At 47.5% G+C, this 140,434-nt stretch overlaps 2 protein-coding genes, 31 non-coding genes and 1 pseudogene across 33 annotated transcripts; 1 reads left to right on the top strand and 33 right to left on the bottom strand.

Annotated features, from left to right (window-relative positions):
- Positions 1 to 316: 316 nt before the first annotated feature.
- TRNAK-CUU (transfer RNA lysine (anticodon CUU)) lies at positions 317 to 389 on the bottom strand. The gene has a single exon. It is a non-coding gene; the product is annotated as a tRNA-Lys (tRNA).
- Positions 390 to 750: 361 nt separating this feature from the next.
- Positions 751 to 823, bottom strand: TRNAK-CUU (transfer RNA lysine (anticodon CUU)). The gene has a single exon. It is a non-coding gene; the product is annotated as a tRNA-Lys (tRNA).
- A 145-nt stretch (positions 824 to 968) lies between these two features.
- TRNAK-CUU (transfer RNA lysine (anticodon CUU)) lies at positions 969 to 1,041 on the bottom strand. Its single transcript has one exon. It is a non-coding gene; the product is annotated as a tRNA-Lys (tRNA).
- A 580-nt stretch (positions 1,042 to 1,621) lies between these two features.
- On the bottom strand, positions 1,622 to 1,694 carry TRNAK-CUU (transfer RNA lysine (anticodon CUU)). Its single transcript has one exon. It is a non-coding gene; the product is annotated as a tRNA-Lys (tRNA).
- A 144-nt stretch (positions 1,695 to 1,838) lies between these two features.
- On the bottom strand, positions 1,839 to 1,911 carry TRNAK-CUU (transfer RNA lysine (anticodon CUU)). Its single transcript has one exon. It is a non-coding gene; the product is annotated as a tRNA-Lys (tRNA).
- Positions 1,912 to 2,019: 108 nt separating this feature from the next.
- TRNAK-CUU (transfer RNA lysine (anticodon CUU)) lies at positions 2,020 to 2,092 on the bottom strand. The gene has a single exon. It is a non-coding gene; the product is annotated as a tRNA-Lys (tRNA).
- A 146-nt stretch (positions 2,093 to 2,238) lies between these two features.
- TRNAK-CUU (transfer RNA lysine (anticodon CUU)) lies at positions 2,239 to 2,311 on the bottom strand. Its single transcript has one exon. It is a non-coding gene; the product is annotated as a tRNA-Lys (tRNA).
- A 145-nt stretch (positions 2,312 to 2,456) lies between these two features.
- TRNAK-CUU (transfer RNA lysine (anticodon CUU)) lies at positions 2,457 to 2,529 on the bottom strand. The gene has a single exon. It is a non-coding gene; the product is annotated as a tRNA-Lys (tRNA).
- A 146-nt stretch (positions 2,530 to 2,675) lies between these two features.
- On the bottom strand, positions 2,676 to 2,748 carry TRNAK-CUU (transfer RNA lysine (anticodon CUU)). The gene has a single exon. It is a non-coding gene; the product is annotated as a tRNA-Lys (tRNA).
- Positions 2,749 to 2,891: 143 nt separating this feature from the next.
- On the bottom strand, positions 2,892 to 2,966 carry TRNAK-CUU (transfer RNA lysine (anticodon CUU)). Its single transcript has one exon. It is a non-coding gene; the product is annotated as a tRNA-Lys (tRNA).
- A 145-nt stretch (positions 2,967 to 3,111) lies between these two features.
- On the bottom strand, positions 3,112 to 3,184 carry TRNAK-CUU (transfer RNA lysine (anticodon CUU)). The gene has a single exon. It is a non-coding gene; the product is annotated as a tRNA-Lys (tRNA).
- A 144-nt stretch (positions 3,185 to 3,328) lies between these two features.
- TRNAR-CCU (transfer RNA arginine (anticodon CCU)) lies at positions 3,329 to 3,401 on the bottom strand. Its single transcript has one exon. It is a non-coding gene; the product is annotated as a tRNA-Arg (tRNA).
- Positions 3,402 to 3,545: 144 nt separating this feature from the next.
- TRNAK-CUU (transfer RNA lysine (anticodon CUU)) lies at positions 3,546 to 3,618 on the bottom strand. Its single transcript has one exon. It is a non-coding gene; the product is annotated as a tRNA-Lys (tRNA).
- Positions 3,619 to 3,760: 142 nt separating this feature from the next.
- On the bottom strand, positions 3,761 to 3,833 carry TRNAE-CUC (transfer RNA glutamic acid (anticodon CUC)). Its single transcript has one exon. It is a non-coding gene; the product is annotated as a tRNA-Glu (tRNA).
- A 146-nt stretch (positions 3,834 to 3,979) lies between these two features.
- TRNAK-CUU (transfer RNA lysine (anticodon CUU)) lies at positions 3,980 to 4,052 on the bottom strand. The gene has a single exon. It is a non-coding gene; the product is annotated as a tRNA-Lys (tRNA).
- Positions 4,053 to 4,199: 147 nt separating this feature from the next.
- On the bottom strand, positions 4,200 to 4,272 carry TRNAK-CUU (transfer RNA lysine (anticodon CUU)). The gene has a single exon. It is a non-coding gene; the product is annotated as a tRNA-Lys (tRNA).
- Positions 4,273 to 4,413: 141 nt separating this feature from the next.
- Positions 4,414 to 4,486, bottom strand: TRNAK-CUU (transfer RNA lysine (anticodon CUU)). Its single transcript has one exon. It is a non-coding gene; the product is annotated as a tRNA-Lys (tRNA).
- Positions 4,487 to 4,848: 362 nt separating this feature from the next.
- TRNAK-CUU (transfer RNA lysine (anticodon CUU)) lies at positions 4,849 to 4,921 on the bottom strand. Its single transcript has one exon. It is a non-coding gene; the product is annotated as a tRNA-Lys (tRNA).
- Positions 4,922 to 5,061: 140 nt separating this feature from the next.
- TRNAK-CUU (transfer RNA lysine (anticodon CUU)) lies at positions 5,062 to 5,134 on the bottom strand. The gene has a single exon. It is a non-coding gene; the product is annotated as a tRNA-Lys (tRNA).
- Positions 5,135 to 5,279: 145 nt separating this feature from the next.
- TRNAR-CCU (transfer RNA arginine (anticodon CCU)) lies at positions 5,280 to 5,352 on the bottom strand. The gene has a single exon. It is a non-coding gene; the product is annotated as a tRNA-Arg (tRNA).
- A 146-nt stretch (positions 5,353 to 5,498) lies between these two features.
- Positions 5,499 to 5,571, bottom strand: TRNAR-CCU (transfer RNA lysine (anticodon CUU)). The gene has a single exon. It is a non-coding gene; the product is annotated as a tRNA-Arg (tRNA).
- A 1,877-nt stretch (positions 5,572 to 7,448) lies between these two features.
- Positions 7,449 to 12,728, bottom strand: LOC119184020 (uncharacterized; annotated as a pseudogene).
- Positions 12,729 to 27,698: 14,970 nt separating this feature from the next.
- On the bottom strand, positions 27,699 to 59,443 carry LOC119185868 (uncharacterized). Its single transcript, XM_075887979.1, has 2 exons — positions 58,596 to 59,443; positions 27,699 to 27,902 (listed from the first exon to the last, which is right to left on the bottom strand). Exons 1-2 carry the CDS (start codon positions 59,421 to 59,423, stop codon positions 27,699 to 27,701), a joined length of 1,032 nt encoding a protein of 343 aa, XP_075744094.1. The 5' UTR covers positions 59,424 to 59,443.
- TRNAK-CUU (transfer RNA lysine (anticodon CUU)) lies at positions 38,834 to 38,905 on the bottom strand. The gene has a single exon. It is a non-coding gene; the product is annotated as a tRNA-Lys (tRNA).
- On the bottom strand, positions 43,863 to 43,935 carry TRNAK-CUU (transfer RNA lysine (anticodon CUU)). The gene has a single exon. It is a non-coding gene; the product is annotated as a tRNA-Lys (tRNA).
- Positions 44,086 to 44,158, bottom strand: TRNAK-CUU (transfer RNA lysine (anticodon CUU)). The gene has a single exon. It is a non-coding gene; the product is annotated as a tRNA-Lys (tRNA).
- On the bottom strand, positions 49,121 to 49,193 carry TRNAK-CUU (transfer RNA lysine (anticodon CUU)). The gene has a single exon. It is a non-coding gene; the product is annotated as a tRNA-Lys (tRNA).
- Positions 49,344 to 49,416, bottom strand: TRNAK-CUU (transfer RNA lysine (anticodon CUU)). Its single transcript has one exon. It is a non-coding gene; the product is annotated as a tRNA-Lys (tRNA).
- TRNAK-CUU (transfer RNA lysine (anticodon CUU)) lies at positions 54,425 to 54,497 on the bottom strand. Its single transcript has one exon. It is a non-coding gene; the product is annotated as a tRNA-Lys (tRNA).
- Positions 59,444 to 59,628: 185 nt separating the features above from the next.
- TRNAK-CUU (transfer RNA lysine (anticodon CUU)) lies at positions 59,629 to 59,701 on the bottom strand. The gene has a single exon. It is a non-coding gene; the product is annotated as a tRNA-Lys (tRNA).
- A 149-nt stretch (positions 59,702 to 59,850) lies between these two features.
- Positions 59,851 to 59,923, bottom strand: TRNAK-CUU (transfer RNA lysine (anticodon CUU)). The gene has a single exon. It is a non-coding gene; the product is annotated as a tRNA-Lys (tRNA).
- A 22,062-nt stretch (positions 59,924 to 81,985) lies between these two features.
- Positions 81,986 to 82,058, bottom strand: TRNAK-CUU (transfer RNA lysine (anticodon CUU)). The gene has a single exon. It is a non-coding gene; the product is annotated as a tRNA-Lys (tRNA).
- A 617-nt stretch (positions 82,059 to 82,675) lies between these two features.
- On the bottom strand, positions 82,676 to 82,748 carry TRNAK-CUU (transfer RNA lysine (anticodon CUU)). The gene has a single exon. It is a non-coding gene; the product is annotated as a tRNA-Lys (tRNA).
- A 22,150-nt stretch (positions 82,749 to 104,898) lies between these two features.
- LOC142803285 (uncharacterized) lies at positions 104,899 to 118,611 on the top strand. Its single transcript, XM_075888413.1, has 3 exons — positions 104,899 to 105,814; positions 114,413 to 114,782; positions 118,253 to 118,611. Exons 1-3 carry the CDS (start codon positions 105,263 to 105,265, stop codon positions 118,330 to 118,332), a joined length of 1,002 nt encoding a protein of 333 aa, XP_075744528.1. The 5' UTR covers positions 104,899 to 105,262; the 3' UTR covers positions 118,333 to 118,611.
- Positions 118,612 to 140,434: the final 21,823 nt, after the last annotated feature.

Here is a 140,434-nt window from a genome sequence, read left to right as displayed (position 1 = left end):
CGTATATATACAGCGCGTTGAATGTTCTCGAAGGAGAAGCGCGCGCGCGGCACAGATGGCGACGGCGCGACGGCGCATGCGCTGTCAGCTGTCGAACGTTCTCGAAGGAGAAGCGCGCGCGGCACAGATGGTGGGCGACGGCGCATGCGCGCGCGTCAGCTGTCGAATGTTCGAGAAGCGGTGCGGACGGCGCGGACGGCGCACTACAAGGCGCGAGTATAAGATGCTTCCGCATATAAAAAACTAGGATGGCTGGGAAGAAACAGATGTAGACCTCGACGCGTGACGTAACTTGGTGAGGCTCGGGAAAAAACAGCGCCCAACGTGGGGCTCGAACCCACGACCCTGAGATTAAGAGTCTCATGCTCTACCGACTGAGCTAGTTGGGCACGCAGGAATTGACTCGGCACACAACATCTCGTTTGTAAAAGATCAGCATAGTTCACCAAAAGAAAAAAATAGGATGAAGGGGAAGAAACAGATGTAGACCTCGACGCGCGACGTAACATGGTGAGACTCGGGAAAAAAACAGCGTCCACCGTGGGGCACGAACCCACGTCCCTGAGATTAAGAGTCTCATGCTCTACCGACTGAGCAAGCCGGGAACGCAGGAATTGACTCGGCACACAACCTCTCGTTTGTAAAAGGTCAGCATAGTTCACCAAAAGAAAAAAAACTAGGATGGCTGGGAAGAAACAGATGTAGACCTCGACGCGTGACGTAACTTGGTGAGGCTCGGGAAATAAACAGCGCCCAACGTGGGGCTCGAACCCACGACCCTGAGATTAAGAGGCTCATGCTCTACCGACCGAGCAAGCCAGGCTCGCAGGAATTGACTCGGCACACAACATCTCGTTTGTAAAAGATCAGCATAGTTCACCAAAAGAAAAAAAACACAGATGGCTTGGAAGAAACAGATGTAAACCTCGACGCGTGACGTAACTTGGTGAGGCTCAGGAAAAAAACAGTGCCATACGTGGGGCTCGAACCCACAACCCTGAGATTAAGAGTCTCATGCTCTACCGACTGAGCTAGCCGGGCACGCAGGAATTGACTCGGCACACAACATCTCGTTTGTAAAAGATCAGCATAGTTCACCAAAAGAAAAAAAAACAAAGATGGCTGCGAAGAAACAGATGTAGACCTCGACGCGTGACGTAACTTGGTGAGGCTCGGGAAATAAACAGTGCCCAACGTGGGGCTCGAAATCACGATCCTGAGATTAAGAGTCTCATGCTCTACTGACTGAGCTAGCCTGGCACGCAGGAATTGACTCGGCACACAACATCTCATTTGTAAAAGATCAGCATAGTTCACCAAAAGAAAAAAAAACAAAGATGGCTGGGAAGAAACAGATGTAGACATCGACGCGTGACGTAACTTGGTGAGGCTCGGGAAAAAAACAGCGCCGAACGTGGGGCTGGAAACAACGACCCTGAGATTAAGAGTCTCATGCTCTACCGACTGAGCTAGCCGGGCACGCAGGAATTTACTCGGCACACAAAATCTCGTTTGTAAAAGATCAGCATAGTTCACCAAAAGAAAAAAACTTGGATGGAGGGGAAGAAACAGATGAACCTCGACGCGCGACGTAACATGGTGAGACTCGGGAAAAAAACAGCGTCCACCGTGGGGCTCGAACCCACGACCCTGAAGTTAAGAGTCTCATGCTCTACCGACTGAACTAGCCGGGCACGCAGGAATGGACTCGGCACACAACATCTCGTTTGTAAAAGATCAGCATAGTTCACCAAAAGAAAAAAAACTAGGATGGCTGGGAAGAAACAGATGTAGACATCGACGCGTGACGTAACTTGGTGAGGCTCGGGAAAAAACAGCGCCCACCGTGGGGCTCGAACCCACGACCCTGAGATTAAGAGTCTCATGCTCTACCGACTGAGCTAGCCGGGCACGCAGGAATTGACTCGGCACACAACATCTCGTTTGTAAAAGATCAGCATAGTTCACCAAAAGAAAAAAACTAGGATCGTAACTTGGTGAGGCTCAGGAAAAAAACAGCGCCCAACGTGGGGCTCGAACCCACGACCCTGAGATTAAGAGTCTCATGCTGTACCGACTGAGCTAGCCGGGCACGCAGGAATTGACTCGGCACACAACATCTCGTTTGTAAAAGATCAGCATAGTTCACCAAAAGAAAAAAAAAGAAAGATGGCTGGAAAGAAACAGATGTAGACCTCCACGCGTGACGTAACTTGGTGAGGCTCGGGAAATAAACAGCGCCCAACGTGGGGCTCGAACCCACGACCCTGAGATTAAGAGTCTCATGCTCTACCGACTGAGCTAGTCGGACACGCAGGAATTGACTCGGCACAGAACATCTCGTTTGTAAAAGATCAGCATAGTTCACGAAAAGAAAAAAAACAAAGATGGCTGGGAAGAAACAGATGTAGACCTCGACGCGTGACGTAACTTAGTGAGGCTTGGGAAAAAAACAGCGCCCAACGTGGGGCTCGAACCCACGACCCTGAGATTAAGAGTCTCATGCTCTACCGACTGAGCTAGCCGGGCACGCAGGAATTGACTCGGCACACAACATCTCATTTGTAAAAGATCAGCATAGTTCACCAAAAGAAAAAAAAACAAACATGGCTGGAAAGAAACAGATGTAGACCTCGACGCGTGACGTAACTTGGTGAGGCTCGGGAAATAAACAGCGCCCAACGTGGGGCTCGAACCCACGACCCTGAGATTAAGAGTCTCATGCTCTACCGACTGAGCTAGTCGGACACGCAGGAATTGACTCGGCACAGAACATCTCGTTTGTAAAAGATCAGCATAGTTCGCCAAAAGAAAAAAAACAAAGATGGCTGGGAAGAAACTGATGTAGACCTCGACGCATGACGTAACTTTGTGAGGCTCGGGAAAAAAACAGCTCCCAACGTGGGGCTCGAACCCACGACCCTGAGATTAAGAGTCTCATCCTCTACCGACTGAGCTAGCCGGGCACGCAGGAATTGACTCGGCACACAACATCTCATTTGTAAAAGATCAGCATAGTTCACCAAAAGAAAAAAAACAAAGATGGCTGGGAAGAAACAGATGTAGACATCGACGCGTGACGTAACTTGGTGAGGCTCGGGAAAAAAACAGCGCCGAACGTGGTGCTTGAACCCACGACCCTGAGATTAAGAGTCTCATGCTCTACCGACTGAGCTAGCCGGGCACGCAGGAATTTACTCGGCACACAACTTCTCGTTTGTAAAGGATCAGCATAGTTCACTAAAAGAAAGAAACTAGGATTGCTGGGAAGAAACAGATGTAGACCTCGACGCGCAACGTAACTTGGTGAGACTCGGGAAAAAAACAACGTCCACCGTGGGGCTCGAACCCACGACCCTGAGATTAGGAGTCTCATGCTCTACCGACTGAGCTAGCCGGGCACGCAGGAATTGACTCGGCACACAACATCTCGTTTGTAAAAGAGCAGCATAGTTCACCAAAAGAAAAAAAACTAGTATGGCTGGGAAGAAACACATGTACCCCTCGACGCGTGACGTAACTTGGTGAGGCTCGGGAAAAAACAGCGCCCAACGTGGGGCTCGAACCCACGACCCTGAGATTAAGAGTCTCATGCTCTACCGACTGAGCTAGCCGGGCACGTAGGAATTGACTCGGCACACATCTCGTTTGTAAAAAATCAGCATAGTTCACCAAAAGAAAAAAAACAAAGATGGCTGGGAAGAAACAGATGTAGACCTCGACGCGTGACGTAACTTCGTGAGGCTCGGGAAAAAAACAGCGCCCACCGTGGGGCTCGAACCTCACACCCTGAGATTGAGAGTCTCATGCTCTACCGACTGAGCTAGCCGGGCACGCAGGAATTGACTCGGCACACAACATCTCGTTTGTAAAAGATCAGCATAGTTCACCAAAAGAAAAAAAAACAAAGATGGCTGGGAAGAAACAGATCTAGACCTCGACGCGTGACGTAACTTGGTGAGGCTCGGGAAATAAACAGCGCCCAACGTGGAGCTCGAACCCACGACCCTGAGATTAAGAGTCTCATGCTCTACCGACTGAGCTAGCCGGGCACGCAGGAATTGACTCGACACACAACATCTCGTTTGTAAAAGATCAGCATAGTTCACCAAATGAAAAAAAAAACAAAGATGGTTGGGAAGAAACAGATGTAGACCTCGACGCGTGACGTAACTTGGTGAGGCTCGGGAAAAAAACAGCGCCCAATGTGGGGCTCGAACCCACGACCCTGAGATTAAGAGTCTCATGCTCTACCGACTGAGCTAGCCGGGCACGCAGGAATTGACTCGGCACACAACATCTCGTCTGTAAAAGATCAGCCTAGTTCACCAAAAAAAAACTAGGATGGATGGGAAGAAACAGATGTAGACCTCGACGCGTGACATAACTTGGTGAGGCTCGGGAAAATAACAGCGCCCAACGTGGGGCTCAAACCCACGACCCTGAGATTAAGAGTCTCATGCTTTACCGACTGAACTAGCCGGGCACGCAGGAATTGACTCGGCACACATCTCGTTTGTAAAAGATCAGCATAGTTCACCAAAAGAAAAAAAACTAGGATAGCTGGGAAGAAACAGATGTAGACCTCGACGCGCGACGTTACATGGTGAGACTCGGGAAAAAAAACAGCGTCCACCATGAGGCTCGAACGCACGACCCTGAGATTAAGAGTCTCATGCTCAACCGACTTAGCTAGCCGGGCACGCAGGAATTGACTCGGCACACAACATCTCGTTTGTAAAAGATCAGCATAGATCACCAAAAGAAAAAAAGACTAGGATGGCTGGGAAGAAACAGATGTAGACCTCGACGCGTGGCGTAACTTGGTGAGGCTCGGGAAAAAAACAGCGCCCAACGTGGGGCTCGAACCCACGACCCTGAGATTAAGAGTCTCATGCTCTACCGACTGAGCTAGCCGGGCATGCAGGAATTGACTCGGCACACAACATCTCGTTTGTAAAAGATCACCATAGTTCACCAAAAAAAACTAGGATGGCTGGGAAGAAACAGATGTAGACCTCGACGCGTGACGTAACTTGTTGAGGCTCGGGAAAAAAACAGCGTCCACCGTGGGGCTCGAACCCACGACTCTGAGATTAAGAGTCTCATGCTCTACCGACTGAACTAGCCGGGCACGCAGGACCTGACTTTGAACACAACATCTCGGTTGTAAAAGATCAGCATAGTTCACCAAAAGAAAAAAAACAAAGATGGCTGGGAAGAAACAGATGTAGACCTCGACGCGTGACGTAACTTGGTGAGGCTCGGGAAAAAAACAGCGCCTGACGTGGGACTCGACCCCACGACCCTGAGATTAGGAGTCGCACGCTCTACCGACTGAGCTAGCTGGGCACGCAGGATCTGACTTGGCATACAACATCTCGTGTGTACAAGATCAGCATAGTTTACCAAAAGAAAGAAAAACGAAGATGGCGGGGAAGAAGCAGATGTAGACCTCGACGCGCGACGTAACTTGGTGAGGCTCGGGAAAAAAACAGCGCCTGACGTGGGACTCGACCCCACGACCCTGAGATTAGGAGTCGCACGCTCTACCGACTGAGCTAGCTGGGCACGCAGGATCTGACTTGGCATACAACATCTCGTGTGTACAAGATCAGCATAGTTTACCAAAAGAAAGAAAAACGAAGATGACGGGGAAGAAGCAGATGTAGACCTCGACGCGCGACGTAACATGGTGAGACTCGGGAAAAAAACAGCGCCCAACGTGGGGCTCGAACCCACGACCCTGAGATTAAGAGTCGCATGGAACCACCGAATGTAAAGGTGTTACTTGGCCGCTTCTTCGACTTGACTTAAGTAAGTCGGCGCGAAGCAAGAAGCTGACTTGAAAACGGCCATGTCGGCCTTTGCGTTTCATTGATGCTCAGGCCGTCTTGCTTGGTCAAGTCAAGAATGACCTTCAATGCAGAAGCACGTTCTCGCCTGTTATCGAGGTTAATAATGAAGTTGTGTGCGTAAGGCACGTGTCAAAGCCAAAAAAGTTCGTATATTTCAAAATACTCTTCTGCTCAAAGTGCTAAGAGCACATTTTTTTGTTTTACGGCTACAGAATGCCACATCTCGCCCACCGTGATGCCCGCCGCGCTGCGATGCGCAGTGTTGCTTGCGGAAAGCGTCCTTGTTTATCTGTTTTCAGTGATTGCCCAAAGGGAGTGCGTTTCTCCAGCTGTTCATCATTCATCGTATTTTGCTGTCGAACGCAGCGGGGTGTATATGCCCATCTATGGGTCGCAACTGTTAACAAAGCATAGTGATTTCTCGTCATACTCGCATTTCTATTCGCCTCTGGACATGCCTGTGTCGGGCCACGTAGTAGTTATACCTGAATAAAAAAAAGCAACAAGTACTAGAAACGCAGCGTACAAAGACCCTGTGCACACCCATGAGGGTGTCCTAACATGACAAAAAAGCTAAATAAAATCGGAGGTGCTAACGGTTTGTCTAAATTTATTGAGAAGAGAAAAAATGCAGATGAGGATCGCGGGCTTCTGCGGCACTTTTTTGTTCTAGAGGGGAGGGGTCGTAATAGCAATATTTATCTACTTTTCTTTTCGTGTCTGCATTGTCATTAGCAGGATTTACAGCAGAGAGCATATGTGTTATAAATCCAGGGTTTGGTATTATGAAGAATGCCATATGGGAGGGCCCCGGAAATTTCGACCACCTGGTGTTCATCGTTCATAGATACGGGACAATATAAGGCCATGAGCATTTTCTCTCCACCAAAATGCGACCACCGGGGTGGACGGGGGGGATACAAATTTGTTTTGCGTGTTAGTGAGGGGCAGGGGGAAGGCACGATATCGGTCAGCCTTAGGATGTCTGCTGGAAGCTTTGCCAAGAACAATGAAAAGGGAACAGGCCTGCGAGGTGAACGAAGGGTTCATTCGCCCTTTTGTATTGCATAGCTACGAGGAAATAAAAAAAAACATTCGTGTTTCTAGCAAAAAACTTGTTCTATAGTCAGTGGAGAAACCCCGAGTAGGAGCACCTTTTTTTGATAAATTTTTGAAGCTTTGTGCTGCAGATGTCTGGCATTTTTTCAACCCCACATGGCTGCACCAAACGAGACAAAAATTCCTGAAATTTCTGCTAGGAAATGACTTTTGGGGAAAGCAAGGCCTACCACCGCAGTGCGTCACTTTTCTAAGCGATATATTTCGAGCCGAGAAGGAAAGACTATTCGCTCCGATATGTCGCTGCAAAGTATGCTATTGTCCCAGGAGACACCTCAACGCAGGGCAAAACCACGCTTCACCGAAGACAAAAATACGGTGCTTGTCCCTCTCGTGAGAGAGTTCAAGCACATCGTCGAGTACAAGAAAAGTGATGTAGTGTCGACAGCGAAAAAAAAAATTAATCATGGAAAGAAATTACCAAGCGCTACAATTCCAATCATGGAATGACCCGGCGCGACCACCTGCAGCTCAAGAAGTGCTGGAATAAACAGAAGCAAAAATGGAAAGCGGAAACTGCCAGAGATAAGAGAGAGTGCCATAAAACTGGTAAGCTGAACATGTTATGCATCACTGGCTGACTTTTGATCTGCCACATGTTTTGTAGTCGGTAGAAATGCGAGTGCTGAAAGCATATAGTCATGACCATTAGATTTTGCAGTGCATGGCGAAATAAGTAACCACTTAAAATAGCATTTTCCTCAAAGAACGGTCTTTAAGTTGGCCTATAAAATGCATGATCAGTGCAAAGTGTTGTAGTGCCATCATCACCATCATCATTTCTCAATCACCGCGCCGCGCCTCTCGCGCAGCTGATGCTAGCTCGAGGATTAGAACGAGCTCACGCACCTGGCGCGTCGGACGTGGACAGCAACCGCGGCTCGGCTTCGGGCGTGGAATAAAGTGGCGCGATCGGCACGGCCCCGTCGGCTGCCTTCAACGCCGTCTCACGTCTCTCTTCTCTCGCCGCTACATTGGTGACCCGGAGAACACGCCCTTCGCCGAGCGGCCCGCGGCCATGTTCCCGCAACTCTGCCCGCCAGTGCCACCGTTCCAATCGACCTACCCCAAGGTATGGTTCATGCAGCTCGATGCCGTTCTTGCGCTGAATGGCGTCACGGACCAGCCGCTGATGCAAGCCATTCTTCATGACGCCCTTCCGGTAGAGTTGCGTCATAACTCTGCCACTTCAACCTCCAGCCAGCAGCATTACGATGACCTCTGCTCTGCGGTGCTTGCCAGCTTTGGCCTCACCTACCACCCGCTGCCGTTTACCCGCGACTTTAAGGTTTTCCCTGCGTCGCAGCCTGCTGGACCCTCCGGCCCGAAGCTCTCATCTAACCGCAACCTAACTTTTCCGACAACGTCTCCCTCCACCTTTGGTCCGGCCACTAGCGCAGTGATCCTCGCACCCGGTCACAGATCCGACGAGGTTCTTGAAGTCGTTCCTGCTGCCGACAACCTGTCCACCACGAAGTGCGTTTTTTCGAAGTCCTCGGCCGATGGTCCTTCTGGAACGCTTGCTACCTGCACGTTTTCCACGAAAGCGACGGCACGCGACAACGTGGCCCCACCAGACTTCATGACGACCACCTTGCCGCCCGCCTCGAATTCTGGCACAGGTGACCTTTCGCCCGTTATTGACTTCCCGACCTCGAAGCTTTCGCCTTCAACAACGTCCGATAAACGAGACTTAACCTCTCGTCTGGCCACTAGCGACGCGTGTCCTGCGCCCGACTGCCCATCCGCCAAGGTTTCCGACATTTGGGTTGAATGCAACCAGTCAGCAACGAGGTTTGTGTTTTCATCGTCCTCGGCCGACGACGCTGCAGGCATGCTTACCACCGGCTCGTCTCGGCCGACCTCCATGGCTCACAACACGGCTGACACGTCAGGTTCTACGACGGCAACATCACCGAACGCCCTGGTGGCTACCATGACTATGGGCATTGTCACCCCCGCAATTTACCTCCCGGTTGCGGAACCTTCACCCTCCCCGATGTCCGAAGGCGACTGCCGACCAGCCTCAATGCTCTGCACGTCCTGCCAGCAACGACCGCCATCGTCCTTGCAGTTTCCCGCAGCTGAAGTTAAAGCCACCAGCCATCAACCACGGCCAAGCTTCCAAGACGCTGCGACTATGACTGACGCGCTTAAGGACGACGTGCCCGGTCCACTTCAGGCAGGGCTCACCAAGCATACCACGCCTGTGGTGGAGCAATCTAGGGGGTGTCGGCTAGAGACAGCCATCAATTATACAGACCTGCACGCCAACCCTCGTGCGCGGACTACCGGAAGTCATTACACGAGCACAGGTGTCCCGTCCAATACTCCGGGCGAGCCCACGCTGACTGGTTTCCACCACCACCATTCCCCGGAGCCTTTGCCTCCGGACGGCAACAACCAGACGTGTGTCCACAACGCCAGCTCGTGTCTCACAACCGCGACGACGCTCATACCTCATACGTGACTAGCACCCATTACCTTACGTCGGCGACGACAACGTGCTTGGCGTCACACAGTGAAGCAACTTTTGAGCCGCCCTGCTACGCAGCCACGAGTTGCAGTCACAGCCCTGAAGACGGCGCAAGCGCCTACTCGGCCTATCCAACGCAATGTCCCCCCAGTAGTCGTGTACCCGACTACCCACCGTACACTTGGCGGCATTGTTAAGACACGTTCCTGCGTGCGTCGGCACGTCTATCTATACCGGCACGTCAGACGCCGCTCGACTTTGAGGTCTGTGTTGCGTGGACCCCAACGTCAAAACCCGCACTGCCGACCATCTGCCGACGTTAGCAGCATGACATCGCGACACACTGTCCACTCTCGGCCTGCCCGACCAGGTCATCGTGAGACCCACTTGTCAGCGACCACAGCGACCCGGCACTTCCTTCTTCGTCCCTTGCGCTTTTCCCAGAGTCGCCCACCGGAGACACACTGCTTACCGATGGCCCATAAACGTTCACAACCTGGACTTGCCAAATGAACACTATGGATTGTCGTTTATGTATAAAGCATTTGTCACTCTCTTTCTTTTTTTCATATGCCTTAAATCGCGCAAAGCGCTAGGGGGGAGCTCTGTAGTGCCATCATCACCATCATCATTTCTCAATCACCGCGCCGCGCCTCTCGCGCAGCTGATGCTAGCTCGAGGATTAGAACGAGCTCACGCACCTGGCGCGTCGGACGTGGACAGCAACCGCGGCTCGGCTTCGGGCGTGGAATAAAGTGGCGCGATCGGCACGGCCCCGTCGGCTGCCTTCGACGCCGTCTCACGTCTCTCTTCTCTCGCCGCTACAGTGTTTTCAAGAAACCTATTAAGACGAATTTGTAGGCAACTGACGTATTTTGGCTTTTTACGAAAAAGACATAAGCACGCCAATGTTTGTTTTGCGCAATGTTTTTTTGCTAATTTTTCCTTGAGTTAAACCAAGTAAACTACATTTCACTCAACTTAGGAGAGAGGAACATCTGTACCGCAGTTTGTTTTTGTGCAAGACGTTTATCAAAACTTGCTTCATTCTGCATTGAAACTTTATTTCTGATTAGGAGGGGGATCGGCGCCTTCCGCCATGGCTCCTATTTACGAATTGGTTGGGTCAATTGCGGATCACATGGCGACGAGGGTGGAGAGCGCCTCTGATTCTGATGCCACAGGGTAGAGCCCCCCGTTGCAAGTCTCCCTGTCTTGAGGCTGCTACAGCCCATGACTGATGGTCGAGATGAAGCGGACTTCGATTTCCAAGGTATGGTGTGTTGCATTTTAAGGCGGAACAATGATCTCCTCAAAAATTTAATCATTTGTATTTCCCAGAAATGGCTCTTTTCTGCATGCAGTGGTGTACAGGTGTTTGCGTCATAGACAATACTCCGTCAGTACTATTATGTCATCTTTTCTTTATTGCAGAAGATCTGTGACAAGGTGCCGCCCTTGTAGAGCCATCACAGCTGCAAACAGACACAGATGCCGACGAAGACAGCAGACCTACTTCTGACTGTGAAGCGAATACTGCTGCCGAAGGTTGTGCAAACAGAAACCAGGCCGTCGGAGCTGCTGGAAGTAGCTTTTCTGCAGCAGCTGTTGCTGCTCAAGTAAGCAGGACACCTAGGGGCCAGATGGCTGTTCTGGAAAAGACGCTGGCCGCGGAAAACGCAACTCGTGTGGAAATCCTTGAAAAAGAACACACAGTCCATGTCCGGCTTTTGCAGGAGGAACACGATTATATGATGCTGGAACGGGTCGAAAAAAGAATGCATGAAAATAAAGTGCGAGAGCTCGAGCTTTTAAGGCACAAAAACGAGCATGAAAAGCAAAAAAAATTGAGATTGAAATACTACAGATTGAAAAAGAAATAAAAAAGAACAGCTCCGCAGGCTGCAATGTAATGTGCCTCATTTGTAAATAAATGATGGGATCTCTCATAAATATATCAAACCATGTGAGTGTACATTTTTATGCATGAATTATAAGCATATGGGCGTGTACAGCAGCCCTGAAAAGAGGATGTATGGCCGAGTTCTCTATATAGGCAATTTTCGTCAATGTGAAGCTCTTGCGTATGAGCTGGTACCGCGCTTGATTTCCTGAACGGCTGTCGCCGAGGCGATCAACAGGTGGCAGGTGCACTGTTCTCGTTGCCACTGTACTGATAGGGGAAGGCTGTGGAACCCTCTGAGCGGGTGGCTCTGGTTCCCTTAATAAGCAGGCCAAGTTGTGGAGTGCAGCACAAGGTGTGATTATGTGCATAATATTTTTGGCTTTGTGCAGCATTCCCATGTTCAGGCAAGGAAAACGCCTCTTCCACACGCCGAACGCCCTCTCAACGACGTTCCGAGCCTTTATTTGGGCTTTTTGGTAGCTGGGCGAATGAAGCAATATTGTACATCACCCCACAAGCGACTTGATTCAATGTCACACCACAGAACCATGCTGCGACTTTCTGTGACCATGCACTGACACGTGAACTAACCTTCCCTTAGGTGTGTCAGTGGGGCCTGGTTCTGAAAACGGTGAAAATAAATATGGCTGCATGCGTATCCAGCGTCGCCCAACAGCACTCTGGGCACCCGGTTTTCTTCGTACAGCACCCGCAAGCGAGAGTTGTAAAAAATTCTGCTGTCCTGAACAGAGCCGGGCCAGCCGGCAACAATGTCGAAGAACTGGAGTTGTGGTCTAGCCACCACTTGCAGCAAAGCAGCAGCATACCAATAATCATAAACATGGTATTGTACAGCGCCTATCTCTTCGCGGTTCGGTATAAACTACAGGCGCAGCAGAAATGCATGTTGTTGCGCTGAGTCACGGTCCACCAGAGTGTATCTTGATGAAAAAATAGAGACAGTAGTGTTCCTTCGAAAACCTTCACGAAACCTACCTTCCGGAGCAAAACCTCGAGTCCAGCAAAACACGTCTGAAAGTGCGAGTGCCGGGCCCCTCAAATAATTGCTGCATTATAATTTCGCTGTATTTATTTCGCTAGTGCATGACAACCATGGCTGAACAGAAGCACTTTGAATAATGTATGGAAGGAAGTTTACGACCCGAGCATTGATGCAAAAATGCGAACGAACTAAACTGTTCAGAGACTTTCAAACTTCACTGCTTACCTGCACACTGAAGGAGAAATAGCCTTTGCGGTTGCGGAACACTTCGGTACGTTCACCACCGGGGCTTTTAATCCGCGCGTGCGTGTGGTATATACATCCCGTCATGCCAGGGAATTCGGCCACTTCATAGAAGTCCCGCATAACTTGTTGAAATTCCGGCGGCTGAGGAAAGCGCACCAGTAAGGAGTACAAGTGCTTTGCAATCAGCGTGGTCACTTTTCCGACTGCACGGCACACTCTATACTGCGGAATGTGGACGACGTACCCAGTCACTGTTTGAAATGTCCCAGTGCCGTAAAATCTCAATGCCATCGACAGCTGCTGCATAGAAGGCACATGCTGACCTCGATTGTCCCGGCTTTCTTAAAGCGGCAGCATATATATAAGCTGCCGCACTGCGTGCTTCGTGAACCGGTAGCGAGCGTGGAAATGTTCCTCGTCATACAGCTCCATAGGATTTCCGCGGTCACGAAGGGCGGGTCGTGGAATCTTCGGCAGGTGATGTGCCTCCGAAAACACGACATCCATGGCGTGGCATGCGAACTCAAAAGCGGCCAACCTCCGCGCGACGTCTGTTCGAGAGGTGGCCATGTTGGAATAACGCACGAAGTCACTTTCAAGCTAGCCCTGCAGCTCACTTGAAACTTGTCCTGACTTCGACCAAGCCAAGTCGCCTTCAAGCCGTCCGCAAGTTCGAGAACAATTTATGGTGGCCGGCAAGACTGTCTTGAGTCAAGAACGAGTCAAGTAACATCTCTGCATAGGGGGGTTAGCCCTCCATAAACATAGTAGCGGACGTTGCAGGCACCATAACCACACTCTGTAGCGGCAGGTGTGGGTTATATGCCGGACTTGGTAACTTGAGACAAAAACGGCATCTTTACATCAACTCAACATCTCCATGCGCAGCTGGGCGTACCCTTCAGGTCGAGGAAGATTGTAGTCCACCTTGGCCCTATTGCTCGCTTTGCTCTTCAGTCGTACTACGGATTCTTCTAAGGAGTATGTACTCGGTAACGTTAGCCTCCGTTTTATCACCCAATCACACGATTCGATCGCCTGAATACGCGCTAAAATGTAGAGTTTTAGGGAGAAAAGCCAAGTGTCTTACAGGAAAAGCAAACCCACCGGTGATTTTTACGGTGCCTGGTATATGAAGTTTTCAATATATGAAAATGATGGGAGAAGTTTTCAATGTATAAAACTTCAATATGTACATTTTTAACTTGTATTTGGTGTATCTAATGATGTTCCACCAGTTGGCGCTTATGTCTTCCAAAGAAGCCCGATTCGGCAATGATTCAATACACCCGAGTAAGCGCAGTCGAGTATGACTGTAACACATCATTCGCGTGCGCCACATGAAGTCCCTGGTGGCATCCCTTGTGGTGCCCTTCCTCGACATGACGGGTCGGCGCAAGTTGCTTGTTCTCTCCAGCGTGGTCTGCTCGGGTAGCCTGGTCACATTGGGCCTGGTCTACTACCCGACCTTCGCAGCAGTGACCAGTGGCACCGACACGACTTCGCCGGATGCATCAGAATCTTTAGTACCACTCACCACCGCTTCCGCTATACACCAGTCAAATGCTGCAACGTTCGCCGTACAGGTGGGTGCGGTTACGGAACGAGTGGTCTACATTTCTAAAGAAGTCGTATACTTATTTTATACTAGCTTTATTTCACAGAGAGCGGCCATTAACAGCCTTCAGTTCGTATTTCCCAAACTATTGTCCGTATTAGTAAGACGTTCAGACACCCAATAATGCATATCTGATATGCAGTTCTATTGTTTATGTCTATTCACGTTTTATTGTTTATGTTTATTTATGTGTTTCTTTATTCTTTCTTCCAACTGCGATTGAGCTTTGGAAGCGTTGCCAGGCAATGTAGTAAATGCGAGCGATCTTTACCTATTCGAAAAATTGTTGTACATGTAGTTGAGTGATTGAGCTGCCAGATGATAAGCATGCATGTTTCCTTGGTTTGAGTTTCTTCGTTTTCTTTTTTCTCAGCTTTGATTAAGCCTTGAAATGTGTAGCGAGGCATCGCTGTAAATGCAGGCAGTGTTTGCCGATTTGATAAAGTGTTGCACATGTATTATTTGATTACAATGTCACCAGACATTGCTGTATATTGGTTTGTTTGTACTTGGTTGTACTCTGCCTCTAAAATATCTCAAGAGAGGGCTGACGTTATTATGAACTAAAATAAATAAGTAAATTAATTTTCTTTGAAGATAGCAATATATCGATGCTTAACGAAATATATCGAAGTTTAACAAAATGACAGAACTAACCAAATACGTTCCTATATACCCTTTGAAGCTGATGGAAAATTTTAAGCTGAAGTCCTCTCACACGATTCGCGGTACCAAATGTCAAGAATTACTTTTCCCTGCGTTTTAGGTGTTTTAGCATAAAGCGATGTTAACATTGATGCATGTTGTAGGTCTGAGCTTCTGGCATTTTCCTAATGAATCCTATGTCTGGTGTTTAAAATGTGGAGTGGCCTTTCGTGTAGTATTCCGAGTGCTTATTTTGTTTCAAACGATGATGACTCTGCAATACTTCATGTTTTTCACTTCTTATTCCGCAAAATGTGTGGACTGCGCCTGTCGAGCCTTTTCTTCCCATGCCCTCTGCTCTCGGAAGTAGTGAATGAATGAAAATGAAATGAATCGGTTGTACGAAATATATTGAGAAATTTTGAGTTACTCTTACCAACCAAAAGGTTGCAGTGCCACGGTTATGTACTATAGGTTGGCTCTGATTGTGTACATGTGTTTAAAATGGATGCCTGATATCTAATTTTTTTGAATGACTAGTAATTGTTCTATTGATATTGCCCATTTGCCAGAAAAAATATATCACGGGCTCTTTGTACTTTTTTATAGAATGTTTGTTTGTTCGAACCATCATTGACGTTTAATCATTAACCATCTCCATATTTCTTTAGAAAACAACTTCGCGCCGATGATATGCGGGGTTTAACGTCCCAAAACCACCATATGATTATGAGAGACGCCGTAGTGGAGGGCTCCGGAAATTTAGACCACCTGGGGTTCTTTAACGTGCACCCAAATCTGAGCCCACGGGCCTACAACATTTCCGCCTCCATCAGAAATGCAGCCGCCGCAGCCGGGATTCAAACCCGCGACCGGTGGGTCAGCAGCCGAGTACCTTGGCCACTAGACCACCGCGGCGGGGCCAACTTCGCGCCGAAGAAAACCTCTGCAGGCGAATCGATCAAATTATGGTTACATGCAAGAATGACGGCTCTGTTAACCCGCAGCTCGCAGCATTCAATCCCGGCCGTGGCGGCCACATCTCCGATTGAGGCGAAAATGCGCGAGGCTCGGGTGCCATTAAAGAACCCTAAGAGGTCGAAATTTCCAGAGCCCTCTATCACGGCGTCTCTCATAATCAAATGGCGACTTTCGGACGTTAGACCCCGACAACCATTTTTACTAGGATTGACGGCTTTGTCAATCAAGCTTTCATGACCGAAAATGTTATTAGAATTAGGCATATGCCAATGTAAACGATACTGGACGTATAATGCCAGATAGGAGGGCGAAACGATTTCGAAATTGCGGAGTGTATACATGAATTAGATATAAACCAGTGAGGCCAAGCTATGACTTGCCATTCTTTGTAATATCAACAAATTTAAGACCAAGAACTAAAACACACCACACAAGCTCAGATCACCGTCTGTGTAGTGTGTGACTCTCCATGTTTTTTTTTTTTAATGCGAGGCATCCTTCAACGAACTTCAGGGACTTTGACCATATCTGTCTATCTATCTGTCTATCTAGCCACCTAGTACTTTAGCTCTCGTGGCCGTTTCGAAAGGTGGATCTATACCAATATTGGTATGGCATAACATTACTATATGACGAGCATGGGTACCTAGTGATAACATGAAAATCATGATGCGTATGTCATGAATTCCATGATATACATGTGATTGTCTTGCTGCTCTTGCGGTGCTTTCGTTCACATGACATATTGCAAAACTGGTATGGCATCACATGACTGCATAGCAAACATAAGTGACAGGCACTTACGTAGAAATGATGACATGCATGTCATGTAAGTCATGAATACACGCCACGCTTACGCTGCGCCTGCGGCCGTTTTGCTAGCTTCACTTGTGCCGAATTCGGTGTTACGTGACGTGAATAGATGACGAACGTATATCACTTGTGCAAATATGATAATCAAGACAAGTGTGTCATGTAAGAACATGAGAACATACCACGCTCATGATGCACTCGCAGCCATTTTGCCTGTTTCCCATGTATCAAATTTGGTATTACTTGACCTGAATGAACAACGAAGGTAAATGACACTGCTAAAGATGATAATCATGATATGCGTGTCACGTAAGAACATGACTGCACACCACTCTTACGACGCGCTCATGGTGGTTTCGCTAGCTTCACATATACCAAATTTAGCATTACGTGACGGGAATAGACGACGAACACAAATGCCAGGCACAAGCACGATATTCATGACATGGAAGTCATGTTAGGCATAATTTACGCTCACCTCGTGACGTAGGGCAGATTTTAAAGTGACATACCAACATTCCTCATTCATGCTTCGCATATCATTGATTCCTACTGTTCGTAAAATCTGTAAGTTTTTTTTTTCTCTCTCTTGCTGTATGCTCAAGACCGAAATAAAGAAGTTTCAAATAAACTGACCAGCAATTTTGTTTTAGGGACTCAGGAGGCTATTGTTCTTATGCAGGGCAACTAGGTGTCATCATTTAAAACTCTAAATAACACATGATTTTGCGTGGCATAAGCTGTACCTACATTGGTACATACTTGTTGACCTTGGCCCACAGTGATCAAGACCAGCATTAGTTACATCATGAATGTGGTAATGACTTGCTTTACGTTAACAGCTTGAAACGTCATCTAGAGGGCAAGATTTGGATCCCATGACAGCAACTTCATTTAAAAAATTATCTTGATGATGAAATCATCAATGCCAGTGATATTGATCATGAAATGGAGCTAAACAGCAGAATTCTTATGTGTAAGCCTGCATGATGTCAGTTGTTTCTAGTCTGATTTGCTCATGGTTAGAATTTAAATAAAGAAGCAATGCACAAGCCAGATGGGCAGTGCCACATAACACATGGAGAAAGAACAACTAAACAAGCACTTTCTCCCCTCCTCCATCAAGTGAACAAAATGGGCGAAGCGGGAACCATTCAATACTTTCGCTGGACCACCATTAAAAATTGGCCTGAATCTACATGTTACACTGTAAATGTCGTCGAAAGACGATAATATTGCATCTGGAGAGAGTGAAGAAAACGTTTATTTGATGTTCTGCGCAAGAAATTTGGTGAATGGTATTCTGAAGGCGCTGCGTTGTAGTGCCTAAAGCGTGTAGCGAAGGCGGACAAGCGCATCTAGGCACGTTAGACACAAGTGCCATCTGGCAGCTATCTTCGAAAACGAGGGCGCGCGCGACCGCTGAGCAAAATGCGCGCCAGTCTCGGAAGTGATAACGTGTAGAATGCAAAGCGACGGGCAAGTGCCACCACCATGTCGTCGTAGCAAAGCGTTGGAAACACCTTCTTGAACATCGCGATAAACCCTACAGTCCTTAGAGTTACTTGTGTGTGCCACTTTTATTGTAAAGGCAGACATACAAAACATAAACATGTTGTTATGGCACCTCAGATATGCGCAATATTTGCTTTTTTAATTGACGATCACACAACTATGAACGCTAAACCTTGAGCAATATTGGTGGGCGCTGCGGATGGGGTTGGCAGTTAGATGCCGCTTGTACAGTGTACACTGTACTGCTTGAGGTATTGTGAGAACAGAGAAACAGCAAAATGTACAGACATACAGACCAAAATTTTTTCATCGAAGGTCCCCAAGAAAGACTATCGTCTTTAATAATAGTGCGTATGTGCTACGTTAACATCTCGAATTTTAATCGAGTAAATCTTCATTTATGCCACTTGGATATCTTTACTAAGAATGCATGACCTCCGAGATCAGAAATGTGCAAGGCAGCAAAAGTGTACTGTCATCCAAGTTCTAGACTGCCGCGCCATAAATAAACCAAAAAAAAGGACAGCGAGCTTTAATAGTGTTAATAATTAACACAGAGAGCCAATATACTTGATAAAATAAAGCCAATGTCACAAAAATACTGGTACAAGTAGCGTTCGTCAGTTTTGTCGACTACGTTTGCAAGTCTGGCAACTAGTCACAATCGTTGCCGCACTAGCTCACGTTATGTTGACGCAACGCCTCCTCTAGAGAAGCGTTGGTTGACGTCTATTTGTTTCGCGCTCTTTTCTGTGTACATGTGCTTGCGGACCGAGCGGCAATTACGATCGCATTTACGTAGATCGCGTGCTTGTTTTCATTAATTTTTGCCATGTTTGTTGTTGTCATGCAACCACCAACTTTGTCATGCAACCACCAACATTTTAGAAATACATTACACTTGCCTTATTGGCGTCGCCGTTGACTGCTGAGGTACGTGAATAGCGTTTATATAAGTGTGTATATTTTGTGAACGATCAGTTCATCATTATGTCAGTCATTGCATCGTTGTTGGATCGCTTCAGCCGTTCGTAGGTTTCGTTAAGGCCACTGGACAAAGCGAATTAGTACCGTTTCAGTGCGAAAAAGAAAATGAAGTCACAAAGTATAATTTACCGGTAGGAAAGGTTGAATTGAGTCCGGATTCCCGAATGGCGCAAGTTTTTGAAGCGGTTCAGAGATCTCCAATAAGATGCTTGCGATCAAAATTAAACGCGACGAAGCTTCTCAAAGGACAAATTGTTCGCAGTGTACTTATGTTTATGGTTTTGTTAGCAAATTTTGAATGTATCGGTGCTGTGTGCGCCTTCCTCCTTACATGCTTCGTTTGTTTTGCGCTGTTCACGCACACACACACGCACATACAAAGAGAGAGAGAGAGAGCTATCTTGCGCAGCTAACCAACCTTATGATAGTGTAATGAAGCTTTTTTTTTTTTTGCTGTAATAGCCATTCTAGTTAAACAAAGCATCAAAACTGACTTTATTTATCGTCTTCTTAAGCATTTATTCTTATGCAATGAATTACACTGCAGGGTTCACAGCTTTATATCGTCTAACAACTGGAAAGAATTTCAAGTGCAGCTGTCATTCATGATTAAAGAAAAGTTAATAAATGATGTTATCAACGTTGCCTGTAGCAAGCTAGCATGCAACAGAATATTAATATTATTTACGTCAAGCTCAACTGTCACCTAGTACAGGTTGTTACTGATCTCATTCATAAACTGTGTCAATAGCAACTATACTCAACATGCTGCTACAATGTTTATCAACAAAGCATACCCATTTTTTGATAGGCTGCACAAACTCAGGCCAGCTTAAACAGCTTATTGTTACAAAAAACATATCGCAGGCATTTCGTACATTTATTTTGTATATCACAGGCTAAGGAAGGTGGAAAGTAGATATGGCAATAATGTGGTTTTTGAGCCTGCCAATAAGCTAGGAAAAATTTTGTGCAGCTGCGCAGAGAACAAATCACACATAAGAAGCAGACTGACATCTTTTCTAAAAAGCACCAACAAATTCACTAATGGCCACACAGGTATGGTTTATAAGGTTACTTTTAGCCGCAGCCGTTTCTATGTAGAAGGGCTGGGTTGCTGTATTAATCAGAGTTTATTGAAATACAAGAGATCGCGGAGGCTAACCTTCTAATCTATCTTGACATTGTCAAGAGTGTAAGTGCATGCTGCAATCCGATGAATGCGCAGTTTTATGCAGGTACAGGAAGGAAGAATGCATCTGATTATTGAGACATGACATATCAATAACAGTGGTAGCTCATGCATGAATCAACAGTCTATTAACCTACACAAAAAAGAAATCAAATGCCTGAATAGTTATCCTGTACATAGACTTCATGCGTGCTGCATTTATAGGTTGACCCATTGCTTGTGCATGCAGAGATAAGTTTTTGTGCCTTCTTTCTTTTTTGCCACTGTGCACCTTTGCAGTTGTTAGTCAGGGTTAATGGTGTTATCATCTTTCTTGCATCTGTGTTCTTTCATCTTTCTTGTGTCTGAGTCGGAATGAATGCTTACCAAGTAGCCCAGCTTTCTCTTAACCTAACCATACGTTGCGCAACATAGCAGGGAAGCTTCCATTTTACACTATGGAGTCGTTTTATTCACAATACGTAGTCATAGACTTTTAAGCACACTATAATCAGAACTGAAGATTGGAGTATGTACGCTATTACCTGTCTTTGCTGTGTTTTCTGCTGACAATAAAGAGAAAGTGACACTGAGAAGCTGCACTGCATTCACAGCAACTAGTGGAATATGTAAAGCTGTGGCACGTTACCTTTGGCATGTTACCCGTCCGTGATCGGCTGAGGTTGGATCGGTGCTTTTCATTATTAGGAAAAAAAAATCAGTTACATGAAAATTGGTTGCTGGTTCCTCTAAAATGAGGCAATGAGTGTACATTCTGGGTCACTGTATTTCAGCAACGTTACGACGTCCGACGTAGATGTACTGTCGTCGCTGGTTTAATGCGAGGACGAAGTCGTATAGCTCGGGAAGGAAGCGAGGTGCCAAAGCAGAGCAGAGGCTGTAGCGGCCAGCCAGGCAAAAGCTTCCGAACGTTCTAGGTGCTTCGTGCCGTTGACGCTCGTCGTCTTTTTCTATGTCTGGCTAGCCACTGCTATAGTGCTGTGCTACAGTATCAAGTCCAGAGCTCAATTGAACTGTTGTTGTCTAGTAGGCAATTTGATTTCTACTTCGTTCATTTTGCCAAAGCTGGTAAAATTTATTGTGTATTTTACCATAACCGTAATTATTAGAATAACGTCAACCATAAGAGGTTTTTGAACATGCACCTAAATCTAAATGCGAGGGCCTTTTTGCATTTTGCCTCCATCAAGATGCAGCCATCATCTCGAAGAATTGAACGAAGCCATGTCTTTGAGCTAAACAGTGCTACACCATATTTATGAGGTACCATGGCGATTTCTACTCGTGTTATCTTTCTGTACATCTGGTAAAAGTAGGGCAAATAGACATACGAAATCTCCATTTAATTTCAACTTGCACAAAAGTTAGCCATATGCTTGAATCAATGAATAGGAAAGCCGATTTCTAACAGTTGCATTGAAGCATTTATTGGATGTGAAACATCTTGTTAGACCACAAGGCAATTTTTAATGTGCATGTATCATTTTCTATCACTTGCTTCCTGTGTCTGCATGCTCTGGTAGTTTTCTCAATGAGATGTCGCCATAAAACTTTTCGCTTGCGGGTTTTTTATTGAAAATGTTTCTTATTCTTCTAGGAAGCATGATGCGTGTTTCAGGATTCATGTATTCTTGCTAAATATTTATTTATTTACAAATTCTGCTGTCCCATGTCTGGGACATTGCAGGAGCGGGTACAGAAAAATCAACGAAAGCACAGAAACAAACAATAGTGCGCACAAATTTATGTGACTAACACATAAAATTTTTCCCGAACTCTACAGTGTTCATTCTGCGCAATGCATCATCAAGCTTGTTCCAAACTTCCGCCACACGCGGAAAAAAAGAGAATTTGAAACAATCCAAACGAGACCTGAAGGGTACAAGGTTCAAAGCGTCTGTACTACGTGTTGTACGCGCTGGTATATCAGCGAAAGATAAGGGCGCGTGAACGCGGGTCATTTTGTGTACAATCTTGCGCAACAAGATAATACTCTCACGTGTACGGCGGTGTTCCAGTGAATGAAGTGACAACAAATGAGCATGTGAAGACGGGGAGAAGTCCCGATCATAACGGTTAAAAACGAACCGTATAGCCTTATTCTGCACAGATTCTAACCTGTTTTTATCTTGCTCAAGATGAGGCGACCAAACCACAGAGGCGTACTCGAGCATCGGTCTCACTAGGGTCTTATAGGTAGTTAACTTACAATCTTTTGTCATCTTTTTTCATATTTCCTTATTTACACGAATTACTGCTTCCAGGTGCGGTTTCGGAGTGCCAAGATGGACAGTGATATCACTGCGTTGAAAGCTAGAGCACGTGGGCCCACAAAGCTGGAACCCACAGAGTGGTGCATCCTCAGCTCTTAAACACGCACACACAAAAGCAACTGTCTGGCTGAATGCATGAAAATTTTCTAATAGAAAGTAATAGGACGTATAAAATTCCAGTGTGTACAGAGATCTTTGCATAGTATCCGGTTACCAGACGATGGTGTTGATATATTGTGACACTTCATGCAACCACAATTATAGGAACGTTTCTTTGTTTTTCCTGAGTGATCGTGGTGAAAAATCTTTAAAGAAGCTTTGCATTCAGAACCACATCACTAATGAGAATTGACACGAGCCAAGAATTAGGATGCGCCAGATATCTGCAACATCAGTTCTGTGCTGCCCTGATATATCTTAGTTATGCAAAGTGGCCGCACCTATCTGGTCTCACGTTTTCAGCCGCGGTAACCCAGTATGCTTAAGCCAAGATGTTTTAACAAAGTGAAAATCACTAAAGTTGCCTTCAAAGGTTCTCGAGACGATGCGAAGCACTTTACAAAATGCTAGCAAGTTTGGCTACTTCACCAACACGCCGAGAAAAATGATGTTGCCACAATTCTCCAGCCTATTGGTTGCTTGGTGCAACAGAGCTGTTGGTCAGTCACTGTTCATTGCATGTCACTGTAATGGGGTGTCACGTCAATGAAATGTCTGTTACACTTCCTACACAGAGACGTCAATGACAGTCGCACAAGCCAAGGGTTTTAAACCGCGAGAATTAACATTTAGGCACACTTTGGAAGTGAATGAAAATATATTCTAAACATTTGCAAAGTTCAACACTTAGTGTTGAGTGCCCTTGTGTACAAAGAAAGTCTGCAAAAGGCTTGATAGGGCCTCCAAATTTGGTGTCACCACCCAATCATTATGGTGTTCAAGGTGCTTCAAGATACATTTCTGACAGCACTTTAAAGTTGGAGAAATTTATTATTTGCTTGCTGCATCACTGATTACTCTTTCTGTAGTAGAAAATATTGTAGAATACTGAAGACATTAACTATGACTACTTAAAGATTAAATTAACTTTTTATGTGTGGACAACAGGTGATCGAGTCAATCAGGGAATTGGGTCCTTCCTGTGAAGAGCCTACTGCTGCTTTGACACAGGTAAAATTCTTCAGCATAATTGCCGTCACCTTTTCTGATTTGATAGTAAGATAGCGCAGTGTGTGACTGAACACCTAAGTGAGCAAAACACTGAAAGTAGTGCTGTGCTCTTAAAGGGCGATTCCGGCAATTTTTCGAGGTCAATGGATCTCAACAAAATTCACTGGTTACATTCCTTTGCATATTTTATTCAATCGTGCCAAATTGCATGCTTGAAAGATGCACTGATTGTTTGCACATGAATTTTAAAGATTGCCTCGAAACGCTCACATGGCTTGCCAGAGTAATATTCTCCGAATAAATGCACAGAATCATTAAAATCTGGGCAATAATGCTGGCATTAACTTCATGCATACATTATTTGATGACTTAGGACTTAAGCTACGGTTTGACAATAGTACAGTCTATAACATTAAAGTGCTCCGATCAAATGTTAAGCAACAGTGTTGATTATCTAGGGGAGTACTGCCAGCACAGATTCTCAAGTGCGGGGGCAATGTCAAGAAAATGTTTTGCACAACTCTGAGGCCTTCCTTAAGATATTGTTCACCCTCCATTTTTTCGGAATGGTTGCTCACTAGAAGGGTACAGTGTGGTTTTTCAGTTGACAGCCACATTTTCACTGTCTTGCTCTTTTCTGTTGTCTGTGCCTGCATGCCTCACCTTGTTTCGTGTTGAATCTTAGTCAACTAGCTCAATTTTCTGTGGTGATGTGCATGCAATAAATATAAAAACAAATGCAATGAATGTAAATATGGGGCACCTTTTAACAGACTACCGGTAATCTACTGCAGCCCCATCACCCCCCACAGCATCGATAAAACTTGTTATTAAGACGATGGCGTTCCAGACACTGCGATCAGACCCAATTCTGTCTTTAAGGTATAAGGTAAAAAATACTTGTTTATTTAACTGCGCTCGGAAGCGCTCTGCTGTCACTTCAGCGTTCCCGCGTCTCTCTTCTCGCTCGCTCTCTTCTTTCTCGTTTCCTTGTCCCAGCCCGGAACGTGAAAAGTAATCAACATTCCCGGCCGCGCAAGGTTAAACACATAGTTCAAGTGGGTGCAGTCTTTGTATCAGCCTGATCACAAGGTGACCGCCTTGTAACTTGATCTTGCAGGAATGAATGAGACCGTCGGCACGGCGGACACTTCCGTGACCATTGCAAGCTTCCATAGCTGGCGTGGCGTGTTGTCCGCATGCACGAGAACGATGTCCCCTCACCTTTGGGTGGCTTTCGCTATGTCTAGTTCACTGAACTGTAGGGGCCATTCAGACATCGGTTTAGTTAGCCCCTCGGGACTATGTCACCATTTTGAGCTGCACAAAGGTCTTTCAAATGTCGCGCCATGCGCGAGGTCAGCCAGGTTGTCCGTTCCAGGACAGTATCTCTACTTTGATGGATCTGTAATGCACCTAATTTCTTCGACTCTGTTGGCTACGAACTGTTTCCACTTTTTGACGTCACCTTTTATCCACGACAACACAATGGCGGAATCTGTCTACATCAGGTAGCCAACTTGAACATTCATCAAAGCGCTTTTCACGTATGCCAACATTCTTGAGCCAATTAAGGCCGCCAGCAGCTCCAAGCACGGCAGCGTTGTCTCCTTAATGGGTGCTACACGGGACCTCGCAATCAACAGTTTCGGCTCCTTAGGACTTGAGACGACGTATATCGCTGTTCCGTATGCCGCTGGACTGGCATCGCAGAAAATATGTACTTGAAGCACATTGGGCTTCCTTGCTCGGCCACCCAGATAGCGAGGAACGACGACGTCTGGCAGTTGCGGAAGCTGGATGACTCAATCATTCCATCCTTTTTGCAGGTAATTGGGTAGTACTTCATTCCAGCCAATCCCTCGTATCCACAGGTTCTGAAACAATATTCGTATAGCAATAGTATATGGTCCTACAAATCCCAACGGGGCAAATATTCTTGATGCTGACTGCAAGGCAAATTGTTTTGTGTCCGTCTGTGCTGTCGAAAACCGGATTACATGTTCAAACGAAAAGTTGAATTCATCCTTTGCAGGATTCCAAACCAAACCCAGGGCCTTGACCGACGTTACGTGAAAAACGACCATCTAATTACTAGTAGATTCTACTTGATTTTCAAGCGTTCGCATCAAACTTCCTAAATTTGTTGTCCATTTCCGCAATGGCATGCCAGCCGATATCATTATAGTGCGCGCTTCTCGCCAAAGTTTAGCGGCTTCCTCTTCTGTGTCGGCACCAGTGACTAAGTCATCCACATAAAACGACTCGGCAAGAGTTTGTGCTGTTTGTGCCATGACAGCCGGTGCTCTTTTCACGTGGTACATAATAGTAGCTGTGAGCGAAAATGGGCTACATGTAGCTCCAGAAGGCACTCGTGTCATCCTCCACTCTTGCACCTTGCCCGTGGATAAATCTCCTTCTGCAAACCAGAGAAAGCGGAAAGCATCTGTCATCCTCCCGAATCGTACTCTGAAGGAATGCCTTTTCTATGTCCACGATAACTGCCACCGGGTGCGTTCTGAAGCATAGAAGAATTTGCACGAGGTCTTGGTATAAGTTATCACCTTTTTCAAGGCAGTCATTAGAAGACTTGCATCCTTTGGCATGTCACGAAGCGTCAAACACTACTCTCATTTTCGTCATCACTTCCTTGTGCGGCATGTAATATAACTTCGTCACCTCTGCAGGTACATCACTGACTACTTCGGCGTGCTCTGCCCTTAAGTACTCTCTTATGGTACGGTGATACGTTTCGCGCAGTTCTTTCCTGGAGTCGATACGGTTGACCAGCTTGTCCAGTTGAGTAACGGTGACTTGCTTGTTGCTTGCAAGCTCGAAATTATCCTTCCAATGGAGGGCCACTTCATATCTTCCGTTTATAAAGCTAATCGTTTGCTCAAAATGCATCATGGTGTTGCTCATTTCAGGTGGCTTGTTTATCGTATCCGTAATTCTCATGTTTTCAAGTTCCCAAAAGGAGCGCAAAATCTCATCGGAATCGGTAGCTTGGGCTTTTAACACGCACACCATCATTTGTGAAGTAGTTGGTCGGGACACCAAGTGCGATGTGCTTCTCTGGAAGGTCTATCCAAGCTTGGAATTCAGCGCGATCAACGATTCGTTAGCTTCGCACCGTGAAACTTCGCCGGTCAATACTTTCCACATCTGATCGGACCCGATAAGTACGCTGATGCCACTAAGATGATGATAGATGGATGTTTGAACTCATCGACGACATCCTTTTCCAGCTTCATGAAAGATGCGACAAAGGCTACGTCCATCCCAGTCTCTGCGATGTCCTGGCAGATGCTTGGGATCTCTATTGCAGTTAAGACTATTTCCGCGTTGGGAAAACTGGCTTCGCAGTCGTAGTTGTACGATGCGACGCCTCTTGGTCCGATGCACTTGCGAAATTATTGAAGGCTATTCGAGTTGTTTCCACGCTTTTCAGCTGGAGGTGCTCGGACAGATCTTCAGTTACAAAAGGCCTCTGACTGCCACCATCAGAAACGCCTCGTATGTAGCGGCAGGTGTCATCATTCATGGCCCATGCTCTGAAAGTCTGAAGGAAAACGCAAGTGATAGAGCCTTCCTTGACAAGTCTTCTTCTAAGTGATGCACAGACTGTCGTAGTTTTTTCGTGGTTTTTGTTAGCATAGTCTGACTTCCGCGAATGTCTATCGGCATCGCACATGCTTGTAGCGTGTTGAGCTTGGCATCTGGAGCAGGAAATCTTCTTTTTGCAGTCTCGTGTCTGATGTCCTTTGGTGGTGCAGTGGAAACACCTTTTGTCATTGAAAAGCAGTTCCTTCTTCTGCGTCAGTGACAAGTCAGCTGTGCAGGCTTCCGATCCGTGATGACTGGACGAGCAGAATACGCAGTTGTCCTTTTTTTCTCTACCGAGTCGCTGTGAAGCGCAGATGACGTCGGTTATCACGCCGAGAGTACGTCGACTGACTGCCCACGGGTAGTGTTCCATGTTCTCGTCCTCTGGCATCCTTAAAATCACTCTTCTTCAGGCTTTCCAGCTCAATACACAGGACGTTGAGCACACAGTCCAGTCCCACGGGTGTTGCATCAGCTTTCGAATCATATGCAAACTGGACGGCACACGATCAATGATACTGCACGACTATTTCCCGTGGAAGAGCTCGCCGTAGGATGTCGCACAGCATTGACGAAAATGACGACTTGTGCACACCCAAAGTCTCTAAGCCTCGTATATTAACGAGAACTTGGTCGCACAAGCTGCGTAGCGCTTTGGTGTCAGTCGATGAATGGACAGGGCTTAACATCCGTAGCTTCGCAAAATATTCTTGCTCCAGGCGCGTCTTGTCCCCAAATCGCTTCTGTAGCATGTTGATGGCGTCACTGTAGCAACTTCCTGTCGTGACTGATGCGAGTGTTACTATGCAATGACTGATGCAGGGTCCCCTTTCAGATACAGTCGCAGGTAAAGAAACTTCTCTGTGGCAGTAATGCGAGTGTTACTATGAACAATTTGGTCAAATCGTTCCCAATGTTCAGTCCACTTGCATAGGTCCCTAGGTAAAGGAGCTATTGTGAGTTTAGGCAATTTAACTCCAGTTCCGTCTGATGGTGCTGCGACTGTCTGGGCAACTGTTTCTTGAGTTCCAGTCGATGTTCTTAGCATGCGATCTTTCTTGCTGAAAATCTCTGCGAGAATGCGCGTAGCACTGTCCTCGTATTGTAAGACAGTGTTATACTCGACTTCAAACTCCTCGTCAGGTATATGCTGCTCCATTTCGTTGTTCAAGTTCTTGAGCCCTTCGTTATTAGCCTTCAGCCTCTCATATATGGAATTGAGCTAGTCATAGGAGGCAAAGTCGTTAGCGAGGAGAGCACTTGCCTCGTTTATAATCCTCTTGTTCTGTGCTCGCCGTGACGTCCACTTCGACTTCTTTCGGTCCATGCCTCTGCAGTTGACTGGTAGCCGTCCGTAGGGTCCTGGTTTCTGATCCCGGTTCTTCGGCACCAAATATTAAGACGATGGCGTTCCAGATACTGCGATCAGACTCAACTACGTCTTTAAGGTATAAGGCAAAAAATACTTGTTTATTTAACTGCGCTTTGAAGCGCTCTGCTGTCCCTTGAGCGTCACCGCGTCTCTCCTCTTGCTCGCTCTCTTCTTCTTTCTCGTTTCCTTGTTCCCGTCCAGAACGTAAAAAATAATCAACATTGTGTTGGCAATGGTGTGGAAACTAATTCAGTTCGAGAAGTGATCTTAATTTCAAAAGGAAAAAAACATTTCACGAGGATCCAGGGTTTGAGAGAAAGGGCGACATGCTAACCAGGATTTAGCCCACTAAGGAATAATGCTAGAATACATGGTAACTAGACTGTCTGACCTTCACACCAGTGTATCAACATGCTGATGTAGCCAGTGCTGGCAGTTCACCCGTTTTGCTTGCAGCTTACGCTTATTACCTCAACCTTCATCCATGCACTGTTGCAAAGTAAAAGGCAGTTGAATATCTTGAGCAGGAGCATTTAAAGGTATGAAACAGTTACTCAATGTAAACTACGGGCGCATTAGACAACGAGACTGCTAACGTGCAGTACACTTATATGATGCATTACCTGCATAATGCACACAGTGATGCCTAGTATCATTGAAGGACTGTATGCCGTACTCCGGCTACGTAGTATTGGAAGCAACAAATGTTTTTTTTTTCTTCTAAGCTTTAGTTTATAACCGGTTTTTTTATAGACAAACGCACAGACAAATGGAAACCTGTTTCAAACTAGGTTTGGCTTTTTCATCTTTTTTTTTTCGCTTGTCTAGACTAGATCAGCATATCGTAGTGCATACAACGCCTCCCACCACCTACGCTAAGCAAAAAACGCATCAGTTTACAAACACTACTGGCACCAATTGTTCTTTGCAGAGCTGTACCCGTCACAATCAAACATGCTTTCTCGGCAGTACGCACAAGTGTTACGTGTCATAAAATCATAAAGTTGGGGGTCCGCTGCAAGGCAAACTTTAATTTGTTGCAACGCAAAGCGATACAGGCCACGGCATCGTGCTTTTATTATAAGGTAACAGATCCCGAAGCGCAATGTAAGGAGAAGACGGACACAAAACCCGATCACGAAACAATATATATATATATATATATATATATATATATATATATATAGACATTTATGCCAAGGAATGTATAAGGGAAGTTATTAGAACAAATGTAAAGTAAATAACAAAAAAATTGGTGAAAAAATAACTTCCCTGCTCACGGCAAGTTATTTTTTCACCCACTTTTCTTTCTGATTAGTTACATTACATTGGTTCTAATAACTTCCCCTATACATTCCTTGGCATTGTTGTCTGTTAGATCTTATTAATATTGTGTCAAAACACGGAAAAACGAGCCCTTAGGTATACACTTCTTTCCCTTTATATATATATATATATATATATATATATATATATATATATATATATATATATATATATATATATATATATATATATATATATATATATATATATATATATATATATATATATTTGTGTGTGTCTGTTGCAAAAAAGACATGGGGAAGGTTTCGGAGAACCGCTACTTTGCGCGGCAACCGAACATAATCAAATGAGTCGAGCAGGCAATGTAGGCTTAATTACAACACACTTGAACATACCTTTGGGGCCAGGCAACGTACTGGTGGGCTAAGTCCACAATGGGTGATTCACATTCTTCGCCACCCCGTCTGGCGCAGACTTCCTCCCTCGAAGGCCACGAAGAATGTGTCTTGCATTTGATGCAACATTGGATCCAGCTTGCTCTATGTAGTATACAGGCTAGTTACAAAGGTAATTGCTATGAGAGTAAAAAAACATTGGAATTCAATCAACCAAAGGAAAAAGCAGGTGAAAAAGGGTTTATTGACGACTGTTGCGACGGTGGTCCTACGAAGAAACACGATCGTGCAAGAGCAACGGTCAAGCAGATGCCGGCGATGATCAGCACGAGCCGAGCGAGCGAAGCCCAGCACCCAGTACCCAAGCGGTGGCGATGTTGCTTGCCAACGACGCTCTTTCTTCTTCACAATTTGCCCCCGCCGAAAAAGAGCCATCCTGGCGACCTAAGAGTCTGGAGGCAGAGGGCTATAATATGGCTTAAGGCGGGCGACGTGGACGATGTCACGTCCACGCCGGCGCATGTCGTCAGATGGGGAAAGTGGCTCGATGAGAAAATTCACCGGCGAGGTTTGCTCCAAAACGCGGTATGGGCCCTCGTACTTTGGAACGAGTTTTGAGGAAATGCCGGGGGTTTGGTAAGGAACAGCCAGCCATACAAGTGATCCCGGGGAATAGCTGGGGCTTTGTGAAGAGTCGACGTTGTTTTCTTTCTGGCGCTGTTGTTCTCGAGACGTAAAGGTGCGTGCGAGTTCACGGCACTCTTCCGCATTTCGGGCAGCTTCGGACACAGATGGGCATTCGGATGCGTCAGGACGGTATGGAAGGAGAGTATCGATGGTGTGGGATGGTTCGCGTCCATAAAGAAGAAAGAAAGGTGAAAATCCAGTGGTAGACTGTGCCGCGGTGTTATATGCGAACGTAATGAATGGAAGAATGCGATCCCAGTTAGTATGATCGGATGTCACATACATGGTGAGCATATCGCCAAGGGTGCGGTTAAATCTTTCCGTGAGCCCGTTAGTCTGCGGGTGGTATGCCGTGGTCTTGCGATGAACAACATGGCATTCAGAAAGCAGAGACGTGACGACTTCTGATAGGAAGGCTCGACCTCGATCGCTTAGTAGTTCTCGAGGTGCACCATGTCGTAATATGAAGCGATGAAGGATGAAGGATGCTACGTCCCGCGCAGTGGCACTTGGAAGGGCGGCGGTCTCAGCGTAGCGTGTTAAATGGTCCACAGCGACTATAATCCACCGATTTTCATCTGATGTTGTCGGTAGAGGGCCATAGAGATCAATTCCGATCCGATCGAAAGGTTTGGCAGGGCACGGAAGCGGTTGAAGCGCACCGGACGAGTGGAAAGGCGGTGATTTGCGACGTTGACAGTCAGGACAGCCCATAACGAATTTTCGAACGAAATTATACATTCCGCGCCAGTAGAAGCGATGGCGAATGCGTTCGTAAGTTTTGAAAACTCCGGCATGACCACATTGGGGATCGTCGTGAAAGGAGGCGCAGATTTGTGATCGCAAGCTGCGCGGGACAACCAAGAGCCACTTACGACCTTCGGGGGCGTAGTTGCGTCGGTGTAGTAGCCGATCACGAATGGCGAAATGAGCAGCTTGACGTCGGAGAGATCGTGGTACCGCAGTGGTTGACGATCCAGAAAGACAGTTAAAAAGAGAAGCGATCCACGGGTCCTTGTGTTGTTCACTGGTAAAGGAGTCGAGGTCGAGAGATGCGATGGAGATACCAGTAGTTCCGCAGGCCGAGTCGGGAGGTAAAGGCGAACGGGACAGGGCGTCGGCGTCAGAATGCTTGCGTCCGCTGCGATAGATGACACGAATGTCGTACTCCTGGATTTGCAGTGCCCACCGAGCTAGGCGGCCAGAAGGGTCTTTCAATGTGGCGAGCCAACAAAGTGCATGGTGGTCCGTTACCAGGTCGAATGGGCGACCGTACAAATAAGGGCGGAACTTGCGAAGCGCCCACACTAGCGCCAAGCACTCTTTTTCAGTGACGCTGTAATTGGCCTCAGCTTTAGTAAGTGTGCGACTCGCATAAGCGACGACGTATTCGGAGTAGCCCGGCTTGCGTTGGGCGAGGACGGCGCCTAGACCAACCCCACTAGCGTCTGTGTGAACTTCCGTTGCAGCTGTTGGGTCGAAATGCCGAAGAATTGGAGGAGATGTTAGCAGACTACGGAGCGTGGCAAACGCGACGTCGCAGTCAGAAGACCAGGATGAAAGGTCTGCATCACCGCGTAGGAGGTTGGTCAGTGGTGACATGATCGATGCAAAATTTCGCACAAAGCGCCGGAAGTACGAACATAGTCCGACAAAACTGCGTAATTCTTTCAGTGTAGTAGGTTTCGGGAACTCAGCGACTGCTCGCAGTTTTGCAGGGTCGGGTCGAACACCATGCTTGGAGACGATGTGCCCTAAGATGGACAGCTCTCGCGCGGCGAAGCGGCACTTTTTAAGGTTCAGTTGGAGCCCAGCGTTGGTTAAACACGTCAATACCAGTTGGAGCCGAAGCAGATGCGTAGGAAAATCGGGAGAGAAAACGACAATGTCGTCGAGGTAGCATAGACAAACAGACCACTTCAGTCCACGCAGTGTGTTGTCCATGAGCCGTTCAAACGTGGCAGGAGCATTACAAAGACCAAATGGCATTACGTTAAATTCGTACAGGCCATCTGGTGTAATGAACGCAGTTTTCTGGCGATCAGCTTCTGCCATAAGAACCTGCCAGTATCCAGATCGTAAGTCTAAGGAGGAGAAGAATTCGGCTCCTTGTAGGCTGTCAAGGGCGTCGTCTATGCGCGGTAATGGATAGACGTCTTTCCGCGTCACCTTGTTTAATCGCCGGTAGTCGACGCAAAATCGAATCGATCCATCTTTTTTTCGAACTAGAACGACAGGAGATGCCCAAGGACTGTTCGATGGTCGAATAACGCGACGGCGTAGCATCTCTTCGACCTGGTCGTTGATGACGTGACGTTCTGCAGCAGAGACACGGTACGGTCTTTGACGCAATGGCTGGTGCGAACCGGTGTCAATGTAGTGGTGCACTGCGGAAGTCCGACCCAATTGCGGCTGAGAAACGTCGAATGAATTCGCGAAGTGCTGGAGGAGATTAAGAAGCTCGGCGCGTTCATGGGCACTTAAGGTGTCGGCGATGGAACTCGAGAAGGTGTCACTCGATGAGCACTCCAGTGGGGAAAGGGCATGAAGTTCGGTCGAGGCGCTACTGCACGATTCGTCTGGCATGTTAAGGAATAAAGAGGAATCGAGGTACTCCACTCGACCGAGACATTCGCCGGCAAGTAGCGTAAGCGGTGCAGAAAGGGGGTTGTGGACGATAATATTGCTTCGGCCCGCAGTGACGTCGAGTGTAGCGAAAGGCAAGGAAACGGCTCTGCGGCTCATGAAAATGTCGGAAGGTGTAAACATTACTGTAGCATCGTTATAGTCATCGCAGCAAACCGGGACAACGGCAAGAGAGGCTGGCGGAATTTCAGTGTCCTCACGCACGACAAGTTTTGGCGACCGCTCAAGGGTTTCGTGCAAAGGTTCGTCACACAGGTGCGAAAATTGAACTTCAGCGCGTGCGCAGTCGATGATGGCATGATGATTTGACAGAAAGTCCCACCCGAGGATAACGTCATGCGAGCACACCGAAAGGACGATGAACTCGACAACGTACATAGAGCCTTGGATGAATATGCGGGCCGTACAGGTGCCAAGAGGTCGAACTTGTTGTGCGCTAGCTGTACGAAGCGATAGTCCAGAGAGCGGCGTGGTCACTTTGCGTAGGGAGCGGCAGAGCTGGGCGGCTATAACAGAAACGGCAGCACCTGTGTCGACGAGGGCAAAGGTAGAAACACCGTCGACAGATATAGCGACGACGTTAGCTGGTGAAGTGCGAGGACTTGAGCATTTCGACGACGGCGCAGTTCTTGCCTCTGGAACTGCGGCGTTCAGTTTTCCCGGTTGGAGGAAGCGGGTCTAGGACGCATTGGGGACAGTGATCGCCTGCGAGGAGATGGGGAGCGGGGAGAGTGAGTTTGAGGTTGGTGCGACCGAGACTCAGGAAAGTTAGTGTATCCATACTGCGGTGAGGGATAGGGAGCAGGTATGTGCATGGGCTGTGGGTCATGCGGTAACGGCCGAGTAGCGTCGTGGAGTGGTTGGAAGCGACGGCGACAATATCGTGCCACGTGTCCTGGTGTACCGCAGGCGTAGCAGATCGGTCGATTGTCAGGAGTGCGCCAGGAATTGCTGACTCGCGGTGCAGCCCAAGGTGTCGAAAGAGGGGTAGAGTGGGGAGCAACTGCAGGCATGGGTGGCAAAAGCTGCTGGCGGGGTCTGCTGCGTACCACCTGGGCATAAGTAAGAGACGCGGCCACGGGCTGCATAGCCGGCGCATGGGGAACAGTCACGGCCACAGGCTGCTGGTGGGCAGCGACGGGAACAGCCTGAGCTACCTCTTCGGCAATAACGTCGCGGAGTGGTGAGGGCAGACGAGAGGACGGCGGCTGCTGCGTGAAGGGAATCAACGACAGTTGCCGAGCTACTTCTTCACGCACGAAGTCTTTAATCTCTTGCAGGGTTGGTGCGTGGTCGGGAACGGAAGTGAGACTGGAGAGCGAGTCGGCGTGGGAGGAAAATGGCCGAGTCAGGGCGCGCTGCTTGTTCAACTCGTCGAAACTTTGACACAAAGTAACAAGTTCCGCAACGGTGGCAGGATTACGGGCGAGGAGCAGCTGATATGCACCGTCATTTATCCCTTTGAGGATGTGTTGAATCTTCTCCGACTCGGGCATGGTGGTGTTCAGTCGGTTGCAAAGTCCAATGATGTCTTCAATGTAGCTGGTGAAAGATTCCGTTGGCTTTTGTGCGCGAGTCCGCAAGCGTTGTTCGGCTCTGGACTTGCGGACTGCGGGTCGGCCAAAAACGTCAGCAAACAAGGTTTTAAAGATGAACCACGTCGTGATGTCGTTTTTGTGGTTGTTATACCACATTTCGGCCACGTCAGTGAGGTAAAAGATGACGTAAGTCAATTTGTCCGCGTCATCCCACTTGTTGTTTGCGCTCACCAGTTCATAGTTAGCGAACCAGTCTTCCACGTCGGTCTCATCAGCTCCGCTAAAGACCTTGGGCTCTCGCAAACGAAGAACGCCGGGGTGGCTGGGGGATGGAGTGGAAGAGCCAGGTTGCGCGTTGTTGGTAGCCATGATGGGAGGTAGCGTTCGGTTGCGTAGCTCCAGGTTCAGGCGACGGCGAATGGCAGCACCCAGGTTCAGGCGACGGGGAATGTCAGCACCTTCCACCAATTGAAAAAGGGTTTATTGACGACTGTTGCGACGGTGGTCCTATACGAAGAAACACGATCGTGCAAGAGCAACGGTCAAGCAGATGCCGGCGATGATCAGCACGAGCCGAGCGAGCGAAGCCCAGCACCCAGTACCCAAGCGGTGGCGATGTTGCTTGCCAACGACGCTCTTTCTTCTTCACACAGGATTTTTAACAGGCTACTCAACAATCGGCACATTCATACTATCAATCAGGTAATAGAGAAATGCTCAAAATATAGCAAACCACCATACATAGCCTTCATTGATTACGAGAGGGCGTTAGATTCGGTAAATATATCAGCAGTCCTGCAGAACTGCGAAATCAGAGCGTCGATGAAGCGTATGTAAACATCCTGGAAGAAATATCCAGAGGATCAACTGCTACTATAGTGCTTCATAAAGAAAGCAACAGAATACCAATCAAAAAGGGTGTAAGGCAGGGGGACACAATCTCCCCAATGCTATTTACCGCATGCTTACGTGAGGTTTTCAGAGGGCTAAAATGGGAACAGTTAGGGATAAGAGTTACTGGAGAGTACCTTAGTAACCGGCGCTTCGCCGATGACATTGCATTGCTGACTAACTCAGGGGACGAATAGCAACTCATGATTACGGAGTTAGACAAGGAGAGCAGATAGGTGGGCCTTAAAATGAATCTGCAGAAAACGAAAGTAATGTACAACAACCTCAGGAAAGAGCAGCGCTTCGAGATAGGTAATAGTGCACTTCAAGTTGTAAAAGACTATGTCTACTTGGGCAGGTAATAACCGTGGAGCCGAACCACGAGGTTGAAGTAACTAGAAGAATAAGAATGGGGTGGAGCACATTTGGCAAGCGCTCTCAAATTATGAAAGGTGGATTGCCACTATCCCTCAGAAGGATGGTATATAACAGCTGTATCTTGCTGGTACTTAGCTACAGAGCAGAAACCTGGAAACTTACAAAGAGGGTTCAGCTTAAATTGAGGACAACGCAGCGAGCAATCGAAAGAAAAATGGTAGGTGTAACCTTAAGAGACAAGAATAGAGCAGAGTGGATTAGGGGACAAACGGGGGTTAAGGATATCATAGATGAAATAAAGAAGAGGAAATGGACATGGGACGGGCATGTAGCGCGTAGACAGGATAACCGCTGGTCATTAAGGGTAACTGACTGGATTCCCAGAGAAGGCAAGCGGATTAGGGGGAGACAGAAGATAAGGTAGGCAGATGAGATTAAGTTGCGGGTATAGATTGGCAGCAGCAAGCACAGGACCGAGTTAACTGGCTTAACATAAGAGAGGTCTTTGTCCTGCAGTGGACGTAATCAAGCTGATTATGATGATGATGATCCAGCATCTCACAATTGTGATATGCCCAAGCAAAGCATACAGCCGTGCTGGTGCGGCCACATTGACCCCGCACATGCTGTCATTTTGGCGTATAATATTTTTTTAATTTACACCTAAGTTTACACAGCGCGCACGCATTACACAGAACACTAGATAAGACGACACCGCAGCAGCGCTTCTGCACTATGCTATTGCACCGTACAGTGCCTGCACCGTAGTGTAGCGAAGCTTCGGGGTTGTTTAAGCTTACACATCTGAAGACGATCAGGGCGAAGCGTGAGAGCGATTCCGCATAGGCAAGCGATGACAAGTCGACACGATTATTCATGCGGGGAGCACTGATTTGGGGTTTACTTATATAATATAAATTAACTTTACAAAATGCACTGCGTCACAACTACAAAACGTGGAAAATGATGGCATACCCCTCGGCTTGCATGACTGGTATCCGGTGGTCAGATGCGCTGTTGACCGCGAGTCCACTCACCCCAAAAATGGCCCGAGTCGCTGCTTAAATACGGTTTTCCAGCATCCACGGGTGCGCGGACCAACCAGGCAAGCCGAGGATAACCAATTCCAACACGAATTTTTACGGCCGCGTCAAGCCTGCCTCGCAACAAAACTGCAGAAACTTTTTGAAACAGGTACAATTTCTAAAGCGGCCTTGACGCGCACACAAGTGCTCAAATGTCGGCCCGGAGGACGCGACCGGCGGTGCGCTCGTTTGGCGTGGTGGTGGTAGTAGTCAGAAGATGAGAAGACCACCTAATTTCTGCAGTCCGGTCAAAACCACGGTGCGGTGCCTTGTTTGGCGCGAAACGCACAGTGACCGAACCGATGCAGCCCTTTCTGTTCAGACTCTCATTCTTCCTCAAGGCGCCCTCCCCGAGACAAGTCATTAAATAGCGCCTCCAACAAGAGCATCTCGCAAAGAACGATTTCCAGCTGTAGCCGAAAAAGAAAAAGCTCTCCGTGAGACCTTCCCTTCGCGACAGTAGCAACAGTCACACAGCTGACACAGCGAGCAGTGCAAAAAAGAAAAAAGAGCATGAAACAGTGGCGTGGTTGACTTGTTATTCACCTCCCGTTGCTATGGTATGACGTCAGAGCGTCTTGTACTGAAGCAGCCAATCCGCGTCCAAATGCGGTTGCTAGATCTGCTAGTACAATGTACTAGCAGATCTAGCAATGTACTAGTACAATGCACTCACACTGTACTACTAGAATCTCAGTATGCGCAGCCTGGCCGCACTGCGCATGAGCGATGCTCCTTGGTGCCGCCGCTTGACAGCGCCCGGATCTCCGAAAGCCACGCGCTCCTGTGTTCACCCTAAAAAAAAGATTGCGCCTGTACCTGGTGTACTGTACTTTATTGCCTGTACCTGGGGCAAAATAAGCTGGTAGACGTGTCGTTGAACCTGATACCCCGACCCGGCTGGACCGCTGAAATCGCCCCTTTAGAGGAGCACAACATTCCGCGTCAGTTCACTGCGGGGGCCAGAAGTGAAATTCCCGACTGAGGTAGCTGAACACGCTGAAATTGCCTCAATGCACAACAGCTCGTGCGTACAAGATCAGCACGGTTCACCAAAAGAAAGAACGACGGCGGCTGGGAAGAAGGAGATGTAGATTTCGACGCGCGATGTTACATAGAAATACTCAAAAAGAAAAAGAAAAACAGCGCCCAACGTGGCGCTCGAACCCACGCCCTGAGATTAAGAGTCTCATGCTCTACCGACTGAGCTAGCCGGGCTTTTTTTTTTCTTTATTGCCTTGCAAATCATGACTGTTCACATTTTACATATTTACCTATTGGTCCATATTCAAGTGCATCACAAAATACACCCACAGAATTCATTGAGGTACCGTCAGCTCTTGGCTGACTATTAATCAATACTTGGGCATTCGTAACAATCGCTCAATGCACCCAATCCAGTCTGGCACATCCTCTTGGCTTTTCAGCATTTCAAGAAAATGGCACACAGATTTGCAAAAATATTGGCGCACAGCTAGCACTTCTACATCCGCGTTTTCAAAGGCACATCGGGTTTTCCATATACTGTGCAGGCCCAGAAGCATGATAAGATCATAAGGTACACCTGCCTCGTTTTTAACCGAAAGAAAACGGACGCCATGTGGACTTAACGGTAATTCTTTTTTCAAGGTTCATTGCAGTATATCCCAGAAAAAGACCCCGCTCCAGCAATCTATAAACACGTGTTCAATTGTTTCCGGTTTATTACACAAGTGGCAATTTGTTCTCCATGGCACGAATATTCCCTTATCCTGCAACCGCGTTTTAACTGGTAAGGTACCAGTATGTAATTTAAAGAAAAAAGTTTTGACCCCTGGCGCTACAAGCATTCTTTTAACACGTTTCAGAACATCCTGTCCTGGGCCTGCACAATATAGCTGACGGTACAATAGAACAGGCAGTAAAACATCGACAAGGTCTCTATACAATTTTTTACGTGGTACTTCAGCCAGATACTCTAACGAAAATCTTACTGACAAAAAGCGGAAAGACGAAACAACTTCTTTTAAATACCCTTGTATTGGTCCTTGCATATTTGATGATGATACGAGAAATCCCGGCAGCACTCTAGATAACCTTAGTTGTATAACAGTTCTCAAAAAGGGGTCATCCACATCACGCAGAAAAAGGAAATGATTGACAAGTTGTCTTATGTACAAATGAACTAATCCGAGTCCACCATCTCTAACTTTTCTGAAAAGGTTTGTGCGGCTTGATCTTTCCCATACAGAGCTCCATATGAAAATTGCAAATACTCTGTGTATTTTCTGTACACTTATTCTACTGCAGTGCAAAACCTGCATTACGTACCACAGCTTGCTCACCAGAAACAAGTTGCATGTTGTGGCCCGTGCGAATACCGAAATACCCCAACCTTTCCATTTTTCTACATCATTGCGCAATGCCTGTGTTTCTTTTTTCCAATACGGTTCACTGTCATGATAGAACTCCAGCGGCACTCCTAAATACTTCACTGGTGTTTCCTGCCATTTAATGTTTAGAAATACTTTTGGCGTGACGTCCCATTCTCCATGCCAGAAGCCAAGGCACTTATCCCAGTTCACGGCACTACCACTCGCCTGGCAAAAAGTTTTCACGGCATTTACAGCATGCATTATACTCTCATAATTTGTACAGAAAACTGCAATGTCGTCTGCGTATGCGAGGAGGCTAACCTCAGCTTCATGCAGTTTAAAGCCGCTTACTGCAGGGTTATTAATTACACTTAAGCAGAAAGGTTCAATGAAAATAGCAAAAAGCAGGGGCGATAGTGGACACCCCTGTCTCACTGACCGCAGCACAGGTATACGCTCACCCGCAGTTTTATTTAATACAAATCTCGTCGTGCATCCAGTGTAAGCCATGCGCACTCCTTCGCTAATCAAACTCCCTACGTTAATGTGCTCAAGTAATGAAAGGAGCACGTCGTGCGGCACGCGATCAAATGCCTTTTCGAGGTCAATTTGAAGCATGGCAACATTGAGATGCATAACGTCACAACTTTCTAGGATTGATCGTGCTATGTTTATGTTGGTCATTATTTTCCTTCCCTTTATGCCACAAGTTTGGTGGGGCCCAATCAGTTTTGTCATAACTGTCTGGAGTCTTCTGGCCAATATTTTCATCAATATTTTATAGTCAACATTAGTTAGGCTAATTGGTCTATATGCAGTAACACTTCTTAACTTCGCGGGATCTTCTGTTTTAGGTATTAAGACCGTGTGGGCTGAAAAAAACGATGGTGAAAGTTGTTTACACTTAAAAGCCTCGTTAAATACCTCCCTCAAAATAGGTGAAACTACGTGTTTGAATTCCTTGTACACTGCAGCACTAAGGCCATCTGGTCCTGGAGACTTACCATTGTTTAACTTATCAATTGCTTTTTCAACTTCTCGCTCTGTTATAGGCAATTCTAAAATTTTCTTTCTTTCGTCATCAAGTCTTGGCATTAATGAAATGAAATCGCTATTAAAACATTCTGCGTGTACACTGGTTGGTGTGAATAACTCTCTGTAATATTCGAAAAAAGCACCGGCTATTGCTTCTTTCGTATGGCACCTTGTTCCTTTATATTCTATTTATTTCATTCTTACAGGCATGTCTCTTCTCAGCTCCAAGAGCTCGTTTTGTTGGCATTTCTCCCGCTACCAAGTTTTCTGCTCGAGCTCGAATCAATGCTCCACGATAACGTTCTTGGTCTATCAACTCTAGCTTCTGTTTAGTTATGTTTATCTCCTCTGAAAATGTTCCGGCCTGAGTACATTCATCCGCTACTAACTGTTGCAAGTTTTCACGCAAACGCACTTCAAGTTCTTTTTCAGCATGTCTCCGGATACTGGCTCTCTCAAGTGCTTTCAGTTTAATGGTCTGTTTAAATATTTCCCACTTATGTCCCCACGATTCAAGTGTTCTATTTGCTAAGTCTTCTATGCCCTCTAGAAAAATCCGATTAAACTCTTCATCCTTTAGTAGCTTTACATTAAATTTCCAGCGGTCCCAGGAGAAATGTTTGTTATTCCTTTTATGTTTACCCATTGAGAATGAAACCAAACAATGATCACTAAACGTAACAGGTGTAACTCTGTAATCATGGCACGAAGGTATGATTTCGGAAGACACATATACTCTGTCAAGTCTAGCATGGCTTGAACGCTGAAAGTGGGTAAACATAACCCCTTTTCCACTGCAAAGACATTCACCCACGTCCTCTAGCTGAGCTTTCGCCACCATATCAATTAGAACGGCAGTGCTTAAATCTCTGTATGGCCTGGAACTTGATTTATCTATACTCGAACAAACGCAGTTGAAATCCCCAGCCAAAACTAGTTTACGTTCACATTTTAAATACACATCAAGTTTTTAAAAAAAACTCCTTTCGATCTTGAATCACAGTGGGTGCGTACACACAGATTACTCTCCATTTTTCTCTTGGTAGGGATAAATCACATATAATAAAACGACCCGCCTCGCAGGTAGTTACAGACTCCACCTTCGCATTAAGGCTCTGCCGAATTAACAAGAGGCAACCTGCAGACGCACCCACCGCGTGACAAACGCACACATCAAACACTCTCGTGAAAGGCTGCACCATTCGCTCAGCGTGCTCTTCACTCTCTACTTTAGTTTCCTGTACAGCGACGATGTCCAGATCTTGTTCTATAATCAGGCGGTAAAGCTGGTTTTGCCGCCGTTTGGCAGAAAGCCCACGTACATTTAGCGTCGCCAATCTAATCGTCGCCATCGTGATGAGAGAAAGCCGAGCGAAAGACGCTTACCTTACCAACACCTAAACAACTGTCCGGCCGACGCTCAAGGCGTCGTCCCGTCGCCGCCGCGCGAAAGCGACGACGAACGCAGGTGGCCAGCACCCCGAGACTTTTTGGAGCCAGCCACTCGCCACTGCCCTTGATCTTCCTGGGTCAGACGCTGCTGGGACGCCGCGTCTCCCTCATTCAGGCGTCGCTTTACTGGCGTAGCTTCAACTGTATCCATGTCCGAAGTAGCGTCGGACCCGATGACTGGTTCAGCCTTGTGCTGGGTTTCCATTTGAGTCGAACGCCGTTGCGTTGGAGTGCCCACAACCGTATTTCATCTGTGCCTGTGTCTTGCTTAGGTGTCTCCGTCTTTTCCTCGCTGGTCGCCACTGCATGAGACGCCTCCTCTCCTGCCTTCGACGCCACGGCCCTCTCTGCTTCCTCTTCATCCATGAGCAATTCGCTGTGGTCGGCATTTGTTGCTCGACTTGCTGCACTGGCATAGGAGCGAGTACAGTCCGCCTGCTCATGCCCAAAAGCGCGACAACCAGCGCACCTGGGCACCCTGCAGTCGCGACGAATGTGTCCCGTGTTCCGGCAACGCAGGCACAGCGGTGCTCTTCCTGGCACGACCACCAGTGCCATGCCGCTTCCGAGACGCATCTGGTGGGGTATGCGATCCGTAGTAACGCCTTCTTTAAGTAGTAGCCCAACGAATCTTGTGGTTGACTCAACTCCTTCGAAGTCTTCGTCTCTCCACTTGTCGCTGATAACTTCTTTCACTTCACCGTACTCCCGGAAAGCACGCCGTACAGTCTCTGCGTTGACGTCAAAGGCTACCCAATGCAACTTGAGACGCACCTCTTGCCTTTCTGGGTCGACGACGACGCAGGGCCGGTCTTTCACGGGGAGTAGGCCAGCGTCCAGAACTATCTTCTTGGCTTCATCTGTCTTCATGTTAAGAAGCCAGACGTGCGACATCTGATACGCTCCTATGCCGCTTACCTCTTGAATGATGCCTAGTTCCTTGAGCGGCTTTCGGAAGTCATTAATCCCGTAGAGACGCGCTGCGATGTCGCAGTGCAGAACCAACGTGCGTCTGAGTCCTTCTCCTGTGGGCAGTGGTGGCAGAATTAAACGGTAGTCCTTGGGAAGCGATGTGCACGAGAAACCGCGGCCAGCGTCGGCCGCTGTAACAGCTCTTGAGGAGCCTGCCATCCTGCGTCCGCACGCGTCGGTGACCAGAAGCAGAATGACTGAGCTAGCCGGGCACGCTGGATTTGCTTCAGTGCACAACAGCTCCTGCGTACAAGATCAGAACGGTTCACCAAAAGAAAGAACGAGGGCGGCTGGGAAGAAGGAGATGTAGATTTCGTCGCACGATGTTACATGCGAACACTCAAAAAGAAAAATAAAAACAACGCCCAACGCGGGGCTCGAACCCACAACCCTGAGATTAAGAGTCTCATGCTCTACCGACTGAGCTAGCCGGGCTAGCTGCTTTTGCATCAGTGCACAACATCTGGTACGTACAAGATCAGCATAATTCACCAAAAGAAAGAACGAGGGCGGCTGGGAAGAAGGAGATGTAGATTTCGTCGCACGATGTTACATGCGAACACTCAAAAAGAAAAATAAAAACAACGCCCAACGTGGGGCTCGAACCCACGACCCTGAGATTAAGAGTCTCATGCTCTACCGACTGAGCTAGCCGGGCTTTTTTTTCTTTTTTTTCTTTATTGCTTTGCATATCATGACTGTTCACATTTTACATATTTACAAATTGGTTCAAGTTCAAATGCGACACAAAATACACCCACAGAATTCATTTAGGTACCGTCAGCTCTTGGCTGACTGTTAATCAATACTTCGGCATTCGTAACAATCGCTCAATGCACCCAATCCAATCTGGCACATCCTCTTGGCTTTTCAGCATTTCAAGAAAATGGCACACAGATTTACAAAAATATTCGCGCACAGCTAGCACTTCTACATCCGCGTTTTCAAAGGCACATCGGGTTTTCCATATACTGTGCAGGCCCAGAAGCATGATGAGATCATAAGGTACACCTGCCTCATTTTTAACCGAAAGAAAACGGATGCCATGTGGACTTAACGGTAATTCTTTTTTCAAGGTTCTTTGCAGTATGTCCCAGAAAAAAACCCCGCTCCAGCAATCTATAAACACGTGTTCAATTGTTTCCGGTTTTTTACACAAGTGGCAATTTGTGCTCCATGGCACGAATATTCCCTTATCCTGCAACCACGTTTTAACTGGTAAGGTACCAGTATGTAATTTAAAGAAAAAATTTTTGACCCCTGGCACTACAAGCATTCTTTTAACACGTTTCAGAACATCCTGTCCTGGGCCTGCACAATATAGCTGACGGTACAATGGAACAGGCAAGAAAACATCGACAAGGTCTCTATACAATTTTTTGCGTGGTACTTCAGCCAGATACTCTAACGAAAATCTCACTGACAAAAAGCGGAAAGACAAAACAACTTCTTTTAAATACCCTTGTATTGGTCCTTGCATATTTGACGATGATACGAGAAATCCCGGCAGCACTCTAGATAACCTTAGTTGTATAACAGTTCTCAAAAAGGGGTCATCCACATCACGCAGAAAAAGGAAACGATTGACCAGTTGTCTTATGTACAAATGAACTAACCCGAGCCCGCCATCTCTAACTTTTCTGAACAGGTTTGTGCGGCTTGATCTTTCCCATACAGAGCTCCATATGAAAATTGCAAATACTCTGTGTATTTTCTGCACACTTATTCTACTGCAGTGCAAAACTTGCATTACGTACCACAGCTTGCTCACCAGAAATAAGTTGCACGTTGTGGCCCGTGCGAATATCGAAATACCCCAACCTTTCCATTTTTCTACATCCTTGCGCAATGGCTCTGTTTCTTTTTTCCAATACGGTTCACTGTCCTGATAGAACTCAAGCGGCACTCCTAAATACTTCACTGGTGTTTCCTGCCATTTAATGTTTAGAAATACTCTTGGCTTGACGTCCCATTCCCCATGCCAAAAGCCAAGGCACTTATCCCAGTTCACGGCACTACCACTCGCCTGGCAAAAGGTTTTCACGGCATTTACAGCATGCATTATACTCTCATAATTTGTACAGAAAACTGCAATGTCGTCTGCGTATGCAAGGAGGCTAACCTCAGCTTCATGCAGTTTAAATCCGCTTATTGCAGGGTTATTATTTACACTTAAACAGAAAGGTTCAATAAAAATAGCAAAAAGCAGGGGCGATAGTGGACACCCCTGTCTCACTGACCGCAGCACAGGTATACGCTCACCCGCAGTTTTATTTATTACCAATCTCGTCGTGCATCCAGTGTAAGCCATGCGCACTCCTTCGCTAATCAAACTCCCTACGTTAATGTGCTCAAGTAATGAAAGGAGCACGTCGTGCGGCACGCGATCAAATGCCTTTTCGAGGTCAATTTGAAGCATGGCAACATTGAGATGCATAGCGTCACAACTTTCTAGGATTGATCGTGCTATGTTTATGTTGGTCATTATTTTCCTTCCCTTTATGCCACAAGTTTGTGGGGCCCAATCAGTTTTGTCATAACTGTCTGGAGTCTTCTGGCCAATATTTTCATCAATATTTTATAGTCAACATTAGTTAGGCTAATTGGTCTATACGCAGTAACACTTCTTAACTTCGCGGGATCTTCTGTTTTTGGTATTAAGACTGTGTGGGCTGACAAAAACGATGGTAGAAGTTGTTTGCACTTAAAAGCCTCGTTAAATACCTCCCTCAAAATAGGTGAAACTACGTGTTTGAATTCCTTGTACACTGCAGCACTAAGGCCATCTGGTCCTGGAGACTTACCATTGTTTAACTTATCAATTGCTTTTTCAACTTCTCGCTCTGTTATAGGCAATTCTAAAATTTCCTTTCTTTCATCATCAAGTCTTGGCATTAATGAAATGAAATCGCTATTAAAACGTTCTACGTGTACACTGGTTGGTGTGAATAACTCTTTGTAATATTCGAAAAAAGCACCGGATATTGCTTCTTTCGTATGGCACCTTGTTCCTTTATATTCTATTTCTCTTATTTCATTTTTACAGGCATGTCTCTTCTCAGCTCCAAGAGCTCGTTTTGTTGGCATTTCTCCCGCTACCAAGTTTTCTGCTCGAGCTCGAATCAATGCTCCACGATAACGGTCTTGGTCTATCAATTCTAGCTTCTGTTTAGTTATGTTTATCTCCTCTGAAAATGTTCCGGCCTGAGTACATTCATCCGCTACTAACTGTTGCAAGTTTTCACGCAAGCGCACTTCAAGTTCTTTTTCAGCATGTCTCAGGATACTGGCTCTCTCAAGTGCTTTCAGTTTAATGGCCTGTTTAAATGTTTCCCACTTATGTCCCCAGGATTCAAGTGTTCTATTTAGTAAGTCTTCTATGCCCTCTAGAAAAATGCGATTAAACTCTTCATCCTTTAGTAGCTTTACATTAAATTTCCAGAGGTCCCAAGAGAAATGTTTGTTATTCCTTTTATGTTTACCCATTGAGAATGAAACCAAACAATGATCACTAAACGTAACAGGTGTAACTCTGTAATCATGGCACGAAGGAATGATTTCGGAAGACACGTATACTCTGTCAAGTCTAGCATGGCTTGAACGCTGAAAGTGGGTAAACATAACCGCTTTTCCACTGCAAAGACATTCACCCACGTCCTCTAGCTGAGCTTTCGCCACCATATCGGTTAGAACGGCCATGCTTAAATCTTTGTATGGCCTGGAACTTTTTTTATCTATACTCGAACAAACACAGTTGAAATCCCCGGCCAAAATTAGTTTACGTTCACATTCCAAATACACCTCAAGTTTTTCAAAAAACTCCTTACGCTCTTGAATCACAGTGGGTGCGTACACACAGATTACTCTCCATTTTTCTTTTGGTAGGGATAAATCACATATAATAAAACGACCCGCCTCGCAGGTAGTTACAGACTCCACCTTCGCATTAAGGCTCTGCCGAATTAACAAGAGGCAACCTGCAGACGCACCCACCGCGTGACAAACGCACACATCAAACAGTCTCGTGAAAGGCTGCACCATTCGCTCAGCGTGCTCTTCACTCTCTACTTTAGTTTCCTGTACAGCGACGATGTCTAGATCTTGTTCTATAATCAGGCGGTAAAGCTGGTTTTGCCGCCGTTTGGCAGAAAGCCCACGTACATTTAGCGTCGCCAATCTAATCGTCGCCATCGTGATGAAAGAAAGCCGAGCGAAAGACGCTTACCTTACCAACACCTAAACCTCTGTGCGGCCGACGCTCAAGGCGTCGTCCCGTCGCCGCCGCGTCAAAGCGACGACGAACGCAGGCGGCCAGCACCCCGAGACTTTTTGGAGCCAGCCACTCGCCACTGCCCTTGATCTTCCTGGGCCAGACGCTGCTGGGACGCCGCGTCTCCCTCATTCAGGCGTCGCTTTACTGGCGTAGCTTCAGCTGTATCCATGTCCGAAGTAGCGTCGGACCCGATGACTGGTTCAGCTTTGTGCTGGGTCTCGCTTTGAGTCGAACGCCGTTGCGTTGGAGTGCCCGTAACCGTATTTTCATCTGCGTCTTCCTTAGGTGTCTCCATCTTTCTCTCGCTGGTCGCCACTGCTTGAGACGCCTCCGCTCCTGCCTTCGACGCCGCGGCCCTCTCTGCTTCCTCTTCATCCATGAGCAATTCACTGTGGTCGGCATTTGTTGCTCGACTTGCTGCACTGGCATAAGAACGGGTACAGTCCGCCTGCTCATGCCCAAAAGCGCGACAACCAGCGCACCTGGGCACCCTGCAGTCGCGACGAATGTGTCCCGTGTTCCGGCAACGCAGGCAAAGCGGCGCTCTTCCTGGCATGACCACCAGTGTCATGCCGCTCCCGAGACGCATCTGGTGGGGTATGCGATCCGTAGTAACGCCTTCTTTAAGTAATATTCGAACAAATCTTGTGGTTGACTCAACTCCTTCGAAGTCTTCGTCTCTCCACTTGTCGCTGATGACTTCTTTTACTTCACCGTACTCCCGGAAAGCACGCCGTACAGTCTCTGCGTTGACGTCAAAGGCTACCCAATGCAACTTGAGACGCACCTCTTGCCTTTCTGGGTCGACGACGACGCAAGGCTGGTCTTTCACGGAGAGTAGGCCAGCGTCCAGAAGTTTCTTCTTGGCTCCATCTGTCTTCATTTCAAGAAGCCAGACGTGCGACATCTGATACGCTCCTATGCCGCTTACCTCTTTAATGATGCCTAGTTCCTTGAGCGGCTTTCGGAAATCATTAATCCCGTACGGACGCGCTGCGATATCGCAGTGCAGAACCAACGTGCGTCTGAGTCCTTCTCCTGTGGGCAGTGGTGGCAGAATTAAACGGTAGTCCTTGGGAAGTGATGTGCACGAGAAACCGCGGCCAGCGTCGGCCGCTGTAACAGCTCTTGAAGAGCCTGCCATCCTGCGTCCGCACGCGTCGGTGACCAGAAGCAGAATGACTGAGCTAGCCGGGCACGCTTGATTTGCATCAGTGCACAACAGCTCGTGCGTACAAGATCAGCACGGTTCACCAAAAGAAAGAACGAGGGCGGCTGGGAAGAAGGAGATGTAGATTTCGTCGCACGATGTTACATGCGAACACTCAAAAAGAAAAATAAAAACAACGCCCAACGTGGGGCTCAAACCCACGACCCTGAGATTAAGAGTCTCATGCTCTACCGACTGAGCTAGCCGGGCACGCTGGATTTGCATCAGTGCACAACATCTGGTGCGTACAAGATCAGCATGGTTCACCAAAAGAAAGAACGAGGGCGGCTAGGAAGAAGGAGATGTAGATTTCGACGCACGATGTTACATGGAAATACTCAAAAAGAAAAAGAAAAACAGCGCCCAACGTGTCACTCGAACCCACGACCCTGAGATTAAGAGTCTCATGCTCTACCGACTGAGCTAGCCGGGCTTTTTTTTTCTTTATTGCCTGATTTCGGCTCACGTAAAGAATACACGTATAAACAGATAATTACACAACATAATCCAAAACATTGTAAAAACCGTGGCTCAAATGATGTGGCCACGCATCTGTTAAAATGTTTTTATCGCCGCTAGTAATTCGACGCGCGGCAACCATTCTGGGGTGAATTCCTGCAACTTTTGTTCATCCACTAAATTTCTTATATATTCTTTGAAGTACTGGGTGGGCGCTCGTGCATCTACATCAAAGTGCATGGCTGCCATCCTGGATTTCCAAATGCTATGAAGAGCCATAAGCATTATCATATCATATGGAGTACCATCCTCACTTTGTATTTGCAAATAGCGGATGCCATATGCATCAATGGGGAAGTCTTTTTGATCGTGCGCTGGAGCACGTCCCAAAGAAATATAGCATCCCAGCAGTCAATGAATACATGCTCAATTGTCTCCTCCTTTCTGCATATTATGCAATGCGTGCCCCAAGGAACGTAAAACCCCTTTGCAGCCATCCAGGTTTTGACGGTCAGCGTACCGGTATGTAATTTAAAAAACAAATTCTTAGCACCTGGCGATATTTTCATCGCCTTGACGCGCTTTAGTACAGTGTGGCCATGGCATACATTGTAGAGGGACCGATACAAAGGCACTGGTAAAAACACATCACATAGGTCCTTGTACAAATTTCTTCGTCGGACTTGACTCAAGTATTCAAGTGAAAACCGCACTGACAGAAACCTAGAAGAAAGTACAACTTCGCGGAGAAAGCCATAAACACCACCAGGTACGCTGCAGGTTGATACAACCATGTTAGGCAAGTGTTGCCCCAGGCGAAGTTGACAGACAGTGCGAAGGAATGGGTTGTCGACGTCTCTAAAGAAACAAAATCGATTGACTACCTGTCTTAAAAACAAATGCGACAAGCCCAGTCCTCCATTTCGCACTCGAAGGAATAAATTGGTCCGACTCGATCTTTCCCAAGACGATTCCCACACGAAGACAGCGAACAGACGGTGAAATTTTTGGATGTTTATCCTTGAACAATGTAATACTTGTAAGATATATCAAATTTGACTCACTAAGAATATGTTGCAAATTGTGGCTTTAGAAAACATAGACCAATTCCAGCCATTCCACTTGTTCTTTCCCTCAGGTTATCCTCAGGTTATCCACTTGGCTCCTCCAGTACGAATCGCTGTCTTTGTAGCATTCGAGGGAAGCACCCAAGTATTTCACCGGTGTAGTAACAAACCTTATGCTGGCAAAACTGTCTGGGGTTTCAGCCCAGTCACCGTGCCAAAAGCCAAGGCATTTTCCCCAGTTTACAGCGCTGCCACTTGCAGCACAGAAATCAGAAATGCATTTGACAGCATCTGCAATGCTGTCAGAGTCCGCGCAAAAAATGGCAATATCGTCCGCATAAGCCAACAGCCGGACTTCAACCTCGTGCAGCTTAAACCCACGGATACAGTCATTCTTTATGACACTCAAACAAACGGACTCTATGTACAAACAAAACAATAGTGGTGAGAGAGGACAACCCTGACGGACCGAACGCTTGACTGGGATGCGCTTCCCCACCACCTTGTTAACGAGTAGCCGCGTTGAGCAGTCTCGGTACGCCATGGCAACCCCTTCTTTGATTATTTTCCCTAAATTCACATGATCTAGGATTCACATCAGAATTTCATGAGGCACCCTGTCAAAAGCCTTCTCGATTTCGATTTGCAGCATTGCGACTCGCGCACCAATTGCGTCGCAACATTCGAGGATGCTCCGGGCTGCGTGTATATTAGTGAGGATAGTTCGACCTTTGATGCCACACGTCTGATGCGGCCCCACGAGCTCCGTAATGACTGTTTGCAACCTTTTAGCTAGGATTTTCATATATATCTTGTAATCTCCATTAGTGAGGCAGATTGGGTGGTAAGAATTTACTCTGCGCAGTGCAACGGGGTCTTCCGATTTTGGTATAAGGACAGTGTGAGATGATGAAAAGGACGGGGGTAATATTTTCAGCTCGAATGCCTCATTATAAACGTCGGCTAAGACTGGTGTTATTTCTAACTTGAAACACTTATAAAAGGCGGAAGTCAGACCATCAGGGCAGGCGATTTCCCCGGATGCATACTTTCAATAGCACTGTTAACTTCCTCTTCCGAAATGGGTTCCTCCAATATTTCTTTTGTGTTATTGTCAAGCTTTGGCATCAGCGGTAAAAAATCTTTTTAAAGCGATCGACATCAACTGAGCAGGCTGCGAATAAACCATTGAAGTGCTCAAAGAAAGCACACTCGATAACGTCTGCGACATCGCTGACTTCACCCTCATGTTCGATTTCTGTTATCTGATTACGACGCGCATGCCACTTTTCTGAGCCCAACGCCCTTTTTGACGGTGCTTCTGCCGTTATCAGTCGCTCGGCTCTTGCCCGAACTATAGCACCGCGGTATCTTTCGACATCGAACCGCTCAATTTTACTTTTCAACGCGCGAATATCTTCAAGAAACATGCCGGGCTTTCTACATTCTTCGAGGAGCAATTTTTCCAGGTTTCTGCGCATGAGCTTTTCTTCTGCTCCTTTTTCTCTGCTTATAGCGCTCGAGCGTTCCAAAGCCTTCAATTTAACGACCTGCTTGAAGTTCTCCCATTTTTCTCTAAACGTGTTTTTACTGCGAACTTTCATTTCTTCAACTTCCGTCATTACTTCCTCCATAAATTCTTCATCACTCAGCATATTCGAATTCAATTTCCATAGTTGCCACTCGAAGGCCCTTTTCGCTTCTTTCGCGCTAGTTACTACAAAGCTAACCAAGCAGTGGTCACTAAATGAAACGGCGTTAACACGGTATGCCTTGCAAAGCGGTACCAATTCAACACTCACGTACGCCCTTTCTAGTCGGGCGTGGCTGGCTGCCTGAAAGTCGGTGTACTGCATAGTCCGGCCACCACCGAGACATTCAGCCACATCCTCCAAATTATGTTCTCTTACTGTATCGCTTAAGACAGCGGTACTTGCATCCCTGTAATGTCGTTCGCTAGTTTTGTCTTTGGCTGAAAGGACGCAGTTGAAATCGCCAATAATGACTAGGAGCCTGTTACATTTGGTATACTGCTTTAGTTGTTCGAAAAATATGCGTCTTTCGTCAGTGACAGTCGGTGCGTACAAGCATATTACGCGCCATTCCAATCCCGAAAACAAAATATCACAAACAATGAGCCGACCAGACGGACATGACGTTGAGGCTTCTACTTTAGCACCCAGACTCTGTCTGACGAACAAAACGCAACCAGAAGAAGTCCCTATGGCATGGCTAACTATAACAGAATACCGCAGCAAGAATTGGCGCACCATGCCCCCAGTTTCATCGTCGCCATGGACTTTAGTCTCTTGGACTGCCAGTATGTCAAGGTCGAGGTCACTTACTAGCCGATAAAGCTGACATTGCTTTCTCCGTGAGGCCAGGCCACGCACATTTAAAGTGGCCACACGGATTGAATTTTCTATTTGCACCATTGTAAGGCTACGAAAAACCCAGGGGCATGGCGCTTACCTTACAACTGCAATTCCTTCCTGAACGCCTTGTCCCAGTGCAGTCCTTAAGTTGGCAAAGGCGGCGTTTCCGCCGTCTTGCGCTCCGACGAAATGTTTGGCCGTGGCCGGATGATAGGCCGCCGAGCGGGAGTCGTTTTGGCGGGTGGTTCGTCCGGCGAGGCAGCAGTGGTGCCCTTGTCTTTTTTCCCTTCGTCACGGGGACGCTACCCCGTCACAGTGCCACTGTCGCTTTCAATCCCAGTCATCGGTTCCGCCTCGGAGGGGGTCTCGTCTGCTAAGCCAAGAAACGTGTCGCCGGTGCTGCTTGCATTCACCTTTTCACTGCTTTCTCCTACGCCTTCGTATGGAAGCCCGGCGTCGGGCTTACCTGGTGCTTCACACACGCCCTCTTCTTAATGGCATGACGACCCATCTTCCACAGCAGAGTTTGGGTTAACTCCTGCTGTTTCTTCCGAGTCTGCTTCGTCCATGAGGTGCTCCAGTGCATCACTTTCCTGCGCTGGTCCGGTCACACTGGCATATGTCTTCGCGCAGTCGTCGTCTTCGTGGCTGAAGCAGCGACAACGACTGCAGCGGGGTACTCGGCAGTCGCGACGTATGTGACCGGTACTCTTGCACCGTAGGCACAACGGTGCACGGCCCGGAACGACAACGAGAGTCAACTTTCCGGCAATCTTGAGCTGGTGCGGAATTTCATCCACCTTGACGTCGGAGTGCAGCTTTAGTCCCACAGACCGCGTCGTTGAGCCCTTTTCAGTGATTCCCGGTGCTCTCCCCTTCTCCTGCTCCACTTCGAATACTTTCCCATAGGGAGTCAAGGCAACATGCACGTCTTCGTCGGTCACGCCGTGCAGCAACCAGCGAAGCTTCAAGCGAACTTCGCGGTTATTTGGGTCAATGAGCATACATGGGCGATCCTTTACCTTCACATCGATGGCAGAGAGCAACTTCCGAGCAGCCTCAGCACTCGTCAGTGTCACAGCCCATACGTAGTTCATTTGATACGCCCCCAACGCCAAAACGTCGTCGAGCGCACCAAGCTTGGCCAAAGTGTCCCGGTAATCTTCGACGCGGTAAGGCCGGGCTCTCGGATCACCATGCTTGAAAACGGTATTCGCAGCGATGCGTCCGGAAGGCAGATTGGGCGAAATCACCTGATAATCGTCGGCGCTAGGCGCAAAAACCCTGTTACCGCGGCCCGGTCGGGCCGCTGATACCGCTCCGTCGGAGCCGAACATTCCGCGACCGTATCGCTCGAAAGCCGGAAGTGGGATCGACTGAGCTAGCCGGGCACGCTGATTTGCTTCAGTGCACAACATCTGGTGCGTACAAGATCAGCACGGTTCACCAAAAGAAAGAACGAGGGTGGCTGGGAAGAAGGAGATGTAGATTTCGACGCCCGATGTTACATGAAAACACTCAAAAAGAAAAATAAAAACAGCGCCCAACGTGGGGCTCGAACCCACGACCCTGAGATTAAGAGTCTCATGCTCTACCGACTGAGCTAGCCGGGTTTTTTTTCATGGTATTTATTAAAGTACTTGGGCAATAAAGACAATATCAAGTGAACAAAAGTACAATCAAATCGCCAAAGTAAGCGCTCAAGCGTTACTCATAAACACTAAATGGCTAACACAGCGTGAGTTCCTCACATGAAGAGTTCTTCACATCGTGTTATACAAACAAAAAAGGGGTGAGGTCAAACAGTTCTCTAAGACGGAGGACCAGTCCGGTCTAAAGTCTAGCTCGTCGTAGATGTTTTTTAGGTGGATAGCCATTTGAATGAAATGTGCGCTTGAAGAGGTGGTGGGCTCTGCATTGCGATCTTGCATTCGTGTCTTCCACAAGCTGTGCAAACCCATGAGGAAAAACATATCATATGGTACTTCATCAAGTGTTGCTGGCAGAAGATAACGTAGTGTGTGAGAATTTATGACGAAACGTTTTTTCAGTGCTCGCTGAAGGACATCCCAAAATAGTATGGCATCTTTGTAGCTAACAAAGCAATGTTCAATCGTTTCCGGCACATCACATAGACGGCAGTTAACAGACGGAATGAAAATACCTTTTCTTTCTAACCATGTGTTTACCGCCAATGTTTCAGAGTGAAGTTTATAGAAGAATGTTTTTGAGTTCGGTGGAATGTACATTTTGCGCACTCGCTTCAACACATCGTGACCTGGAAGATTGGAGTACAGTGAACGGTACAATGGAGGTGGGAAGAGTGTACTCAGTAGGTCTTTATAAAGCACCTTGCGCGTTACTGAGTACAGGTATTCTACAGAGAATCGAGCTTTAAGGAACTGAACTGCGAGGTAAACTTCCTGCATGAATCCCCACAAGCATGGGCGTTCGGAGAAGTTGGATGAAACAATTAAATCTGGTAAGCAATCAACAAGTGTAACCTGCAAGAAGGAACGGATTACAGGGTGGGAATTGTCTCGAAAAAAGAAGAATCGGGACACTATTTGCCATAGATAAAGGTGTTTTAGTCATAACCCACCCTCACTAACTAGCTTGAATATATTATCACGACGCATGGGCTCAAAAGTCGAAGACCATATGAAAGTAGCGAAAATCCGATGAAAGCGTTGTATATAGAATCTTGCGCAATGAATAAGTTGCAATACATAGTAAAGTTTTGTCGCTAAGAAAGTATTGCAAGCTTCAGCTCTCCCAAATATTGAAAGTCGATAGGGCACAAATGTCTGGGCCTGTCGTTCAAGCTTAGGGACACGTTCCTTCCAGTAATGCGCACTGAATCTATATGCATGCAATAGTACACCGAGGTATGTTGGAGGTGTTCTTGTCCAATTAATCCCTGCAAAGTAGTTCGGTGTGCTACCCCACAAGCCAAACCAGAGTCCTAAACTTTTAGAGGCATTTAAACAAGCTCCTGATACTATGCCAAACTTTTCAATAGTATATACTACATTTTCGACACTTGGTTTATCTGTGCAAAAAAATGCGACATCATCTGCATAAGCCAATACTTTAACCTCACTGCCTAATATTCTAAAGCCATGAATGCAACTCGACTGTATTATGCTTAAGCACAGTGGTTCTAGATAAAGTGCAAATAAAAGAGGTGACATCGGGCATCCCTGTTTTACAGAAGAGCGAATAGAAACTGGCTTGGAGAGTTGACCATTAACTATCAGACGAGTTGAGCATTCATTATAGCATAATTTAACGCCTTTAAGAACAACTTTGCCAACATTAGCTTGTTCGAGAAGAGAAAAAAGGAAGGAATGACGAACACGATCAAAAGCTTTTGCAAGGTCTACCTGTAGCATTGCAAGATGTTCTTGAGAACCATGACAGTATTGAAGCATTGTTCGAGCGACATGTATATTGGTTTGTGTGGATCGACCTCTGATCCCACATGTCTGATGAGACCCAATGAGGATCAACATAGCAAATTGCAACCTATTCGCTAATACTTTTGCGAAAATTTTGTAGTCCACATTTGACAGCGATATTGGTCTGTAGCCCTCAACGAAGCGAAGTTTTTCCTTATCAGTTGTTTTCGGTATTAACACAGTGTGACTTTTGCAAAAAGATTGTGGGGGTGTATCCATGTCGTAACTCATCTGAAAAATATTCAGCAATATAGGAGCAAGCGTTTTCTTGAAAGCTTTGTAAAATTCGCCTGAGATGCCATCAGGCCCCGGTGTTTTCAATAAAGGCAAATTGTCGAATGCCTGCTCGGTTTCCTGTATAGTAATGAGTTCATTAATGACTTCACAGTCACTGTCCTTCAAGGGGTTCACAAGAGAAACAAAACTAGCCTTGAGGTGAGCGTCATGATCATCAGAGGGAGAGCTAAATAAGCTGTTATAGTACGTTTCGAACGCCAAAGTAATGTCTCCGTTATCTTTTATGAGCACATCGTTAAAGTACAAGTCTGGAATAACCTCAGAAATCGCATGGCGTTGCTCATCAAGTAAAGCTTGGCGCGTCGGTTGCTCAGAATTTAAAGTGCGCTGGTTCCGAGATCTAATACGTGCCCCTTGGTAGCGCGCAGCATCATATCTCTGTAGTTGGCACTTAATATTCTCAATATCTTTGATGTACTTTCCCGGCATTTCGCATTCCATCTCATAAAGATTGCAAAGACTTTTAACAAGTATCTTTTCATCATTCTTTCTATAGAAAGACTTAACAGCCCCAATTTCTAAAGCTATAGAGGGAACTTCTTGTTTAAAAAGCTCCCAAGCAGCGAAGATATGAAAACCAATCGAAAAATATTGCCTCAATGTCATCTGGACGCGATTCATGAATTCCTGATCACAGAGGAGCTTCGCATTCATTTTCCAAAGGGCCCACTGGGGACGAAATTGTTTGTGACGATTTTCGCCAATTTGCGCTATGACAATACAATGGTCTGAGAATGATACATCTTCGGTGCTGCAGGAAATTTGACGAGATAGGAGTGACGAGGACACGTAAATCCGGTCAAGGCGAGCATGAGAGCTGCCTTGTACTCTTGTATATGCTGTTGCCCGATTCGAGACCCCGATGTCAATTAGTCCTGCATTATCTACAATACTGGATAAAAGCTCACCACTCCTGTCTCTCTTTCCAGACGAATTATGACGATCAATAGCTTCACATACGCTGTTGAAATCTCCCATAAGTACCGTGCATCTGTCGACGTCAATTAAATTACGCACTTTTTCAAATAACTCAAGCCGTTTCGGAACATAATTAAACGCATATAGATTGATGATTCTCCATAGCACTCCTTGCAACAAAAAATCACAGCATATATACCTGCCCTCTTCATCAACACTAGTGCACAATGCTGAACAGGGTAGGCTTTTTCTCAGAAACAACCAACAGCCCACAGATAAGCCTTTAGCATGTGAGACACATACATTAAACTGAGACAGAAAAGGCCGCCGGGCCTTCTCGATCTCTTCCTCGCTCTCGATCTTTGTCTCTTGAATGGCGACAAAGTCGAGACGCTTCCGATTGAGAAGTCTTCGGAGTTGTGCTTGTTTCTGCGAAGACCTAAGGCCGCGTACGTTCAAGGTGGCAAATATGAGTCGCTCAGACTGCGCCATGGTGACTACCTTCTAATTCGCTTATCGTCCTACTTGATCAGTCCCAAGTGTTGGCGCTGAGGCTTCCCGTGAGCCCCCAGCAGGCCTCCTAGATCGGGATCGGCGACACTTCCCCTTTGGCATGGACTTTCGGCGACGGCGTGACTCCCTAGTCACTGACGCTGGGTCACTCCCTTTGCTTGAATCCGAGCTGGACGATGCGCGACGTTTCAGTATTGCTGTATCCGTAGAGATCTGCATATCATCTTCCGACACTGCACCATGATGAAAAAGCTGCTGCGGAGCTACAGCGCAAGCAGGTGATGAACTTTCTGCGGCATCCAGCCCAGAGTCTCTATCTTGTACTGGTGGTTCTTCGGCATCTTTATGGGTCAGCGCAACAGCACTCTCAATAGGAACTCCTACTTGTGCTAGGGGTTGTACGGAGTCGTTTTGGGTATGCTGCTTGCATGATTCACTTGGCTCTTTGCACGCAGAAGTTTCAACTGTGTCAACAGCGAGTGACTTTCTTTCCTCTTCTGGATTTCTTGTGGTAGAGCTTGCAGCATATGACATTGACGGAGTGTCTCCCGTTGCATCCAAAACCTCGGTGGCATCCATAATATGCTCTTGTAGGTTATCATCTGGCTGTTTTGTGTGCTGTCGCAGCTTGTTGGCGTACGTCATAACACAACCTTCGGCCGAATGACCGAAGCGTCGACAGTTGTCACAGCGAGGGGTCCTGCAGTTTCGACGGATGTGTCCAACCTTACTGCACCGAAGGCAAAGTGGTGGGCGGCCAGGTATAAGGACGAGGCTTTGCACTCCGCACACAACAAGAATGTGAGGAATATCCGCAATGCGAACTCCATCAGCAAGGGACAAAACAACATCCCTGTTTAGCGTCCGCATTCGTTCCATGTCCGCTACTTTCCAGCTTTCTTGTGATATTGTCTTGACCTTCCCAAAAGCTTGCAGTGCCTCGCACACATAGGCGTCCTCCAAGCGCTCAGGAAGCCACATAAGCTTCAACTTCACTTCCGTGGGCTCCGCGTCTATAACGAGGCATCGACGACTTTTGACGAAAAATTCGCCTCTTGTGACCAACTTTGTTTTCGTCAGCGTTGACTTGCATGTGACCATCCAAACATGAGACATTTGAAATTGACCTATGGAGCTTATTTCCTTCAAGTCAATGATGTCCCGAAGAGCATCTCTAAAATCTTGAACCCGGTAGGGGCGACCAGCTAAGTCCGCATGTAAAAAGACAGAGTCCACAACAAGCTTACCGGTGGGAAGGCGAGGAAGTACAACACGGTAGTCGTTGCCGCTGGCTGAAGCCTGAGCAGCACCTCGGCCCATGGCCGATAAATCCTTCGAAGCGGAGAACATGAAAAACGCGTCCGTTCAGAACGTCGTCTTCGTTTTTCTCCCTGAGCTAGCCGGGTACGCTGATTTGCTTCAGTGCACAACATCTGGTGCGTACAAGATCAGCACGGTTCACCAAAAGAAAGAACGAGGGCGGCTGGGAAGAAGGAGATGTAGATTTCGACGTGCGATGTTACATGGAAACACTCAAAAAGAAAAATAACAACAGCGCCCAACGTGGGGCTCGAACCCACAACCCTGAGATTAAGAGTCTCATGCTCTACCGACTGAGCTAGCCGGGCACGCTGATTTGCTTCAGGGCACAACATCTGGTGCGTACAAGATCAGCACGGTTCACCAAAAGAAAGAACGAGAGTGGCTGGGAAGAAGGAGATGTAGATTTCGACGCGCGATGTTACATGGAAACACTCAAAAAGAAAAATAAAAACAGCGCCCAACGCGGGGCTCGAACCCACGACCCGGAGATTAAGAGTCTCATGCTCTACCGACTGAGCTAGCCGGGTTTTTTTTCTTTATTGCCTGTCTTCGGCTCACGTAAACAATACACATATTAACAGATAATTACACAACACAATCCAAAACACTGTAAAAACCGTGGCTCAAATGATGTGGCCACGCATCTGTTAAAATGTTTTTATCGTCGATAGTGATTCGACGCGCGGCAACCACTCTGGGGCGAATTCCTCCAACTTTTGTTCATCCACAAAATTTCTTATATATTCTTTGAAGTACTGGGTGGGCGCTTGTGCATCTACATCAAAGTGCATGGCTGCCATCCTGGATTTCCTAATGCTATGAAGAACCATAAGCATTATCATATCATATGGGGTACCGTCGTCACTTTGTATTTGCAAATAGCGGATGCCATGTGCATCAAGGGGGAAATCTTTTTTGATCGTGCGCTGGAGCACGCCCCAAAGAAAGACAACATCCCAGCAGTCAAGGAATACATGCTCAATTGTCTCCTACTTTCTGCATATTGTAATGAACAAATACAGGGCCGGAAGCTAAAACAGCTATTTATTAATGGCGAACTTGTGCCCGTCAACTAAATACACAAAGGTTGTGAGCTCACTGGTCAAAACCTAGTCAACTTCTCCTGCGTCTCGCCTCGAGCTGCCCCTCGAAAAAACCACCAGCGTTCCTTGTATAGCGCGTGATGTGGAGACACCTGCAGCCAGCGTTGCATGGCGCGTTTGGCTTGGCGCGTTTATCTTGGCGCGTTTGGCTTGTCAGTTGGTGTGGCAGAATTCATAAGAGCAGGAAGCGGGGCAAAACTTCGGTAGGTGCCTAACAACATGCGGCATTAGTCCCCCTCCCGAAACGCATCGTCCCGATGCGTACGCTGACGTCGAACAGTTTTGTAAAGGAGTATTTATCTGATGTTTGAGCACATATATCAGTTGTCTCGTTCAGTGCGTTTCGTAGTATGGTTTCATTCGTACTACATGTACGACTTCTGGGCGATTCCTGCGTCGGGTTGAGCACACTTGCCCTTCAGGAATTACTTCGTAGTTTAGCGTGCCTAGCTGGCGAAGTACTTTGTAAGGGCCGAAATAGCGCCGCATCAGTTTTTCCGATAGGCCAGGTGCGCGTATAGGCGTCCACACCCACACTTTGTCTCCGGGGTTGTACTGTACGTCTTTCCGCTTCAGATTATAGCGACTTGCATCGGAGCCTTGTTGCAAAATGATACGATGTCTTGCCAATTGCCGTGCCTCTTCTGCCCTTTCTATGTAGTCACTGATGTGTGGGTCACTCTCATTCGAATCGTTGACAGGTAACATCACGTCTAAGGTCGTTGTGACCGTCCGACCATAAACAAGTTGAAATGGCGTGAAGTCTGTCGTTTCTTGTACTGCGGTATTATACGCAAATGTTGCATAAGGCAAAATACTGTCCCATGTCTGGTGCTCAACGTCCACATACATCGAGATCATGTCGGCGAGAGTTCTATTGAGCCTTTCGGTTAATCCCTTTGTTTGCGGATGGTATGCTGTAGTCCTTCTATGATCGGTGTGGGTGAGCTTCATAACAGACTGCATCAAACGGGCAGTAAATGCTGTTCCTTTGTCTGTAATGACAACCTGTGGTGCGCCATGTCGAAGTACAATCTGAGTGACGAAAAACTGGGCTACTTCGTTCGCCGTTCCTTTCGCGAGAGGTGATGTCTCAGCATATCGAGTCATGTAGTCTTTTGCTACCACAATCCAGCGCTTTGCCGATGAAGAGAGAGGAAATGGACCAAGCAAATTCATTCCCACTTGCTGAAATGGCCCTTTTGGCGGCTCTATTGGTTGCAACAGACCGGCTGGTTTCGATGGTGGTATTTTACGTCTCTGGCAATCGCGGCATGACTTAACATAATGGTGCACCGAATCCCTTAATTTCGGCCAATAATACTTGCGGCGAATTCTGGCCAAAGTGCGACTACTACCCATATGGCCAGCCGATGGCTCGTCATGACACGCTTCTAATATTTCTGCTCGCAGTGATGATGGTACAAGAAGCAGAAACGTCTCACCGGTGTTTACGAAGTTGCGCTTGTATAGGACGTCGTTCCGGAGGACATAGGATGTCAGACCACGGACGAAAACTCGTGGTACCTCAATTTCGTGACCCTCCAAGTATTGGATAAGCGGGCGTAGTTCCGGGTCCTCTCGCTGAAGACGAGCCATGTCCGACACATTCAGAACTCCAAGAAATGGGATGTCTTGTTCTTGGTCAGATGATGGAGACTCAACAGGTGCGCGAGACAGGCAATCCGCGTCATTGTGCTTGAGACCGGACTTGTAGACCACAGTGATGTCGTGTTCCTGCAGACGCAGGCTCCATCTAGCAAGTCTTCCTGAAGGGTCCTTGATGTTTGCCAGCCAACACAATGAATGATGATCACTGATTGCTCGAAACGGTCTGCCGTAGAGGTATGGGCGAAACTTGCTGATGGCCCATATAACTGCGAGACACTCTTTCTCTGTCGCTGAGTAATTAGACTCAGCATTCGATAGAGTGCGGCTCGCGTAAGCAATGACCTTTTCTTCTCCGTTCTGCCACTGAACGAGGATGGCACCGAGGCCAACGTTACTCGCGTCGGTATGTATGTCTGTATCGGCCTCTTCGTCAAAATGTGCAAGTATTGGAGGAGACTGCAAACGGCGTCGCAACTCTGAGAAAGCCGCTTCTTGTTCCTCCCGCCAAGAGAATTGTACACTTTCTTTCGTTAGCCGTGTCAAAGGCTCAGCGATTTTAGCAAAGTTTTCAACAAAGCGTCTGTAGTAGGCACATAGTCCCAGGAATCGTCTGACGGCCTTTTTGTTTTGCGGTTTCGGAAATTTTTCAACTGCTGCAATCTTTTCCGGGTCTGGGTGGATGCCTTCCGCACTATGTGCCCGAGGAACCGAAGCTGACTAAATCCAAAGTGACACTTTTGCGGTTTGATGGTCAGTGCTGCCACGCGAATGGCATCCAGTACCATTCTCAGTCGGTGGATGTGCTGCTCGAAGGTAGAAGAAAAAACCACTACATCGTCGAGGTAGACGAGACACGATTGCCGCTTGAGTCCGGAGAGCACAGTGTCCATCATCCTCTGGAAGGTAGCGGGAGCAGAGCACAAACCGAAAGGGAGCACTTTGAATTCGTATAGTCCGTCTGGAGTCACAAACGCCGTCTTCTCGCGATCTCGTTCGTCCACCTCGATCTGCCAATATTCACTTTTTAAGTCCAATGATGAAAAGAAATGAGCATTGCGTAACATATCCAGGGCATCATCGATCCGTGGAAGGGGGTAAACATCGCGCTTTGTGACTTAGTTCAGCTTTCTGTAGTGAACGCAAAACCGCAGAGTGTTGTCCTTCTTTTTGACTAGCACTACCGGTGATGCCCACGGACTGTTGGATGACTGGATTACATCATTGTTGAGCATTTCCTGCACTTGGTTCTTGATGGCTTCCCTTTCTTTTGGCGCTACTCGGTATGGGCGCTGATGCACAGCTCTCACGTGTTCTTCGACCACGATACGGTGCTTTGCGGCGGGAGTACGTCCGACTTTCGACGAGGTGGAGAAGCACTCGGCGAACTCTGTGATGAGGTCAGCAATCTGTTGTTTCTGAGATGACGAGAGCTCTCTGTCAATGTCTACTGACTGGAGTACGTTATCTACTTTCTCTGAAGCTTTATCAAGAGTGCAAACATCTGAGACTTGCACGTACTCATGCAGCGATGCTACGGATGTTCTCTTCGCAACATGCTGCAGCTCATTTCGAAAGTTAGTTAATAGGACATACGCACATCCATCACGAAGGCTCACCAGGCCTCTTGCCACGCATAGTCCTTTTTCTAGTAGCAGTCCGATGTTTCCGTCAGCTAATCCGTCACAGTCACGAAGAACTTCACCCCTCACAAGAACGGTCACACTGGAACGTGGCGGCACGGTTACATCTTCGTCCACAATGCGGAGAGGTAGAACGATTGGTTTCTCCGCATGACAGAAGGCGATGGCAATCTCCGTAGAAAAGGAAACCTGGGACTCTTGCAAGTCAATGACTGCGTTGTTTGTTTGCAAAAAGTCCATGCCTATAGTCAGTTCCCGGGAGCACTCAGGAAGCACAATAGAGCTGCCGACATACACAAATCCTCTTATTCCTATCCTTGCGGTGCATAATCCCACGGGGCTAACTAAGTGCCCTCCAGCAGTACGTATCTGAGGTCCGGTACGCTCAGTCATCACCTTCTTAAGCTTCTTTGTGAGAGCATTACTGACAACGGAATAGTCTGCACCAGTGTCTATTAGCGCAACAGCCTCGACGTCGTCGATCGTGACTAATATCTCGGAGGTAACGTCGCTACTACTGCACTTGACCGTCGTTGCGTAACTGCCACCGTCCTGTCGGGCTAACGATGGAGGGTCTTCAGTTGTCAGTATATCAGCGGCCTCACCTCGAGAGGTCGCTGGCTCTAGTTTTCCCGCCGCGGGCTAGGTGAACGTGATCTTCGGAGATTTGATGACGGACGAGGACTCGGCGACCGATAGCGCATCGGTGCTGTCGAACGCGACTCTCGTTGTTGCGTGTCTTGAGGGGAATAGCGTGAAGACAAGTATTCTTCGATTTCGTAGGGCCGTTCACCGTTCCGTGGGCATGGTGCATTGACTGGAAAACCACGCAGTCCCGCTCGACGATACTGGCACGCCCGGTAAAGGTGACCTGCTTCTCCGCAGTGGTAGCAAAGGGGCCGCCGGTCTACAGTGCGCCATACATCGCTCTTACGTGGTCTTGCTTCCGGCATTGGTAGCGGCGTACTCGGAGAAAACGTCGGAGGCATCACAGCAGTCGCAGCCGTCCGATTCATGCGTCCGAGGTCCTGTCGTACAGCTTGTGCGTACGACAACTGAGGCGGAGGCTCCAGTTGTGCGCGCTGTAGAACCTGAGGTTGTGGTTGTAGAACCGCTTGCCGCACTTCTTCGCGCACAACGTCGGCAAGTGAGGACATCGCTGGATGAGCTTGAGTCATTTGTATTTTCTGGAGTTCTTCCCTTACGACAGCCCTCACCATTTCACGCAAGAGATCAATGTTACTCGTGAGGGTTGTCGACGGCGCGCTAACAGATGAGACGCTTACGTCCCGGTTGTATTGGCGCGCGCGCTGCTGCAGGGTCTTTTCTATCATGGTTGCCTCTGATCTGAACTCAGCAAGAGAGCGCGGTGGATTACGCACCAGGCCTGCAAAAAGCTCCTCCTTCACTCCACGCATCAGGTGCCGCAACTTCTTTTCCTCAGCCATGTTCGAATCGGCCCGGCGGAACAGTCGAGACATGTCTTCAATGTACATGGCGACGCTCTCGTTGTTCCGTTAATTTCGCGTCTGAAGAGCGGCCTCTGCCTTTTCTTTGCGGTTCGTGTTTGGGTACGTAGCAAGAAACTCTCTTCGAAAGTCGTCCCACGATAATAAGGACGCTTCGTGGTACCACGTACGTGCAGAATCTTGCAGTGCCACGTAGACGTAGCGAAGTTTCCTGTCTTCGTTCCAACCGTTCAGTCTGGCAACGCGTTCGAAACCGTCGAGCCAGTCCTCGGAGTCCTCGAAAGTATCACCATGAAATACCTCTGGTATGTGGGGGGGGGGGGGGTCCATGACGATATGCGATGGAAATGAACTCGCTTGGGTGGCCATTGCAGGGGCTCCGGAACTTACGTCCTCCACTGGTCTCGAAGAATCGAAGAGGGCACCAAACTCGGGCTGCTCACCTCGTAGGCAACGACTCGTTCGTTGGTGTACGGGAGTCAACAGCGCTGGCTCCAACCTTCTGGGTTCTGGGCTATATTCCCTATGCTGAGATGGGCTTGGAATCATTACCCCGCACCTCCACCAGTTTGTAACGAACAAATACAGGGCCGGAAGCTAAAACAGCTATTTATTAATGGCGAACTTGTGCCCGTCAACTAAATACACAAAGGTTGTGAGCTCACTGGTCAAAACCTCGTCAACTTCTCCTGCGTCTCGCCTCGAGCTGCCCCTCGAAAAAACCACCAGCGTTCCTTGTCCAGCGCGTGATGTGGAGACACCTGCAGCCAGCGTTGCATGGCGCGTTTGGCTTAGCGCGTTTGGCTTGTCAGTTGGTGTGGCAGAATTCATAAGAGCAGGAAGCGGGGCAAAACTTCGGTAGGTGCCTAACAACATGCGGCAATATTATGCAATGCGTGCCCCAAAGAACGTAAAACCCCTTTGCAGCCATCCAGGTTTTGACAGTCAGCGTACCGGTATGTAATTTGAAAAACAAATTCTTAGCACCTGGCGGTATTTTCATCGCCTTGACGCGCTTTAGTACAGTGTGGCCATGGCATACATTGTAAAGGAACCGATACAAAGGCACTGGTAAAAACACATCACATAGGTCCTTGTACAACTTTTTACGTCGGACTTGACTCAAGTATTCAAGTGAAAACCACACTGACAGAAACCTACAAGAAAGTACAACTTCGCGGAGAAAGCCATAAACGCCACTAGGTACGCTGCAGGTTGATACAACCATGTTAGGCAAGTGTTGCCCCAAGCGAAGTTGACAGACAGTGCGAAGGAATGGGTTGTCGACGTCTCTAAAGAAACAAAATCGATTGACTACCTGTCTGAAAAACAAATGCGACAAGCCCAGTCCTCCATTTCGCACTCGAAGGAATAAATTGGTCCGACTCGATCTTTCCCAAGACGATTCCCACTCGAAGACAGCAAACACACGGTGAAATTTTTGGATGTTTACCCTTGAACAATGTAAGACTTGTAAGATATACCAAATTTTACTCACTAAGAAAATGTTGAAAATTGTGGCTTTAGGAAACAGACCAATTCCAGCCATTCCGCTTGTTCACTTTTTCCCGCAGGTTATCCACTTGGCTCCTCCAGTAAGAATCGCTGTCTTTGTAGCATTCGAGGGGGGCTACCAAGTATTTCACTGGGGTCGTAACAAACTTTATGCTGGCAAAACTGTCTGGGGTTTCTGCCCAGTCACCTTGCCAAAAGTTATGGCATTTTCCCCAGTTTACAGCGCTGCCACTTGCAGCACAGAAGTTAGTAACGCATTTGAAAGCAGCTGCTATGCTGTCAGAGTCCGCGCAAAAAAATGGCAATATCGTCCGCATAAGCCAACAGCCGGACTTCAACCTCGTGCAGCTTAAAACCACGGACACAGTTATTCTCTATGACACTCAAACAAAAGGACTCTATGTACAGTCGCGGCCACTGTAAGAGGGAACACGGAGCGGGTGACCGCGCTCCGCGGAGCGCCACGACGGGCGCCGTGCGAACTATTGCGGCGCAAGCGCAATCAGCGTCAGAGGCAGAGTTGACTGCGCGTCGTCTGCTACGGTGCCTCCCACTTCGCCTCGAAACCTAGAGTGCGCGCGCGCTTTGGAATACACAAACCCTGTAGCAATGGCGCGTCAATAGGTACTATTATAAAGCAGTTATGAAATCGCGCAGGCATGCTGTACGCCTAAATATTAACTGCGCCTTTTACCTCTAAAAGTTCCGTTTGATCACAGAGGGTGGGTTTCATAATTGGCATGCTAAGGAAGTAAAAATAAATCACACGACAAACAAGAGATACTGATAAATCTGTGCTTCAGATTTATTATATATACGATGAAGCCAAGACCACGGCTGCAAATGAAGCTTAGATGATGGTCTCCTTCCTTTCGGAGACAATCGAGGCAGCAGGGTGCAATGTCCGAACTAATGACGAAGGCGAATTTTAATAGCTGGTTGCATCTCCCCCAGAGGCAATCGCGGCAGCCATCCTACGTGGCAGGGAACTGTATAACGAATCAACAAGGGTGGCATCCAGCTTAAGGCGTTCCCATTCAGCGTGGACTGCTCTCCAAAGACTGTCCCTTCACATTCCATGGAGGGGCTTGAATGCGAGTGCCGCTTCCATTTGGCCCCAAATATTTTCAATAATATTGAAGTCTGGTGACTGGGGCGGCCACTCTAAAACGGCGATGTTGAGCTGGCGTAGTAGGGCTTCAACTTTCTTCGAAGTGTGCACAAGCGAACGGTCGTGTTGGAATACAGGACCAGCCCCGGAGAAGTGCTCCTTTGCAAGTTCGCGATGGGCCACTGTGGTCAAAATTTCGCAGTACTTGTTCGCTGTGAACTTACCGTCGATTCTCACAAGAGGTCCGAGACCGTCTTTTGTGATCATGCCCCAAACACGTACAGTTGACCTTCCGCTTTTCGAGACTCTTTGTAAGAACTTTGGCTGGTACCTGCATCAAGGAAAAAAAGAAAAGAACATTTGGGTGTCCAGACTACCGATTGTGAACGCATAAAATAAGGAAACGTACAGATAGCTGAAGCCGTTACGAACTTGTTCAAGCTATGTTTAAACGTGCAGTGTTTGAAATTCCTTTACGATTAACCGCAGTCTCATAAGTCGTCACTGCGTTCTTCTAAACGATTTGGGTGCACGTTAATGATTCCTATGTGATCAAAATTATTTCGGAGCGCCTCCCCCCGCCCACGACGCGTCACATCGCCTGTGTAGCGTCGGCCGATAAACCTCATAATCAATAATCATCATGAAAACGAAAGCATCCGGGAGTCTCGAAATGTGTGCATGCAAACGGAATGAAACACCCATTTAAACGTATTCACAGTACAAAATTGGAAGCCCATGCTGGAAGAACATTTCTTTCTTACGAAAAGCACGTTTCCAAAAAAACATTTTCGTGTACCTTACCGGGTGTTGTCAGGGCGCCAAATACGGGCTTGCTGATCGCACGATGTAGTGAACGTGCACTCGTCTGTGAAGACGACTTGCTTCCACTCCTAAGTTAAACGTTGCGCATGCTGTCGAGAAAACTGCAGCCGTTTTTCTTTGTTCTGAGCGCGAAGAAGAGGCTTTTCAGACCCGCTTCCCGGAGGCGTCGCTTGACCGTTGTCACGGATGCTCTCAAGTCGAGGGTATTTTCGATTTGCTGAGCAGAGAGACCTGGCTTCCCGGCTGCGCCGCAACGATCCAAGCATCCTCTTGTTCAGTCGTAACTCGAGACCGCGGCTTCCGCGGAGCATCCTTGATCCGGCGGCAAGATTTAAATGCTCTTACGATCCTGTTGACTGTCTTGAGCGTTCTTCCCGTCGCTTCGGCGATTTTTCGCTGCAACCTACCCTTGAAATAGAGCTCGACGATTTTCCAGCGCTCACTCTCAGGAACTCTGGCCATGCCGGAAGGTATTGCTTTGACGAAATTCCACACTAAGAACACATGCAGCCCCTTTTAAACTCATAACGGGCAGAGTTTTATCAAAAGTGGGCGTAACTTTCGTCGCCTAAATGCACTGTTTGACATGCGAAGCATCCAAGGCACACTCTGTTAATCTTATGCCACGTGCTCTATTTCCTTTTGTAACCAAGTGAAATTTCAGCGACCAACATCATTTTGCGACAAAAACGAACGTCTGAAATTCGAAGCCGAATACTGCGTGTAGCATGAACGGCGCGCCGAGATAACCCAGTTCAAATACTTTCTATCCAGCTCCATAGCTACAGTATTTTGGACCAGAGCGCGTGCGGCGAAGTGGGAGGCACCGTAGCAGATGACGCGCAGCCAACTCCGCCTCTGGCGCTGATTGCGCTTGCGCCACAATACTTCGCGCGGCGCCCGCTTGGTGGCCCGAAGAGAGCGACCACGCGTGCCGCGTTCCCTCTAACAGTGGCCGCGCCTGTACAAACAAAACAATAGTGGTGAGAGAGGACAACCCTGACGGACCGAACGCTTGACTGGGATGCGCTTCCCCACCACCTTGTTAACGATTAGCCGCGTTGAGCAGTCTTGGTACGCCATGGCAACCCCCTCTTTGATTATTTTCCCTAAATTCACATAATCTAGGATGCAAAGCAGAATTTCATGAGGCACCCTGTCGAAAGCCTTCTCGAGGTCGATTTGCAGCATTGCCACTCGCGCACCAATAGCGTCGCAACATTCGAGGATGCTCCGTGCTGCGTGTATATTAGTGAGGATAGTTCGACCTTTAATGCCGCACGTCTGATGCGGTCCCACGAGCACCGTAATGACTGTTTGCAACCTTTTAGCTAGGATTTTCATGAATATCTTGTAATCTCCATTAGTGAGGCAGATTGGGCGGTAAGAATTTACTTTGCGCAGTGCAACGGGGTATTCCAATTTTGGTATAGGAACAGTGTGAGAGGATGAAAAGTACGGGGGTTATATTTTCAGCTCGAATGCCTCATTATAAACGTCGGCTAAGACTGGTGTTATTTCTAACTTGAAACACTTATAAAAGGCGGAAGTCAGACCATCAGGGCCAGGCGATTTCCCCGGATGCATACTTTCAATAGCACTGTTAACTTCCTCTTCCGAAATGGGTTCATCCAATATTTCTTTTGTATTATTGTCAAGCTTTGGCATCAGCGGTAAAAAATATTTTTTTAAGCGATCGACATCAACTGAGCTCGCGGCGAATAAACCATTGAAGTGCTCAAAGAAAGCACGCTCGATGACATCTGCGACATCGCTGACTTCACCCTCGTGTTCGATTTCTGTTATCTGATTACGTCGCGCATGCCACTTTTCTGAGCCCAACGCCCTTTTTGACGGTACTTCTGCCATTATCAGTCGCTCGGCTCTTGCCCGAACCATAGCACCACGGTATCTTTCGACATCGAACCGCTCAATTTTACATTTCAATGCGCGAATATCTTCAATAAACATGCCGGGCATTCTACATTTTTCGAGAAGCAATTTTTCCAGGTTTCTGCGCATGTGCTTTTCTTCTGCTCCTTTTTCTCTGCTTATAGCGCTCGAGCGCTCCAAGGCCTTTAATTTAACGACCTGCTTGAAGTTCTCCCGTTTTTCTCTAAACAATTTTTACTGCCAACTTTCATTTCTTCAACTTTAGTCATTACTTCCTCCATAAATGTTTCATCACTCAGCAGATTCGAATTCAATTTCCATAGTTGCCACTCGAAGGCCCTTTTCGCTTCTTTCGTGCTAGTTACTACAAAGCTAACCAAGCAGTGGTCACTAAATGAAACGGCGTTAACACGGTATGCCTTGCAAAGCGGTACCAATTCAACACTCACGTACGCCCTTTCTAGTCGGGCGTGGATGGCTGCCTGAAAGTGGGTGTACTGCATAGTGCGGCCACCACCTAGACATTCAGCCACATCCTCCAAATTATGTTCTCTTACTGTATCGCTTAAGACAGCGGTACTTGCATCCCTGTAATGTCGTTCGCTAGTTTTGTCTTTGGCTGAAAGGACGCAGTTGAAATCGCCAATAATGACTAGGAGCCTGTTACATTTGGTACACTGCTTTAGTTGTTCGAAAAATATGCGTCTTTCGTCAGTGACAGTCGGTGCGTACAAGCATATTACGCCCCATTCCAGTCCCGAAAACAAAATATCACAAACAATGAGCCGACCAGACGGACATGACGTTGAGGCTTCTATTTTAGCACCCAGACTCTGTCTGACGAACAAAACGCAACCAGAAGAAGTCCCAATGGCATGGCTAACTATAACAGAATACCGCAGCAAGAATTGGCGCACCATGCCCCCAGTTTCATCGTCGCCATGGACTTTAGTCTCTTGGACTGCCAGTATGTCAAGGTCGAGGTCACTTACTAGCCGATAAAGCTGACATTGTTTTCTCCGTGAGGCCAGGCCACGCACATTTAAAGTGGCCACACGGATTGAATTTTCTATTTGCACCATTGTAAGGCTACGAAAAACCCAGGGGCATGGCGCTTACCTTACAACTGCAATTCCCTGCTAGATGCCTTGTCCCAGTACAGTCCTTAAGGTGGTGAAGGCGGCGTTTCCGCCGTCTTGCGCTCCGACGAAATGTTTGGCCGTGGCCGGATGAGAGGCCGCCGAGCGGGAGTGGTTTTGGCGGGTGGTTCGTCCGGCGAGGCAGCAGTGGCGCCCTTGTCTTTTTTCCCTTCGTCACGGGGACGCTTCCCTGTCACAGTGCCACTGTCGCTTTCAATCCCAGTCATCGGTTCCGCCTCGGAGGGGGTCTCGTCTGCTAAGACAAGAAACGTGTCGCCGGTGCTGCTTGCATCCACCTTTTCACTGTTTTTTCCTACGCCTTCGTATGAAAGCCCGGCGTCGGGCTTACCTGGTGCTTCACACACGCCCTCTTCTTAACAGCACGACGACCCATCCTCCACAGCAGAGTTTGGGTTAACTCCTGCTGTTTCTTCCGAGTCTGCTTCGTCCATGAGGTGCTCCAGTGCGTCACTTTCCTGCGCTGGTCCGGTCACACTGGCATACGTCTTCGCGCAGTCGTCGTCTTCGTGGCCGAAGCGGCGACAATGACTGCAGCGGGGTACTCGGCAGTCGCGACGTACGTGACCGGTACTCTTGCACCGTAGGCACAACGGTGCACGGCCCGGAACGACAACGAGAGTCAACTTTCCGGCAATCTTGAGCTGGTGCGGAATTTCATCCACCTTGACGTCGGATGCAGCTTTAGTCCCACAGACCGCGTCGTTGAGCCCTTTTCAGTGATTCCCGGTGCTCTCCCCTTCTCCTGCTCCACTTCGAATACTTTCCCATAGGGAGTCAAGGCAACATGCACGTCTTCGTCGGTCACGCCGTGCAGCAACCAGTGAAGCTTCAAGCGAACCTCGCGGTTTTTTGGGTCAATAAGCAAACATGGGCGATCTTTTACCTTCACATCGACGGCGGAGAGCAACTTACGAGCAGCCTCAGCACTCGTCAGTGTCACAGCCCATACGTGGTTCATTTGATACGCCCCCAACGCCAAAACGTCGTCGAGCGCACCAAGCTCGGCCAAAGTGTCCCGGTAATCTTCGACGCGGTAAGGCCGGGCTCTCGGATCACCATGCATGAAAACGGTCTTCGCAGTGATACGTCCGGAAGGCAGATTGGGCAGAATCACCTGATAATCGTCGACGCTAGGCGCAAAAACCCTGTTACCGCGGCCTGTTCGGGCCGCTGAAACCGCTCCGTCGGAGCCGAACATTCCGCGACCATATCGCTCGAAAGCCGGAAGTGGAATCGACTGAGCTAGCTGGTCACGCTGGATTTGCTTCACTGCACAACATCTGGAGCGTACAAGATCAGCACGGTTCTCCAAAAGAAAGAACGAGGGCGGCTGGGAAGATGGAGATGGAGATTTCGACGCGCGATGTTACACGGAAACACTCGAAAAGAAAAATAAAAACAGCGGCCATCTTGGGGCTCGAACCCATTACCCTGAGATTAAGGGGCTCATCCTCTTTTTTTTCTTTATTACCTGTTTCGGTACATAACATAACGCAAACAACACTGATGGTAAAACCACTTCATGAACTATGTGCATACGATGACATTGCAGTCAACCAGCATGGTGCTGGTATTGTCGGATTAAAATTCTGGTAACGTGACCAGTGGCTCTACTCTTGAGAGCCAGTCTGGTGGTTCCGATACCGCTTTGTGAATATCAACAAACCAATGGACGCTCTTTCTGAAGTAGGCTCGAGCAGGCCATGCATCTTTATCAAAATGATAGCCTGCCATTCTTGAACGCCACAACGAGTGGAGGCCCATGTGCATAATTGCGTCAAATGGCAATTATTTTCTACACTTAAGAACCGAATCCCGTGCGGGTTCAACGGGAATTCTTTCTTGAGAGCCCTTTCCAGCACATTCCAAAAATAAACTGCTTCCCAGCAATGTAAAAACACATGGTCTATAGTTTCTGGGATCTTACAAATTAGGCAATGCGTGCCCCAATGTAAATAGCATCCTTTTCCCTCCAAAAAGTTTTTCACAGGCAATGTACCAGTATGCAACTTAAAAAAAAAGTTTTTGCTCCAGATCGCACATACATTTTCTTCACTCTCTTCAAAACGTTTGTGCCTAGGCCCTAGATGTACAATGACCTGTACAGTGGCTTAGGAAAGACAATGTCGCGTAAAGCGAAATACACTTTTTTTCGTTTAACAATCGAAAGATATTCTCTTGAAAACCGTACACTTGAAAATCTCATACTAGACACCATTTCTTTGTAATAGCCCCCTATCCCTCCTACACACTCTTCGGTGGACAGAACATATTCTGGCAGATGTCTGCCTAGTCGTAATTGACATAGGGTGCGCAGGAAGAGATCGGTGACGTCTCGAAAAAACAAAAGCCGATTAACTAGCTGCCGTAGATATAAGTTACCTAACCCAAGCCCTCCGTCTTTTACTCTACGGAACAAGTGTGTACGGCTGCAGCGTTCCCATCCTGAGGCCCTCACAAAGACGGCAAATATTCTGTGGAACTTTTCCACATTCGTCTTTGAACAATGTAGTACCTGGATGACGTACCACAGCTTGCTTATAAGAAATAGGTTGCAAACGGTGGCTCTTTCAAAAAAAGACAACGCGCCTCCTTTCCACTTTTGCCTGTGTGTCCTTGATTTGGCCTGTTCAAAACTGGTCGCTGTCGCGATATGCGCCAAGCGGGACGCCTAAATACTTGCCTGGGATCGTTGCCCACGGCACGTTAGCGAAGTGGTCTGGCTTCGTTGCCCACAATCCATGGCAAAGCCCCACACATTTTAAGAAGAATGGCAATTTGGGATAGTTGGTTTGAATTCATGGTAATAAGGGCTGCAGCGCCAGCACGAATGTGCTAGAAGAAACAGACGAAAGTTGAGGCACGGAAGGCCCTGTTGTTGTCCTCTTTGCCGTGTTGTCCTTTTTGCCTTCCGTGCCTCGACTTTCGTCTGTTTCTTCTAGCACATTCGTGCTCGCGCTGCAGCCCTTATTCCCACACATTTTGACCAGTCAACACCGCTCCCAGTAGCTTGACTGAAAGCACGCACAGTACCAACAGCCCGTTTAATACTTCTTGATCCTTTGAGAAAATAGCCGCATCATCTATATAAGCGAGCAGCTTAACTTCGGCTGCCTGCAACTCAAAACCGTGAATTCCTTTGTCATTGATTATTTTCAAGCACAGCGTTTCTATATATATACAAAATAACAAAGGGCTGAGAGGGCGACCCTGACGAACCGAACGCTGCACGTTAATGGGGGCCCCCAGATTCTTATTCACAATCAACCTCGTCGTGCAGTCCCAGTATGCCAGGGCCACTCCCTCGCAAATAACAGAACCGACGTTAACATGATTTTAACAGAAAACAAAATTTGCGTGTCAAAACAATCAAATGGTTTTTCTAGATCAATCTGTAATATGGCAACTTTTCCATCGGAATAATCACAGAAATGTAAAACACTGCGAGCTTTGTGAATATTCAAGGCGATGGAGCGCCCTTCGATGCCGCACGTTTGGCGAGGCCCCACGATGTCCTTTATGACTGCCTGTAATCTTCTAGCTAATACCTTCATGTAGATTTTATAGTCTACGTTTTTTAGGCCTATAGGACGATACGCAGAGACAGCCTTCAGTTTACGTGAACCCTCTGTTTTCGGTATGAGAACCGTATGGGACGTCCTGTATGATGGCAGCAAGGTATTTAATTTATAGGCTTCATTAAATATTCCTGTCAAGATAGGGCTCAATTCGTGCTTAAACTCTTCAAAGAAGGCGGCTGTGAAACCGTCTGGACCGGGTGACTTCTCTGGGTTTAACTTGTCTATGGCGGCTTCTACTTCGGTCACAGTTATTGCACGCTCCAAGCTCTCCTTTCTTTCGTCATCCAGACGGGTAACAATGGCAGAAATTCAGTCTGGAAGCTCACTGAATTCGCGTCGTGCAATGCGAACAACTCGCGATAATGGTCCGTGGAAGCTCTTGTGATGCCTTCAGGATCAGTTAATACGGTGCCGCCCCGCTCTATCTAATGTACGCAGTTTCTTTCCGCGCGGGCTTTTTCCAAGCCTAGAGTGCGTTTCGGCGGCATTTTACCCGCTGCAGTGTCCTCCGCCCCTGCCCTCACTAGCTGTTCTAACTTTTGTTTTGCTTTTCTGATATCTTTTCTGATATCTTCACTCCACTTTCTCGGGGCTCGGCACTCGTGCATGAGTAACTTGCCGAGTAACATCCTAAACTCAGTCTGCTTCTTTTTTACATCGTACCGAATGCTCGTGGTCCTGTTTATTGCTTTAAGTTTAAGCTTGTTTTTGCAAAGTTCTCACTGTTGCCAAAGGTGAATCTTTTCGCTGGGGCTTATTTTACTAATTTCTTCTTCTACTTCCGGATTATAACCCCCGAATGCAGAGATGTTACTTGACTCGTACTTGACCTGTTCTTGACTCAAGACAGTCTTGCTGGTCACCATAACTTGCGGAAGACTTGAAGGCGACTTGGCTCAGTCGAAGTCAGGACAAGTTTCAAGTCAGCTGCGGGGCTACAGTGTACTAGAAGGGGGCAGTGGGCTCACTCTCCGGCGGAGGGTATGCTGAGGGGTGGCTCCAGAAATGTCGCACGTTTTTGGTTTTCTGGTCAGACGAGCGGCGGCGCTGGCATCGCCATCAATGGAAGAATTTTGGGAGGGACGTTACAGCTGAGCCGGTTGTGAGCCGGTCAAGTCCTGCAGAGCAACAGAGTTTGAGCCACATTTTGTGGCTGTGGACATTGTTGCGCCGAGTTTTTGCCGTCAGCTTTGAGCGTTACGCACCACGCAAGATGACAGTATGCTTTACAGTGCATATTGTAACCATGCCGCGACAACGGCAAAACCACTATTAGGCGCTTGGGTGTCTAACAGGCAACGTGTTTGTGAAGAGTAAGCAGGACCTGTCATTGTTTGGCGTCCTGAAGGATGAAAACAGGCCGAAAAAATGCGAGACGAACTAGCACAGAGCGGACACGCTTCAGGAAGACACCAACGCCGTTTGCAAACTCCACTTGCAACCGCGTCTGTGCATATTATCGATGGAAAAAAAGTGCGCATACCTCACCCATTATCCACGCTGAGGCTGTTTTCAACTAGTTCAGCTGACCAACTTTTGTGACCGAGGAGGCCTCCTTCATCCCTCAAGTCAGCTGTACAGCTTCATGAAAAAGCTCGAGGATATTTTCACAGAATGTTTTTGCCAGAGTAAGCTGCACTCTGACAGCATTATGGACATACTGGCAATTGTTCAGCGCAAACTCTCGATTGAATTTGGTTGCAGTGTGCACGCAGCTACCCTCAAAGCGAAAGTAATTAATTTTACGTTGTCACACGTCTTCATTCAATTTGGAAGGACTGAACACTGACAATTAGGCAGGGAAGCGGCAGAGGGCCAAGCAGCTGAAGATGAGCCGTCACACATGAAGTGAATAAGGTGTGTAAATCAGTGGCTTGATGGTGTACTTCAGTTCTTGCAAATAAGAGCTTCATGTCAGGAGCAGAAGCTTCGTGTGTATATTTATTTAGTTTTTTTCACTATGTCGCTCTACATATGTCTAACATACGTGTATCTGCATAGTTATGATTAATAATAACCCCCAGAAAACTGTTGTCCCATGGTCTACAACTGAAGCAGAACAAAAATTATTTAAACACTACATTTTCATTTTATACTAAAGGCTCAAACCCAGTCAGCATGCCTGCATGTTAAAGCTTTTCTAGGAAGTGAACGTCCGCTGTTTTCTAATTATGTCGTGAAAGGGTGGGCATAATCTTGTTGCGAATTCTTTTTGGGTTCGGTCTACACAGCATGAACCGTACGTTTGGTCACTGTATCAAACCATATAATTTGTGGGATACATCATCCTTTTCGATGAGGTGTTATATTCAAGGAAACACGATGTGGCCTGAACAAATATAGTGCTTATCAAGAATACTCTACTAACTCAAGCACACACCCTCCGAACCCCCCCCCCACACGCACACACACACAAAGCGTTTGCTGCGTCGCACTAGAAAGGAGAATGCACAGACTGCGGCGGCTGCTATCGAACTAATTTTCGGGAAGCTGTGTCGCAAAAGAAAAGGAAAACACTGTGAGGCGAGATCACCAGAAGCTCCTAATGTAATCAGAGGGCAGTCAAAGCATGCAAGTTAATTACAAATATCGAATAAATGTACGTTCCAACTTTTACGAGCGGTCATCGGCGAGCAGCTTCTGCAGGTGAAGCTTCCGGAAATATGCCTGTGGCGCCATCTCTCTTATGTGACGCCAAAAGCGTCAGAGTACCTGTGGAGTAAACCCACTGCCCTCTTTTAGTACACTGTAGCGGGGCTAGCTTGAAAGCGACTTCACGCGTTATTCCAACCAGGCCTCCTCTCGAATGGACGTCGCGCGGAGGGTGACCGCTTTTGAGTTTGCTTACCTCGCCATAAGCGTAGCATTTTCTGAGGCGCACTGCCTGCCAAAGAGTCTTTGACCCGCTTTACGTGACCGAGGAAATCCAATGGAGTTGTACGACGAGCAGCAATTCCACGCTCGATACAGATTCACAAAGAACGCCGTGCGGCAGCTGCTGGGTATGTTGCCGCTCCGTGAAAGTGCGGACAACCGAAGACACCTTGTGTCTCAAATGTTGCAGTTACTGATGGCTCTCAGGTTTTAAGGCACTGGCACATTCCAAACAGTCACCGGGAATCTCGTACGCATTCCTTAGTCGAGAGTTTGCCGTGCAGTAGGAAAAGTCGCTACTCGTCGCAAAGCACCTGTACGCGATGCTGGTGCGCTTTTCGCTACCGGCAGCACTTTCTGTAGTTATGCGGGACTTTTATAAAGTTGCTGAGTTCCCTGGCGTTACAGGTTGTGTCGACTACACACACGTGCGTATTAATAGCCCCGGTGGTGACGACGCCGAAGTGTTTCGTAACAGCAAAGGCTATTTCTGTTTTTTTTTTTCTAAAACACGACGACATTTTCCGTCTCTTTCTGTACAAAATTGACTCGGCGCTGTGTCTGTGTGCCTCGTCTATCCTTTCGTCCCGTCTAGGGCGCTGTTTCTCGCTCAGAAAGGCATCGTTTGTGACACAACGCTATGTAAAATTCCACAGACATAAAAAAGAGGTGCCCCTATCACGGGTTTTCGATCCCCTTCACCATCATGCTGCGAGACATTTCTGCACCCCGCGAGACAAAATGCTTTTTTTTTTTCTTGTTTACAAAGCTCAACAAAAGAATACGAATCACATTTGTTCCCAGAAGTTGTTTTTTTTTTCTTCAAATATAACTGCGACCTAGCCCACTACAAGCATGTCCACAGGCGAACAGAAAGGCAAATACCGTGAAAATCGCGTTACCTCGTGAGCCAGGTCAGCACAAATACACGCCATGGTATTCAATGGAAAAAAAAATAACGACGAAAGAACCCAACGCGATGCTTGTTTTGCCTCCAAACAAGCAACCGTGGAGAAACGCGCCGCATTTGGGTGGCCACTAAAACCAGCGGGCAATGAACGCTTTACAGAAGCTAAACTGCGCATCGCTGTGGCGGCAGGCATCACGTGCCGCTCGTTAGCCATAAAATGGCAAAAATATGCTTGTGGTCCTTCATATTTATAGTTATTTTAAAACGTATGGTCTTTTTTTGCTGTACACATGCGTTACGCGAACAACTTCATTATTACCCTCGTTAGAAGGCGAGCAGCGTGTTTCTGCTTTGAAGCTCGTTCTTGACTTGACCAAGCAAGATAGTCTGCGCATTTATGAAACGCGAAGGCTAACTTGGGCGTTTTGAAGTCCGCTGCTTGCTTCACGCCCACTTGCTCAAGTCAAGTCGAAGTTGCGAGCCAAGCAACATCTCTGCATTCGGGGGTAAATGTCGTCGTGCAGAAGGTTATCGTTCAATTTCCACAGTTCCCATGAGAATGACTTATTTCTGTTCGTAATACCGATAGAGCAAAGGACTAGGCAGTGATCGGAAAAAGACACAGGGATGACATCATAACTATTGCATTCCGGTAGGATGTCGACGGAAACGTAAATGTGGTCATGTCTTGCGTGGCTAGGACCTTCAAAACGCGTGTAATTGACCACACTTGTGCCTGAAATACACTCCGTTACATCCTCGACGTCTCATTTTGCGACAATATACTAGTCAAGAGGTCGGTACTCTTATCTCTGTAACCCCGAGTCCTTGTTTTGTCGTGAGCGCTGAGGACGCAATTTAAGTCGCCCAGCATTACTAATTTCTTTCACACGCAGAGGCGTTGCTCAAGACTGAGAAAAAACTGCCCTTCAACCCTGTTGGGCGTGTACATGCACACGATCCGCCACTCGGTGTTATTCAGAGGAAAGTCGAGAACAGCACATCGGCCCGCTTATCAAGAAAAATGGGCGTTCACTTTAAGCCCAGGCAACTTTTTAAAAGTCCGCAGCCAATGTGCCCACCGCATGACTAACTATGACAAAAACCTCGACGCAAACAGTTGCACCATGCTGCCGGTCTCTGCTTCGCCATCAACTTTCGTTTCCTGTACCGCTAACACGTCATGTCGCGCTCCGTTACGAGACGGTAAAGCTGGCTTTGTTTTCGTTTACCTGCCAGTCCTCTGACGTTAAGAGTGGCGACATTCAACGGAAAAGCAGGCGCCATTTTGAAGATAAGAAAGGCGACCAGCAGCATTGCGCTCACTCTTCGCGTCTAGCCCATGGCTAGACCGTACCATCGCCGGCTGTGCCATCCGGCGGAGCTGACTGCCCGACTGGCTCGACGTTGTCGCCGCGCTTATCAGCCGGGAAGTTGGGACGTGGCCGAATAGACGGCCGCCGTCCTTGCAAAGTCTTTGCTGGCGGCTCCTCAGTGCCAGGCGTGGTCGTTTCAGCACTCTCATTGCTGGCCGGGGGGTGGGGACGTTTGGAAGCCACGGCGACGTTGGTCGGTGCTGAACGCCACTCTTCTCCAGCGGTGGCTCGTTGGCATCCTTGTGCTCGCCGTCCTTGGGTACTGGTGAGCTTTCGGGGGCTTTCACCGTAACCACAGAGGACATGGATGTGTCGCCCGCCGCTTTTGGGAGAGTTGGTGTGTCACCCTTACCGGTGTCGTCTCCTAAAGCCGCAGGCAGAACCTGTGCTGCCGTTTGGTTGACAGACCCTGCCGAGTCGCCTTGCGCTTCTTGGTCCGCCGAGGTGTTCTTTTTTGGGGGGGGCTTCACCGCAGAAAGGCGCCAACGAGTTTCGAGGTCCGGCCTGCTTTGTGGCCTCGTCGGTGCCCCGAGCCGCCTCCTCTGCCTCGACGACATCCATCGTTTCCTCCCGGTCGTCTGCCTTCATTAGTCCTGTCACCGACGCGTAGGTGCGTACGCAGTCCGCATGCCCATAACGACGGCACTTGGAGCACCGAAGCACCTTGCAGTCTCGGCGGCCGTGTCTCATGCCATGACATCGAAGGCACTTGCATGGCTCATCCGGGCAGCACGACGAGGGCCAACTCCCCCGCAACTCGGACTTGGTGGGTAAGGTCGTCCACTTTGTATCTGGGCTTCAATTTCAGCAGGACGGTTCTTGTGGTTGTGCCCTTTTCCTTCATACTTTGGACCCGCCAACGCTCTTGAGTCACCTCGGTGACTTTGCCGAAGGCCGCAAAAGCCGTGCGAATATCTTCACCTAGGACGCCGTGATGCATCCAGTGGTGGTGAAGCTTCACTTGCTGGTCCTCTGAGTCCAAGAAGATACAGTGGTGGCCTTTCACTTTAAGTCCCTTAACTGCAGCCTGTTTCTTGGTGGCTTCACTGGTGTACAAGGTCACCACCCACACATGGTCAATTTGGTATGCGCCTAACGCCAGGACGTCAGGAAGCACACCAACTGATGCGAGGGCGTCCTGGAAATCCTCGACTCTGTGAGGCCTCTCACGCACATCGCCGTGCAAACACACCGTGTTCAGTACAACACGGCCGGTGGGCAACGTAGGCATCACGATCTCGTAGTCTTTATCACCTTCACCATCGATCCTGTTTCCGTGGCCGGCACGAGTCGCTATCGCCGCTCCGTCGGTGCACATCATTCTGCGATCGTGCGCTTGCGCTGCCGGAAAAATGACTGAGCTAGCCGGGCACGCTGATATTGCTTCAGTGCACAACATCTCGTGCGTACAAGATCAGCATGGTTCACCAAAACAAAGAACAAGGGCGGCTGGGAAGAAGCAGATATAGACTTCGACGCGCGATGGCACATGGAAATACTCGAAAATAAAAATAAAAACAGTGCCCGAAGTGGGGCTCCAACCCACGACCCTGAGATTAAGAGGCTCATGCTCTACCGACTGAGCTAGCCGGGAACGCTGGATTTGCCTCAGTGCACATCTCGTGCGTACAAGATCAGCATGGTTAACCAAAAGAAAGAACGAGGGTGGCTGGGAAGAAGCAGGTGCAGACTTTAACGCGCGATGGTACATGGAAACACTCGAAAAGAAAAATAAAAAAAGCGTCCAACTTGGGGCTCGAACCCACGACCTTGAGAATAAAAGTCTCATGCTCTACCGACTGAGCTTGTGTGTATTTCAGAGAAAGCATTCACTGGTTCCTTGAGATTTATAAAGCGGCACCAGAGCCACCAGTATGGCTTCCACAACTGGAGCCTCTGGTGACCTTGCGAGTTTTCTAGTAACGAAATCAGCACCATCCTGGTTGACTGTTAAGTCATCATGTAAATATTGTACATTTCATACTTTCTTACCAGTATCGCTTGTATTATGTGATTGGTGCCCAATGCAGGTAATAAAGAAAAAAAGACAGCTAGCCGGGAACGCAGATATTGTCTCAGTGCACAACATCTCGTACGTACAAGATCAGCATGGTTAACCAAAAGAAAGAATGAGGGCGGCTGGAAAGAAGCAGATGTATACTTTGACGCGCGATGGTACACGGAAACACTCGAAAAGAAAAATAAAAACAGCGCCCAACGTGGGGCTCCAACCCACGACCCTGAGATTAAGAGTCTCATGCTCTACCGACTGAGCTAGTGGGGCGTTTTTTTTTTCTTTTCTTCTTGATTGGCTTGGACAGTGTTTAGGGCAATCATTGCACACTCAAGATATACAATAAACAGGAAACTTGCTATATACAATAAACAGGAAACCTTGCCATCATTTCCATTTGGATTGATGTTGTTCCTCATCGAACGCCCAACAACTTTCACTGTCCGACTGAACTTTGGTATGGGGCCTGGTGAGTGGACCTTTAACTAACTTGCTGTGAGCGGAAGAAAAAGGAAGTAGAGGTTTCTGCGCACGTGGTTCATAACACCAACAGATGTGCTGTGAGCTAAAAACAGTCTTAAATCCAAAAAGCGTCACTTTTCATTCTCGGGCATTTTATGTGTCAACACAAGATGCTTTAAACAATCTTCGAACACACCAATCGGTTTTAGTTATAGCGCTCGTGTCTTTCGTGCCCTTCTGGTCTCTGTGTCGTGGTTTTGTTCTCGTGCTATATCATCAAGGGACTAAGGTTCCTCGAAGGTTTCGGTGCGCGCAAGTAGTTATATTATCTTTACTTTTCTGTTTCGTTTCCTTATAGATTTTTCTTTGCCTTTTTTCTGTGCTTTTGTTTTTGTTTTTCTCTTACTCATGTTCTGCTCTTTGTGTCATATGGTTTTTGTCACATGGTTACTGTCTCCTGTATATGTTTTCGCGCACTGCATAATAAACTCAGTTGGAAGTTAGCGCTCGTGTCCTTCGTGTCCTTCTTGTCTCTGTGTCGTCGTTTTGTTCTCGCGCCAGAACTATCGTCATGCCATACCAACTAGCCCAAGCTGCCACACTTCTAGTAACAGTCGCCGCATTCGCGGAACCGAGTTTTGGCGACAGTACGCCCGTTTCGAACGCGTCACTGGCAGCGGGACGCAACCACCCGTTCCTCTGTGAATGTCTTAACCGATAGTGTTCCTGTGTGTAACATAAAAAAATGTTTTCACTCCTGCGGGTACCTGCATGTTTTTCACCCGTTTTAGCACATTCTGTCCTGTTGGCCCTGTACATTGGTACTGGCAAAATCATATCACATAAATCTCTGTACAATTTTTTTTTCTCAAGCTTGCTAGATAGTTGAATGAAAAACGAACAGATAAAGAAAAGTCACAGCTTTGCCGCAAAGGCGAAGCAATTAACGTGATAGCAACAATTTGAAAGGTCACGCGCAGAATGGAAAGCAGATCGAAACTTGCCGCGCGTTTCTTGCGCACAAATTACGCACGAAACATACTCACAGCTACGGATGCACGCGAATAAGCGTCTCATTTGTTACGCACGGTTTGCGCGAACGGAGACTGCAATGATTGCAGTGACCTTTGTGCGCCCGGTAACTACAGCAGAATCGTTCCACGTAAAGCGCGCGGCCAGCCAAGGCGTGCGATCTTCGACTCCTCGCCACCGCGAGATAAGGGCGCGCGAGGAGCGTAGCTTTCCTTCTCTAAGCCGGGCAAACTACGCGTAGGAGATTAGAGCGGGTGCCGCTGCGCGATGTGGCGACGTGTGCTCATTGCGCCATCTTTCTGGTAATGCCGAAAACACATCAGCGGTAAGTGGTAGATATAAATTGCTTGCCGTTTAAACAGTGTAAAACGTTCTCCACGGTGTCTCAGTGGTTAACGCGTCACTTTCATGACGCAGAGGTCTATCGTTCGATTCCGCGTGCTGGAGTGTTTTTTTTTCTTTCTTGTGTTTTCCCACATATAGATACGTATGCGGGACGCCGGCGCCGGCGGCAAAATCCAGCCGAGAGTGTCCATATAATTGCTATCGCTATAAAACGCACACTGTCTACCACTTCTTCTAGATAGCCGCGTCACGGGCTGGCTATCAGTAGTGGCAACATGTTCTGGTAAGGCACTGCCCAATCGGAGTTGACATACTGTACACAAAAACGGATCATTCATGTAACGGAAAAAAATGGCAGATCCCACAAACAGTGGGAGTCGATGATATGCGAAGCACGACTAAGAAATTTTGATATGTCATTTTAAAGTCAGCGCAACGTTACGAGGTGGAGGTAAATGATGCTGTATATGACTTCCGTGTCATGATCACATTGTTTGGATGTGTCGTTTACCTTCGGCGTCCTTTCACGTCACGTCACGCCAAACTCAGTATATGTGGAGCTAGTGAAACGGCCGCGAGCACGCTATGAGCGTGGTATGTTTTCATGTTCTTACATGACATGCGCGTCGGGATTATCATGTTTGCATCAGTCATATACTTTCGTCATCCATTGACGTGACTTAACACCATATTTGGTATATGTGGAGCTAGCAAAACGGCCACGTGCGCATGGCCCAATATATTCCGATGTAGCGTCGACGCGAGCGCGCCCTGAGCACAGCGATGCTGCGTTAGCAAAACGCGCGCACTCTATAGTCTGACGCCCGGCGTGACCGGCGCTACCAGCGTCCGTCGGCGCGGCCCGATGGCAACCGGTGCGAAATGCGGCATGCTGAATTTCGCGCCGATACGTTACCCACACAACACTTCGTCTTACTCTTTTCGTGACGGAGGGACACCGGACGCACTGAAACGCGCATGCGCCAAAGCAGCGCGGCGCGCGCCTGCGAGTATATGGCAAGACGGGCGCCGAGCGTCGCAACTCCGGCGTGAGCGTCGAAATGAACGTCGGTGAACACGCGCACCGCGTCACGTCGAAATGTATTGGCGGCTTGACTGTGGTATTCAGTCATGTTCTCACATGACACACATCTTCTGATTATCATGTATGCACCAGTCACATACCTTCGTCATCCATTGACGTCACGTAATACCAAATTGGCTTGTGTGAAGCTGGCGAATAGGCCGCGAGCGCATCATGATTGAGGCATGTAGTCATGTTGTTATATATGACACGAATGTCGTGATTATCACGTTTGTATGTGTCATTTACCTATATCGTCCGTTCGCGTCGCGTAATACCATGTTTAGTACATGTGAAGCTAGCGGAATGGCTATTAACGGATCATGGGCGTAGCATGTAGTCTTGTTGTTACATGACGCGCATCTCATGTTTATCATGTTTGCACTGGTATCATACCTTCGTCATCCATTAACGTCCGGTAATACCAAATTTGGTGTAAGTAACGCTAGCGAAACGGCTGCCAGCGCATCATGAGCTTGGCATGTAGTCATGTTGTCACATGACACGCATCTAATGAATATCATGTTTGCACCAGTCACATACCTTCGTATCCCTGGTACAGGCTCTTGATGTACTGGAGCAGTACACTAAAAGGTACTTTCACGGCCAATCCGTACATCGGACCACGAGCAGAAATTCCGCTTAAGTTTTACAGAGATGCTAGTGGCTTGAAACGAACATTGGAATAAATAAGTTCATGCTGTCTTGAAGATGTTTCATCGCAAGAAATAAGCGAAATGGTGACAAGTAGCACACTGAGCAAAGAGGAAGAAACAGCATCCTGCACGAATGAAATGGAAACGATAGCGTTGAAATCGCATACCTAACCAGGTGCGCGAATTTGACTGGTTGAGAAGATGGAGGGCATCGCCTACGCGTGAACGATTAGCACATTGGGGAGTCGTTCCAAATGACCGCTGCCCAAACTGCGGCAAAAGATAGACGGCCCAACATGCTCTGTTTCAGTGCTCGGTGGCGAGGGGCGTCTGGCACATGGTACAACGCCTCTTTGGCTTTCGCACGGCCCGCATGGGAACAGAACGTGGGCTGTTTGCAAGACTAGTCTTTACAGTAACCTTGTACGTACTGTGGCGGCGACGCTGTTTAGCGGAAGTAGGGCAAAAGCCGCATAGAGGCGCCTATCCCGCACTACAGGAAACACGGCTTATTGTGTGGAATTACCTAGATAAGCAGCTGGAAACGCAAGGCGAAGAGGCGTTCCTTCGACGATGGCACACACGTTTCTTCAAAGTAAGAGAGGGACAGCTGAGGTTTCCAGTTGTCCCGTACTAGCCATGCGCCCACTCTAGTACGCATGCATGTTATCCTGTAAAATGTGATTAACTTGATTCATTTTAATTTTCCTTTGACTTGTAACATTTGGATACCCAGTGATCAATTAGATTTTGGTGCTCATTTGTAAGATGTATACACTGTCTTTACTTGTTTTTGATGTTTCGTTTGTGTACGTACAAGTTAGGTGTACAATAAACTTCCCTTTTTTTTCTTTACTCGCGAAAAATACCCGATTACTGTTGTTTCGCAATATCAGAGAAGCAAAAAAAGCGCGTAATTGCATTTTCGCGGTGAAGAGATCCCATTTACGCGGTAACGAACATGCCCTGAAAACACAATGTTTAAAGATTTTCAAGTTTGTTCTGATCAAAATAATGCAACATCTTTTTTTAGAATATAATAATGCAGTTCTCTGAAAACAAGTTAAATAATTTTGAGCGAAATTGAGAGTGGGCTTTTCGCGTTATATTTTCAAATTGACCAACATTTTTTTTGTTTTTTGATGTGTTGGGAAACAAAATTCATTACTCGCAAAATTTCTGCACAAATGAAAATGAAGGGGATGATTGTGCCATTTTATACACGCAAAACTTCCTAACCTCATCTGTCTACCTAACTTTATGTCTCCCCTTCACCTGCTTGCCTTGTCTCAGAATCCAGTCGGTGATCCTTAACGACCTGCGGTTATCTTGCGTTCGCGCTACGTGCCCTGCCCATTACCATTTCTTCTTCCCGATTTCGACTATGATCTACTTAACACCCATTTGTTTCCAAACCAACTTTGCTCTCTTCTTGTCTCTTAAGGTTACACCTATCATTTTCCTTTCCGTTGCTCGCCGCGTCGTCCTCAATTTAAGCTGAACCTTTTTTGTAAGCCTCCAGGTTTCTGCTCCGTAAATGAGCACTGGCAAGATGCAGCTGGCATATAACTTCCTCTTGAGAGTTACTGGTAGATTACCATTCGTGATTCGAGAATGCTTGCGTAATGTGATCCAACCCATCCTTATTTTTCTAGTTATTTCACTCTCATGGTTGGGTGCGTACTTACTACTTGTCTTACCGAGTAGACGCATTCTTTTAATACTTCCAGCGTCTCTCCACTCATCGCAAACCGCTGTTTTCTTTCAGGGTTGGTATACATTACTTTCGTTTTCTCCAGATTAATTTCAACACCCGCCTCTCTGCTCTCTTGTCTAATTCAGTAATCATGCATTGCAACCCATCCCCTGAGTTACTCAGCAACAGGAACGCAATGTCATCGGCGAGGCGCAGGGTAGTAAGGCACGTTCCCTTAACTCATATCCGTTACTCTTCCCATTCAAAACCCCTTGAAACCTCCTGTAAGCACGCGGCAAGTAAAATTTCGGAGATTGTATCCCCTTGTCTTACACCCTTCTTCATCGGTATTCTGTCTATTTCTTCATGAAGCACTATGGGGCTCCATATACTCCGTATAAAATATCCTTTTATTCATAATCCATATAATATATGTAGCTAGATGTGAGCTTTGAAGTATTTACTTTATTTCGCCTCAGGGTTATTCGACAGTATATTTGGTTTGAAAAGTCAATATAAAGTTAATGAAATGACATGTTCCAACTTTCGTAATGTAACTGTAACAAGTTCCTTTCGCATTCAAGAAACTTGTAACGGAAACTCGTTCCCAAATCGGGACAGAACAATGAACTAGCTTGCGTTATTTTTTTAGAAAAATGTGTACCCTAACGCCAGCTTCTCATCAACATCATGCGATGCCAAAGAAACTAAGCTCGAGCAAATTAGTGTAACTTTCCGCCATTTCCGTGCTAGCTGAACTATTTTGCTTGGAGCTCCTAAAGAACACTAGCTCGGCATTTGGCTGTAGTAATCGTAATATTTCTGTAACCAATTGAGTATCGCTTCATTACGCTAACGATTGCCGGTGGGTTGCGCTGATGGCACTCGGTCTTAGCGAAGGTACTCGGTCTCTGCTATTTCCCCGTACATGCAACAGCTTTATAGGAATAGTATAGGCTGACACAAAGTTGCTTTGCTCGTTTTCCGCTTTATAGTGAGGTGAGAGGCGCCGTCTGGAGCGCCAGCCATCGATCTCGCCAGTCAGGCTTACCGCCTTTTAGGGGTTTCCCAGGGCGCTACGGGCAAGAAAATGGCGGCCTCATGAGGCAACTTTCTGTGACTTACCACGAGAAAGAGGAAGCTCGCACCATACCCCGAGCACCGTCACTTCTCGTCCTTTTATGACTTTTTTTATGTGGCATAACATTTCAATTTCCTTTATATGGTACCATAGAGTTTCATACAACGAAACTCCCCTTTGTGGGTACGAGCCAAGTTTTTTTAAACGGAAAAACAATCCCAAGTTAGTAACTTACATTAGCATCACCTTTAAAAATTTTGAAAGTACTAAATCTGAAGTCACCTATTTATGCATCAGACCACGAACACTTTGTCTGCCACGAACTCTCATCGAAATCTGAAACCTGCCGGTGGCGCCACTCTTGCACTTGTTCTCGTTCTTGTTGCCATTCACTTGTGGCTCATACCCACTGTGGGCGATCGGCCAATAATTGAGTGGTCTTATAAAGCATTATTCGATTTTAGAGTAAAGGAGCTTACAAATTTTAGAATGACATTTTGATGATCACCGATCTGTACTTAGTATAAAGTTTTTGTTTTAGTAACGTAGATCAAAACACAACTTTAAAAAAAAGAAAGAAGGAAGAAGTTATGCATGTGCCGACACAGAAGAATAATATTAGTTTGTTATCCTTTTCGTTTCATTCAGATAATTCCGCACTGCCTCGCAAACTTTCACGCTGGCAAACCCAGAAATAGAGGCTCCAAAGGCTCTGTTTTTCTATAGAGGCTCCAAATTGGGGGTTGGGAAGTAATAATGCTCGAAACGCCTTTAATATGTGCGATTCAGCACCAACAGAAATTGCAGCGTAAAGTGACAGACAATCTATAATTATAACAGTGAATGAAATTTCCGCGTTTAACTTTCATAAGGCGAGTACCATGCACTGCCAGAAACTGAACCACAAAAACGGGTATGAAATCAGGTAGACAGAGTGAATAGGACCAATCCAATTACGGGCTGAATATACCAACAGCTGACGTTTCGTCACTCGGTGATGCATCAGTAGCAATAATTACTCTTGTTTTGATGCTCTGCAAGTGTTCTTGCAATAAACCATCTAGAGTGGGATGGGGGAGCAACTTTGCATTATTAGGGAAAATGTCGCCAAATCCAATATCCACATGGGGTGAATTATCGCTTGCCGGCCTTATATAGCCGATACGTACATTCAGCGGGTCCAGTAAACGTGTACAGATATAATTTGCGAGGCCATCTGAAGCCGAGGCCATCTAACACCAAAAAGTAATTCCTGAAAGGATATGAATCCTGTCTGCGACTGCTAGAGTGGTGACTCATGAATTCCTAAAAACGTATGAACGGTTAGGATACGAAACCTGCACGAAAGAGAAGGAACTCTGGATTCTATATAAGCATGAAACGCAGTTAGGAACTGTTTTAGGGAGACAAGGCATAAGCGTAGTAATTCTCTTTCTAAAAGAATGGGAGGCCGGATTTTGTAGGCTGGAGCACCAGAGAAAAGCACGCTTCCAAATCCAAGCTATGCACCCTTTCCAGCTATGTATTCAATGTGTTGGCGCCAGTTTAGAGATGCATTATAAATTACCCTAACATATTTAATAGATTTCACCTGTGGTATGCCCTCAGAATGGTAAGAAGGGGGAGAACAGATTTCAAGGGAAAGAAAAATATTTCAAGGGGAAGAAAAGAGAGGCAGATCTACTCGGATTTAGTCAGGCGTGATTGTCATCAAGTCAGTTCTCCGGGGTCTTAAGATAAAACTGCAGGCAGTCGTATAACGTCTGAATGTTCAGTTCAGTTCAGTTCAGTTTTATTTCCTTAAAGGCCCCCATTCAGGGGGTGTTACATAAGGGGTGGGATTACAATTCAAAACAGCGGAGATTCAATTAACATTGCAAACAAACAGTTAAAATTGAATCAACATGGCAGATGATCGGTGAGGCGTTCCAGGAAGGTAGATGATGAGGCAATTGTGACAATGTCGTAGGGCAGGCCGTTCCAGTCTGAAGCTGCTCTGAGGAAAAACGAAGCAGCAAACGTAGTGGTGCGTGATGGCGGGCGGGCAACTTGAAGTGAATGACTGGTGCGGTGGGAAATGCGTGAGGCGGCTGTTATATAAGGGGCTTGATTGAGTGAAGAATAAAAAAACTTATGATAAAGGGTTAGGCTAGCAATGCGGCGACGATAAGAAAGGAGTGATAGGCCAGATTCATGTTTCAATGGTGAAATGCTGATGTCATATGAATATGAGGAATGGATGAAACGGGTGGCCCGATTTTGAACACCTTCCAAGGCAGTGATTAGGTATGCTTGATGGGGGCTCCAGATGGCAGATGCGTATTCTAATTTTGGTCTTATAAGCGATTTATACGCGAGTAATTTAACATGTGGTGGGGAAAGGCGAAGGTGGCGTTTAAGAAAACCCAGTGTTCTGTTCGATGCTGAAATGATGTTTGTAATATGGGCGCGCCATGATAAATTAGAACAAAGGGTGACTCCTAGATATTTATACGATTCTACTAATTCGATACATGATTTAGAAATAGAATACTGAAAGCGAGAGGGATTGTGACGACGAGAGAAGGACAAGAGTTTGCATTTAGTGGGGTTGAGAGTCATTAGCCAAATATTACACCAGTTTATTATATTGTTAAGGTTGCTCTGAAGGATGTGATGGTCATGACAATTAGTAATAGTATGATAGATTACGCAATCGTCAGCGAACATGTGAATGTTACAGGAAACATGCAATGGTAAGTCATTAATATATATTAGGAATAGGAGAGGACCGAGAACAGACCCTTGTGGGACGCCTGAGGTGACTGGGAGTGGTTTAGACAGGTGGCCGTTAAGATAGACAGATTGCGAGCGGTTAGTTAGAAACTCCTCAAGCCACCTGAAAATGTTAGGATGCAAGTTTAGTTTTGAAAGTTTCAGTAACAGACGCTGGTGAGGAACCTTGTCGAAAGCTTTTGCAAAATCAAGGAATATTGAGTCGGTTTGGATATTACAGTCGAGATTAGTCTGTCGGTCATGAACGAATTGTGCTAATTGGGTTTCGCAAGAAAGGCCCTTTCGAAATCCGTGCTGTGAAGGATGAAAAAATTCGTTGGAGTCCAAAAAAATTGAAGATTTGTGAGTAGATGACGTGTTCCATGATCTTACAAGGCACGCTGGTTAATGAAATGGGGCGGTAGTTCAAGGGTGAGTTTCTGTTACCCGATTTGTAGACTGGAACGACCTTGCCCGTTTTCCAATCATCCGGCATGATTCCTGAGGTGAGTGACTGTGAGAAGATAAGACATAAGTATGCTGCGCAAGTCGATTTCACATTCTTGAGGAGTTTCGAGTTGATGGAATCCATACCAGCTGATGAAGAAAGTTTTAATTTGTGGATTATAGATGAAATGCCTTCTTCGAAGAAGGTGACAGCAGGCATGAAAGTTTCTACGCTAAATGATGGCGACTGTGAGGGCATGTCAAGTTCAGTAGTGAAGACAGATGCAAATGCTTCGTTGAATATTTCTGCGCAATCATGGTCAGTCACTGTATCGTGTGAATCATTCGTTAGTTTAATATCGGAAGGATGTGTGGGGTTTAGAACTTGCCAGAATTGCTTGGGGTTCCTGATTAAGAGATTAGGTAAGTCTATATGGTAAAACGAGTATTTGGCTTTACGAACGGATAGCAAATATGATTTTTCAGCTTCGATGTATTTTTGCCATGCAGTAGGCTTGCCGTTGCGTTTGGCGGTACGAAAAAGTCGTTTCTTTTTGTTTTCAAGTTTTTTTAAATGCCGAGAAAACCATGGTTTATTGCGGTTAGTTTGAAAAGTAATCTTCGGGATAAACATATCAGAGAGGTGATTTACTTTGTCCTTAAAGATCAACCAGTTGTCATGAACTGAGCGCGTGTGAAATGTAGATTCATACTGATTAAAAGAGTTACTGAGATCTTCAGATATTGCACTATAGTTACCCTTATCATAAAGAACAATTGTTTTATTAGTCGTCTGTTTTTTGGTCGAGGTAAATGAAAATAAAGCATGTATGACCTTGTGGTCGCTGATCTCAGGAAGGTAAGTAATAGATAATAGGTTCTCGGGGCTATTGGTTAATATCAGGTCGAGAATATTTGCTGATCCTCGTGTGACACGGGTTGGTTGGGCGACTAATTGTGTAAGGTTAAAGTTGAGACATACATCGAGGAAGTTTTTCGCCTCTGCGTGACATGATAATGTAGAAGTAACTATGTTTTGCCAGTCAATATTAGGGTAGTTAAAATCACCGAACAGAAGAATGCGAGCCTTTGGGTAAGCGGAAGTAAGTTTTTGAATGGAATTGTTCAGATGACATGGAAAATTTGGATCCGTTTGCGGGGGCCTGTAGCAGACGCCAAGTAGGACAGTTACGGTGTTAGTACGACAAATTAGCCACAGGGATTCGGTATCGCAATCGACGTTAACAACGGAGCAAGATATGCCCCGATGAACTGCGATAAGTACTCCGCCCCCCCGTGAGCCATTTCGGTCATTTCGGTACACGTGGAAGTCCTGTAAGTCAGTTAATATTTCCGCATCCGTTATATCGCTGGTAAGCCACGTTTCTGTTAATACGAGTATGTTGCTTTTTGATGACGAGATAATGTTGGATATGAGTTCACGTTTTGGAAGAAGGCTACGTATGTTAGTGAATATTACGGAAAACGAGAGAACATGACATGGGGAAGCCGTTTGGCGTTTTATTGCTCTTTGTTGGCGGGGTAACCGCTATGCAATTTCCTTAACCATGTGTGATGATGCGTCAAATATATAGCGCTTCGACCCGACGTGCAGCGTTTTGAACCGCAAGGAGAACTTGTCCGAACGTGCTTTTGCAAATGGTGTCTGCAGTGGCAAAGAAGGCGATATCGTCTGCATAAACGTAAGTTGTTATGTCCTGGTTACGTGGAATGGTGCTCATTAGCACATTAAATAACACCGGGGACAGCACTGAGCCTTGCGGTACTCCTCTCGCTTGTGGGTACATAGTCGATGAAAAGCCACCTTTGGAGCAATAGAACTTCCTGTCCAAGAGGAATTTCTGAATCCACGTTACTATGTATGCCGAGAAATTGAGAGATTCCAACCGATTTATCAGAATATCATGCTCTACAGTATCGTATGCTTTAGAGATATCCAAAGTAACTAAAGCTGCATATTTGTTGTCCCGTCTAGCTAACTGTATACGACATTCTAAATGAACATGAGCATTCCATATGGAACACCCAGCCCTCAACTCGACTTGACAGGAGCTTAGAATTGGCCTTTTGTCAATAAATCTATTGATTCGAGTACAGATAATTCTCTCAATCCATTTCACCAGATTTGATGTCAAGGCGATTGGCCTTATGTTGACCAATATGTACCTGCCGTCTTGTTTCTTCAGCAACAGTATAATTTTAGCTAGTTTCCATTCTTTCGGTATCCATGAGCTTTTCAACGAATAGTTCACACTATCTAAAAGAACATTAGGTGATTCTTGAAGTAAAACTTATAACATAGAATTTGTAATTCCATCTGCTCCAGGGGCAGTTATTGGTAAATAAAGTGCAGTTTCAGTCAATTCAGATATGGAAATTTCTGTAAATTTATGCATAGATACCTGCATCTTGCTATTGGTCGAGAGATATGTCCTAAAGCGACGTTCTAAATCTTTAGCTATCTCTTCCAGAGAGTTGGCATCTCTTGCGGCGTCAAAATACATGATTCTAACGTTAGAGGTGTTGACAGTACTTTCCTTGACCGCAGATACGCAAACGGAGCACACTTATTGTTTGATTTGGAAAGATAATCGAAATGTGGACTGTAACATTCTTCTTTAGCACGTTTAACACTGCGCTTAAATACGCCGGCAAAAACTGATAGTCTTTCCAATTTGTTGGGCATTGATTATGCAGAAGCTTCTTCCAGGCGGCCTTCCGTCTTCTGTAATCACGCGTACATTCATCAGTCCACCAACGAGAGGATGGCCGTTTACCCAATGGAATAACGAAGTCCGAATTTTTCCGACATTCCTCTATTATGGAGCCGATATTAGATGCAATTTCTTGACCATTGCCATTCTGAAGTTTTGCAATGGCCGAAGGCAGACAGATTCAAAATTTCTCATGGTTGCACATATACTCGAGGTTGCTGCTCTAAAGTTGTCATTGGACATACAATGTCAAAAACTACAGGAAGGTGGTCGCCGTTACTTGCAGAGTCAACCACGGACCACGAAAAAATATTAATCACACTGGTACAAAACGTCAAATCTAACACTGATTGAGTCTGACCTCGAACAAATGTTTCGTGTCCTTTATTTATACACGAGCAATTTTGGTCAATTTTCCGCTCCCACAGCCGTCTACCACACAGGTCTGTCTTTCTCCCCCAAGACAAATGATGAGAATTAATGTCACCTGTGAGCACCATTTCCTTTTGACAGGCTGCCAAATAAAGCGCTGCTACGGTGTCTCTTACTTTGTACACCAGTGAGGAAACAACAATTTACAATTTTAAAAAAAAGGTGGTATCCTGGAAGGTACAAATTTAAGGCTATTATGTCACAATTAGAGTCCGACATCTTGAAAGTAATTTTCCCATGTGTGCCACAGTTTCAGGGATCTTTTTTTTTCTTCTTCTACAGCTAGCCGAGAGTGGGTCGGGGAAAAGCAAGTAAGTGAGCAAACGAAAAGAAGGCGAAGAAGAAGCGAGCCAGTATCACCGTCGTTGTCGACACTGGCGTTCAAAGATATCCTAAGGAGTGTCGAGAGCCTGGGGTATACCAGACGGACATCTGGGCGAAAGTCAGTCACTCGGTGAGTAATAGCTCAAGCTGCGTTCTGCGTTCTGTCGTCACCCGTTTCTGTTATGTGTCCAGGGTACCATATGACGTAATGTTTCTGGTCTGGTGTTGCACCAAAGATTGAGGGGACCAGCACGCGCTGGTACACGGACCTTCGAGAAGTAATGGCTTGCTATTGAGAGTCCGTGAGGATATAACATCGCTGCCCCATATCTTCGTTAGCTTTGTGGTGATTGCTGCCGCGAAGGCTTCCGCCGTGTTCGCGGAGCTCGTCTTGGCTGAAGCGCAGGTGAATAAACCCGGGCTACTTACCGAGCCAACCGCGGCTAGCCAAAAGCCATGCATGCCGCAGCAGGCTGCGTCCGTACAAAGCGTCTCGGGTCCGCTCCGAACTGTTGTCGCCTGGCTTTGAATGCTATACAGGAGATAAAGGGGCAAGCAGGGTCCGCAGGGAAACATCGAAAAACTTACACTTGTCCCTGCAAACCTAAACCCGGCGACTTCTTAGAGAAAAGCGAGATCAGCAATCATAAACTTGGAGAAATACAGACGTTGCCTGGAGCTGCGTATTCCTGACACCACCGTTTTAATGTAGCCCTTGGATAATGTGTCTTCACTATGTAAAAAAGTGAGGCGTCATTTCCAGAACTTTTTCCCCCTGTTTGCGGAATCTTCCTTAAAATCTGCCACTTCCATGGGTAATCGTAATTCGCACCAAGGAGCCAAAAATTCGTAAGTATTTAAAGATTCATTATTGTTTGCGCTCTGTCTTATCCTTCTCGGCCTTGTATGTCGTAGGAATTTACTAACTGATAAAAACTGTTGGGGTTTTTACCTCGCAAAACTATGATATGATTATGATCGACGTCGTGGTGGAAGATTCCGGAAATTTAAGACCAGCTGGGCTTCTTCAACGTGTGCCGAAATCAGCATTTCACCTCCATCCAAATGTAGCGGCCGCCGCGGCTGACATGTGATCCCAAGACATCATCCAACTTCGTTGCGCGCGACAGGCACGTGTCAATTACGAAATTAGCATCAGCTGTATGCACGTGTAAGTGTTGTACTTTGTGGTGCACCTGGCCTTCATCTCTTCTTTGTCAAACACGGTTTATGAAAGTGAAGAATCAGCAGGTCAAGTGTATAGCGCGCGCTCTTATCTCTGCTTTGTATTCGACCAACATCTCTTTAGTGCTGAAAAGACATGTCTCAAGCCTGCTATCTGAAAGCGTAGAACATGCAAACATTCCTTAAAATTCATCATTGTCTTCGTTCCCAAGCTTACGCAAGCGCGCAATCACCGAACCCTCCGTTTGGGAAGGGTCAAGAAGGTTGTTTGGCTGTGCACTTGATTCATACTGGAAAGCGACCTCCATAATTGTTTCAATTCGTTTATACTAACATCTTCAAGGCGGCCTTGTAACGTATCAGTTACTTGAGGGGTCTAATTTTGGTACCGCATTTCTGTTGTGCATAACTGATATCGTGAGTATTCCTAACGCACCTGACATTGCTTTATACAGACCATTATCCTCGGACAAATATTGTTTTGTACTTCCAAAGAAAGAGATTCGACCCCGCGGATGTGGTACTTTTGGTGGCATCTCAGACTTTACTGGTGTGCTGCGACCCGTGTAAAGAACAGAACATCACGATGATTTCTGCCTTAAGGAATGTTTCATACTTGCCGCCTTGGCTACAGGGGGGCTAGCAACCACTCTCCATGGACTCGGAATGCTCAATAATAGCATGCAAATGGGTGAGAGCATTCTCTCGTAATTTTTTAAAGAGTTGTCGGTTTTTCCGAAAGAAATAAGAGCAACAGCAAGGTGCTTGAATATAGGAAATAAAAGAATGGAATAACATTTACAACAGCCATGAGAAATATCGTAAGATTTTCAACAGTCATTAAAATATTAAAATATAAGAAACTGAAAAAGTTAAAATTGTGGTAAAAGCAGTCATGTGAATAAATAAGAAAACAAAACTTCCATGACACCGCAGACAGTCAATATTATGATACGCAGAAAATTGGCCCCGTATCTGCATGCATGTTACACTGCAAATGTCGTCGAAATCTTGCGTCTAAACAGAGTGAACAGAACGTTTATTTGGTGTTCTGCACAAGAAAATCTGTCAATGGTATTCTGATGGCGCTGCGTTAGAGTGCCTCGAGCGTGCAGTGGAGGCGAACAAGCACATTAAGTCACGTCACACTTGAGACATGAGCGTTTTCTGGCAGTTATATTAAAAAATGAAGCACGCGGCTCCGAGACGAGCGTGCGCGCCCATCTCGGAGGTCATAAGGAGTGTAACGCAAGGCGACGGGTAGGTGCCACCACCATGTCGTCTTAGAAAACCGTTGAAAACACTCGGCTTTTCTTGGAAGCGTTGCATGGTCAGCGCAGCGTGATAAACGCTACGGTCTCTAGAATTACTTATGTATGCCTTTTCTAGTAAAATACGGACATACAGAATATATGCGTGTTGTTATGGTGCCTCAGATATTCGTAATAGTTGCTTTTTAATTGACAATCGCACAAGTATGAACACTGAAGCGCGAGACAGACACGCGATTTTCCGTGCGATGCGGCGTGCAGCATGCGACGTTTCGGGACACACGAGGGCAAAGAAGCTATCAGCGGCAGGCTCCGCCCCCACGCGGCGCCTCGGCATGCAGGGTCGAACGACTTGGTATCCTCGTTATGAGGCTCAAAACAAACAACATTGCACAGCCACGCTTCGTTCTATTAAAATTATGAATAAAACGCATTCGTGAACGACAAGCACGTCGTAACCACGGCAACAGCTGAATATTCCCGACTCCGACAGGTTGGCTCCGACATCGCGACTCCGACATGGCAGGCGCCGGCCGTCGCCTACGCCGTTCACACGCGAGCTCGTCATCGAGCGCTTGTTTTTGACAACACTATCAAGCAGTGCGCTCGTACGTAATGCGTTAGCATACATTATTACTTTATCGATGCCATCGATGTGAAGACCAAAGGTGGAAGCGAAGTGAGCCAGCGCAGAGACGCCGGTAGCTGTGTTTACCTGCGAAATGACCTTGCATCGCTGCTCACGATCTCTGATCTCTCTAGCAGTTTCAAAACGGGCGTTGTGGTGCAGAAAAGGCACACTTCAAGCATCACTTTATTCAATCCAGAATAATATCACGTCAACAGGGAAATGTACTCGATGTTTGTCACGCCACCGCAGTCGGTGATGTCAGCAAATCCACGCTCGCACCGCTCCATCGACTCGCCTGGAGCCTTGGACCACGGGGGATGGTAGCGGAGACAGGGAGATGGCGCCACTGGCATCTTGACGCCACTCGTATGCTCGTGCTGTGATTGGTTGCTGCCGTGCGGCGGTGCGATGCTGCGACGAAAATACCTGGCCGGTTTGATACTCGCCGCACCGGCTATCCGACGTTGTGACGCGATGATACGTCACGAAACGTCACGAAACGTCACGAAACGTCACGAAACGTCACCACTCCGGAAGTCGCATCGCCGCACCGCACGCCGAATCGTAGAGAAAATCGCACGTCTGTCTCGCGCTTGAATCTTGAGCGATATTGGTGGGCACTGCGAATGGGGTCAGCCATTTGGGGTATCGTGTGGTGCCGTTTAAGGTACCCAACACCGTTAAGGTTGGACAAACAGACAAATGTACAGACAGACAGACCAAAATTTTAGCGTCGAAGGTCTCCTCGAAAGACTATCGTCTTTAAAAATGTGATCTCGCAGTAGGCTATCTTAACCCAATGAATCAGTTGTTTCACGAATTTTAGTTCTTCTCTTCAACATTGGATATTTTCTCATGGCTGGACACTCTATCTCAGTTGAATATCCCATCTCGGCTGGACATTCACACTCTCTGCACAATGAGAGTCGTTTCGGCATGCAGTCTCGGTTAGACTTTGACACTCGCTTGATATTCCGTCTCGGTTGAATACGTCGTCTCGGCTGAACATTTAGACTCGCTGTTCATCAACTCTCGTTGGAAATTCCGTGTTGCTTAAACATTCGGTCTCGGTTTGATATTCAGTTTCGTTGGACGTTCCGTCTGGGTGGGACATTCCTTCTCGTTGTACATTCCGTCTCAATAGACATTCAGGTTCTACATCCTTGAAGCTTTAATTCTGTACTTACACACAAACAATTACATCTTGCTTCCTTTTGCAATAAATAGCTAACCATGCAATACAATGACCAGAAGCTCGTTTACTCGAGCGCTTTCCTAGGACCCAGTGGTAGTTTCAGCTTCAGACAGCACGAGGCCGGGTGGTGCATTCCAGAGCGGGTTTTCACGTAAACACAACAAGCTACGTGAGCACACCCAACCACGTGTTCATGAGCACCACGTTCGCAACTCTTTTCAACAAAGATTCCTTGGTACCTACCACAATTCTTTCGAGGCTTTTGTAAATGTATACGTGCCCCCCCCTCCCCCCCCCCCGCCCGAAAACTCACTGCCGAGGCAACGATGCCCATCTTGTGCAACCCCGCAAAGAAGGTGATTCTTTGTTTTTCGTCGAAAAGGTCTGCTATAGACAGCGTGCTCGCAAGAAATATATGGCGGTCAATGCACACTCGAAGTGAAGGTGGTTGTTTAAAATAAAAACAAATTGGAGCCGCTATAGAAGGACGGTGCATATTTCATGCTGTTGTGAAACATTGCATGCTATATAACACTGCAAGCACTTTTACATTGACTCAAAATACGATCCTGGCTATATTGAGCGCTGATATTTCATGTAGTCGCGCTTGAAAAGTCATGAGAGGCCTCGACCAGGTAAACGATGCGCGGCAACTGATACCCTCCTCGACTAACGAAATTGTCCTGCTCATACACTCCGCAGTGTTCTTCGAAAGTGGTGTTACTGTGATTGGTTATTGTGATCAGTGATTGGTGACAATGGTGGAGGTGCCACTGAAAATTTTGAGTAAGCTCTGTAGCATAAGAAAAGTTTCAAGGCTAATTCTTATCGTTTTTCATTCCTTCTGCAGGCCATAAATTTCAATAAGCAACGACTACTCCACAGCTTTTTTATTTTCACCAAACGGACCAACATATCATGGCCAATGCGCAGATGGCGCCATGCGCAGAGTATGCCCACTGCGACAGCGGTGACGCACGAGCCTTCCCTGCTCACCTACGCAAGCCATGCACCAAGGAAGGCGACTCGGACTGCCAGCTACTACTGTACCTACGACGTACCAGAGAACTGCTGCTCGGCGCTTCTTTGGAGCTGGTTGAAGACCAACGACGACCTGGCGGCCTCCGTTTGGCCGTGGTTCCGGCTCCCGCGTCCCCGTGGCCTATGCCTTGCACGATGGACGAACGGCGCAAGGAGGCGGCTCTTCAGTACGCCGAGTACCTTCTGTCCGAGCACAAATGCGTGACGGCAGTAGAGATAAATGGCAGCATGACGCAACCGACTTCCCTTTTGGCCGCTCTGAGGTACAACCCCAACGTGAAGAGCGTGATAGTACGCTTGGCGTTGGACCAAGCAGGTGAGGCGAATGTAAACGTTCTGCATGTGGTGAACCAACTGACACATCTGGAAGAACTCGAGTTCGCGTCGGTCAACTGCAATACGCCATCACGTCGCGACACGTGCTTGAAGGGACCCCTGATGGGGCGAAGGATGGAGCACCTCAGTAGCCTCGACGTGTCGGTACTCACGCTTAGCACGGATACTGTTCGTCGACTCGCCTGGGCGCTCATTTGGAACCACACCATCACCGAGCTTGTGGTGCCGGAGTGTGTATTTTGCGCCTACTTTCCCAGCGACGGTTATTTGTTTTCCAGATATCTAAAAAAGAAGGACGCCACGTTAAGGAAACTGACGCTGAAGGCCATAGGCGTGTTCAAACATCCGGGCAACGCCTTGTCGAGACTGGTCGAAGCGCTCTGCAGCATGACGACTCTGGAGGAACTCAACATGGACCTCTGTTTGGATCATGAAGGCTTGTAAGTATTTCAAGTGCGCTTGATAGGTCCGTTTGTTTCAGCCGCACGGAGGCGCTGCACTCCGACATTTGTTTCACGAGTTCTACGTGGCGGTGGCACCGCGGCATTTGTTTCGAAAAGGGGCAGCTGCCGTGCTAGTACAGTTCATGAATCTCCTGCACCTGCTCGTGAGGTAGTGCCGAGCCTGTGGAGCATAAGATGGTCGCAGCTGCAGCAGGCGACAGCCGGTTGCATTCGTGTCTGTTTTAGTGGCGTCCAACAAGTACGACAGTGAACGTTTTGTGGTAGTTACACATGCCAGACAACGCAAGCCACGCCGTCTTTTACGAATCGCACTCCAACATTTATGTGTGGGGTTTGACATGCCAAAACCACCATATATTTATGAGAGACGCCGTAGTGGAGGGCTCCGGAAATTTCGACCACCTGGGGTTCTTTAACGCGCTCTCAAAGCTGACCGCATGGGCCTACAGCATTTTCGCCTCTATCGAAAATGCAGCCGCCGCAGCCGGGATTCAATCCCACGACTTTTGGGTCAGCAGACGAGCCGCGATTTAACACTGATGCCACTGAGTCATCTGCACCGTTTCTTTCGTTCGAATGATTCCAGTAAAACTTCTTGTCTGCATTTCACGAATGTATTTGTTATGCAACCGACACAACCGGCTGATTAAGGGGTACGCGTATTGGAATGAACAAAACTTTATTATTTAAACCCGGCAGATTAGTGACCGGGGATAGGCCACCGAGGTGGTCGTGGTAAAATTTAGCTTTTCGCTGCTTTCCGGGCCTGCTGGGTAGCGCAAATTTAGTCTTAGAATTCTGAGCTAGCCAGAGCATCGAGCCAACGCGACTCAAGGAGATCCGGGTTTGGTTATCGAAAAGCCGTGTAGTGTGTGAGCATTTCCGAAGGATATGTTGCATATCTGCGTATTCGTGTTTATGTAAGATACAACCAGCGTTTTTCTCCTTTCATTTACCTATAGCCTAACTGTGCGTGTATAAAAAAATTGGCATAATTTACAGTGCCATAATTTTGTTGCTTGATTATTGAAGAGACGTACTACAATCTTCATTTCTGTGGCAAAGTATGCTCAAAAGCATGTAATTACCGAGAGATTACAGAACAACAAAGTGAAGCTGGTGCCCTACAATCAATTCACAGTATGTATAGCATATATGCCCCGGAATTGCTGTCAGGTTTTATCACACAACAGGTACAACTTCTCTCGACGCAGAATGCACTGGCGGCATGTAGGAGAGATTTCGCTCGTGACTCTGTCTTACCATGTTCACTGAGACAATGATAGTACGACGTGATAGTGAAGGAGATGTCGGTATTTGATGTCAGAGTGGTGCGATTGAAGAGCATGCATGTTAAACCGGACCAGTTGATCAAAATTATCCGAAGCCCTCCACTACGCCGTCTGTGTGAGCCGATTTGAGGCGTCTAAAACCAAAATCAACATTGGTTCTACACTTCACAAAATAATGCACTTAGGTCGTACGTATTTCGACAAGCTGCATCTAATAAGCAAGCGATGAGAATAATAGCACTCGGACGGCTGGAACATGCAATGTACAGGCGTTGTCTGCAAAAGGGTTGGCTTATGTGCAGCGCAAAGGATTTACTTCTCCACGTGATGTCGCTAGGCGAATAGTGTCGCAGGGACCACAGCAGGCGGAGCGAGCAGCACCTGGAAAACAATGATGAAACTCTTGCTCTTGGAGGAGCGATATACATTAACTATAGCTGGACAAAGCAAACGTATGGCCTGCTCTCGCTGGGCTAAGGGAACATGTGAGGACACCGGGCGTCACTTGTTTGAGGACAGGAGTCGTTCGTGCGTTGCCCCGTGCAAACTGATAATTATAAAAATAAAATGCAACAAACTGTTGAACAATATGTCAATTAAACTACGCTTATCGGAACACGCCTTCCTAGTAGAATTGCAGTGTTTTCATAGCTTTATTCTGTATTTTATTCAATCTTCCTTTAATGTCTGTTTAGAGCAAGGAGGGGCACCGTGCGTATGTATTTACAAGAGTTACTGTACATGCTAGCAAAGGTAGCATATACAGTAACTCTAGTATCCACGAAGATGGAGTGACAGGAGTTGCCAAATCATGTATGGCAGAAATGTCAGACCGTGAAGCGACGCATTTGAATCGGCTACTTTGTGTAAGTGTTATTCCGAGTTCTCGTGTACAGGCTAAAACTACTTCACGATGGCACTGCGATGAAAACATCTGTCGTTAGCGTACACGTGTTGCGGCAGTGCCATGGATGCAGTTTTATTCGAAGGTAGTTGAAAGTTGATAACAATCACCTAGCTCTACCTTTTGCGGCCAGAAACAGCGTCAGACTTATCGCGCGTGCGCAAGACCCCTACAGTGTTTCGGGAAAGTATTTCCCCCATTTAACTGGAAGCGTCAAGGATTATCCCGACGCTTTGGCGTCAGAAACACGGTGGCGTCCATTGAATTTACGGCTTTTGACCTAGATTGCACTAACCTAACTTCTGAGCAAGAGATGACGGGTACACAAGTAAATGCTTATATAGGCTGTCTCTTTTTCATGTCTAACGCATGGCAGAATTATTGGTTAGGGAATGTTTTTCAGTTGATTCGCTACCGCTCTGAGCGTTCGTAGAAGCTGGTGACTGAATCTTTACTCCTGAATGAAGACAAGAAATGTGAACTGACATTTTCTACGGTTATTGCCAGTGAATTCATTACCACACAATGAAATATCACCTTTAGAGAAGTGCTTGTGCCCAAGGAAAAATGAATGTGTCAGCTTTGAATGATGCATCATGGTAGTTCACCGTTCTGGCCGTCATGGCGCTGCAGGCGCAAGAAACAAGCATTGGGCGTGAAAATGTCTCTTTAAAAATTATCGCCTTCTTGCATGAAGTATGCACACTCAAAACGTTTTGGTGCTTTTATCGGCAAACTCCAGAATAAGCGTTCACAGACACCAATGACCGACGCTTTCCTAAACATGTCTTAACAAATTGCGTAAGGTTCTTTAGTCGCTGCCAGTGTGCTCTTTAAACGGATGTACCAGGCATGCGCCAGCATGCTATGCGCCTGTATAATGAATTGAGACAATGTGAGCATAATGTAATTTAGGCTTCAACGTTTTTTCCAAGAGCCCATTTCCTAACCTCTTCGCATTCTGCGTTTAATGCCCAACAACATTACATGAATATTATAAGCATATTGTAATGACAGTAATTTGCACGTTTTTTTTTCTTTTTGCAGTGCGCAGAAGATTGCACCGTTTGCCAGAGTAGTCGCACAGAACACCACCTTACGCTCCCTTGGGCTGCCTTCGTCCGCATGTCAAGGTTGTCTTTATTCATTGGCCACTTTAAGAGACTTTCACTTTCCAGTGGTTGAAGTTGGCGTTCAAGCGGTTGAACCGTGGCTCGCAGCTCTGCGCCACACTTCCTCGCTTCGGAAGCTAAGGATTGATTTCAGAACCTTTGACCAAGTGGCGTTCGAAGCCTTCCTCGAAGTTGTTGCCGTGAGCGACAGCTTGCGGTCGCTAGTTATCACGCACTTGCCTGCAAGAACCGACCTCCTGAAAATATGTCTGGAGATCAGAGAGCGCGGACTGTGCAATCGCGTCATGATTGCTGACCACCACGTGCAATCGATGGCCTTGCACAGCTTGACGGAGTGCGTCCACATTGACAGAGTGACTGTTAACGCAGGCCACTCAGCTTTTGCCGTCATGATCTTAAGCAATACGCAGCCGGTCTTCAGTCATTTCAAACACGTGACATCGCTCCGCGTGAGCTGTGACCTTTTCAAGGAACGTAACTTCGCTGATTTGTGCGCGTACCTGTCGTCATCCTCGGTGCTCACCGACGTCGAGATCTCGTTGTGCATCCGCAGGCTATCCATGACAGAAGCGCAGTCGCGTAGCGTTCCTTGCAGACTGTCGTTGGCCTTAGCGTCCAACACCAACCTTTGCAGCGTGGTCATCAAAGGGCTGCAACTCGGTATTGGCGATCTGGCCGCGCTGGCAGATGCCGCTCGCAGGAGCAGGCGCCTCACCAAGTTTCAATACACGTCTCGCACTGCCTGGGACAGCCTGGTTACCAGAAGACACAACGTCCTTGAAGACCCTCCGTTCAGTTTGGACAGCATCACTTGCGTTGCACTGGCGGAAATACAGGTATCGTATGGGTTGCTCCTCTTTGTGCAAGACATTCTGTCTCAAAAGTCAAAAGCTTAAAAAAAAACTCTCCGAAGATAGGACGAAGGAAGGTGACACGATGGCAGCGCCCGTGCTTGTGGCGCTTTCCTTGTTTTTGTGTTTGTGTTTTTCTTTTTGTTCGATAAATGACCTTTTGAGTTCTGCAAAAACTAGCCCGCTCTTCGCTGGTTCGCTTTTCGGTCTATATAGTTGACCTTATGTGACTCAGTGCTCTTACGACAATTTCTTAAGCTTGCCTATCAGGTTTTGCATGACATGGCGTGAGCGCACGAAAAACGCGAGAAGTCATGACATTCATATCTTGGCATGTGTATTATGAAACAAAACTAGGCAGATTCCACGCACTGCGGGAATCGATGTGAAGCAATGCAGGCCACGTGTAACTGCATACACCGCAGTGTTTGGACTTGATATGAATCAAGTATTTTATGTTACGACATGTGCTTAGCCGTCGAATGTTTACCATGCATGCATTTGTGAATGCACCGGTAATTTGGCATATGCTCGGCTAAAGAAATGTATACGCTGGTACGTATATGCAATGCTTGACCTGTCATCTGCACTGTGATCGTTGAAGTCCCACGTCCCACCGCATCGATTTTCGTTTATATCACGTTGGACAGTCTTGAATGCGCCAAGACTTTGTTGTGTAAATCATGGTGTATACGACCCTGATGTCATTATCCTCAAGTGATGACCCGTTATTTATCATTAGTCGTACACTCACTTCACGTCATATTCAGTTTATGGTATATATCCAGTTACCTAAACAGCCGTGCGCACACCTATATACCGCGGCATATCGATCACACCATAAATTACATGTATGACAGGATTGGCATGCTATGAACTGTCATTTATGTTCGTCATAATTTGTCACTAATCCACGTCAATGTTTGGTGTTATATAGAATTTCTAACGTGAAAGCGGATATGCCTTGTAATATCGGCACTAAACCGAGTAGGATATTCAGCTCTGCGAAAATGTGGGTGGTCACACAGAATAACCGCAGTACAGCACCGTGCCATCAAATACCAACACTTCTAAATAGATTGCGCCTGCTTGAAGGCTCAGGCAGCGGTGACATTCTGTGGCTGTGGCGTGACATGGCATCCATGAGGTGCGTGCCTGTTGGGTATTTGTTGGGCTCGCGCCTTACTGTACGTGGCTTCCTCGAAAACCGGGTTTCTTTGAGTTAAATGGTAGGGCAGCTCTCTCCCAACGATGGTTGTGCCCGTGAAATCTTCGGCGAGAGATCGCAACATTTCGATGATGATGACGATGACAACAATAATGATGATGACGACGATGATGATGATGATGCACACTTTATTGAGGTTGTTAAAAGCACTTGCAAGGCTTTGTGCCAACCGACCATAGAAGAGTACTTCAGGCTTATTGGACACATTGAACCCCCGCCATTTCTCTCACTTCGGAGAACGTGTTTGTTCCTTCTACCTGCACGCCCGGCAAAGACGCAGCAATACCCGCAAACGACTGGTCTTCACCTTTCGAGTCTGTGAGAAATGCGGTGGTGGTGGAATGCATGCGCGGGCCCGGGAGTGGAGATTCATCTTTCGCGGTACCTGTTTCGTGACGAGGGATCTGCAGGTGTGGATTGCTGCCACCGACCGTCAGAACTGGACAGAAATCAAGAAAGGCCAACTTCCTCCGCCCCTCTGTCTTGGCTCGGGGCGGTTATGGAGAGAAAATTAAGTGGGTGCCCTTTTCGAGGCGGTGACTATGTGGGTCAGAAGGACGTTTCTTTCAAATGCTCACTCGTATGGGGGCATGATATTTCAAATAAAGGCGTTTCATTAAGAAGAGATGTTAACTGTATATAAATAGCCAGTCGAGCCCTGTCGTCAGACAAATCTTTACCTTAAGGATTCTGTCCTTTTGCAAGAAGTAAACTTCTGTTAAGGCCCTCTGCTCCTGATGTCCATGGGCCTGTGGTTCGACACCTCCGCTCAGCACCACGCTACCCACTGCTTGGCTGCTGCAGCAGGTCAGTCACAAAAAGGTTCAGAGAACACAGAGTCTGTCAAGCCGCGCTTTCCGGCCTCTTCGTGGGCACTTTAAGTCCACAGGCAGTGCAGAATATTTTACTTGTAGAGTACTGTAGGCCAAATTACGGTTCATGCAAAAGAGGCGTGCTCCCAGTGCATACGAGTACTGCTTTACTGCCGAGTACTTCCACAGACCCTTATTAGCTCTACCATTACCCTCAAAAGTATTGAAGGGATATGGTACTACCGACGAGCGAGTACTGACCGCGAGCGTTCTTGCGTCAATCTCTAGCAGGAATAAGATTCCGCACAAGGGACACAAACGTACAAAAAGGAGAAGCTTGTGTCCAGCAATAAGTGCTTAGAGTCACTTAGTGAAACCGTGGCTCCTGCTCAGAAAGTAAGCCAATGACAGTGACTTGATACACGAGTATGTATGTCTCACGGAAAAGGTCGCGTGCAAATAATTGTTGTGTATGTCGCATGAACACACCCGCACGCACCTACACACACACAGACACACACACACACACACACACACACACACACACACATTGTTATGCCTGCAAGTCCACACCGAACATCCATGCCTCTGAAAAAGGCAATCTGTGTCAAGGCCAGCACGCGAGCCCGCCTGACAGGAACAACTCAACGGCGTCATCACGCGGCGGTGCCTTTCTGTCGCGCACGCACAGCGAGCCCGTCAAAGCAATCGGCGCCTTCCTGTCTGGCGAGTCTGACGCAATGCCTGGCGGCGTCACTCGTCCTTGGGTGCAGCCACGTGCAGCGCAGCGGCTCCGGATTCGATGAGAATCACACGGCCCAGCGGCGACCCCATTGGAGGATTCTGACCTCACGGCCAGCGGCGCTTCTGGTTGGACATTTCGTTACTCGAAGAATCCTCCCGGTGCATTTAAAAAAAAAGCCCTGCGGCGCGTCGCGAGCAGTTGACTTATGTGTCAGAGAAGAGAGCCCGGCTCTTCGCGTCTCTAAACTCTCAGCCCCCGTGCCGAATTTGTAACGCCTCTGTATCTATGCTCTACATAAACCTTGTTAACTCACCGTCGTCTCGTCTGCTCGTCTATCAGCTCTGCGCAGAAGCAGTCGCGAGCTGAGAAACCTGCGCTATCAAACGGCTGATGACCTTCCCGGCGGAGTTCGAAGCAGTGGCGCCTTCGGGACCGTGATGGCGTCGCCCAGTCTTTCGTAACAGTGGAGTCAGCGGCGAGATTCGTGGCGCCCTTTGTAACGTCGTCGGAGGCGCGCTTCGTAACAGTGGTTGGCAGCTGCGGGATCGGCCGGCATCAGCGACATCGATGCGGTGAGTGCCTGTTTTCCCCTCAGTTCACCAGACTACTCTAGCTCAGGTTATAGTAGTTTTAGAGAAGGGCTGTGTGAAGCATTGGCGAGCGAGCTTTGATCGTTTCAAGCCAAGTCAGAGTGCTTTTAAACCAAAGTTATTGCAGAGGGTGTAAACACGACAGTGTTAAAAAAATGCTTGCGCGCCTTGCTAGTAGAATTATAGTGGGTACGGCAAGAAGATTCTTGACAGGGGCAAACAGCAAGAGGCTAGTGTGAACGATGAAGAACCTTAAAATGAAGGAACTCATCGAGATTTGTGAGGAACTCGGTATTACTTTAGGCCATGCGAAACGAAAGCAAGCGATCCTCGAGATCATGAAGGATGAAGGAGTATCGGCTGAGGAAGTCGATGAGGCCTGGGCGAATGTCAAAGCACGCGTCGAGGAGGCCGAAAGACGAGAATTAGAAGCTCTTGAACGTGAAGAAGCTGAAAGGCGAGAAGTTCGCGAACGTGAAGAAGCTGAAAGGTGAGAAGTTCGCGAACGTGAGGAAGCTGAAAGGCGATAACGCCGTGAGGAGAACGAGAGACAGGAGCGCCTTGAGTTGAAACCAATAAAATTGGCACTCCTTCAGTGTTCAAAGGTGCCTAGCGTAGCTTTTGCGATAATTCAGGTCAGCGGCCAGAGAATTCGCGACCAACTGCCACCGTTCGTATTAGGCGAGGACATGGCGAAATATCTCGCCAAGTTTGAACACGTCTGTGAGCGAAATGATTTGGAGCAGTCTCTTTGGGCGCAGAACCTGTTACCTTTTCTTCCCGGCGAAGTGTCTGACGCGATAACTTGCTTGTCAAGGGAAGCGTTTGAGAGCTATGACGAGGTTAAGGAAGTGCTCTTGAGACGTTATAAGTTGTCACCCGAGGCTTTCAGACAAAGGTTTCGGTATGCTAAAAAGGGGAATGAGTCACACGTTGACTTTGCATTTCGTCTTAAAGCTGATTTAATTGAATGACTCAAGGACGAAAGTGTTTATGACGATCGCGATAAAGTGGAAGATTGCATTGCATTGGAGCAATTCTACCGCTGCATCGAGGAGGATGTCAAGCTTTGACTGCAGGACAAACTTGGTGAAGTACAGCTAAACAAGGCAGCAGAGTTAGCTGAGGAGTATTATACTCCCTGAAAGTTGCATAGCAGGGCAGTGCACGTTGAAAAGGATGAAAGAAAAGAGGGCTTTTCAAAGAAACCTGATCAACGGAAACCCGCTCCGCACCATAATTTCAAGAGGGACCCGTCTCTTGCGAAGGACCCTGTAGGGGAAGGGCAAACGGACGCGGAGAAATCTAGTGAGGTTCCTAAACAAAGCACTGATGCCACACGGGTGTTTGAATCGCGGAAGCCGCTAATCTGCTACAACTGCAAAAAGGGAGGGCACATCGCGATAAACTGTAAGCAACAGTTTGCAACTATTCGAGAATCGGAAAACAAACGGAAGCCGTGAATCTGCTACAACTGCAAAAAGGAAGGGCACATCGCGATAACTGTAAGCAAAAGTTTGCTTTTGCAACAATCCGAGAATCGGAAAAGAACATGCGGTTGTTAGAGCCGTATCTCCAAGAGATCAGTGTGAATGGGAAAACGTGTCGAGCGCTTCGAGACTCAGCGGCAACCATGGACGTTGTCCATCCTTCGTTGGTGTCTCCGGATGACTTTACAGGAAAATGCGCGTGGATTAGGCAAGTCACCGAGGAGCAGAGTACTTGCTTACCAATCGCTACGGTTGTCATTGAAGGCGCGTTCGGTAAGCTTCGCACCGAAGTGGCTGTATCTGTCGCGCTTCCCGATAGTTTTCCTTATCTTTTCTTTAACAACTCAGAGCAGCTTCTCAAAGAGCAGGGTAAATCGTTCTTCTCCAACTTAGCGTACACGGCCCTCACGCGATCGCAAGCGCGGAAGCTTTCGCGGGAGCTTGATCTTGTTCAATGTGGTGAAAAAAGTTCAAAAGCAGCAGATCTGTGTTACCTTGGCGGCGAGTCGACGGAACCTCCGACACGAAATTCTCCGTGTGAGTCATTTGAGCAGTCACTCGAGCGGCCCGTCGCCGAAGCGACCGGCGCGGTTTCCGTAGCTGGAGGAGACGACATGGCGCCATTGAGTCAGAGCGAGAGGGATGCAACGCTGTCGCCTGTAGCGGAAAGTTGGAATGAGCTGTCGAGGGTTGATCGAGAGAGAGAGAAACAACTTATTAGAGAGAGAAACAACTTATTAGAGAGAGAAACAACTGGGGTTGATCGAGAAACGCTCATTCGAGAGCAGCGCGAGGACTTCTCGATTAAAGCGCTAATGGAAAGCGTAAACTTGGGGAAAAAAGAATGTTTCTTTTTAGGGGGGAAAGCAGGGCTCCTGTATCGGAGCTACACAAATGTGCAAGGTCGCAGGTATGAGCAGCTCTTGGTGCCATAAAATTATCGTCGCCAGCTATTGGAACTGGCGCATGAAAACGCGTGGGCAGGGCATCTCGGCATAAAAAAGACCAAGGCTAGAGTTTCCCTCGAGTTTTATTGGCCGAAATGCTGGAAGGATATCGAAGACTTTGTACGCTCATGCGACACTTGTCAGAGAGCGGGGAAATCCACGGACAAGTGGAAGGTACCCATGAAGCCTTCTGATACCAGTTATGAAGTGAAATTAGGAAGGCGGCCAAACAAAATTTAATACAGTAGCTTGATGAAACCATACGTTCAACGTCAAGCGGTCGTAAATCTGCTGTTGAATGCTTCAGAGGAAGAGGGCGCAGAAATTCTGACCACTAGTGATGGAATCGAAAGGAGATCGGAGGTAATCTTGGAGCAGTTGAACCTAGAGCCTTGGTTAAGTGAAGTCCAGAAGGAGGACCTGAGAAGAACCGTTTCCACGTTTGAAGACGTGTTTTCGGACCGTCCCGGAAACACGACGGTGATCGAACACGATATCGAGCTAACTGGTGAGGAGCCAATTCGTAGCAAGCCATATCGTTGTTCCCCTGTGCAACCTCGCAAGTATAAGTATGTTGGTACCGCATAAGTATCGTCGCCTAAAAGTGGCCGGTTACTAAGGTGGAGCATGATACTCCAACAGCACAACTTTGATGTTCGCTACAAAAAAAGGAAGCTAAACGCTAATGCAGACGCATTGAGCCGTGCGTGTTAGTACCTTCTCCACCTTTCGGTTTCTCGCTGGCAATTCGTGGTAAAATTTTGTCCTCATCACAGCCTTAGCTGAGCGCTCTCGTCCAGAATAAGATCAAGGAGCCAACTTTATCTTCTATTCTATTTCGTTACGTTGGTTGTACGTGTAAAAAAATTCAGTTATCATTTTAAGAGTCTTGCGTCCCTCATGTGCCTCTTGATGTAGAGGGAACGAAATTCTTATAGACACGTAGCTAGGTATATGTTGTAATATACTTTGTCTGGTGTTCTGTCGGGTGACCGAGGGCACTTGCTTGTGTCCTGTGTTGTCTGTTGTCGAACCCTTCTTGACAAGTTGCAGAACCATCGACAAGTGCTGAGACCAAAGATCATCAGAAGAGACGAGCGAAGATGGTCGACAAGTTGTGGCGACAAGCCAGTGGAGCTGGGATCCGTCCTCAAGAATGCGATGTGTTCCTGGATCAGAGTCTGGAGCTGCATTCTCCCCATGGCCCTGGAAGCGAACCTGGATTGACCTGGCGAACGAGTGCGCCTGACATCCGAGCCACGTGGAAGCAGCTCGTCTTTCTGGCGCATTGTCTGGTGGTGGGGGTGCTGTTATGCCTGCGAGTCCACACCGAACGTCCATGCCTCTGACAAAGGCAATTTGTGTCAAGGCAAGCACGCGAGCCCGCCTGACGCCAACAACACAACGGCGTCATCACGCGGCGGTGCCTTTCTGTTGCGCACGCACAGCGAGCCCTTCAAAGCAATCGGCGCCTTCCTGTCTGGCGAGTCTGACGCAATGCGTGGCGGCGTCACTCGTCCTTAGGTGCAGCCACTTGCAGCGCAGCAGCTACGGATTCGATGAGAATGACGCGGCCCAGTGGCGACCCCATTGGAGGATTCTGACCTCACGGCCAGCGGCGCTTCTGGTTGGACATTTCGTTACTCGAAGAATCCTCCCGGTGCATTTAAAAAAAAAGCCCTGCGGCGCGTCGCGAGCAGTTGACTTATGTGTCAGAGAAGAGAGCCCGGCTCTTCGCGTCTCTAAACTCTCAGCCCCCGTGCCGAATTTGTAACGCCTCTGTATCTATGCTCTACATAAACCTTGTTAACTCACCGTCGTCTCGTCTGCTCGTCTATCAGCTCTGCGCAGAAGCAGTCGCGAGCTGAGAAACCTGTGCTATCAAACGGCTGATGACCTTCCCGGCGGAGTTCGAAGCAGTGGCGCCTTCGGGACCGTGATGGCGTCGCCCCGTCTTTCGTAACAGTGGAGTCAGCGACGAGATTCGTGGCGCCCTTCGTAACGTCGTCGGAGGCACGCTTCGTAACAACATACACACGCACACACACACGTGCATGCACACACATACGCACGCACACGCACGCGCGTACACACACGCACAAGCGCGTACACGCACGCGCGCCCCCACACACACGTGCACGCAACACGCACAAGCGCGCACACACGCGCACGCACACGTACACACGCGCACAAACACGCACGCATTCATACAAGCGCACGGATCGTGAGATGCCAACTGCTTACCTTTCATAGCGCCTTAATGAAAACGGGAGGCCTTAGCATTGCAGTAGGGAGGTATACTGTCCTTGCACAGTAGGCTTTATGGCAACCTTACAAGAAGCGGTGCCAGCTGCTTACACAGTGTAAAAAAAGTGCCGTTCTCCTGTTTTGGCTTGCTGCCGTCTAGCGCATATATGAAGAAAATCACACAAAAACAAATAAAAGATTTCATATGAGCATATATCATTATAATCGCAGCACAGAGAACTCTAGGTTAATTACCGATTATATTACTGACTACTTTTTAGTGCTGCACATCTCAAGTGCTGGACAAAATAGACACACCAGCCGCGTTCGTTTTTTTTTTTTTTGCCTTCGAGTCACCTTATGCGAGGAAGAACCTACGAGATTATTTACCTTCTGTTACGTCAAATTTCAGCATTTTCAGAACATCTTTAGTTTATGGAAATTCGTAATTTCACGAGTGGCAGTTTACGAACATGTTCATAATTTTTAAATGTCAAAACCAAGCTTTATTTTTGTGCTTACAGAAATCTACACACCGCAACGCCAGCCGTGTGTCGGCAGCGGCCCGTTTTGTGTTGGGCGAGCGAGACAGCATGGAGGCCGTTCTGGGCCTTGAGCTCTGCCACGACCACCCCCACCTGCGGCAGCTAGTGATGGACGGCTCCCTTGGGAATGCCGACGAAGCCAAAGCGATGATCGAGAAGGCACGCAAGAAGCTGCGAAGGTACAGTCTACACAAGTTCATGAGGGCAGCTGGCGTCGTAGCCCAGCGGGTAGAGTGCCGTCCGCAGCGTGATGGCGGGCTGCAGCTCTCTGACATCGGCGAGGACGTTTGGTCCTTGATCTGCAGATACCTAAGTGTCGCAGACGTTGCGGAAACAGCAGAACCCTCTGGTAAGTTGAAAGGAAATAACCTTAGCAGTACACCTTTGTCTGGGTGGTAGCGAGATATATTTTTTAGTTTTTGTTGATGGTCGTGATGTTGAGGAGTAAGATGATGATATATGATGTTCGGCGGCGCAAGGGCTAAGTGTGGCGAAAGAGCGCCAAACGGTAGTCATAAATGCTTAACAGATCAATGTCTCAAGTAGTGTGGCTGTATAAGAGAGTTGCAAGTGACGTCATCCGCTTGGGGCGCTAACAGTGTGTGCCGCCATTTCAGTGCTCCTTAGTGATCGAGATGTTCTTCTCTGGTGGCACACTTCGTCGGTTCTGTCGAAACTATGAGTGACAACGAGATGATGTGTGTGTGACAGTGCACATGAGGGGACAGTGCGTGGATATAGCGCTGTTCAGTACACGGAAACCACCAAGATGGACGCGCTGCCATTCAAACGCTGCCACGATCTCGGGGGCCCCACCCTCGGGCAAACCTCCTATAGAGAACTAGAAGTCACAGTTATAAAAAGCTTGGCGTTATCTTTCAAAGTTCATCGAAGTGGAGAACGAATAGGTAAAAGACAGTACATGGCGAGTGTTGACTCCATATGAGCGTGTTTCAACACTCGTCCATTGTACACGTGTCTCTTATGTATTCGCATTTTGTGAAAATTAACTTGGTAACATCGTAACTTTGTTTTCCGCTTGCTTTAGCGAGATAGGTAGGGCACGTGGAAGAAATTGGCACACAGCAGTGCTTTAATGTGGAGGGGGGGGGGGGCTGCTTGGTATGCACCTGTCGAATCACTCCGCTATCCAACTTCAGTTATGCGGTACAACACGCTCAGGCTTCAATCATTCTTGCGATAGAATATCAACCACCGTTCTGTTTGTCCACGCTGACCTGTAAATTCGTGTATGACACCTGTAAGACACACTACCTGCTTTGCGACTTAGTTTCGCTGAAGCCTTTTGTTGAGTTGGTACCTTAGTTTGCTGACCATTTTGTAACCGGCGCAAAGTTAAAAACTTGAAAAAGTTTGGAGGAAAGAAACAGACGGACGCCATCGGTCTCTTTCGTATGTCTGGCGCTCGTCTGTCTCTTTTTCATCAGTTTTTCATGCTTCTCCCTTTTGTTCTGTTTACCTCTCCATGCTACATAGACAACACAAATTCACGATATCCCTCTGACGAAGGCATAATTTTCTACTCAAGCGACGTTTTTTTTTTTTTTCAAAGTGACGTCTGCCATTTTTATCGCTTGTTTCTGCACTGTTAATCAGTTTGTTAGTGTTGTGCTTGTTCTGCATGAACAGCTCGCAGCCACTTAGTGAAATTGGTAAAGCATGAGGTTATGTAATATATTTATATTAAGATGATTAATTCTGGAAGAAAGAAATAATTGTCCATAATGGAAAACGTATTCAGGATTGTGTGGTTCAACTCGCAGATGGTCGGAAGGTTTGTGGGAATTTATGTATCATGGCGACTCAGGATATTATATACACTCACAGTACCGACGGCCAGGGTTCTTTTATCATGCACTAACATGACACAGTATTGGAGGTGTCTATAATATTGCTATCATGATAATACGACCGCCGCGAACAGAGTCGAACTCTCATCTTACGGGTCAGCTTACGAGTGTGGTGACCAATCGTCAAACGCCGAGGCCCACTTAAACCTAAAAGTAGTGTGACTCACAGAAACTAATTCGAAAGCCTTGCCCTAAATAAGTGAATCCTGGAAGAACGGAAGCCTTCGGGAGCCATTGAAAGATTGTGGGCAGCAAGGGGTCATCGAAGCACTGTACAGAGCAAATTTCTATAAGGAGCAGTGTTTTTTTTTTTCTTTTGCGTGTCACCGATTATTTAAATCGTCAATGGCAACGTATTGATATGAGGTATACACTAGAGCACATGAACACTGACGTGCGAATGTCACTACCAAACGCGAAAGTCGACGGTTAGGTGAGCGTTGTGATTCAGGTTCGCTTACCTGTGCTTACATATCGACGTCTCACATGTGTTTCGAGGTCCTCGCCGTATTCCGTCGCTTCTTCCTTTCGTCCATGTCCGTTTGTGCGCGGAACTCGAACAAGTTCCACGATAAAAGTCACGTCCACAACTTTCTTCTTGGTGTCGGCCCGTAACATTTCTTGGTCCGTTACATTTGACCCGCCTGCTCGCAGCACAGATTGCTGTGCATAGTGGGATTGCACATTCAAGCCCCTCGCGGAGTGGATGCACAGATGTGTTGACAAGTTGTTATGGTTCCATTATCAAATCATGAATATGAAACTACTCGTGTGGGATCAGCTTAAGGGCCTGCACATGCGCTATCCGCACATTCGCACCACGCGTGACGGGTCACCTGCCACACGCAAGTGAAGGGCGAAGGAGCGTATCGGCAACGCTTTTGTAGCGTTAGCTACACTGGCCTTGCTGAGCCGATTTCGCTTGGCACTGGTCTGCGCATGCGCAATGATACTCCGCCGCCGCCGCGCGCGGCTCACTGCCGATGTGCGCGCAATTCGATGCGCTGCGCAGACGATCAGTAGTGTCACGCACCGGAGCCGGCACCTCCCTCGCACTCAGCCGTGGCCGCGCGCGACTCGTTGCCGCCGCTGTGCGCTTTGCAGAGAAGTGCCGTCATAGCCTTGGTAGACATATGGACGCCGACGCGCGCGCCTTCCCTGTGCAGTCGCCACCTGACACTGCGCTGGAGCCGCTATAGCGCCTCTGACTGGCGTTTGCCACTGTGGTATAGCCACGGAGAAGGAGAGTGCAAATGCTGCTCAACGGTGCCCTAGAGCGGAGAAGCTTAACTCATCGGATCCCGAAGTAGTTGCCCGGCAAAATGAATATACATGTGCCAAATAATACGTATACCGTGTGTGTGTCATTGGAACAGCTGTAAGCATGATAATCAAGCTAATTCTAGACAATCAGGAAAGCTTTCCAGAGGAGTGACGTCATGACCTTGACAGACATATTGGCGCCAGTGCGGGCGCTGCTATGCTATCACAGAAAGACAGACAATTCCAAATACCGTGTTGGGGCCATAGAGACAGCAGCGTGTTACTTTACTGACCACCGAGCCGTCTTTGTGGCAATAGAGAAGCTACCTGGACGTTCAGCAGAAAATATACATGTGCCACATAATACGTATGCCGTGTGTGTGTTATTGTAGCAGCAGTAAGCATGATATCAAGCTAAACCTAGACAATCTGGAAAGCTAAGAATAATCAGCTGAATTTTTGCTAACGCTACGTATATCCTGGCATAGCTGAGTTAAGCCACTGCCATTTTTTTTTAACTCTGCTTGCATGTGCCAGGTGACCCGCCACGCGCGTTGCGACTGTGCGGATAGTGCGTAGATAGGCCCCAAGCGTAGAAAGTGGGTAGAGCAAGGAGTGGATTGAAAAAGTACAGTCCTTTCATCCTGTTAAGATGGTGTTTTATTTTTATTTTTTCCTTCTACAGTTGATACCGACCTCCCAACAAATGAAAATCAGTCGAATTCGTTTGAAGACAGCCCAACGACTGCCGACGTGCCTACCTAGTGACCCCCCACCCCCCGGCACTAGTCTGCAATACGGCGGCTGGGGGACTTACTGAAGAACCGGTGTGGAAGTTCCAACCTTTCAGAGCCAACTTTACGAAAAACATCGTTTTTTTTTCACTATACTGTTTCCTTGTTTTAACGGGACCCAACATACATATATGGTAAAGCTTTTAGAGTATAGTATTTGTGGTCATGGACCACTGTGCACAAAACAGTAGTAACCAACCGGCCGCACCAACGATCGTACCTGTGTTTCTAAGACAGCAAAGCCTCGTACTGTTCCTATTAACATATCTTGCACTCAGATTGAAATACCAGAAATAGGCTCAATACGCAAGAAATATTGTTCGCCATAAAAAAACTTTTTTTTTTCAATTTCGAAGCACAATGGCTGATGTTGCTTCAAACTGATATGGAAAAAAAAAGCTGACCTTTTTTTTTAACATGACAGTGTTTTATGCTATCATCATATTTATGCTATCACAGTAAAGACACGAGAACCTGATTACTTAACCACCAAGCCTGGCTTCTGGGACGTTGAGCAGCGCTTTGAGCGCGTAGCTTGTCAAAATGCAGCGAATTTCAGCTCCAGCAGCACAATAGGCGATTGATTACTGGCTGGTTACGTGGGAAGCCCACCTGTTCTTGTACTTGTTTAAAATCACTATTAAGTTGCCAGTATTAAGAAAAATATGAATAAATATATATTGGCAAAATATTGAAGCGCTGTGAATATGCGGTATGGATATCTCTATGAATGCGGCGACATTTATAGGCAACGACAACAGTAGAGGAGGCGACGTCGACATTTAACACGATATTGCCGAACTTCTGAGCCACCCTATTCGTAACGTAAGAAGGCACTGAGCATGTGTCTTAGAACTTAATCATTGCAAACTGCCCACCTTATAATCGTGTAAGCCACGGTGTATGACCAGCCTCTACAGGTTCAACGCCAAGAGATGCCAATAAGACCAAGTTCAGGGAAATCAGTGGCACTTTCGGTCATAGTCATGCTGACCTTGTCTGCAGCTCCCAAGGGTGCAAGCACTGAAGTCTCCTATAGTAGTTATTGCAGTCTTTCTGCCACCTAATACCGCTTCGTGTCTCGAACGAGTGCTGGCAGGTTGCACGGTTTGCACTAGGTTCCAGATAAAGCATTAATCTTGGGTAGTGTCCGCGTATGGGAGTCAGCCTTACGGTAAGTCTAGTATCACTGACGGTTCTTTGGTGGGAGCGGTCTCCCCTTTAAAGTGAAGAAAAATGTTTTGCCTGTTGCGAAGGTCGCCACTCTACACGCTTCTTAAAGAGTTTCCGAGGGCGTCGCGGGCAAGGAAATGTCGGCGGCAGGCGGCAATTAACACCCTGCGATTTTCCATGGGGATAGACTAAGGCCATCCCAGACTGAATTAGGCTTTGGTGCCTCACGTTTGGGGTACTGCCACAGGAGTTTTAGGGGCGAAGCTCCTTCTAGCGGCACCCGTTCGTCCCTCGTAGCCGTTGTAGTATGTAACAAGTATAACATTTGGTCTCCGAGGTGGTGCCGGTGAGAGATTTCTTTTGTGCGTTGTTGAACAAGAAAAACATTGTGTGCAATGTACATGCCAATGGCTGCTAAGGGGAAATGAGAGACAGGAGCATTCGGCTTTTAGTTAATGCGCACGGTGTGATCCCCATTAGCAGCCATTGGCATGTACATTGAGGACTATCTGACAGGAAAGTATGCTACGTTATACTCGCTGGGCGTAACCTCTTTGGTTTTGGAAAGGTTTCGCGAGCGTTGGCCGCAGTGCCATGGATACAGTTAACTAATATATACCATGAACTCAAGGTGGTTAAAGGTGGAAAGTAGACACGAAGCGCAAGCCGTAAAAAGTGTGCGTGTGCCACCTCTCGTTTAGTCCTTGGAATGTCCGCTGGATGGCGGTGCTTCTATATGGGGAATATATGATGAAAACATGCGAGATGGTGGTACTTGGAGTGTTGAATAGATGGACGAACGGACACACAGACAGATGCATGGATGGACGCATGGACGAACGCAGGAACGGACGCACGAACAGACGGGTGGATGGACGGACGGAAGCAAGAACGAATGGACGGACAAATGCTTCACCCCACCCTCCATCATTCGCTCCGTGGATATGCTGCCAATTTTTTTTTTTTTTTGATGCCATGGGAAATATCATTCAAACTACCAAACAGGCATCATTTTAGTGTTGCCTTTATATATTTTCGTTATTAAAATGCGGTAAAACTTGACTAATCGCTTCGAAATGGTTCTGATTAGGTCTTTACGGCAGCCTGATATATGATTTCAGAAGCATATTACTTCTAGTCCTAATTCATTGTGCTTTGTATCATTGTAATTTTACTTTTTTAATAACTCCTAACATTTTCGACTGACCTGTCAAATTTTCAACCATTCATTCTTGGCCGATCCCCAATAGTGTGTAGGTGCCACTGGTTTCGAAGGACGGACGAACAAATTGAATTTCGTTATTTACAACCTTCTATCTTTGGCGATCTCCTCACTAGATCGTTGTCACCGGGATCTATGTTCCGCTGTAGACAAATTCTTGATTGAATCAGTGTAGTTTGATCACCAATTCCTAAATTAGTATCATTGATGCCTTCTAACTATTCTATGATTAATTATGTATACCACTCATATGTGATCCATTCTATGTAATTATTCGTTTTTGACCACTCACCCAGGGTGGGTGAGGGCTATACATTTAAGCCATATCATCATCATTGTCCCGAGCACACCATTGCATTTCTGGAGTCGTGCATTCCTTCTTTGAAATGGCCAAAAACACCACGCAAGTCTAAAAGTTTTGCTGCGGCGGAGTCTTCTTGGCCGAAGATGGCGGGAAAATGGGTTCATTAGTCAGTCATAGTACATACGGTATTTTGGGAACGCTACAAATCATGTACACAAGAAGAGGACGAGACAAGCCACCATAATAACATAAGGGTCAACGAAATAACTAAATTTCACTTCCTGAATTGGCCGGACCTACACACCCAAAAAAAAAAACCATGCAGAGAAATAGAACTTTGAAACAACCGTGTATAACTGCGTGGCACTGAATCGATGCCTGTACATCAAGAAATGCAAACGATACAGTGCGAAAAACGGACACGTATTCATGAAATGATCAAACATACGAGCTCTATTTTGGACTATGGTTGTGACAAATGTACGAAAAACATTACAGTTTTCTCGTGGGTTTCGGTGAAATTTTCCCTAAGGTTTTTTTTTTTTTGTTCGTTCTTCAGATTAAGCGATTTGAATCTCATAGGACGATATGACTATATCCACGCCTACCTCGAACGCTAGGTAGCGTTAAAGTGCGACCCCGGCTAGGCTACCTCACTCTCTCCATCGTGTCTAAACAAGTCCAGAAGCTCTTTGATGGACGTCAGACTTTGGAGTTTTCCAGACACGTAGCGCCCCCTGTCCGCGCAGTTTAGTGAGAGTGAGTGAAACAACTTTATTGACGATCCGGCATAAAGGGGGAAGGGGTAGGGGGATTAAAGCGAGACACTAGCGTGCTCGGACGTCCCGGAGCAGCAACCTACTCGCGTAAAACCCGTGGGGGCGCCGCTTTCGGCCGCTGGCGTTCCAGGATGCTAAGCACGTGCTGGACCACGTATCTTTGATTGCCTGGCTCTCGACTGATAATTTTGCTGCTTATGGCAGTTGGCATTACTTCTTGGTTACCCGGCGGTGGTGCACAGTCCCAAAGGAGGTGTCTCTGGGTGTCTCGCGCCTTCTTGCAGTGTTGGCATACATCAGTGGTGTAAACCTCCGGGCAAACGTGCTTTGCCCAGACGGGGGTCCATATTGCTTGTACTTGCAGCTGCCGTAGTGTGGCTGCTTCTCTGCGTTGTAGGTCTCGGTGAGGCGGTGGGTAGAGGCGTCTGCTCGTTCTGTACCACTGCAGAACGTCGGCGTAGGTTGTGATGAAATACTCTCCGTCTTCGGCATCGGGTCATTGCGGCTCCGAGGAATGCATTGACAGAGACCCGCGGCTGGTTAGCGCGTGTGCCTCCGTATCTGCCTCCTCGTTGCGGTTCGGGCCCACGTCCAGCTCCCCGGCGTGCGCAGGGAACCACTTGACGGTAATGTTGGTTTTCGGTCTTGCTATAGTTGAACATACTCTTGCAGTGGTTCCATGGACGTTGTTTGTAGCAAAGTTGGCTATTGCCGTCTTCGAGTCGCTGAGGACCGTGCGGCAATCCGGGATCGCTAGTGCCAGTGCGATTGCAAACTCTTCGGCTTGCGTGGGCGACTTGCACCGTATGCTTCCCGACGTTGTGAGTACTCCAGTGTCTGCTGCGATGACTGCTGCTGCGTACGTGTTTGGCCGGTGGGGATACTTCGCCACGTCCACGTAGTACGCGCGCGGATCGTTGGCGTGACCTTTTGTGAGGGCCTTGGCTCTCGCCGTTCTTCTTTCTTGGTGCTCTTGTGGATGCATGTGCTTCGGTAAGGGTGGAACCTTCAGTCTTTGGAGAACGTCTCGGGGTAGCTGCTTTGCTACCTCCGGAGTCGTCGCTGGCGCGTTGATTCCGATGCGCTGTAGTATCGTTCTTCCCGTCCTGGTCTGGGACAGGCGGTGACGCGCAGTTTAGGGTAGTGCAAAGCCCGATTCCCTCGCACAGCTTGCTGCGCAGCCAGGTGCAACTAGCACCTGCGAAACAACGATTGAGCTAAATATTAGGTGGCTTTGCGCATTGAACACTCCGAAAAAGAGCTATGAATTTCTCTTGCCAGTCGGACGCGCCACCGAACCGCCATGAAATGTTTGCTGGTTCACTCGCCAGAACGACGGCGAAAACGACTCGGCAGACACAACAGCTCCGCGCCCTACAAAGAAAGGCCTCAGTCGACGCTACTGTTGCGTTGTGAATTGCCGCGGTCGAAAAGGACTTTAGTTTTACCAATTTTTGTTGCTTTCGCGAAGAAGAACTGCGAGAGCACTGTATATATACGGTTCATGGCGAACGGGTTGTGTAAGCGAATTATGAGCGGGTCACATGAGAAGGTGTGATAATGCAAGTCTCCTGGTATTCTTTTGAGAAACCTTGACGAAGAACCACGGTAACATGGATTACGAAGCTCAACAGAGCCTCCGACCTTGGCGCGCGCCGTGCAAAAGTAGAGACGCGCGGTAAACGTCGCAGTGTGCGCTGCGCCGATATCTGAAGTGGCCGTCACCACACAGCACCGCACACGGAGGCCTTAGTTCTGGCTTTGAGACAGCAAATGCGAACACGTACGTCATACAAGTAAATCGCAAAATGTTGGTCCGGTCACAATCGGGTTTTTCGACGGTCTCCGCGATTGCCAGAGCTACCTCGGATGCCTCGGTTTTGCCCATAGTTGTACACCGAGAAAGTGGACGTGCGTGTGTGCCCATTTGCGGTATATATAAATGGAATACAACCGTCACCCGAACGTTCTAGGATGCGTATATGCAGTTCAATGCACAGGAAGCGAGAGTTTGATAGAGAATTCAACCGCATAGGCGAAAATCATCGGGCCTGTTCGTACCAGATAAAGTGAGCTTCCAACCACTGCTGATCGAAAGATACATTGCTCGCGTATGCACTTCGCCGCTTTGACATCATGTGTATGCCTTATTTAACGCATTTAAGCGTCACAGAACGCACGTCGGAGTGCTTGCCTAGAACGCGATGTCATGCGATGCTCGCTTGCACTGAAATTGCGAGTTGCAGCACTCCGAAATGGCGTAAACATCTTTGCAGTGTACTTACAGCTTGCTTGGATGAGTGCCCTGCTTTTCTGAAGCGATGTTGAATGGACGGAAGAAGCTTGCCAGGCCTTTGATTTTCAAGAAATCACGCCTCAACAAAAACGAAAAAGTAGGGCCTATGCACATTCGCGTAAGAATGACTATCTTTGCACTACTCAGTTTTCGCCAGCGCGGCGATGAGGGCGCTGTTGGCGGCGTTTTTTGCACCGCCGCCTGGGCTGTGTTTTACGTCTACAAATAACAGAACTTAATCTGGAGAAAATATGGAATAAGTGCTGAGGAACATCACAAGTATAAATCTCCGTCCATGTCTATGCAGCTTGCCTTGCTTGGCGGGGCGGCACTTTGTCACAGTGGCGGGCTCTGGTGTGCTGAGCCCAGAGTCCTGCGTGGCCTAATAGACCGGCAGGTCTGCACACATTGCTTTAAACTTGAAATTATGCTTGTAAGCGCTTTTGATTTGCCGGTTGTGCGCCTTACCCGTTGTTATCACTTCGTCGTGCGACCACGTACTCAAAGCAGCCCCAAAACGAGCATCGTTTTTTCTCGGAAAGAGTCGGGCGTGTGTTATCAGCTTATCAGTTACCAAGATGCCGCGAGCACCTTGAGTCCGAGTAAATTCAGTTAAACGAGGTCTAGCGCCAACATTTCTACCACACCCACTCTCCTGGGCAAACCACATCACACAGCTCAGCCATCGCAAGCTGTTGCCCTCTCCCCCCCCCCCGCCCCTTCTCTCCAGAGTATTTAAGGCCGGCTCGTCACACGCTCTGCATAGCCCTGGACGGTGCAGTACATAAACGTGTGCCATACGTTCTGTGTTCGATCGGCAGTATAGCTTCAGCTTGGTTTAACAGATGGCGCAACAATGCGCTCCGCTGTTTCCTTTGAAATAAGCGGGGAATTCGCTTGGCTATTATTTCTTCCTTTTGTCTTCCACTCCGCTCACCCCTCCGTTCAGTCCGCTGGCCCGCTCAGCTTTTACTCGCTAATAAATCACACTGCGCTGCTAAATAAATGTGAACACTGTGGCTTCCGAGGTCTCTTCTTACAATTCATTGAATCATACTTAATGTATCATTAGCAGGAGGTAGTCGTCGGCAATTCTACTTCCATTTTACTATAAGTTCAGCGGGTGTACCACAAGGTAGCATATTAGGGACATTGTTTTTTTATATAAAATGATATTGTAAAAATTGACGCGGTCCGTAAAATGTATTATATACGCTGATCATTTAACCTTGTTTCTTCCTGCTGAAAATTATAAAAGCCTAATTAATGACGCAAATGACGTACTGGCGAAGTTGGCCTCGTGGACAATCATTAACTGTTTAGAATTCAACACATCAAAAACAAAAGCTGTATATTTCAAGCCGAAAAATAAATGAACTTTTAGGCATGTATCATTATGACTTGGCAGTTCTGAACTCCATATATTACGGCGTATTAAATTTCTGGGAATAATTTTCGGTTAACACATGTCTTGGAACACATACTGAACAGCTATCGGGCACTATATCAAAGATTTGGGTCATATTATCATGGGCGTGCTTCTCGCTACCTAAGGCAGGGAAACCGCTCATATATAAATCTTTGTTTTATCCCATGTTATCTACTGTCGTCTGGTTTGGGGTACCACAACGTTAACGAATATCCGCAAATTGAGCGTCATACAGAAAAGGGCTGTTCGTTCCATTGCGAATATTCTTTATTGCAGTCACACCACTCCCATATTTTACGACATGAACCTACTTACTCTACCAGAATACTACCTCGCAATGTTTGTGAAACGCTACCATGCAGGATTAAAAGGCGACAACCTTTTAGGAACCGTCCTAAACCACCGAAAAGTTGTCCATAACATCCGTTTCAATCACATGTGGTTTATCCCACACACGCGCACTAACTACGGCAAAGAAATGTTTCGCTCTCTTTTGCTGTTTCACTTGAACGTCATATCTGCCATCTGAGTAAAATTACACACACGTTTTTTTTTTCTAATTTATCCTATCACATGGGCTAATGTCCAGTCTACACTTTGGTGCTGATCTCGCTTTTCTTGTATCGTTACTCTACATGATTTATTTCGTATGTATAAGAAATAATTACAATTATTTGTATTTTTTCCCGTTTCTCCTTTTGAGTTTATTGTTTTAAATCTTTATGCCTTATTTGACTTGCGTGAAGTGTCACTAAACTGCTTGCTTAATTTGTACATATTTATTGCAATAAAAATGTTGTCTATGGCACTCATTTGTAAGAGGTCGGGATCCCAGACAAACCCATTTGAGGCTTTTTGACCCTCCGCCTCCCAAATGTTGAAATGAATAAAGTTTCAAAGTTAAAAAAATGGTTTGGATTTCGAATCCCAAAGCATGCTATGATTACGAGGGAGGCTGTAGGGGAGGGCACGAAATACGGCCGCCACAGCCGGGATTCTATTCCGCAACATATATGTCTCTGAAAATTTGAAGAGACACCGAAACGAAAGTGCTGACCTCGTGGGTTTTTTTTTTTTTGTTTTTTTTTTGCTGCAATGAGCTGTTGGAGGTACTTTAATCATAACAAGGCACATCATTTGCTACGGTGCGTGACCGATACTTATTTACAAGCCCCTCGTTGCCAGCCAGCCTCAGTTTCAGCGAAGGGAGCTCCAAAAACGGAAAGCCACTGGGCGCAACTATCACCACCTACCGCGCAACTTTCAACACGTCAGCACACAAAACTGTGAGACACTTCCAAGTGGTTCGTATGAAGAAGTCCTTTCGAACAGGAAATGGGACAGCAGTGGGACTGAACACAAAACTTTCAACACGGGTGCAGCGGCCTAGGACTTGCGAGCAGCGGCCGAGTCTGCTGGTACAAACGTGGCAAAAGAAACATCGCGGCTATGACTTCATTATGACTTGCGGCAGCGTGTTTGTGCGAGAGAAGTAGGCGGGTCACTAAGTGTCACTCACTTCTAGAGTGTCAACAGCACGTGGTGTTCGATCGCTCCCACAAACTTCAATATTAGTTTAAAATACCTTCCAAGCAATACTCGCTGTTGATATTCTGCAGATGATATGCTCATAGTCACGGGTATTGATGCCGCAGGCTTTCTTAGCAGCAAAATTTTGTTCCGGTACCCCTTTAAGGCTGGCCACATCAACAAGAAAGTGTGTAAACTAAACTACGCTCATAAAGATCGCTTCTGCAACGCAGGCAAAGTTCCTTATACAGCATGCAATGGAAACATAACTGAAAGTACAGCACTTGCAAACCTTAGCCGAGCCGTAACACGGAATAATTTCTTGTAGTAGCAAGTGATAACCGTGTCAAGTGAAGTGCACACCACGCGAAACACGTTGTTAGACGTTTATTGGTGGACGGATGCGAAACTTAATTTAAAGTCCGAAACTTTATTTAATGACCCAACGCGCAGCGGGCCGCTTTCACGTTAGGACAGTGAGGGCAAGCCCGACCATCTCATCATGGGCCCTCTAGACTGCCCACAGTTGACCCCCGACATCGGGGCTTTTGATAGCGGATAACCACTTTTCTTTATTTTATTGGTCTGTGCACCGCATTGAGTGGCAACGCCAGAGCATGTGGCCTAGGCTAGCGAATTCTTCGCAGTGCCTGCAAGAGCTATTAGGATAAATGTCAGGATAAATTTTATGCAATAAAGCCGAGCCGGGATACAAACCCGTCTGAAGTAGTCTGAGAGTCAAAGACTGCCTTCGATTTAACTTATTGTTACGAAGGAAAAAGTCTCTCCTGCCGAGATAAAAGTACTGGGTAATCTTTACGCGATATTTTTATTTGGTTATGATAAGTGGTAAGTTCTTCTATCGATAGGAAATCGCTCACTATAGCCTCATGACTTAGATGGCACATGATTTTTGTTTTACTTTCTTTCGATAAGGCTGTACACGTTGCAAATGTTTCTCTTTCCCATTTAGGTCTCGATAGCAAAACTTCTTATAACGGTAGCTCAAGTCCCAGCGTACGGCAGGGCTTACATCAGTGCGCAGCACAAGGCAAGTGCACTATACTTCGGGTTTCAGGAGCTCTCACGGTAAATGCCAGAACCAAGTGTTGAACGACGATCCTCGCCAGTCGCATGCTTTCGGCGAATCGACCGCACGCTTCGACCATTCAACGCGCTTCCGTTGCGCAAAAACCATGGCTGAACGGGTTGAATGGATTCCGGAGATGAGCATTCGTTCGTTACTCGCAATCACACGCTGCAAGTTGGCCCAGCTCCGCGGAAATCTCCAGCGTCTTCTGTTTCTTAATAACATTTTGCAAAGAGCCACAGAGCGGAACCGTATGGAGCCCAACGCCCACATAAAAGGCGACGGAACCATGGTGATCTACGAGTTGAACTCGGCAGCCGCCGGGAATCCGCCCCTGACCCCGTGGTCATCGGTACTCTTTTTCAATGGCCTCGAAGATCCATTCGAACGTGACTGGGATCTTCCGGACCTCGTCGCTAGCCACCTCATGGAAGATTCAGCCCAAAGTTCCGGCCTGCCACTTGACTTGGACAGGCTACGCATTATCGACGAAGAACCGGAAGAAGCAAGTTCAGACAGCAATGACGATGCTCATCCAGCTGAAAGCTACGCAGTGGAAGAAAAGGCTATGTTCAAGCTAGACGAGGAATTCGCCCAGCAGCCAGAACAACTTGAGCAGGCCCCCGCGGTGCCACTCCGAGAAGACTCGTTGTGGCTGTCATCGTCGCAGCACGTGCCCTCCAGTGAGCGAAGCGACGAGTTGGTTGCCTCATCGGACGAGAGTGCAGGGGACAGTGAAGGAGTTGCCTTGCCAGATGTAAGCCCCGGTGCGGACCCCGACGCATTGTTCTATTGCGACATAACCGCAGATATCTGAAGACTTGTATGTCAATTGCCGGTGCATGTATACGTTGTACTAGAGCGGAGCTCATACGGATGTCACGCGGGGCGGTGTTTTGGGGGTAACGCTGCTTCGCAGATTTAACGAGTAGAATCCTTCAAAAGTATACTAGACGCCAGGCCTAAGTACTGCCAGTTATAGACCTCGCGAGACATTATTTTGCTTGATACATTCGTTGATCATGTTTCATGGCGTTCATCAGTCTCATCTTCCGTCGCCACGTTCGCAATAACATTCCAGCCGCATTTCTACGGCGTCGCTTTGTTAGCACCCCAGCAATCATCGTCATACAGTCTCACTCTACAGAAAAAAAAATAAAAGCTTTACGAGCTTGGTGAAGAGAAAAAAAGCTCGTCGAGCAGACGTCAAGCCTGTGCCACCTGAATTTTTTGTAATGGACTGCTCCACAAACGCCTATAGTTCCTTGTTGTTTACTTCTGAGGTATGGATGATGTGTATCATCTAAGTAAGAATGATTGACACGTGCGAATTACCACGCAGCATTTCCAAGCTCTTTGTAACAAAGTGTGGTACTCATTGGTGCTATCGAGCAAGCTTTGTACACTGAAGCAGTCATAACTTGTGCTATGTGGTTCCATGGCATGCCGTCAGAAAATACAAGTGATGAAGCTGGCGCGAGGACGGCTTCATTAGCTCATGTTTACCAACTCCTAACCATGAACTCCCAGGTAATAAAATATGGGGAAGCGTTAAATGCCATCAGCATTTGCCATCAAAGTTGCGCTGACCGGCCATTTCTAAGGAGAAGAAAATTGATCCTTGGTTTTCAAACATGTTATCATGTGCGAGCGAGATAATCGCAGGTACTTTCTAAATGGCGTAGATAGAATCATCTTCCACGGTACAAAACATTTTCGTTGTACTTTCAGCGTACGTATATGCTTCATCGGATAGCTTTTAATCCAGCGCAACTGGTTTAAAACGCGTGCAGAATGCGATACCATATCTTACAGAGATCCAGGCTGTTTCATACGTCTTAGAAACTCCCGCTGCATTGCAGAGAGCGAACTTGCGCTAGTCAACTCGAAAAATGATATTGGGTTGATTTGCATTACGCAAGAGAGTTACTGAGTACGTAATTACGATATCTTGAAGCGCACTTGCCTGGAATGCCAGCAGTACAAGTCACTCTTACGGAAGCCATGTATTCAGTAGGGAAAGGGGGACAGGTATTGCTAAGATCTACCGTCCGAAAACCTACAATTTCGTTAATAATGAGAGTATGGTGTTAATTACTCTTATACATCGACAGCCATAATGGATTAGTGATTGCAGTGGGTGACTGATGACTCGAAGGTTTGATAACGGCCACGGCAGTCGCATATCAAAGGAGGTGACATGCTTTGGGGCCTGCGAACACCTCGCTGTCAGGGCACGATGTACAGATCACATCGGCTGATTCCAGGAGGAGAGCACCACGACGTGCCTAAAAAGCATATTGGAAGTTTGAAGGGCAAAACGACAGAAACTGTTATTACTTTTATGCCTTATCATATGGGCCTGCTTCGAATCGCAAAATCGAGTCTTTATTTCTTTGAGGTGACGTAGATGTATCGCTAATCATGCATGAATTTCGGTGGCACTTCAATGTGTCAGCACAGAGTAAAGGGCTGGTGCCAAAAATTTCCAGTGCTTTGTCAGGTGCAATGTAGATTGTACGATTATGGAACAATTCTCCCGCACAATTGGTCAGCTGTTCAACAACGGCGTCTCGGCACACTAGCGGACTTCTGCAGCTTTACGCTTTGGCCTGCGACGCCCCAAAAAGTCTCGACGTGGTCTCGCGAATCGAACCGGACAATCTGTGCCATTAAATTGAGGTGTACAATAAGCAACATATATCAATCACTGTCGTAATCAAAATTTGGAATTCGTGTGAGGTTCATTCCAGCAATTTAGTGAAAGTCTAAAGCAAAAGATGGATCATTAATTAGGACTGCTAAAACACGTGGTTCATCTAAGGAGTCAATACCCCTCATGGATGATTCCGGAAGCGGGCCTATTCATGCAGTGCGACCTTGCGTGCGCTTTGTTCCCTTAGATTTGTCCGGTAATTTTTTTTTTTGTGCGAAGCATTTCTTAGTGAACTTCGGTGACTTTGAGCGTAGCTATATATCTATCTAGCCACTTGCGTTTGCGTGCTCTCGTGGTCACCGCCTTAGGTTGGCGTGAGCCAAAATTAGCAGGGGAGGGTAAGATTTTTTGATGAATATACCAGACTGGTCAATACATGAATAATGCCACAATCCCGTCGCGTACGTCTTCAGAGAATTCACGCCAGACAGTGGCACTGTCACACCTGTCCCGTTTATTAGGGAGGCGATCGCCGGGCTAATTCCAAGAGCCGAAGTATCGGCCCCCCGAACCGCACCACGAAAGCGTGGACAATTTAGAAGTGGTCCTTATTGGTGCGCCAGCGGACGCCGGCTGTGGCCCAAAGAACAAGACAGAGCCGAGAGTTGATAAACAAACAAAATTATATTCTCATTAACGGCAGATCAAAAACAATACACACGTATGCACACTCCACAATAGTTACATACAATACGTCACCAAACAGACAATGTACTACACAGTACAATCAACCACACTTGAAACAACGGACACAGACAACAATACGCACTACAATGCAGTCACATGCATTGAACAACCAAGACACTTAAAGACTAAAGAGATATAAAACCTATTCAGTCCAAAGTCCTTGGAACAAAAGTCTGAATGATACTCTTCCGAGAATCACTCACTCAAAGTCCAGCGTTGTTGTCGTTCCGCAGCTCTCGAAGTCTCTTCCAGGAAACCTCCCGTCTTCAATTGGCCACTCTTCAAACTTCAACTTCTTCGCCGGAACACGTCGGCTTCACACTCGCAGCGGTTGCCACGGGTCTTCGCTCGATAGCGGTAAACACACACTCTTGCCTGTAGCTCGAGCCGTCCCTACGGACCACAAACTTCGCCGACTACACGGCGGAATCCCTACGCGCTCTGGCGTTAACTTCCGTCTCCTCCTGTTCTGTCACTACGGGCAGAACCTTCGCCGACTCCACGGCGGAATTCCTACGCGCTCTGGCGTTAACTTCCGTCACCTCCTGATTTCTCGTCTCGGCTGCTCGGTTAAATACCTTGCGCGCGACTTTCCAGATCTTTCTCGTCATTTCGTCGGCGCGATACGCAGCGAAGGCTGGGGAGTGGCGAGACGGTTTGTCTGCCCTCCGCGTCGGATGACTCAGCTCGGTCTGACCCCGCCCCGTTTGTTCGAGAAGAATCGCGGTCTTGCTGGGCCGCAGATGTGGGGTGAGGAGGATCGTCTGCGAAGCCGTGCTTCTGCGGGGAGAGCGCGCGCCCGGGAGCCCTGGATGTTTGCTTTCTTTTTTTTTTTCTTTTTACCTCGCGGCTTTTCTGCCGCCCGTTGTCGCAAGGATTTGGCGGCGCGCTCTTGTTTAGCGCTCGTTCTGTGACACTGCCCCCCACTTTAAGAATATTATCTCATAATATTCAAAACCACACAAACGAGCGCGAACAGTCACCACACATTCTCACAGACTGTAACACAATCCGTCGCTCATGACACTTCACATTCACAATATATCACTCAATACAATCGTACATTGTAGTTCAATTCCACAACACATGAAATATAGCCACAGGTACATGCCTACAACACTTCATCACACATTCTAAACAATACAACCGTACAAAGTTCTGTCTATCCAACAATTATACAACACTATACATCACACCATCGCACAGAACACTGACTCACTCGACATACACTTGAGACACAGGATAACAAGAACCTTAACACAACATATGTCACTCAGCCCTGCCGAACACATTCTGATTCCACCTCAGCACCTATCTTGAGTACTTCGAACAGCGCTTGCGCCCCTTTTTGCGGTGCTCGCTCGATCTCTTCTTGTGCTTCCACGTTCTTTTTCGGCGAGCCCTTTCCAACGACGATATCTGAGGCGTCGTCTCAGCCATCGTTGTCTCTTCCGACACCGTTAACGCGTCATTACATTCGACGGGTCCTGTCTGTTTATTTACCCGCTCGATCATGCCTCTACATTTTGCCCGGCTGGCCAACTCCGTCTCCTTTACACTGTCGGTCGGTTGAGGTCGTGCCGACTTAAGTCCGGTTGCTCGACCCGTGAACTTATTCGACACGATCGTCTTCTCCTTCGCTGTCTCTTGCGCCGCGGCTTCGCCTTGGGCTCTAGTGAGATCCGTCACGGGATGCTCCTCCACTGTATCTCGCGGCCGCTGTGTTGGCGAGGGCTCTATCTTCGGGTCTTCTCCCAAACATTCTGGATCACTTGGCCCTCGCGCCCCGTCGATGTTTCCGATGACAAGGTCATACAGGGGGGTCGTCATGCATAATGCAGTAACCTTCCCGCTGAAGTACGGGGTTTCAACCTCAATTTCTGCTTCGGGAAGCATCCGGACCGTGCGGTCAATTAGACAAACCGGTTTCGTTCTGCCTGTCAACTCTCTTTCCCGTACCAGATTTTTGGACGCCAGATTAATTGTCACACCTGTCCCGTTTATTAGGGAGGCGATCGCCGGGCTAATTCCAAGAGCCGAAGTATCGGCCCCCCGAACCGCACCACGAAAGCGTGGACAATTTAGAAGTGGTCCTTATTGGTGCGCCAGCGGACGCCGGCTGTGGCCCAAAGAACAAGACAGAGCCGAGAGTTGATAAACAAACAAAATTATATTCTCATTAACGGCAGATCAAAAACAATACACACGTATGCACACTCCACAATAGTTACATACAATACGTCACCAAACAGACAATGTACTACACAGTACAATCAACCACACTTGAAACAACGGACACAGACAACAATACGCACTACAATGCAGTCACATGCATTGAACAACCAAGACACTTAAAGACTAAAGAGATATAAAACCTATTCAGTCCAAAGTCCTTGGAACAAAAGTCTGAATGATACTCTTCCGAGAATCACTCACTCAAAGTCCAGCGTTGTTGTCGTTCCGCAGCTCTCGAAGTCTCTTCCAGGAAACCTCCCGTCTTCAATTGGCCACTCTTCAAACTTCAACTTCTTCGCCGGAACACGTCGGCTTCACACTCGCAGCGGTTGCCACGGGTCTTCGCTCGATAGCGGTAAACACACACTCTTGCCTGTAGCTCGAGCCGTCCCTACGGACCACAAACTTCGCCGACTACACGGCGGAATCCCTACGCGCTCTGGCGTTAACTTCCGTCTCCTCCTGTTCTGTCACTACGGGCAGAACCTTCGCCGACTCCACGGCGGAATTCCTACGCGCTCTGGCGTTAACTTCCGTCACCTCCTGATTTCTCGTCTCGGCTGCTCGGTTAAATACCTTGCGCGCGACTTTCCAGATCTTTCTCGTCATTTCGTCGGCGCGATACGCAGCGAAGGCTGGGGAGTGGCGAGACGGTTTGTCTGCCCTCCGCGTCGGATGACTCAGCTCGGTCTGACCCCGCCCCGTTTGTTCGAGAAGAATCGCGGTCTTGCTGGGCCGCAGATGTGGGGTGAGGAGGATCGTCTGCGAAGCCGTGCTTCTGCGGGGAGAGCGCGCGCCCGGGAGCCCTGGATGTTTGCTTTCTTTTTTTTTTTTTTTTTACCTCGCGGCTTTTCTGCCGCCCGTTGTCGCAAGGATTTGGCGGCGCGCTCTTGTTTAGCGCTCGTTCTGTGACACTGCCCCCCACTTTAAGAATATTATCTCATAATATTCAAAACCACACAAACGAGCGCGAACAGTCACCACACATTCTCACAGACTGTAACACAATCCGTCGCTCATGACACTTCACATTCACAATATATCACTCAATACAATCGTACATTGTAGTTCAATTCCACAACACATGAAATATAGCCACAGGTACATGCCTACAACACTTCATCACACATTCTAAACAATACAACCGTACAAAGTTCTGTCTATCCAACAATTATACAACACTATACATCACACCATCGCACAGAACACTGACTCACTCGACATACACTTGAGACACAGGATAACAAGAACCTTAACACAACATATGTCACTCAGCCCTGCCGAACACATTCTGATTCCACCTCAGCACCTATCTTGAGTACTTCGAACAGCGCTTGCGCCCCTTTTTGCGGTGCTCGCTCGATCTCTTCTTGTGCTTCCACGTTCTTTTTCGGCGAGCCCTTTCCAACGACGATATCTGAGGCGTCGTCTCAGCCATCGTTGTCTCTTCCGACACCGTTAACGCGTCATTACATTCGACGGGTCCTGTCTGTTTATTTACCCGCTCGATCATGCCTCTACATTTTGCCCGGCTGGCCAACTCCGTCTCCTTTACACTGTCGGTCGGTTGAGGTCGTGCCGACTTAAGTCCGGTTGCTCGACCCGTGAACTTATTCGACACGATCGTCTTCTCCTTCGCTGTCTCTTGCGCCGCGGCTTCGCCTTGGGCTCTAGTGAGATCCGTCACGGGATGCTCCTCCACTGTATCTCGCGGCCGCTGTGTTGGCGAGGGCTCTATCTTCGGGTCTTCTCCCAAACATTCTGGATCACTTGGCCCTCGCGCCCCGTCGATGTTTCCGATGACAAGGTCATACAGGGGGGTCGTCATGCATAATGCAGTAACCTTCCCGCTGAAGTACGGGGTTTCAACCTCAATTTCTGCTTCGGGAAGCATCCGGACCGTGCGGTCAATTAGACAAACCGGTTTCGTTCTGCCTGTCAACTCTCTTTCCCGTACCAGATTTCTCCTCACGATAACCGTGGAGCTACCGGTGTCTCTTAGAACCGTAATCTTCTTGCCTGCAATCTTTCCAGGAAGCGTTGGCATTCCCTTCGTAACACCGGTTGGCTGTTTTGACATTACAGCCCCCACAATAGGAATTTTCTCCCCATTCTTCAACTCTACGAATCCATCAGTGACGGCATTATTATCAGATTTCGGTGCTGCTTGCACACAGGATACCTGGTGAGTTTGACTCACTCCGTTCCGACATGCATCTGCTTTGTGCCCAGTCTGACCACACTTAAAACATTTTACTGCCGTAGGGCTCGTAAAGATCGTTCGACAGTTTTTCGCGCGATGACCCACTCGGTTGCACAGAAAACATCGCGGAATGCTCTCGGGTGCACGCTTCTTTTCTTCGGGAGCCAATTTCTTCGAATCATCGGGACACTCCTTCTTTACCTTGGCCAAATTAGTTCCACCTTGCGCTTCCAAGAATTGATCAGCCAATTCAAGCATTCCTTCAAGCGACTCAGCCTTCCTCTCTTTCAAGTACAGCGACAGGCTCGGGTGGCAACTAGTAAGAAATTGTTCTCTAATTAGGAGCTCTCTAAGCTCCTCGTACTCCTGTGCTGTCCCTGAAAGTTCAATCCATCTGTCGAAATAATGGCAAAGTCGGGCGGCATACTGCGTAGCCGTCTCACCATCAGCTGGCTTTCCTGTCCGAAATCTGTCCCGGAACCCTTCCACAGTGAATCTAAATCGCTTCAACAAAGCAGCTTTCACCTTTGCATAGTTGGCTGCATCGGTCGGCGTCAGCCTACCGTACACACTGAGCGCTTCACCACTCAAGCAAGTACTCAAAGCAGTTGCCCATTGATGTTCCGGCCAATTCTGGCTCTTCGCAATCGTCTCAAATCGGTGAAGGTACGCGTCAAGGTCGTCCTTCCTTTCATCAAACGCTACGAGCAGCTTGCTTGGGTTCAAGCGGAAGCCGTGATCTTCCCGTTCGCTGCTTTCAACTCTAGCTTGGACGGGAGTTTCACTTCGCTGTTGCAAACGGAGCCGCTCGAGTTCCATCTCGTGCTGCCGCTGCCGTTCCCTTTCAGCCATCTCCGCTTCTCTTTCTTCTTTCGCCCTTTCGGCTGCCAGCTTCTCTCTCTCCAGCTCCAACTTCAATTGCTGCTCTCTTTCTTCCTTCGCTCTCTCAGCTGCCAACCTCTCTCTCTCCAACTCAGCTTCTTTTTCCGCTTTGGCTCTTTCGACCGCCAACCTCTCTTTTTCCAGCTCGGCTGCTTTTTCTTCTTTTTCCCTCTGGGTGACCCACTTCCGTAGTTCGGCGCCAGAAAGACCCATCTTTTCACCAAGAGCAACTAACTTTTCGAGATCCATGGTGTCTCGCAAATAAAACCTTGCCGCGTGCAAAAAGTATCTGCCTAGATCAGTCTATCGGAACACTCCCCCGCACTCGTTAACGAGAACACTGAACAACACACCAAGTCGTTCCGATAGCACTATCAACAACTCGAGGCTCTTTCTCACTACTTTGGACACACTGTGCACCAAAAGGTCCTGTCGCGGACGCCAGATTAATTGTCACACCTGTCCCGTTTATTAGGGAGGCGATCGCCGGGCTAATTCCAAGAGCCGAAGTATCGGCCCCCCGAACCGCACCACGAAAGCGTGGACAATTTAGAAGTGGTCCTTATTGGTGCGCCAGCGGACGCCGGCTGTGGCCCAAAGAACAAGACAGAGCCGAGAGTTGATAAACAAACAAAATTATATTCTCATTAACGGCAGATCAAAAACAATACACACGTATGCACACTCCACAATAGTTACATACAATACGTCACCAAACAGACAATGTACTACACAGTACAATCAACCACACTTGAAACAACGGACACAGACAACAATACGCACTACAATGCAGTCACATGCATTGAACAACCAAGACACTTAAAGACTAAAGAGATATAAAACCTATTCAGTCCAAAGTCCTTGGAACAAAAGTCTGAATGATACTCTTCCGAGAATCACTCACTCAAAGTCCAGCGTTGTTGTCGTTCCGCAGCTCTCGAAGTCTCTTCCAGGAAACCTCCCGTCTTCAATTGGCCACTCTTCAAACTTCAACTTCTTCGCCGGAACACGTCGGCTTCACACTCGCAGCGGTTGCCACGGGTCTTCGCTCGATAGCGGTAAACACACACTCTTGCCTGTAGCTCGAGCCGTCCCTACGGACCACAAACTTCGCCGACTACACGGCGGAATCCCTACGCGCTCTGGCGTTAACTTCCGTCTCCTCCTGTTCTGTCACTACGGGCAGAACCTTCGCCGACTCCACGGCGGAATTCCTACGCGCTCTGGCGTTAACTTCCGTCACCTCCTGATTTCTCGTCTCGGCTGCTCGGTTAAATACCTTGCGCGCGACTTTCCAGATCTTTCTCGTCATTTCGTCGGCGCGATACGCAGCGAAGGCTGGGGAGTGGCGAGACGGTTTGTCTGCCCTCCGCGTCGGATGACTCAGCTCGGTCTGACCCCGCCCCGTTTGTTCGAGAAGAATCGCGGTCTTGCTGGGCCGCAGATGTGGGGTGAGGAGGATCGTCTGCGAAGCCGTGCTTCTGCGGGGAGAGCGCGCGCCCGGGAGCCCTGGATGTTTGCTTTCTTTTTTTTTTTCTTTTTACCTCGCGGCTTTTCTGCCGCCCGTTGTCGCAAGGATTTGGCGGCGCGCTCTTGTTTAGCGCTCGTTCTGTGACAGGCACATACCCACGGGTATGTATGTGCCACTTATACGTGGGTATGTGCCATAGGCGATTTACATGCAGTATCTACCCAGGAACGACGAGAACACACATGGGAAATGTTAACGCGTGAGCGTTAAGCAATACCCGACATCGGCAGCGTCGAACCAACGAAGGCATAGAATAAATGTCAGTGTTCAGAAAAACCTGACACATGCAGCGTTGACTCCCCGACGAATGCAAATAATAAATTTTATGGTCCCAGCAGAAATCGAACCCAAGCATTCTGCGTGACAGTCAAGCATTCTACCACAGAGCTACGCCAGGTTTCGAAACTACTTTCCAATTAGTCGCTAATCCTCGTGAAACGGCAGTAGTTGTTGCTGTGCTGCCTACCCAATTTTATAAACGTTATATATGTACACCTTTGATACGGCCATCACGTCAGGTTAATGTCAATTGTGGTTAGGTGCCATGCGAAGAAGTTGATTTATGTAGCAGTGTACAGGACCAGCATCTTCGCGAGCAACAGCGCCTCATATAAACTTTTGGTGTTGCTAATACGCATGTTCCAGTTGACATCGTTGCGCAAGTGCAAACAACTGGTTATATAAACACCGGCAACTCTTCGACATATCTCTGTGTGAGCAACGTTTAAACATATATTTAGCGTCATTTCATGACGTGTCGCTAAATTTCGAAAAAATGCAACACGGTCACCTTACATCTACATGCTTTGCATAACGTCGACTCCCTGATACGTGGGATCTGCCGATTTTCTTTTTCTCTTCTCTAGCGTGTGTATGAGAGCTCGAACGTGCGCAAGCGGTAGCCTTTCGCATGCTTCAAACGAGATCGTACCTATCACGGGGCCGACTCAGCCGTTACAACTCGGACATAAATCCCCACTGCCCAGTCTGCAAAAAAGTGTACTGTTCACTCGCACACACGCTCTGGCAATGTCCCGCGTTACCCCAGGGAGCTCTCACCAGAGAGTCTGACTGGGAAGAGGCACTCGGGAGCCTCGATGTTCGAAACCAACAAAAAGCAGTCCTGAGGGCCCAAGAACTGGCGGAACGCCACCACGTTCCCGCCTCCACTCGGGCGTCTCCTACAGTAGCGGGATGTCCCTCGTAGACACACATGGTGACTTAAACTCCTCGGCACCTTTTAATAAAGTTCTCGACCAACTCACTGGCTGACTGTGTCTGAGACCTACGCAAAAAAAAAAATGTGCAACTGGTGCTTTCGTGGTAGAGTGGCTTTCTGATGATTCATTATTTTCCAAAGTGGTCCTTTCTGGAAAAGAAATAAGGCGCAAAGCACTATGACCACCTCTGCGTTAAGAGTGTGCTGACAGAAATTTATTTATTTATTTATTTATTTATTTATTTATTTATTTATTTATTTATTTATTTATTTATTTATTTATTTATTTATTTATTTATTTATTTATTGCTGTTCTGTGCTCAGTGTAGAAGCCAGTACTTCAGAAACATATCCCTCTTTTCATAGATTTAAAACTATTGCTTTCCTCCGATGTTGTTAGCACAACTAACGACAGACAGTGATTTCCGCAAACAGTGTGTTCACGCACAGTTTTCTTGCGCTTTGGTGCGGCAGAAACCTCTCTTGCTACAAACACGAAGAGTAGAGATAAGCTCTAGCACGTGTAGTCATGGGCATCGCCTCCACTTGACGCTCGGCAGGTTGCGCTGTCAGTTGCGCGAACATACAGCGCTATAGGAAGCGCACTTGCGGATTATGAAAGCGTCTACTAAACAGCCGGAGCTATCATAAAGCGTGGCTTCGCAAAGGGCAGAAGAAAAGTGAGACATGTACAACGCACTAGTGCGTTGGAATCTATGGCACTGGAAGCTTGCTCGAAGGAGTGAGCTCGTTGCTTACACACGCTCTTATTCTAAC

The sequence above is a fragment of the Rhipicephalus microplus genome, chromosome 3, assembly GCF_043290135.1.
Source record: "Rhipicephalus microplus isolate Deutch F79 chromosome 3, USDA_Rmic, whole genome shotgun sequence".
Lineage (NCBI taxonomy): Eukaryota > Metazoa > Arthropoda > Arachnida > Ixodida > Ixodidae > Rhipicephalus > Rhipicephalus microplus.
This window is presented reverse-complemented; position numbering and strand designations above follow the sequence as displayed.

Coding starts and splice junctions, on each gene's coding strand:
- LOC119185868 (XM_075887979.1), bottom strand. CDS start 59,423: ATGTTCTCCGCTTCGAAGGATTTATCGGCCATGGGCCGAGGTGCTGCT. Junction 27,903..58,595: donor CTCCGTCAATGTCATATGCT/GCAAGCTCTACC, acceptor TGTGCCGTCCAG/TTTGCATATGATTCGAAAGC.
- LOC142803285 (XM_075888413.1), top strand. CDS start 105,263: ATGATTGCTGACCACCACGTGCAATCGATGGCCTTGCACAGCTTGACG. Junction 105,815..114,412: donor TTGCACTGGCGGAAATACAG/GTATCGTATGGG, acceptor TTGTGCTTACAG/AAATCTACACACCGCAACGC. Junction 114,783..118,252: donor GGAAACAGCAGAACCCTCTG/GTAAGTTGAAAG, acceptor TTCCTTCTACAG/TTGATACCGACCTCCCAACA.